A 144,179-nucleotide genomic window follows, 5' to 3' on the forward strand; every position below is an offset into this window, starting at 1 on the left:
CAGAACAACTAGTAACCATCTCTGCTATCATGCAAAAGCAAATGAATGCTGCTGTGTTGTGCTGGAGTATCACCTCTGTCCGCAGCATCCAGTACACATACGGTGACTGTAAAAAAAAAAAAAAAAGCTGAACGGGCTCCATGGTTGCCGTGCTATGGTGTCTGCCAGGGCAATCCAGGGGAAAAGGGCGCGAAATGATTGTCTGCCGTTGCTTTCCCGGAGGAAGGAATGAGTGACGATATTTACCTAGAACCGCCCCATCAGCCACTGGGCTCTCAACGCAGAATTCCAAGGGGCGGGGGAGACTGCAGGAACTATGGGATAGCTATGGAATAGCTACCCACAGTGCAATGCTCCAGAAATCCACGCTAGCCTCGGACCATGGACGCACACTGCCGAATTAATGTGCTTAGTGTGGCCGCGTGCACTCGACTTTATACAATCTGTTTTATAAAACCGGTTTATGTAAAATCGGAATTATCCCGTAGTGTAGACGTACCCTAACAGACATTTTAGTATTAACCCTGGCATGAAGCACAGCGCTAAATATCCCTACTGAGCTTCTGACCCCTTTATATACTTTCCCATCTCCAGCGGTACCCAGGGTTTTGGTCCAAAGATTGTCTAGTGGAAAGAAAAGATGCTGATATAGGGAGCCTGATCCAAAGGCCACTGAAATCAATGGGAATCTTCCCAGTGACTTCAATGGGCTGCGCAGCAAGCCCTATCCAGCGGCCCAGAGAGGGAGCAGATGCTCGGATGCAGGTAAGGGCAGAGCCTGCTGCTCCAGCCCCTGCCCCGGGTCTTCCCCATGGGCCCCACCTCTGCTCCGCCCAGCCCCGAGCTCTGCAGCAGCCAGCCTGGCCGAGCCTGCACGCCCGGAGGCGGGAAGTGCAGACCCGGCCCCAGATGTGCCGATGGTGATTGCTGGGGGGGCTGGTTCCCCACTGTCCCCCAAGCTCGCCCCCCCCGCGGGGTACTGGGGCCTCACCACCCGCGGGGGGCCCCAGAGTAGCTAGGGACGGCCTGGGTGAGGGGCCAGTCTAGCAGGGCCGCCCCTCCCTGCCCCAACTCCCCCTCCCTCTAGGAGGGGCTCCGCAGTCCAGTCAGCCCAAGTGGAAGCAGCTGGGCTGGGCGGGGTGACCGCTGCTCTATTAATGCAGGGGCTGGCGGTGGCTTGGGCTGTCCTGTCCCCGTCCCTAGCATGCAGTGCTCCCCGAGCCTGGTGCTCGCCCTCAGCTCCCTCCTGGGCGCCCTGGGCTTCCTGCTGCTCTGCCTCAACCTCCGCGCCCCGGCCAGGTACGGGAAGCACCAGGAGAAGCCGGGCAAGCCCTGGGCCAGGCTGCCTGCCCGCTGCGCCTGGTTCCTGCAGGAGCTCCCCGCCTTCTTGGTGCCCGCGCTGCTGCTGGCGCTGCGCAGCCCGCCCCGCCTGGAGCCCCTGGGCTGCCGGCTGCTCTGCGGCATGTTCTGCGGGCACTACTTCCACAGGTAACGCGAGCGCGGGCTCTCGCGGGGAGCGGGCGGTGCAGAGAGGGTGGCGCCGACCCCAGTGGAAGGGGCTGGGTGCCGGCTTTCTACCTTGGCTCCCTCCTGCGACCGGCGAGGTGACGCTCCTAGCCCTGTTCACTGAACGACGGGGCTCGGGTGAAGAGGCTGGAGTCGGTTCTTTACTCCTGGTCCCTTGTTCCGTGCTACCTTATTCAAAGGCCAAACTTATTTCAAGTGGCCACGTCCCGCTTTGAGAAATGCCGACCATGGAATGTGGTCACAGCTTTTAATTTCTAAATCGTCTGTCCGTGGCTCAGTGATCATGGACTGATTTAAATAATCCAGAGGCTGGGTCATGTCCGGCTGGCTGTGACAAAATGAGGCTCAGGTTCCCGAGCCCCCCGCAGATTGTTCTGAAGGTGTTCTGAGGTTCCACTCCCTTTGGTCCTGTGTAATGGGTAACGTAAGATGTGAGGTCCCCACCTAGGGTGACTAGACAGCAAGTGTGAAAAATCAGGAGGGGGGTAGGGAGTAATAGGAGACTATATCAGAAAAAGACCCAAAAATCGGGACTGTCCCTATAAGCACCCTATCACAATAAGCCAAAAATCAAGCAAATCCCGTTTCAAAACAAGCCAGTCTCTAAGAACCCCAACTCTCTATGCGACTAGACCCCCTAGCATGCAGTCTGGGACTGTGGTGGACCCCCTGTGCACCCCGACTCTGTCCCCTCCCCCCTTACCCCTGGTTGCTGGGAGCCGATCAAAAACAAGAAGCTACAAGCAACAAGCCAAACAAGCAACAAGATACAAGGCAAAAAATAGCGAACAAGCAACTCACAAGCCAATTAAACCAAAAACATGCCCAATTTCTGTGCTTTTTTTTCCACGAGTTTGGCATGTCTGGGCCTGACCGCGCTTCCATGTTATAAATGGTATATTAATAAGGAGCTGCATTTTGCCTGGCTACATGTGACAAAAATGTCTCGGTCAGCTCAAATGACACATCCCTGTGACCGTCCTACGGTTCTGAAGGAGCTGGCACATGCCACTCTCTGACCTGAAGCTTTGTTTTTGTGCAATATGCTGCCCCATGTCACGCCTCACCCCTCTTCCATAATGTGCAGGTCTTGAATAGGGAGCTGGGTTTTGACTGACAAATTGTGTCTTCAGTCAATCCACACAACTGTCAAACTGTTCTGAAGCAGCTGGAACATGTCATTCCCTGACCCACAGGTTTGTTCTTGAGCACTATGGTGTGAGATGTGATTCCCCCTGACCTTCCCCCCCAATTTCATTTTGTACATGGAGTCTGAATAGGAGCTGGGGTTTGACTTGCTGTACTTGATAAAATAGGTATTGGGTCATCCCAAGTGACTCGTCCCTGTGACTGTTCTTTCATTATGCCAGATAAAGATATTTCTGGTCTGGCAAATTTATTACCCCAATTTTAAATATGTGCTTTCTTTGTTAGTAAACATACAATATGCATGTAAAAATCAACAAAAGTATTTAGCCAAGTTGTTGCAAATCCATCTGTAATGTTTTAACAAATTATGCGATAGTTACAAATGAAGAAGTCTATAGGAACTTTATTTTGTTGTTAGATTAATTAAAAACAGGAAAAATGGCTACAGTTACCAAAAATTGTTTGCTATAGATATAGAAAACATTTATGTTTAGTGTTGTCTTTTCCTTGTTACAAAACAAAAATAATATGAAGACGCTACTCTCAAATAATCTTGATTATTAGCTGTATGCAAATTTACAAGACCTCACTTAATGCACAGTTCTGCTCTGAGTGGTTTCTGGTGGCTTCTAAAACAATGAAAACAGTGAGCACCACTATAGCACTCAAAAACTACGTAAAGGAATACTATCCAATATCTTTCTTTGAAGGAGCTAGCGTCTGTAGTGTTGCTGTGAATCTCATATAATAGTAATGTGGCTTGGTACAGTTTAATGGAATCTGGAGAACTCTTTGTGTGTGGCTGAAATATCTCCACCTTAATTCCTTTTTGATTCCAAAATTCCATCATGAAGTCCTCAGTTTTACCAAGTTTATGGATACATACAAAACGGTTCCCAGTGTTATGTTATCCCAACAACTTTGTACCTATAATGACAACACCTTGTCTTTAATAAATTCTACTGTTAATACAAATAATTTTGATGACTCTTATTGAACTAATCAATATTTGGGAAAAAATATTTTAAATAGTAATTTTTTTAAGTTACATGGAAAAGAGCTATAGAAAGGGCTGATGAAGTATTTTTCTGGGGTAGGAACATTTCATTTTTGTCTGCATAGTCAGTGAATGGTATTTGAAAATATGCAGGCCACTACTTTGAGATGCATCCACGAAATACATCTTGTTTTCTTTTAGCTTGCTATCATGCACAGAAATATCTGATGGAAATAGCAGAAAGTCAAATGCTTGAGTCTTTCTGTGATCAGACTTAATTGTGAGTGTAATGATAAGCTGAATGGTGAACCATTAATGAAATGATTCGTACTTAGTTGAGGTAATCCAATTGCCCTTGTTCACTTTGACTCTGAAATTGTAAAAGAAGTAAAATGTTGCTATTTATTATGATAAAAATATTTTAATTAATTGAGTAATTGTTGTTGTTAGTGTTGATCACTGGTTACACCTATATTTGAGCATTCCTGACGATTTGTATTAAAAGGCCCTGTTTTGCATAAAGGGAATTTCCTTCATGAATTTCTGCATAGAATTGCTGCATAATTTAGTGCTATCTGCCTCTCCCTAAGGAGGTATTTATGATCTGTAATCCTGACACTGCCATTGACTGCTCCAAACATCCACATGGAGGGGGAAACTGATAAAGGTTTGGGTGCAGAGGGGCTAGTAAAAGAGTTTAATAGATTCAGACATTTTCTGGCCAGAGGAGACCATTAGGTCATTAATCTGCATCTGACCTGTATATTACCATAGAATTTCACCCAGTTTCTCCTGGATTGAGTTTGGCGTGACATTGTACCCCATAATGCTTTATAGAAATATGCTTATGAATGTAAATATGACATAACTGGAATATGTTTTATGCTAGATATGCCATGTAACACATCTCTGTAAAGGTTATGATCTACTGGATATAGTCATCCTATTTACATACATGTATCATTTTTGTATTCAAAGTTATGAATATTGGCTATGTACTTGTTTGATTTTAAGTAGCCTCAGGGTATGGCTTCACTTGAAATTTCAAAGCACTGCCGCAGCAGCGCTTTGAAGTGCGAGTGTGGTCGCAGCACCAGCACTGGGAGAGAGCTCTCTCAGCGCTGCACGTACTCCACATCCTCTACGGGTGTAGCTTGCAGCACTGGGAGCCGCGCTCCCAGCGCTGCGGCACTGTTTACACTGAGGCTTTACAGCACTGTATCTTGCAGTGCTCAGGGGGGTGTTTTTTTCACACCCCGAGCGCGAAAGTTGCAGCGCTGTAAAGCGCCAGTGTAGCCATGGCCTTAGTGAAGCAGTTGATCAGCTTCTTGAGAAGTCTATTCTCAATAAGTGCCCAATCAAGAAACACTTAAGCTAACAATGAGCTTTGAGAGATGCCAATCTACATCTGAGCTTTCCTGGGACTATAGCTCAGCCTATAAAGTTCTAAGTCATACATAGACATGTGACTTGCCCATGTGACTCCAAAACTCCGTCTTGGAGCTGGATTCTGCATAGGAGAGGGGAAGGGGTTTCCACCCACAAGAGAGAGTATATTTAAGCCCCTGTGAACTCCTCCGTTTTGTCTTCAGCTGGCTCAAAAGGTAGCCTCTTCACCCGCAAAGGATACCCAAAGGAAATTGGAACAAAGAACAGTAACCATGGGGGTGTGAGTGATTGCTGGACCCAGACTAGAAGGAGGTTAGTCTGTAAAAGGGTGTGATTTCATCTGTAATCACTTTCTTACTGTATTAGGCTTAGAATTGCATGTTTTATTTTATTTTGCTTGGTAATTCACTTTGTTCTGTCTGTTATTACTTGGAACCACTTAAATCCTACTTTTTGTATTTAATAAAATCACTTTTTACTTATTAATTAACCAAGAGAATGTATTAATACGGGGGGGGCAAACAGCTGTGAATATCTCTCTTATCAGTGTTATAGAGGGTGAACAATTTATGAGTTTACCTTGTATAAGCTTTATACAGGATGAAATGGATTTATTTGTGATTTGGACCCTATTGGGAGTTGGACCCTATTGGGAGTTGGGTATCAGAGTGCTGGAGACAGGAGCACTTCTTAAGCTGTTTTCAGTTAAGCCTGCAGCTTTTGGGGGACATGGTTCAGATCTGAGTCTGGGTTTGTAGCAGGCTAGCATGTTTGGCACAACCAGGCAGGGCACTGAAGTCCCAAGCTGCCATGGAAAACAGGCTTAGAGGTAGTCTCAGCTCATTAAGTGGCAGTCCCAAGGGATTTCTGTGATCCAACTTGTCACACCTGGTAACTATTCTTTTTTTTAATCTTTTTTTTATTGATTTTCATAAAGAAGGGGGCAATGAAAAATACAAGAAGGTAAATAACTTACAATTTGATATTTTTTTCAGATATCAGGTTTGGGACCCACAGCTGAACCCAGACCCAGCTCATTGCTCTCAGCTGACTCAGATAATGAACTAGACCTCCTGATTGTGACTGATGGAGTCTTCAGCTAGTCTTAAACACTGCAGCAGGCCTGGGTTTCTGGTTGCTCAACAGCATTCCATGCCCACAGCTGTATTTCTATTCCTGCTCTCAGCTCCCTTAATGTTCCTCGCCCTTGCTCTGGCACCTGCTTCTGTATCCTGCTCCCTGACCTTGGTTCCACTTCTGGTTTCCTGTTCCTGGCCCTTGCTCCTGTCCTCACTATGGCTGATAGTCTGGCTCCAACCCCTGGCTCTCAGCTCTGGCTTGTTCCCCAGACTTGGCATTCAGTTTCTGGCTACTGCTCTGACAGCTGACGCTTGGTCTCTGGCCATCAGCTCTGGCTTGCTCTCCAGACTTGATAACTCAGCTCCTGACTTGGCCACTAGGCCTGACTGCCTCTGTTCCAACCAGTAGGCGAGGCAGCCGCAGCCCAGTCATTATACCAAATCACGTGCTTCACTGGATCTACAGAATAAGTAAGCAATTATGCAGTTTTGTAACTCGTTAAAGTTGCAAGACCAGACAATACAAAACCTGACAACACTACATAGACATAACATGTTAAGGAGGGCTAACAGTAATCCTACAGAAGACATATATGAATAGGGAGAAGAAACAAAGAGGAGATAGGGGAGGGGAAAGAAAGAGGAGGAGTTAGGTAGACTGGAGGTTTGGCATTCTTTGAGCCATCTCAACATTTTTTATCCAAATGTATCTAGAAAGAGGATCCGAATTTCTTCAAAAATCATATCATTGCTCTATATGGCAATACCAATAATCTGTGTTTGGCTAACATGTATCTTCTAGAATGGCACCACTCTTGATTTGAAGACATCAAGAGATGATGAATCAACCACTTCCCTTGGTAGTTTATTCATTGGTTGATCGCCCTCACTTTTAAAAGTTTGAACATAAACTTCTAATTTGATTTTGTTTGCCTTTAACTTCCAGTCATTGGTTCTTGTTCTGCATTTCTCAGATTAAAAAGCCCTTTATTACCCATGTAATCTAGACATGTCTCAGTCTTCTTTTTGATAAACTAATCGATCTTTTTAAATCTCTCACTGTATGGCATTTTCTCCAGCCTTGAATGGTTTTTTTGGCTCTTTTCTGCGCTTTTTTCCAGGTTTTTCAACATCCTTTTAAAAATGTGGACACCAGAATTGGGTGCAGCATTCTAATACGAGTCTCACAATACCATAAACAGACGTAAAATCAGTTTCCTACTCCTATATCCAGGGATTACATTTGCTGTTTTTACCACATCATTGCACTGGGAACTCATGTTCAGTTGCTTGTCCACTTCATTAATGACTTGGATAATGGAGCGGAGACTATGCTTGTAAAATTTGTGGATGATGCCAAGCTTGGAGGGATTGCAAAGATTTTGGATGACAGGGTTAGAATTCAAAATGACCTTGACAAGTAGGAGAATTGGTCTGAAATTAACAAAATGTCATTCAGTAAAGACCAGTTCAAAGAAATACTTTCAAGAAGGAAAAGTCAAATAGACAGCTACAAAGTGGGCTATAGCTGGCTACACAATATTTCAGAAAAGGATCGGGGATTATAGTTAGGGTGACCAGATGTCCTGATTTTATAGGGACATTCCTGATGTTTGGCGCTTTTTCTGATATAAACTCCTATCGCCCCCTCCATCCCCTGTCCTGATTTTGCACATTTGCTATCTGGTCACCCTAGTTATAGTGGATCACAAATCATATATGAGCCAACATTGTGATGCTGTGACGAAAAAGGAGTATTGTGTGTAAGACACAGGAGGTAATTATCCCTCTCTACATGGCACTAGTGAGGCCTCAACTGGAGTATTGTCCAATTCTGGGTGCCATACTTTAGGAAGGATGTGGAGAAACTGAAGAGTGTCTAGAAGATAGCTACAAAAATCATAAAGGGCTTAGAAAACCTGACAAATGAAGAAAGTTTAAAAAAAACTGGGCATGTTTAATCTGGAGAAAGAAGACTGAGTGGGGACTTGATAGCCCTTAACATAGCCCTTGCACACCAGACACTATCTTGGGATGAAAATAAACAAAAGGTTTATTTAATAGAAAAACCACAGATTCAAAGATGAAATAGTAAGGGAGAGCAAACATATACTAGTTACATAGAAAATAAACAAAGACAGAACTTCAGGCTTTATACTTCCATATTAGATAAAGTCCTTTTTCTAATGCAAGTTACCTAATTCCTTTGAACAGTTTCCCAGCATACCTCTTACCTGTGGGGGTGGGAATTCAGCATTTCTATGACCGCTTCCTGCTTAGAGGCTGTCCCTCAGTTTCTGGATGAAAACTTCAATTTCAAACCTTCTTTTAAAAAGGCTCCTCCCCCTCCCCTCCCCCCCAGTAACTCATGGTTATTCAGAATGGGGAAAATTCCCTCTTGACTTGGTAGCTGGGATGTAACAATTTTTTTCCATTAACTCTAATACTCCATCATTGTCTTTTCCTGGGCTGGACAATGGATGGTTACTTGGAGCTGGTTTTGTGTAAACATCTGGCTTGGGGGGATGCCCCTCCCTTCTATGAGATGTAGCTGAAGTTATAGTACAGGTTATGAATACAGTTTTCTATATACACAAATGCACAGATTCATAATGACAATCAAGTTCAGAACATTACTAGCTTTCAGAAAAGACCTTACTCAATACACTTATAATACAATGATACAGTGTGCAATCCGTTGGTTCAGTTGCTCATTTGGGGGAGTTTAAACCTTCTGTTTTCCTCTTGAGGTGGCTAGACCCCACTTGTCACAGTAGGAAATTTGTTTCAGTGAGAAAAATTATATTCTAATGTCTAGGTCAAGGGCTGACTCAGGCCGCTCAAACTAGGACTATGTACAAGATAGCGTCCATCACTGCTGACACCACCTTAAAGAGGAAATACTCTCAGCCCCCTCAAGGATTTGCAGATTTTTCCATGGCTGCTTAGATCACAAGAGCTTGGCACTTTTGCCTAGGATTGGGCTCAGGGCTCATTTACAAATCATGAGGCTCAAGTTGCAATATTTTGTGTATTTTAACTTAAATCATCAAAACTCAAAATTATGCTGTTTTTTAAAAGGTATTAGTATTCTAAACCAATTAATTTTACAGCCAAACAACTTCAGGGGGCTGGACATGTTTTTGTTGACTTCAGGCTGAAGTGGCACAGTTAATTTCTTTTTCTTAAATCATATCTGCAAGGTGGACAATTTGGGCAAAATTCACCCTTTCCTAATTGCATTGTACCAGATTCTGACCTCAGCTACACTGGATTAATTCTGGAGTTACACCAGTGACTCCAAAAGGAGTTACTCAAAACTTAAACCAGTGTAGTTGAGATTATTGGGGGAAGGAGTCTCTTATGGTTAAAACATAGAACTGTAGACCACTACATCTGGATTCTATTCTCAGTTCTAAAATAAAGCATGCAAAGATTGCTGGCTGTGGCTGCTGAGTTTTTACTCCACTGCTGAAAAGAGGGCTGTAGCAGGAAGGAGTGCTGCTGCTGAAGAGGCCAAAGAAAGACTAGATGCTGAAGGTTGCCTAGTGGGTGTGACTGCTGCTGTTGAAAGGTGGTTGCTGAGATCATGGAGCCTAAAACAAACCCAGGAAGGCTACAGAGAAGCTCAGGAGAAAGGCAGAAGACTTGCTGAACTTTGATACCCCAGATAGAGTTGCCAGTTTTGGTTGGATGTGTTCCTGGAGATTTCATCATGTGACATAATCTTTAATTAAAGATTAATCTTTAATTCTTGGAGACTCCAGGACAATCCTAGAGGATTAACAATCCTAACCCTGGAAGAGGTAGACTCATCAGTTTTTTTCTAACTTTTGTGCTTGACTTTACAACCTTAATGTTAACATGTTTTTTATGTAAAGTTATATATAGACACACTTTTTGGGGGCAAAGGAAGGTTAATATGAGCTGTTAGAAATCAGCCCAAGGCAGCCCTCTTTACCTTCTTTAGAAAATAGATTAGTTTTTAAATCTATTATATTTTTAATGGAAGTACACACTTGACATCTAAACTCATTATTTCAAATTATACTCTCCTTTACACCTATGTAACCCCACCTGCATTTCAGTGCAGTTGGACTACTGCCTTTCAAATGTACGTCAGATGATTTAGCAAAGACATAAAAAAGGGTTAATAAGGATTTAGAAACCTAACTTAATTTTTGCATCTAAATATTTAGGAGCCTAACTTTATTCACCCATTTTTGAACAGGTGCTGGAATTATTAAAGGAGAAGGACCCCTCAAATGAAGTTGGAGAGGCCAATTTTTGAATGGCAGCATTGTTAACTTTTCCCCTGATTGTTTTTATTAATTATACATGAAAATGAATAATACCACCAGTAAAGTATTCCCCCCCCCCCCAAAAAAAAATGGGAAGCAGTTTGGGACTGTGTGATAAGCACAATAGCACGATGGTTCTGTAAAAACAATCAGAATTTTAAAAAGTTAAATAAATCTGTTGCAGAATTTCCAGTCAGCTGTATCAAAGTTCCACCAAATCTCAGGAATGTTGCTGCAAAATGTAGATCAAGCCTTCTTCAAAGTATGCAGGGCCCTGATTATAGGCAGCAGAGGAGCAGTCCCAGTGTTGTGGGATCTGTATGAATAGGCAGCATCTGTGTGCATGCACCAAACCAAACAGGGAAGAGATGAGGCTCAAAATGAAATGATCCACTAGAGAAGGAAGAGAGACCGATGTTAAGATGGAAAGAACCATAATGAAGAACTGTGAGGTAAGGAGGACTAAGAAGAGGAAGAGGCAAAGAAACGCGGGCAAAGGAAAGGGCAATTAATGAAGAGCAAAGCACAACAGGAGCAAGAGTGAGAGGTTAGGGATGAAGGAGACCATAAGAGATGAAAAGTAGGACAGAGTGGAGGAGGCAAGACCAGGGGATTTTAAGGACTATCAGATCTCCTGTGAAGCACAGTTCCACCTCAACCCACTCCCTCCAGGAACTTTCTCAATATTTGTAAGGTATAGCGTAAGCCAACATGGGTACAATCTGACTAAGGTTTGACATTGTGCAGGAGAGTTTAATATCTTTGCTCTCCTTGTGCAATTACATGGCCTCATGTGGGTCACTTATTGAAAGTAATTGCGCTTTCTCTGATAAACGGAATTTTCAGAATAAATATCTGCTTGTCCTTGGAATTTGTACCATTTTTAATGTAGAGGAGGGTGCTTTTGTTCTGTTCTCACTTTGATCCTTCATGAACTCTTTAAACTCTCTGCTCCAATGGAGCAACTAGTTTTTTGAAGTTCATAGCGCTGTGCCTCGCTAAGTTACTGAGACACGTTTTTCATGTTTTTGTTAGACACACATTTTTAGCAATAGGAACAAAGTGATCTGTCTCCATAAATATCATATGGCTATTTTTGGAGAAGAATAATGTGGGATATATTGTTGAAATATACACTTATGTCTCCGGGCTGACCATGCCTTTGAAGTACTGCTATTTACATAAAGCAATGATCTCGTAATAGCTGGCTAGCGAGCGTGGCTGCACTTCAGATACAGCAAAGAGGAGGTAGCAAGGGCAGGCATGAAGCATTGTGATATCAGTGGGTATGTCTTCACTGCAGAAGTAACTTGGGCTCTTGGGTAAAGGCCTCTAACTCTTTTCCCATCCACATACAAAAATCTCTGACCTTTAGCTTTGTGGCGCTTTCAACCCAGGGTTGCTGGGCGATCCTGGAGTATAAGCTAAAGCCTGAGTGGGGCTTTCATACAGGCTGGTAACCCCTCCCTCTATCCTCCCCCCCATTTTGTGATGGGCACGTGGGCTAAACAATTTGAATACTGATAGTCTTCTAATGTCATCCCACAATTTTTCCCCTCCTCCCCTCATGTGCCAGAAGAACAGAAAAGTTCTTCCACAGTTCACTGGGAAACAATCATAGATCAGCTGAGTTTACTACAGCTGTGCCCCCAGAACAAGCAACACACATGGGTGAGTGTAACACCAATGAGGCTCCAGAAACTCAGCTATGGCTTTGCAGTGTGGCTGTGCACACCTGGGCTAGTGCTCAGGCTTGTGTTCCAATCCCCCGTGTTAACCCTGGAGTGAAGACATACCCAGTAAAGCTCTGCAAGTTTGAGGGAAGATCAAAAAACACACTCCTTTTATTTGCAAAAAGCTGGAAGACTGTGAGCATGTAAAAGAGAGATTAGAGGAAAACTCTGTCTAACTCTCCACAACAACAAAGGTTACTGGAGATGAGAAGGCAGCATTTCTCTCCCCTCACAAAACAAGGAACCTTCCTTCCTCCCACCTAACTCCCCCACCGCCATTTATGAATTGATGAGTATCAGAAGATGGTGGCTGTATAAAAATGGAGATCTCTACAGGCCTAAGCCAGATCTATGTGAGATCAGTGCTATTTTTAGCATTAACTTCATATGTAGGATTGGGCCATAATCAAATAGGTTACTCATGATGGAAGAATATGTCCAGGCATATATCAGTGTATTCAAAACCAAGACACCTTCAAAATAATTTTGACTACCACTTTGAAAAGACCATACTGTTTACAAATTGTGATGGGGTATGTAAGTCCCCACTGGTCAACCGTGGTTAACAGGAGCCTGAGCTCAATTAGGCTACCAGGTGGAGCGGTATTAGACATAACTGAAGATCAAACCCATCTGGGATGGTTCTGGGTCTTTATAAAGGAGTAGTAGGGAAAAGGCTAGGGAGGAGACAGGTAGTCAGGTGTGTCTGCTCTTAGCTAAAAGCAGAGAGAAGCCTGGGAGGCAGATGTGGAACTAGAACCAGAGGATCCTGAGCTAACAGGAAGCCTGGGGCAGAAGTGTGTTGAACCTGGAGGTAGTGAAGCCCAAGAGGAAATGATCATATAGCCTAAAGGGAATCTGGACTGATATTTGAGGGGCTGCAGGGAGAGAGTGAAGAAGTCTGCAGTCTCTTTTACGATAGTAGAGAGTGGGTGGATCTGTGGGAAACATGCTATGCTTTAGCTGAGCAAGGAGGAAACCTGAGGCGGTCCAAAGTTTATTTAATTTTGTACTTTTCATTTGGGATTCTTGTTGAGGGATTCCATCGGACAGCTCTGTGAGTCCTAGCTCTGGACGAAGGATGCATCTAGGGAGGTTGTGGAGAGAAGGCCTGTAGAAAAGCTATAGTCGGAAGAAGTCCTTGAAGGCAGTATCAAGGAGTCTGATAGAGCAGACATTGGCTGCTGGTTATAGGGTCCCTGAACTGTAAAACTAATTGTAATGGGAGAACTTGGGTTCCCCTACTGGCCACTGGGGAAGATGGGGTGGAACTAAAATGTGACCCAGTTGGAGACAGTCTGAGTCATGAGAGGAGGCAGACCACTGCTGGACCGAAGCAACCCTCAGCAGGGCCACCAGACTGAAAAAAGCTGCTGTGCCATATCTGAGTGTGTCTGTAGTGAGTGCAATCTACACAAGTAATAAAAATATGTATTATAGTTTTCCATTACATGGTCATATACTTTTTTCCACAGATATTTGCTAACCGCAGAGGAATGATGAGATTTGAACCTTGGGATCCAGTCCAGGCTCTGAAGGGGACAGTGCTCAAGGGGGACAGATTCCTCTGCCCATTCCTTCAAAGTTTGACTCCATCTGCTTCATCTCTTCCAACCTGTCTCTGTCAGTTCTGTTTTCCCTGGCTTTTCATTCAAATCTCCTCACCTAGTCTTCACTCCTCAGGTATCTCCTCTCAGTTTCCTGGCCCAGCAAGTTCTAGTGACGCCCCTCTGGACTCCTGTCATAAACAGATAGCTTTCTTTTAAGACCTGTTGGAGTTTTTCTTTACTTCAGGGAAATTGAGTCTGTACTCACCAGGGAATTGGTGGGAGGAAGAAATCAAGGGGAGATCTGTGTGTTGGATTGCTAGCCTGATTTTGCATTCCCTCTGGGGGAATAGGAAAGTACTTTTGGTTTCCAGGACTGGAAACAGAGAGGGGAAGTCACTCTGTGTAGTTTCACAGAGCTTGTGTCTGTGTATCTCTCCAGGAGCACCTGGAGGGGGGAAGGGAAAAAGGATTATTTTTCTTTTCTCTGCTAAGGGCTTTTTAGCAGAGAGAAACAGTTTGGTTTTAAAAGGGAACCAAAGAGAATTTTTTTTTTCTGCTCTCTCTGGCAGTTTGTGGCTTGCATGTTAAGCGAGAAGCCATTACCAGACTGTTAAGGGTCTTTTGTCATGCAATAGCCCTCCCATTAGGAGGCAAGTACCAGCACTTATATGCATGCAAATAAAGTGGTTTTTCTGGTTTCCCTTCATTGAACATTAGCTAGAGAGAGAAAGGGAAAAAAGGCACTGTTGCTAGGCAGACTCCAGGAGGCAACAGAGAACCTGCAGTTCAGAAAATAAACACCGGAGGGCACCCCAACCCAAGAAAACAGGAACCATGACTTCTAAGGCAAAAATTGAGGCCGAAGAACAATTCAGAGAAGCTGAACACAGGCGACAACTGAAAATAAAACAAAAAGAGATGGAGATGAAAGAAAGAGAAGAACAGATCAGAGAGGCAGCCTTCCAAAGAGAACAGGCAGCCCAAGAGGCAGCACACAAAAGAAAGCTTTATATAAAAAGAAAGAAAAATACATACAAATAGTCTCTCTGTATTAAGATGATACAATACAGGGTAAATTGCTTAAAAGAATATTGAATAAACAGCCTTATTCAAAAAGAATACAAATCAAAGCCCTCCAGCACTTATATTCATGCAAATACCAAAGAAAAGAAACCATATAACTTACTATCTGATCTCTTTGTCCTTACACTTAGAAACAGAAGACTAGAAAGTAGAAACTGCTTCTCCAAAGCTCAGAGAAAGCAGGCAGACAGACAAAAGACTCAGACACAAACTTTCCTCCACCCAGAGTTGAAAAAATCCGGTTTTCTGATTGGTCCTCTGGTCAGGTGCTTCAGGTGAAAGAGACATTAACCCTTAGCTATCTGTTTATGACAACTCCATTCTCTGTTTTCCAGTTTTCTTCCAGCGCTCGCCTCCTGGGTCCTCAATTGATCTCTCTTTGCCACCCTGGCCTCCAATGTCCATATGCCCCATTCTCACTGGCTGGCAGTCCTAGTCTCCCTCCTTGGGCTCCTTGTCCAGTCTCAGTGTTTGTCCCCTTCTTCCACACATGCTTGTCCCAGATTCTTTGTCCCTCCCCTCTTTCCCTCCCCCCCGGTTTGTGTATCAATCTGCTTCTTGCCCCAGGTCCATCTCTTGTCTCTTATTCATTTGAATCTGGCAGCTTCCTCCTCCATGTTGCCTGGGCCCAGACAGGGGACATTGAGAGCATAGGAGGCACAGTCTCCTTGCTCTCCACTGCACAACATTGATCCAGCCCACAGCATGCCAGATCTGCAATTGCAGGAAAAATCCTGCTTAGCTCTGGCTGCATCATGCTCAGTATGGATGGAATCTTCAGGGAATTTAGCTCCAAAGCTGTCTACTGAGCATGTGTGAACTGTGATTTCTTCTCCCCCACCCCTCCCCCTGGCTTATAACTTGACCAAATTTGGGTGGATTTTCATAGAAACACCAAAAGCACGTGCCAAATTCTGAATCTCCAATCCAAAAGCATGGGGTGCCCTAGAGCTTCTCAGAGAAAAGGTCTCATGGGCAAAACATTTTTCCCTAGCCTTGTTCTTGGACCAATTTGGTTTAATTTTTTTCAATGGTTAAAGTTTGGCAAAGTTGTAAACAACTGAAAATAGGGTTGATTTATGGGAAGTGTCAGGCAGCCTTAGAAGTAAGTGGTGCTACCAGTGTCATCTGTAATGTGCATCATAGATGTAAATGCCTCCAGTAATGAAGCCAGTTTCATGATAAATATCACAAAGCTAAAGATAGAAAAGAGAGAGAGCCCATCCTCCTGCAAGTGAAAGTAATATTGTACTTGCAAAAGAGGAGGATGTAGCAAATATTAAAGGGGGGTTGGCCTTCCAAACATCTTGGTCACAGCTGGCAGAGGGCACAAGGAGCGCTTAGAGTTTATGGGAATCCCCATGTCAAGTATATACAGAAGTCACTAAAAGGTGGCATGTGAAGTTGTAACAAACACGCCTCCTGGGTGTGGTGCTCTGTCCGATCTAGTGGCACCGAGACCACTTAGAGATTAATGAGTCTGCTACAGTCTTAGCTAAGAGCTATGTGGCTTTTAGCTCATGCAGTAGAGACTCATGCATTTAGCTCCAGAGGTCCCAGTGATCCTGCCCACTGACAGCAAGGTCTGTCAGTGGTTATAAAGCTCTACCGAGAGCCAATGGCAAATCATAATCATGGCAAAATGTATGTTTGGCTAATGTTTAAGGAACTGTACATCAGTAATGAAAATGACGTCCTTAAGGTATGTGAGGTAAGGCAGGGCAACAGAAGGTGATAAAGGTGCTCCTGTCCAGTAGGCAGGAGGAGATGCTTATCTTTCTCTGGCTGCTTGTGTGTATTGTGTATTTAGCATTGCCAACCCTCCAGGATTGTAAGCTCAATCTTTAATTAAAGATTATGTCATATGATGAAACCTCCAGGAATACATCCAACCAAAATTGGCAACCTTATGTGTATTGTCCACTTCACAACAAAGGCCTATCTACAGAGTGACCCAAATGCTAATCAGGAAATTGACAAGAAAGCAGTTCAGGGAAAAAAAACAACCAGCAGGGGATGTCTTGCTTACCAGTACAGAGAATGGATTGGGGGGTATAACTGGGGGTGCAGGAGGGCACCATGAATCTTTTCCACTGAGGAGGCAAGCTGACAGCGTGTCTTGTCTTATGCACAGAAGATCATCGCCAAGCCTGCCTGTAATACGCTGAAAGGATTGTGGGGGTCTTGCCCTATAAGACATAAAAGTAACTAGTTAAGTAAACCCAGGTTTTAGAATGCATGTTATGTTTTTGTTTTATATGTATATTTGTTTCCAGTACTTCCACTTGCTATTATTTCACTCTATCCTCTTTGTTACTTAAACTTTTGCTTGTTTTCACTAGAAACATATCTAGGTGTTAAGTGGTGCAGTGATCTGAGGTGTAACTGGTAAACTGGGTTGTACTACTCCTTTGGGAGCAGTGAATCTGAGACTACAGCAAGTGTCCAGTGGAACAGGGGCTGGACACTCCCGAGGGACTTTCAGAGGGTACAGGAGTTGGAGTGTATCTATCACTAACCTGAAGATGGACAGTGGAGCCTGCACAGGCTGAGAATGGAGTGCTTGTGTTGCCTGTAGCCGGTGGAATCAGGAAGTAGACACAGACAAGACTTCCTCATGCTCAGGACAGGTGTAACAAGGTGCCTCACAACCCTGGGTACTCCTGAGAAGCATGTCAATGATATTCCCATTGTAAAATCTTAAGATCCAGTCCTACAACATACAGTGTGTGAGGGCTACACAGAACCATGTTGACTGCAGTGGGGGTCTGCAGAGAAGTAGCAATCCTCTTGCTTACTATACATTGCAGGGCCAGGGCCTTTAAATTTCATATAGCCTCAATTTATTATCTCTGGCTGTTAAGGACAAAAATATCTTAGGCACAAATCCTAATCCTTTTGAGAAAGTTCTCTCCCCAGTTCAGTTGACCAGTTTGGCAAGGAGTGGTGAGAAAGAGATTAAACAGCCTGTTCTGATATCATATGTTTATTTTTTTAATTATGGGCATTCAGTCCCATTGTTCCTAACTGTTTTTTTATCATCAGATTTCATCCAAAACTTTTTTCCAGATTAAGAACAAGGGATAAGACACTAAAAGTTATCTAACATAATGAGAGTAGAGTCTTAAGGGTAAGGGGATTTAAAACCTATATGGTGGTTGTGCCCTAACATGGTAAAATTTTGGAAACAAATATTCAGATAGACTTATTACCGATCGTAGTTTACTGATTAACCCACTGATTCTATTGCTGGTTTCCCTCTGGATAATCAATATTTGCATTATAGAGCATAATCCTGCACCCATTGAAGTTGGTAGCAAAGCTCCCATTGAGTCAGCAGTGCAAGCCAATAAAGAATTAATAGCACACTTATTGATTGCAGCTAGGTATCTTGCTGGAAGACACTGGAAGACAATATACGGTAGTTTCAAATGACTGTTTGAGAAACACAGGAGTGGATGGGGGGAATCACTGACACCACAATTTTGGAAAGTATTTTTAAATTTGGGTGTTACTCTAATGAATTTCCAGGATCTAAAATGGGTCGGCAACCTCTGGGCACGCGGCTGGCTGGGCCAGTTCGTTTACCTGCCAGGTCCGCAGGTTTGGCCAATTATTGCTCCCACTGGCCACAGCCCCAGGCCAATAGGGGCAGTGGAAAGCCACAACCAGCACATCCCTTGGCCTGCACCACTCAGTCCCCATTGACCTGAAACGATGAACTGTGGCCAGTGGGAGCCGCGATCAGCTGAACCTGCAGACGTGGTAGGTAAACAAACTGGCCTGGTCCCCCAGGTGCTTACCTTGGCAAGCTGCGGGCCAGAGGTTGCCAACCCCTAATCTAAAATAACTATCTAGGAACTGAGTCCACACAGCTGTAGTAATCTTTTGTATAGTGATTAATAACTATCCATTATTGGATCTTGTTGAGTGAATTTCTCTCTTATTGTTTTCAGTTGTTGTATTTGTTTTTATTGATACAGAAAAGGTAATAACATTTATATAGATGTTTTGCCAAAACTTTTCATGCCAAACTTTATTTGCCCTCCTTATTTTCCTAACAGCTTCCATAAAAATTGTAATAATCACATAAACAATAACAAGGGAAATCATGGCAATTTTGGGGCTCCCTCTCCCCCGCAGCTAAGGTAAGATCATTAGTACCTGCTCTGTCCATTCTCCTCCTGTTCAATTTGTATGTAAGGCAGTTATGAGAGATGTGAGACTTTTGGAACAAAGGAGTTTCTAAACTGGATCAGACTAGAGGTTTGTCTAGTCCAGTATTCTGTGTCTGACAGTAGCTAGTACCAGATGTTTCAGAGGAAAGTGCAGTAAACACTGAGATTACCATAGAAGTGGTTGCTTCTTAAATCCATCTGTTAGAGGGACGGCTTATCCCCTGAAGTGTGAGGATTTATGTACATTCCAAATGATTAGATATTCTTCATCTTTATTAATGTAATTCTGGATGTTCTCGTTATTTATAAAAATGTCTAATCCTTTTTTCAATCCTGCTAAACTCATGGCTGCAATGATATCTTGTAAAAATGAGTTCCATGGGCTAACTGCATGTTGTGATAAAAAGTGTTTTTTCTTCTTCGTATTAAGCTTGCTACCTTCAGATTTATGGAACATTCCCTTTTTGTGTTACAAGAAAGCAGGTGAATAGCAGTGCCCAGTATTTTCTCAGTAACATTTATTTTCAATGCCTTCATTACACCCCTTCATCTTAGTCTCCTTTCTAAATTAAACAGTCCCAGCCTTTTCAATCTTTTTTCATATGGTAGTCTCTCCAGGCCTCTGCTCATTTTGTCATCCATCTCTGAACCCCCTCTATTTCTTTCAGTCCAGAAATGATCTGAGTATTCCAGGTGTGCCAGTGTTTTATATAGCTGCTTTATAATTTCTTCAGTATTGTTTTCCTTCCCATGCATTAAGTTAAAATGACCAGAGGCTTATACAAATGCATTTTGAGGACTGCTGTAGGAGGGAGGTTTCCATGTAACTGTGAAAGGAGAGTTGATTCAAACTTTGTGTTAGGAATAATTGATCTAGCTATGGAGCTAATAAAATAATAAAGGACATGTTCCTGCTCCCACCAAAATCATTAGTCAAATTCCTATCTTACTTCAATAGGAGTTTGCAAGATTGAGCGCTAAAACAGCAAGTTATTACAGGCAATTCATAAGTTTGCACCGTTCCAGTGGTGGGGGTGTTCATTGAAATAGAAATGCAGGATGGCTTGCAATCCAGAAGGGGGAGGAAGCGACATGTTTTTTAGATCATATCTTAGAAATGTTAACTTGTCATCCTATAGGCAGACACCACCAGATGGTGCCCCAAACATTCCTATTCCCTGTAGAACTTATGTTGCTTGCAGTTAAAGACCTGAACAGCATACACAAGCATCGCCCTCACCAGTAGTTACTGTACAACTGCAGCGTTATAAGTAAGGCCCTGCTTGAACAGCAGAATGATTGTCAAATGATTGCATCTGAGTTGTGGATAAGACATGGAAAATCATGGAAAAATAATAATGGAGCTTTATTAATTGTGGTAATTTGGAAAAGCCAGAGAAGACCTATTTGTTCAAGAAAAAATTGCTGGAACAATATAAGCAGTCAAATATTATGCTATGCCTGCTAATTTTTTTTGATAATCAGACACTTTGCTGCAACTATATTACAGTCATTAATATGTGGGGCTGACTGTGGGGGCCCCAGCTGCCAACCAGGGCTCTTGCCGTCAGCTCCTGATGGTTGACAAAATTGCGGTGGAAGCCTAATATTGCGTAATCCACAATTTCCACAATATCACAAATTAAGTAGGGCATTAATTATAAGGTAATAAATGAAATGGCCTGCCTTCTGTTCTGGGTCTACTCTACACACTGCTAATGATGTATTGTTCTAGGACCATACATGACTAGCCCTATTCATTTCAGTCCTGCAAGCAGGACTAGAGCCTTAGTCAGTATTTTGTGTTTTGTCTGGACCACAATATTTATACAGCTAGGATGACCAGATGTCCCTATTTTATAGGGACAGTCCTGATTTTGGGGTCTTTTTCTTATATAGGCTCCTATTACACCCATCCAGATTTTTCGCACTTGCTTTCTGGTCACCCTAAATACAGCTCAATTTTTATTCCAAGCTTTTTGAGGCAGAGACTGTATGACTGTGTGTGTGTGTGTATGTGTGTGTACATGTGTAGCATTAAAGGACTCTAGGTACTAACAGTGCAAACAGTTAATAATAATGTACTTGCTACCCTGGTGGTTCAAAATACTCCCGATTTGTTGATCTCATGGGTATACCACAAAGCCTGTTTGCTTGAACAGACATTTGGGGAAGGCAGAGGCACTTGGGGCTGGAAATTTGGGGGAAGGAGTAAAAAAGGTATAGAGATTCTGACTTGCTGTGTGATATGTTCTTGCAAACTGGTTGTTGGCATGTTGGCAGAGAGGAATACATTGCTATTTTGAAATAACTTTTTCCATTTTTTAACTGATGGTGATAGTATTTAGAGCCTGGGATAGGCATGTTAAATGTTTACTTATAGCCATACATGTATTTCTAGCAGCAACCTTTAGACATTAAGTGTGCTCTTAACTCTTAGACATCAAGTTATGCCCACAGTTTTACACCTGCAGAATGTAAGTACAGAAATGTAGACCCAGGAATTGAGACGCTGTCTGTATAACTTTTATCTGGAATCAACAAAATATAGCTCAAGTATCATAAAAGTTAAAAGCATTAACTCTGGACCAGATCAATTACTATCACAGAAATATCTGGGGGTGGGGGGAAAGAGTCTCCTGGGAGAGGATTCTTAACCAGATCCTCTAACAAAGTCCTCTGTTAATTGTTCCATCTGGAGCATGTGTTTTCAGTATCCCTAACTCTCAGAATAGGGGGAGGTTTTTTCCCCCCAAACATCACCAATTCCCTAGAAGCCAGTGCTGCTATTTTGGGTGCTCTATATCTTGAAATGAACTAGAGGCAGCACAGATCCAGTGGATTTGGAGGCATTCCCAAGATGATAACCATTCTTTAAACTTGGGTTAGCGTAGGCTGAGGCTGCATTACTTTCCTGCCAGATTCCCTGTGGGACTTATGGGAGGAGTGAGAAATGATGTGTACACTCCCCCTCTTTGGTCACTGATCTTCTTCCCTGTGGTGTCACAGAGATCAAGTAAAATCCAACCTGACTCAAGCCCAAATAGGTCCTTGCAGGTCTCACTGGACCTTTGGTTAGGGTAAAATATGACACCCCTGCACCTCTGGATCTAAAAGCAACAGCTTTGACTGCCCGGGCTGAAGAATTCAGGGTCCATAGTGCAAAGGCTGTTGCAGACACACACATCTCTCTTTGTGAACAAGCACTGGAGGGGGACAGACAGCCCCATTGTTAGTGAGTTATGTTAACATTATGGAAAGATTAGCAGCTTCTTTAAAAAAGAAGTTAAGAACTTAGCTTATTGTTCACTACTTCAGAAGGGAAAGATGTTACATAGCTTTGGCTGATAAAGATAATTAAGTGGTGACAGGTTAGTCATCCATACCAAACAGAAAGGAAAACGAGTTAGGTCAAATTCATCGCTGATATAACTCCATAAAGCCAAATTTTGTTGTTATACCAAATCAAAGTCTTAACTGGGTTGTTCAGATGTAGCGAGAGCAGAATTTTGCCTTGTGGAATTATACCCAGGGCGAATTTGCACCACACAGTATAGAAATCTTAATAAAAACACAATATGGATTTGAATTCACAGCCCTCTAAATCTATAGAAGATGCTAGCGGCAGATTCTGTTCTGTTACATGTATGCATCCTTGCTAGTTATGTCATCCTCCACAACCTTACTACATGGGTATCCAGCAGACCGCCTCAGAGAAGTAACTCCATAGGTAAGACACATGGGTGAAATCCTGGCTCTATTCATCTTAATGGCAAAATTCCCATTGACTTCAATGGAGCCACATATTGCACCTCTTGAACTGAGGACTCGAGCTATCCTACAGTTCCTGCAGTCTCCGAAAAGCATTTGCATTCTTGGCTGAGCTCCCAAAGCCTGAAGGGTCAAAAACGTTGTCGCCAGTGGTTCAGGGAATATGTTGTCATTTTACTCCCCCTCTCCCCCTCAAAGAAAAGGGAAAAAAATCATTTCTCGCCTCTTTTCAATGTCACCGTATGTCTACTGGATGCTGCTCGTAGACGGGGTGCTGCAGCGCTAAACAGCAGCATCCTCTCCTGTCCCCTCCCTGGTGGCAGAAAGTAGGGTACAAAATGACTGATAGCCATCCTTGTCATCATCCTGTGAGTGCTCCTGGCTGGCCTCAGCAAAAATGGGAATGACTCCCGGTCATTCCCTTCTTTAAGCTTTGTGTCCTGGAGATTCAGTCCTGGCAGATGGTGCAATAGGGCTGCTAACCATCCTCATAGCAGCTGGAGGCTGAGCTCCTCTCCCCCTCCCCTTTCATGTCTAATGGAGATTCTGGACTATCATAGCAGTGGGAGGCTGTGCTCCTCTTCCCCCCACCCTTTAATGAGTAATGGAGATGTCCTGCCTGGAATATCAAAGCAGCTGGAGGCTGCCTCCCCCTCATTTTATCTCACTAAAAAGTCAGTGTTTCTTATTCCTGCATTCTTTATTACTTCATCACACAAATGGGGGGATAACTGCCACGGTAGCCCAGGAGGGGTGTGGGAGGAGGGAAGCAATGGGTGGAGTTGTTGCAGGGGCACCTAGAATGGCATGCAGCTCATCATTTCTGTGGGATCTCTGGGGCTCTGACCTGGAGCAGCTGTGCTCTCTGGTAGACTTGCCCCATATTCTAGGCAGGACTGACTCTATTTTTAGACAAAACATAAAGAAGGGAATGACCTGGGAAATCATTCCCATTTTTGTCCATGCGCCCCCGGCTGACCTCAGCGAGGCCAGCCAGGAGCACCCATGACAGCAGCAGATGGTACAATGTGACTGATAACCATCATTGCCAGTTTCCAAAGCAGCAGATGGTGCAATAGGGCTGGTAACTGTCTCTGCTACCTTGCAAAGGCAAATGAATGCTGCCGTGTAGCACTGCAGTACCGCGTCTGTCAGCAGCATCCAGTACACATACGGTGACGGTGAAAAAAGGCTAAACAGGCTCCATGGTTACCATGCTATGGCGTCTGCCAGGGCAATCCAGAGAAAAAGGGCGCGAAATGATTGTCTGCCGTTGCTTTCACGGAAGAAGGATTGAGTGACGACATTTACCCAGAATCACCCGCGACACTGTTTTTGCTCCATCATGCATTGTGATCTCAACCCAGAAATCCAATGGGCGGGGGAGACTGCGAGAACTATGGGAGAGCTATGGGATAGCTACCCACAATGCAACGCTCTGGAAATAGACGCTAGGCTCAGTACATGGACGCACACCGTCGAATTAATGTGCTTAGTGTGGCTGCGTGCACTTGACTTTATACAATCTGTTTTTAAAAACCGGTTTATGTAAAATCAGTATAATCTCGTAGTGTGGACATACCCTGATGTTAATACTCCAGTTGTGTACTAGAAAGTTTGAGTCAATGTAGCTACAGTCTGTGTTGTGCGAGTCCCCTTTGTAATAAACCTTTTCCACTGTTATAAAATTTAACATCTGCTGGTTCTACCCAGTTATGCTTTTCCCCAGATTGTGTGGTGCAAGTTTCTCTAACATGGGCAGGTTAGTTTGCCATTGCAGATCTCCCCTGGTCATATCTCCAACACCACATTTCTGAGGTGGATAGGACTTTTTTTTTAAAAACAGAGTAGTTGATGATACAAATCCAAGGAGTATCACCCTCCACTGGATATTAAAGATGGTGATTTTTATGCCGTTGCCTAGTAAATCTTTTCAGTGGTTCTAAGCTTTCACTGTTATTTTTGGAAGTATTCAGCACTTTTTTTTGCACCCTTAATCTTTGTCATAATTGCTGGAAACTTGGCTTTCATCACTGTAGTTCATAAAGGAATTAACACAATAACAGGGCTGGTTGTAGTCAATTTGTTCACTGCTTGATGTACAAGATAAGATTCAAGCTAAACTTACAGCTTTAGGACTGCATATATTTTTTATGTCTTAACTTTTATTTTTTATCAAACTGGTTTCTTTAAGGGAGATTATCTGTTAGTAGTGCTCATATACTACAGCAATAAATGGCATAGAGAGCCCAAAGTCAACAACAGAGAATACTAGGAACAATTATTAAGTGTTAAATCCCATTTCCTTTTCCATAAAAGTTCACCTGCTGAATAGGAAAAGTAATTTGTAACACACCATGGAGTTGTCTGAACAGTGTCTCCACCACTACACTATTCCATTCATGATGTGGAGCTTGCAACTTCTGGGCACAGGAGCCAACTCTGAGCATGCTAGGGGTCTCTGACTTGCTCAGCTGCTATCCCAGAAGCCAAGCCCGGGCAGGAGGCAGCCTGTTGTTGCTGCAGCCAGGCATTCTCCCAGTCAGCTGCTGTGCTGCACCAGGCAGTGTCCTGGAGTGGCTCTGCCCCACTCGCTGCCCAGCTCTGGCTGCCAAGAAGAGCAGCCAAACATGCCAGAGAGGGAACCAGTGCAGCGGGAGGACAGAGCCACCCCCCCGCAGGTAACATAGTGTTGGGAGGCGGGTGGGGAGAGCACAAGGACCCTAGGCTGGGGGTGAGGTGGGGAGGAGACACAGGAGGAGGTCACGTGTCCTCCCCTTCAGCTGGTGCCCCGACATCTTCCATGCTCCTCAGGGCAGGCTTGCAAATGTGAGATTCTCATATACAGAAGCACCAGCTTCTTCAGTCACCACACTTCTCTCCCAAACCAAGGGGCTTCTGCTGCTCACCCTTCTTCACAAGGAGACTCCTACCGCTCTTGCTCTTTCATTCATCCTCATTATAAAAAGCCCCACCTTGCTCTGCCATCATCCCAGCCTCAGAAATCTGTCCATGAAGGCTGTTCTGCAGGTAAGAGGCACCCTATGTAGCCACACTGCACCAGTGCCTAGGTCTTGTCCTGGCCTGGAAGGATGATCTGGTGGCTAGGGCACAAGCCTGGCATTCAAGATTCCTGGATTCAATTCCCTGCTCTATCAGACTTGATTTGTGTCCATGTGCAAGTCATTTAGTCTCTTGGTGCCGCAGTTCCCCATCTGTAAAATGGGGATAATAGTGCTTCCCTGCCTCACAAATACAAAAAGAGTATGAGGCGTTCAGCTACTATGGTAATGGGGGCTATATAAGTACCATAGATAAATGTCATTCCCCGCCCCCAACAATCTTTGTTCCTTCTGGTCATGTAAGTGGATGGAGACATCCATTTCTTAGTTAGGAAACAGTCTTACGTCAATTTTGCTTAGGGCTTTAAAACTCATTGATGCTGACTCATCCCCCTACTTTACACAAGTACAGTCTAGAAGAGATTTTCAATCCATCTCTGCACACCCTCTCCCTCCTGTTCTGACAATGGCCACACTAATCACAGGATTCACTAGGGCCCTAGGATTCAAGAAAACCCATTGTGCCATAGTGCAAAATAGTATCTAAGGTGTCCACCTTGGACCCTCCCCCACCTCCCACATCAATATGTTGGCTGGCTAACAAAGATAAAATCAATTGGGAGAGAATCAGAGAAAATAGCTGAGGGATGTGATACTCCCTGGGAGTATTCAGGGTTGTGAAGCACCTTGTTACTACCTGCCCTTATCATGAAGTAGCCTCATTTGTGCCTGCCTGGGATCAACTCCCTAATGCCACTGGCAACACAAGCATTTCCCTCCAGACCTACTCAGGCCTTGCTCTCTCTTTACTGGTTAGTGATAGGCACACTCCAACCCCGAGTCCTCCAAGTATCCCCTGTAATATCTAACCCACTGCACTGAACACTCACAGAATTACCAGGCCCACAGTTCCCATAGGAATAAAACACCATAGCTCACTAATTACACCTCAGAGTACATCTTTGCTTGCAATGCACCACTTAGATTTGTTTCTAGAGAAAACAAGTCTAAGGGCTTGGCTACACTTCAGGGCTGCCCAGAGGAGTGGGCAAGTGGGGCAATTTGCCCCTGGCTCCGCAGCGGCCCCCATGAGAGTGGCTGAGGCTCCCTCCCCAGCCTGATCCCGCCTCCGCCGCTCTCCCAGAGCCTCAGCGCATCCAGGAGTGTCCCTGGACAGCGCTGCAGTGTGGCTCCGGTGGGGCCTGAGCTCCTCCCTGCTCAGAGCCATGTGGTAAGGGGGCGGGGCTGCGAGCTCCAGGCCAAGTGGAGGGAGCTCAGGCCCCATTGGAGCTCGCAGCCCCTCCCCCTTACCATGTGGCTCTGAGGGGGGAGGAGCTCAGGCCCTGCTGGAGCCACATTGCAGCGTTGTTCAGGGATGCTCCTGGATGCAGCGCACTGAGGCACCGAGTGAGGGGGGAGATGGGGGTAAGGGGCAGGGAGTCCCGGGGACAGGGAGGGGGTAGAGGTGGGGGTCAGTCAGAGGATAGGGAATGGTGGGGAGGTTGGATTGTGGGCGTTCTGGGGGTCTGTCAGGACTCAGGGAAGGGGTAAATAGGGGTTGGGGCAGTCAGGGGACAGGGAGCAGGGGTGGAGTCCCTGGGTGTTGGTTGGGGGAGGTCTCTGGGGGACGGTGAGGGGACAAGGAGCAGGATGGATCAGGCATTCTAAGGGGGGCAGGCAGTCAGGGAACAGGCAGTGGGTGGGGTCGGATAGGGGGCAGGGCCAGCCTGTTTGGGAGGCACAGCCTTCCCAACCCTAAAGCTCATTCAGCAGTTTGAGGCTTGCAAAAGAGCCAAGCTGTTAGCTTTTCCATTAGGGCTACCATCCCTTTCACTTCTCAAATGCCAAATTAAAGTCTATATTTAATTTCAGTGCCATAGGGAGATATAGGGGAGGGTAGCTTAATTTAAAATTAGCCACTAGGGGAGGGATCACATGAGAAGAGCAATATCCTACACCACCTATCTCCTTCCCAACCCTACCAAGGGAGACTCCCCCTCCCCTGCATTCCCTGAGGTTCAGAGGGGTTAATTCAGTGGTTCTCAAACTTTTGTACTGGTGACTCCTTTCACATGGCAAACCTCTGAGTGCAACCTCCCCCTTATAAATTAAAAACACTTTTTTATATATTTAAAGTATTATAAATGTTGGAGACAAAGCAGAGTTTGAGGTGGAGGCTGACAGCTCGTGACCCCCAGTAATAACTTTGTGACCCCCTGAGGCGTCCCGACCCCCAGTTTGAGAACCCTTGGGTTAATTTAATTTTAGCATTCGGTGTCCATTCACATGCATGTGCTATTTTGAGCATTTCAGTTTTCACAACAGAGGCTCATCCCAGATTCTAGAACAAGCTCAAGTGCTCAGTTCGTGGAGTATGTACATAATTAATACTAAAGACAAACCCACTGTAACCGTCTCCAGTTTGTGAGGGACCCCATGGAGCCAGTCTCTAGGAAACAGATAAATGCATGGAGGTTAAGTTCATTAATAGCTATTAGCCAGGATGGGTAACGAATGGTGTCCCTAGCCTCTGTTTGTCAGGGAGTGGAGATGGATGGCAGGAGAGAGATCACTTGATCATTAGCTGTTAGGTTTACTCCCTCTGGAGCACTTGGCATTGGCCATTGTCGGTAGACAGGATACTGGGTTGGATGGACCTTTGGTTTGACCCAGTATGGCTGTTCTTATGTGCTAACCTAAATGAACCCAAAGTTATGGAGACAGATATGAGTCAAGGAAGCCAGCAGAGTATCAGAAACCTGGAAAAATCTCTGACTGGATGGGCGCAGGCGTTTGATCACAAGCTGAGGTGGTTCGAAAGTTCTGGATTTTTTTTAAGCAGAATTTTTTTATTGTTTCTTTAAACCATCAAACACAGCAAGCATCAAATATTTGGCCACACACTTCTGAAACCTCAAGCCATATTCAGGTTTGGCAGACTAATTTCAGCTTTTCAATTTAAAAAAAACACAATTTTTGAAAAAAAGCAGACATTGTCCGTGATTTTTTTCTGCTTTTTAAAAACCCCTAGTTTTTGATCCAAAAAAAGTTTTGATGGAAAATATTTGTCCAACCCTTTTAATGAGCTTTAGTGCCTTTTAGCACTAGCTGATGCTGAGAACCAGTGGTACCTTGTAAAGAAGTTTTTTCTAAACTGGGTTTATGCCGAGATGCGGAAGGTTTATTTTTCCCAGGGCTGCCCGTGGGGGGGAGCAAGTGGGGCAATTTGTGCCAGACCCCCACGAGAATATGGTATTGTATAGTATTGCAATTTTTTTGTGGAAGGGGCCCTCAAAATTGCTTTGTCCCAGGCCCCCTGAATCCTCTGGGTGGCCCTGCTACACTTGTGAGTTAGAGCTCATTAAAGCAGCTCTGGGTGCCCTAGCTCACTACCCATTCACATTGACAAGGCATGTAGAGTGCTCTGACTCTGCAGCTAGAACACTCCTGGTACTCCACCTCAGCAAGTGGAATAACATTTGATGCGCCGCCGCTGGAGTGCTGCAACGCCAGTGTGGACACCCTGATCTGTTACTGTGCTCTGATCGGCATCCAGAAGTGTCCCGCAATGCCTGTTCTAGCCACTCTGGTCATCACTTTGAACTCTACTGCCCTGCCCTCAGGTCACCAACCATCAGACCCGCCCTTTAAATTCTCTGGGAATTTTGAAAATCCCCTTCCTGTTTGCTCAGCCAGGCGTGTGGAGTGCTATCAGTGAATCTTTCCAGGTGACCATGCCTCCACGCACCAGGCTATCCCCAGTATGGAGCAATGATGAGGTGCTGGACCTCATCAGTGTTTGGGGGGAGGAAGCCATCCAGTCTCAGCCATGCTCCAGCCATAGGAATTACGATATCTTAGGGCAGATATCAAGGGACATGATGGAAAGGGGCTATGACCGGGACCCACTGCAGTGCAGGATTAAGGTGAAGGAGCTGTGGAATTCCTGTCGCAAAGCCCATGAGGCAAACAGCTGCCTGGGGGTTTTGTCCCCATGACCTGACGTTTCTACAGAGAGCTGGATGCGATACTTGGGGGTGACCCCACCTCCATTCTGAGGACCATCGTGGACACTTCAGAGCTCATTGCAACAAGGCAGGAGGAGGAGGAGCAAAGTGGGAGTGAGGGTGCTGAGGCAGAGGAAAATACCCTGGAATCCCTAGATGCGTGCAGCCAGAGCTGTTCTTAAGCCAGAAGGAAGGTAGCCAGTCACAGTGGCTGGTGCTTAGGGAAGGACAAACACCAGAGGAGGTTCCCGGTAAGAGGCTTTTATTTTGGGAAGGAAGTTATTCGGTGCAGGCTCTTGGGGCGAGGAGGGTTAGGGCTGCATGCATGCTTAGATGTGGAACAGAGTGTTGATGTGCTGTCTTAAATCGTGGTAATCGGCCTCAGTGATCTCTTCAAAGCTCTCAGCCAGAACTTGGGCAATGCACTTGTGCAGGTTTCTCGGGAAAGCCACTGTGGTCCTTGTCCCAGTAAGGCTTACTTGTCAGCACCACTGTGCCGTTAGGGGTGGGGGGACCATTGCTGCACACAGGCAAGCTGCATATGAGCCAGGGTGGAAGCCACATTGTAATAGAAGACCCTCCCATGCTTCCCAGGTCACCCTCAGCAGCGAGATATCTTCCAGGATGAACTCCTGTGGAAAATTTGGGCATAGTGTTCAGTATAGGGGACCTCTACCACTGTTAGCTCTCCCCAAGGCACAGAAACTCAAAGGACAGTACAGCTGTGAAACAATCAGTCACACTTGACCCTGTGCTTATTCTCCATTTTAGAACTCCCGTGGGTTATGTGCGCTTGCTTTGGGAGGGGCAAATTATTCTATTGTGTAGACTGTGCTTGTCTTTAAGTATGGAGGAATCATTGCTCTGTCTGGTGAGAACAATGTTGCCTCTGTTAAGTGTTGCATTTTGCCTTTACAGATGCAAGCTTGATATCTCACCCATCCGTGTTATCACCGGTCGAAAGACTCCAAAAAATCAGGAAGAGGCCACATAGAAGCAAGGAAGACATGTTGCATGAAGTAATACAGCATTCAAGTAATTAAAATAAAAAAGTGCGGGAGAGTGAAAAGAGGATCCGATAGCAGAATGAGGAGAGCCGACACAAAAGCGCAGTGCTCCAGCAGCAAAGCATGGATCGAGTGATAAACATAATGAAGCGCCAAGCAGACTTTATCCAGGTGCTTGTAGCCATGCAGGCGGGGCACTACCGTGCCCGCCCTCCCCACGCCCACTGCAGCGCTTGTCCAAAAACACTTTCCCTTGTGTCTCCATGTCACCTCCAACCCACTTTCCCCAACATCCAGGTTCTTACCGCCACCAGCAGCCTCCAACGCCTGTAGCTTCACCACCCAACCCTGAAAACTACGACCCTTACCCATTGCACTCAACCTCCATCACCATACAGTATAGCCATCCTGAAGTGCAGCACTCATTGCACAGCACTCCAGACAGGAAGGCTGAGTGTGATAACAGGACATACGCAAATATATTATTGTACTGTTCCGCACTCCACCTCCTTGCCCTGTCTGGTTCCCAAGCAGTTGTGTTTCTTTTCAATACATGAGTTTTCTTTTCAATAAATGGATTTTTTGGCTTTGAAAACAGTCTTTATTATTGCATAAAGTAAAAGATACCTTAGCCCAGGAAAGAAACAGGCACTGCAAGTCGGCATAGCAAACACAGATTCCTACTAACATTGGAACCACTGCGCTTCACTCCCATGCAGGACACCAGACATTACTGGTGGCTTTCAGCCTCAACTTGCTCCCTCAAGGCATCCCTAAATCCTTGCAGCCCTACACTGGGCCCTTCTAATAGCCCTGCTCTCTGGCTGTTCAAATTCAGCCTGCAGGTGTTGAATCTCCACGTTCCATGCCTGAGTGAATCTTTCACCCTTCCCTTCACAAATGTTATGGAAGGTACAGCACACGGATATAACCGCGGGGATGCTGTTATCGGCCAGGTCCAGCTTCCCATACAGAGAGCACCGGCGGCCCTTTAAATGGCCAAAAGCACACTCCACAGTCATTCGTCACCAGCTCAGCCTGTTGTTGAACCACTCCTTGCTGCTGTCAAGGCTCCCTGTGTAGGGTTTCATGAGCCACGGCATTAAAGGGTAAGCAGGGTCTCCAACGATCACAATAGGCACTTCGACTTCCCCTACGGTGATCATCTGGTCTAGGAAAAAAGTCCCGTCGTGCAGCTTCCTGAACAGGCTACTGTTCCAAAAGATGCATGCGTTATGTACCTTTTTGGGCCAGCCTGCGTTAATGTCAATAAAACGCCCACGGTGATCCACAAGCGCCTGGAGAACCGTAGAGAAATACTCCTTCCGATTAACGTTCTTGGAGGCTAGGTGAGCTGGTGCCAGAATAGGAATATGCGTCCCATCTATCACCCCTTCACAGTTAAGGAAACCCATTTGTGCAAAGTCATTCACAATGTCATGCATGTTACCCAGAGTCACGATTCTTCTGATCCGGATGAAATTAATAGCCCTGCAAACTTGCATCAACACGATTCCAGCGGTCGACTTTCCCACTCCAAACTGGTTAGCAACCAATCGGTAGCTGTCTGGAGTTGCCAGTTTCCAGATTGCAATAGCCACCTATTTATCCACTGTCAGGGCAGCTCTCAATCTCATGTCCTTGTGCCACAGAGTGTGGGCAAGCTCCTCATGCAGTCCCATGAAAGTGACTTTTCTCATCTGAAAGTTCTGCAGCCACTGCTTGTCATCTCAGACTTGCATGATGATGTGATCCCGCCAGTCAGTGCTTGTTTCTCGAGGCCAAAAATGGCGTTCCACAGTGGTGAGCATGTCTGTGAATACCACAAGCAAACTCATGTTGTATACATTACTTGATTTGATATCATCGTCGGAGCCCTCACTGTCACTTTGGAGCATAAAGAACAACTCAACTGCCAAACGTGACGTGCTGGCGAGACTCGTCAGCATATTCCTCACCAGTTCGGGCTCCATTCCCACAGACCAAAAGGGAAGACAGAGTGCGCAGTACAAAAAAACATTGAAAGATGGCGCCAAATGTGGACAGAAGCACAGGGATTGCTAGGATGCAAACTGATGCATCACGGGGCATTGGGACAGGACCCAGAATCCCGCCCCCCACAAGCCACAGCCCCAGAATGGGAAGAGGTGCTCTGTGGGATGGCTGCCCATAATGCACCGCTGCCAATGCCGCTGCAAGTGCTGCAAATGTGGCCATGCCAGTGCGCTTGGAGTAGTCAGTGTGGACAGACTGCAGCACTTTCCCTACTGCACTCTCGGAGGGCTGGTTTAACTCAAAGCGCTCTACATCTGCAAGTGTAGCCATGCCCCAAGTTTATTTAACAGAGATTTGTACGGTAGCAAACAAAAATATTGGATACAAAAGGTTACCTAGAAAAGAAAAACAAAAGCTTTCTATGGCCCAAACTTAACTAAAACTTTATTCTTCTGTCTAAAAAAGTTTATCTCATCCAAAGTTCTTCCCAGGGTTTTCAGCCAAGTCTGGCTGAGGTCCATTTTTCATTATGCAAGCCCACTGTCAGTTTACTTTCTCAGGAAAGGATAGCTGGGGATCCCTCTGCACCCCAGATATAGTTTCAAAAGTTCCTTGTCTGTACTTGTAAATAGGATACCCCACCTGGTTTTGTTTTTGACTTGCAAGACTCACAATCTATTGATTAGCATTTTGCTTGGACTGTAAAGGGATATCTGTTGTGAACTGTAGTGGTATTAGGCATCCTTCAGCCTCAAGAGACCATGGGTATGCGCCTCTGAGTGGTAAAGAATTTGAATTTACTCAGCTGGTTTTATGGCAACCGTGAACGCGGCTGAAGAGACCCACTCAAGAGAGGCAGCCTGCCGCATCTGTCACATTTAAAGGTGATGTTTCAACCTTTTGAGCTCTGCCTTCTGCAAGCTCTTTTCTCCTCTGTGAAGCTGGACTGCTTCCTCTCGTAACTCCGGAGACCTTTGTAAAGTTCTTGGTTCCAAAAGCTGCAGTCTTGAGTGTGATCTTCCCATTTGTCCACATCCATGTCCATTTCTTCTCACCTGCACACATCCTTTAAATGCAATTTTGGGCTCCCTTTGGGTCTTTTTCCAGATGCCAACTGACCATAGAAGATGTCCTTTGAGATGCACCCATCATTCATTTGGCACACATGCCCAAGCCAGTGGAGGCATCTCTGTTTGAGGTGTGTTTGCATACTGAGTGTGCTGGCCTGCTTGAGCATCTCAGTGTTGGTGACTCTGTCCCTTCAGGAGATTCCAAAAATTTGATGAAGGCAACTCATATGAAGGCTGAGCCTCTTTTCATGGTGAGTCTAAGGTCCATGTCTTGTTCCCATACAAACATGTGCTGATAACACACGCATGGTACGTGCAGATATTTGTGTGTTCTGTCAGTTTGTTGTTTTGCCATACAACAGGCCAGTCTAGACATTGCTGTGGTGGCTTTTCCAATGCTGATGTTGAGTTCCATTTCAAGTGAAAGGTTGACTACAATAGTGGAAGTGAACCCGTTCACCACTTCAAGTTCATAATTGGTGATCTTGATAGAGGGTGTTTCTTCATCTGCTTGGCATATTACGTTAGTCTTTTTTAGGCTTATAGTAAGCCCGAAGTCTTGGCAGTCTTTGGAAAAACTGTCCTTTAGGCTTTGAAGATGAGTTTCTATGTGGGTTGTCACTTCTGTGTCACCAGCGAAGAGGAGGTGTTGGATAAGGGCATCCCAAGTCTTGATTTTAGATCTGAGTCTTGCAAGATTGAACAGCTTTCCATCTGATCTTGTGTGCAAGTAGATCCTCTCAGGAACTAAAAGCTTGTTTCAGTAGCAGGAAGAAGAAGATCCCAAGCAGAGTTGGGTCAAGTATTCAACCTTGCTTAACTCCACTACGAATCTGGAAGGCCTCAGACACTGAGCCGTCATATTGGACTGTGACGTATCATGCTTAAGAGCTTGTGAGGGGCATCCAATCTTTTCTAGAAGTGCGAATAGTCCACTTCTACTGATAAAGTCAAAATCCTTTGTGAGATCGATGAAGGCTATCTAGAGGGGCTTTTTTGTTCTCTGCATTTCTCTTGTTGTTGTCTCAGCGAGAAGGTCATGTTGATGGTAGACCTTTCAGCTCTGAAGCCGCACTGTGATTCAGGATAGACTCTGTCTGCAAGGATCTGAAGTCTGTTCCCGACAACTTGGGCAAAGTCTTTTCCCATAATACTAAGAAGGGAAATGCCAAGGTAGTTGTTACAATTGCTCCTATCATCCTTATTTTTATAGAGCAGGGGTAGGCAACCTATGGCACGTGTGCCAAAGGCGGCACATGAGATGATTTTCAGGGGCACTCTCACTGCCTGGGTCCTGGGTGCCGGTCCAGGGGGGCTCTGCATTTTAATTTAATTTTAAATAAAGCTTCTTAAACATTTTAAAAACCTTATTTACTTTACATACAACAATAGTTTAGGTATATATTATAGACTTATAGAAAGAGACCTTCTAAAAACGTTAAAATATATTACTGGCCCGCAAAACCTTAAATTAGAGTGAATAAATGAAGACTCGGCACACCACTTCTGAAAGGCTGATGACCCCTGTTATAGAATGATGATGTTGGCATCTCTCATTTCTTGTGGTACTTGGCCTTCTTTCCAGCATAGGAAGAGCAACTCATGAAGATGTTGCAGTAGAACAGGTTTTCTGCATTTTATGACCTTGGACAGTATGCAGTCTTTTCCAGGGGCCTTTCCGTTGTGAACTATATAATACCCAATTTGCACATGACCAGGCAAGGAGAGAGAAGCATCTCTTAGCCCCTGTCTGTCAGCACAGGTTCCAGAACAGGGGGAGCCAGGAGGCCAGGCCCATCCATTTTTCACCAGGGGTCCCACCCCTGCCCCTCCTTCTCCCCCTGAGGCCCCATCCCCCAGAGCCGGGTCAGGATAAGGGCCACACAGGCAGTTGTGCAGAACTGCGGACTCTCCACCTGCTCTGGGCAGGAACACAGGCCAGGGGGTGCTGTCATGCCCCCCTACCCTGGCAGGTGGAGGGACCCGGGCTCCTTGGCCTTGCTCCGGCTTCAGGTATTTATGATAACTTTTTAAACCTCTCTGATTCTTACATGTACCTCTGCTTATTAGGAACTTGGGGGGAGAGAAGGGGCAGGGGTGAGGCCACAGAAGGGGAAGAGGCCCCTGGCCCCCTCACTTTTGGGAAGTCTCCTCTGCCCCTGCCTGGAAGGTTTATGTGGCCTGCCTTAACTCATAGACCTACAGAACATAATTTTCAGCATATACACATAACTCCACCTATTTCCCATACATACATCTTGCAATGATTGTGACTACTAGCGTGGTACAGGCTTTCATTAGAGTCTTTACATGACATTCTTTGTACGCAGCATTGTTGTAGCCATATTCGTTCCAGGATTAGAGACACAAGATGGGTGAGGTAATAGTTTTATTGGACCAACTTCTGTTGGTGAGAGAGAAAAGCTTTTGAGCTTGCATAAAGAAGTATGAGAGAGCTGCAGGGGTGAAAGTAGACATAGGGACTTACCAGTACAGGGCTGGGTTGGGGATGGCTCTGGCCCCTGGAAGGGGTGGGGCCTCAGGCAGAAGGGGTGGGCATGAGGGGGGTCAGAGCCAGCTCCAGCCCACCCTGTACCAGTAAGTGCCCTCCCTTTCCCCTGCCAGGGTAGCAGCAGCAGCTGGGGGCTCCATCAGCAGTTTAAAGGGCCCAGGGCTCGGCCACTGCTACAGCCCCGGCCCTTTAAACCGCTGCCGCTGCTACCCCAGGGCTCTGGCAGCAGGGCTTCAGGGGCTATTTAAAGGGCCCAGGGCTCCCCTGCCTCTACTGCCCCAGGCCCTTTAAATAGCCGCCGGAGCCTGCTGGAGCAATGGCCAGGCTCTGGCAGCAGGGCTCCGGCTCCTGGGGCTGTAGAGGCACTGGGAGCCCCAGACCCTTTAAATAGCTGCCGGAGCCCCACCATTACTCCAGGGCTCGGGAGGCTATTTAAAAGGCCCAGGACTCCCCTGCTTCTACCACCCTGGCTCTTTAAATAGCTCAGGGCAGTAGAGGCAGTGGGAGCCCCAGCCCCTTAAATAACCCCCAGAGCCCTGCTGCCACTACCCCAGGCTCAGTGGGGAACCAGGCCACCCCGGTACACCATACCAGGGCATACCAGCTTACTTTCACCTCTGGATAGCTGGATATAGTGTCAGTTACAATGATTTGTATGTTGTGGATGCCTACCTGTCTATCTTAAATTCTTATATGGAGCCCATTGAAATTGTATCTGAGTTCTTCACAATCTTTCATGGATTTATCCTTACCACAGGCCTGTGAGGTAGGAAAGTAGTATCATTTCCACCTGCCCCCTAGGAACTAGATGGAGGTGGCTAATTTATTTCACAAAAGGCATCTATACAGCCTGTAACAAAGTTAAGTTACTACCGACTTGTGTCTGATAACCTAGAGGTTAAATATTCTGTATCTCATTACCAATCTGCAGAGCCACACAGACTTCTGCCCAGTAATTTTCTAAGGAACTAAGCATTTTAAGGCAGTTTACATGGAATCCTGTTAATGGGAAACAGCAAGTTTCTCTTTCAGTGGTCTTTCAGGTCTTCTGTACTGCAGACAGTTTTGTTCTGGCTCTAGCAGCCAGGCCACTGTTGTTCTGGCAGGATCCCTGGTCTCTTGGTCTGGGGACTGATTTATTTTGTCTTTGATGGACTGCCAAGTTGTTTTCCTTGCTGCATATGCTCTTTCCTCCTCTGCAATGTAAGCTGTTAACTTGGCAGTATGTAGGACTGTGATATTGGCTTGGTGCCATCCTTCTCTTAATTCATTCTAAGCAGCTATTGATATCACACTTACAGAGTTTTTTGCTGTGTTTGCATATTGCTTACCCCCTTTTTGGTTCATAAGTTTTCCATTTTTTTAAAGATATCGTTGCCAAAAAGGCCCAGAGACTTGAGACTAGTTCTTGTAAGTATAAACCCTTAAATGAAGTTTCTATTGCTCCTGCTGATCCCACTGGAGGATTGAGGCCATAAACTGCTTGAGTTTCAAGTGGTATAGATATTTACTCTACTGCTCACATGGGGTTTGATTACAGTGGAGTGGCACAGTTGTATTTACTGATCATTGCCAACTCCAAGCATTCAAAAACCATAAATCAAGCTCCCAGAATCATGAGATTGACTTAAAATTCATGAGATTTTTTTTTAATTTGGTTTTATTTTACTGTCTTCTGGTTTCTGAGCTCTTAGCGTTCACTTGATTCATGTTTTCAAGGTTTCTTCCACAACCATGAAGACTAGAAACTTTACTTTTGTATTGTTTGTACAGTGCCTAGCACAGGGGTCGGCAACCTACGGCACACATGCCAAAGGTGGCAGACCACCGCCGCTCTGCGGTTCCGGCTGCTGCTCCGTTGCCAGCCGGGGTCCCAGTCACTGGCCCCACTCAGCACCCGCTGCTGGCCTGGGGTTCCATTCTCTCAGCCAGCGGCAGGCTGAGCGGGGCTGGTGGCAGGCTGAGTGGCAGCACTCAGCCTGCTGCTGGTCTGGGATTCCAGCTGCCGGCCCCGCTGAGCCTCCTGCTGGCCTGGTGAGCAGAACCCCATGCTGGTAGCAGGTTGAAGGGGGCCGGCGGCCGGGATCCCAGCTGGCAGGAGCTGACGGAAGGAACCCCAGAGCGGCAGCGGGTCTGGGGTCCCGGCCACTGGCCCCACTCAGCCCAGACCGGCAGCAGGCTGAGCAGGGTCTGGAATCCTTGTCTGGGGTTCCAGCCACCAGCCCTGCTCAGTCCGCTGCCAGTCTGGGGTCCAGCTGCTGGCCCTGCTCAGCCCGCTTCTGGTCTGAGGTTCCATTCACTCGGCCAACAGCGGGCTGAGCGGGGCCAGCGGGGGGCTGAGCAGCTCAGTCTGCTGCTGGTCTGAGATCCCGGCCACTGGCACCATTCAGCCCGCTGCCAGCCTGGGATTCCAGCCGCCAGCTCCTACCAGCCAGGATCCCGACTGCCGGCCCCCCTCAGCCTGCTACCAGCCTGAGGTTCTGCTTGCCTAGGCCAACAGGAGGCTGAGGGGGCCAGTGGCTGGGACCCGAATGGCAAGGGGCCGGCAGCCGGAACCCCAGACTGGCAAAAGACTGAGTGCTGCCGACACTTCAGACTGGCAGCAGACTGAGCTACTCAGCCTCCTGCCAGCCCCGCTCAGCCTGACATCAGCCTGCTCAGCCCGCTGCTAGCTGAGTGAATGGAACCCCAGACCAGCAGCAGGCTGAGCAGGGCCAGCGGCTGGACCTCAGACCAGCAGCGGGCTAAGCAGGGCTGGTGGCTGGAACCCCAGACAAGGATCCCAGGCAAGGATCACACTAAATTGATATGATCTGCATTTTAATTTTATTTTAAATGAAGCTTCTTAAATATTTTAAAAACCTTATTTACTTTAAATACAACAATAGTTTATTTATATAGTATTGACATAGAGAGAGACCTTCTACAAACGTTAACATGTATTACTGGCACACGAAACCTTAAATTACAGTGAACTTGGGACACCACTTCTGAAAGGTTGCCGACCCCTGGCCTGGCACAATGGGGTCCTGGTCTATGACTGGGGCTCCTGGTAATAGTACTAAATGAATCAATGAAAGTTGGCATTCTGTAGCCAGGGGCTTATGTAAGAAGCAGGGGCTTCAAGAAGAACATCAAATACAATGAGATTTGTAATAAAAGTGTGAGAGTTGGCTCTTTACTGTGTTCAAATTATTTTGATTTAGAAATTGTTACCTGACTGAGGCACTTATTTCTCACTACATCTGTGCTGTATCCATGCTCTGGTTAGAATGCAGACTGTGGAGTGAAGTTGATATTATTACAAGGTTTGCTCTACTATGCTTTGTAAAAAAAACAACAGAAATATTAAATGGTTTTTGTTTCCCAAGAAATGTGCTGGCTGGAGTGGGGCGGGGGTAGAAAGGATATTCTTGTAGTTAAGATGTTGGATTGATAGGGATGAGCCTCTCCCACTTCTTTTAGATTAGATTCACTTCAGTGTTGTTCCTTGCCAGCAATTTAGGGTTCTCCTCCCCACCCCAATACCTTCTGCATCTAAGCCTTGCATACTTTGCGAATTGTGTAGGTCGTAACATGCTCTTTACAAAGCCTGCAGCAAACTGATGTGCATAATATATCAAACTGAAATTTGCATTAAATATGCACCAAGCCAATATACTTTTAAATGATACACTAGTATATTTAGGAATGTGTCGCATTGTGGTAGTACCGTGGGTTCCCTTTGTATAAAGGACAGTACAAACACATGACAAAAAGATGATCCCAGTCCCAAAAATCTGTATAATACAGTTTAAAATATGTTTATTATATATGTGGTTTTTAAAAAGTGGTTATGTCTTTAGTTTTGGGTACTTATGATAACTTTTTAAATCCTCTCTGATTCTTACATGTATCTCTACTTACTAGGAACTTTTTGAGAAGTGATGTTTGCTTACAAGAATCTATTTTGCAGATATGACAAACCAGGAAATTGTTAGCAATGTTTTTGAAAAGTTCTCATACAAGTTTCTATACATTTTCTAGTGACTTGTCCATTTCCCATATCTCAAACTCCTTGTGTAATATGGCCCAAACATTCCAGATAAATCCTGACTGGATTGACTGATTTCTAATGAAGCTGAAAGGATGATGGGTTAGCTGAAAATTGTTCTTATTTCTAGCTAGCTTTACCTTTAACTGTGGAAGGACTGGATCCCTTAATAACATTAGCTTTCTCCTTTGCATAAATTCAATAATAGTGGGAGTCTTGTTACTTTCTTCTATTTTATTAAAAATATATACGGCTTAAACATTGGGAAAACCCTGTTGAGGTCATTTTCATTACAATGGTGCAGTGAAGACAGGATCTTAAAAGTACTGATAAATTCTGGTAACTTCCATAAAAGCAAATAAGTGTGTTATAGCTAGGGTGACTATATTTCCCAAAGAGAAAATGGAACACCGCATGGAGCTAGCCCGAGCCACTCACCCAAGCCCCCTTCCCCACGCAGGTCTGGTGTCGCTGCTCACCCGAGCCCTGCATGCCCCCCTGCATGGGGCTGGCATTGTCACTTCCCTCCCTGCCCCCCACATTTTATTTCACACCCCACTTTTTTTTTTTACAAAAGTGGGCATTTGTCCCATTTGCTCTTGCCAACTGCTCAAGTTTGCAAGAGCAAATGGGACAAATGACCACTTTTGCCAAAAAAAGTCAGGACGGCCAGACAGGGCTTAAAAAAGGAATGTACGGTCACCCTAATTATAGCCCATAAAATTGTAACAAGTGGTTTGTGAGTGTGTGTCTTATCAAAGTGAATTGGTTAGCAGTTCTCAAATTTCACTGCTCCTCAACCTCCTTCTGACAACAAAAATTACTATACAATCCTGAGAAGAGAGACCAAAGCCGGAGCCCAAGCCCACTGCCTTTCAGCCCCGGATGTGTGTATGTGTGTGTGATGGGGGGAGAAGCCTGAGCCCAGCCGCCCAGGGCTGAAGCCTTTGGTCTTTGGTTTCAGTCCCGGGTGGTGGGGCTCAGGCTTCAGTTTCAGCCCAGGGCCTGAGCAAGTCTGACGCCAGCCCTGGCGACCCCATTAAAATGGGTTTGCAACCCACTTTGGGGTCCTGACCCACAGTTTGAGAATCGCTTAACCCAGGGGTTGGCAACCTTTCAGAAGTGGTGTGCCGAGTCTTTCATTTATTCACTCTAATTTAAGGTTTTGTGTGCCAGTAATACATTTTAACGTTTTTAGAAGGTCTCTCGCTAGCTATGTCTATATTATATAACTAAACTATTGTTGTATGTAAAGTAAAGAAGGTTTTTAAAATGTTTAAGAAGCTTCATTTAAAATTAAATTAAAATGCAGAGCCCCCCGGATTGGTGGCTAGGACCCGGGCAGTGTGAGTGCCTCTGAAAATCAACTCACGTGCCGCCTTCGGCACACGTGCCATAGGTTGCCTACTCCTGTCTTAACCTAATCCCGCAAGTAAAGGTTTAAAACAAATGGTAAAGTGGCATTAATCACCCCAACTCCTATATACAATGAATAGTTTAAAGAAAAAAATAAACAGAGGGGTGAGGACACAAGCGAATACACAGAGAATAAACTTCCCCTTCACTGATGCAGAGTTTCTCTGTAATCCATAACAGCACAAGTAAATTGTCTGCAGTGAATAAATCAGTCTAATGCATGAGTGAAAGGTTTTAATTACATGAATTTTGCAAAAAAAATAATCAGACTAGGAGTCTTTCCAGGGCTCTAAATATTATTTGTATCCTAGCATAAAGATTTCTCCCCACAAATAAATAGTTCTGCACAAGAATTATGTCAAGGCACAGATACCACATTTTTAAGGTAGTCTTGAATCCCAGAACAAGGGTACTGTCACAACAATAATTGGAATAAAACTATTTCCTATGCAGATGGTTCTGTGGGTGTTTAAAAGAAAGCTTTCTGTTGTAGGTAGAAGACCTTGGGAAGTGGCTTTGGGGCATATTTTTAGCAGTACTTTGATGTACTGTATGTATGTAGATGCTTGGCTTTTGAGGAAGACCCTACAGATATGGCTAGATCAGACCTCAGAGGGTGCCATCCAAATGGATAATAATGAGGACATAAAACTATCATAAGCTGATCCTTTCTAGTGGAAGAAGATAATACTGCTGTGACAGACTTCCATCAGGTGCTGCTGTTACAGTCTCTCACATAATTCTTCATAGTTTGTGAGTACGTTTTTGGTCTTGGAAGAAATGTTTATGGTAGTTTTTTAGTTTACAAGGTTCTGTGTAGATTAGAAAGTGCTGTGTGAACAACAGGGGAGTTTGGTCTCTGCCTTGGTTTCTGACTAGAGTCAACTCTTGAGGCAGAGTTGCTCCCTGTGTGCTGTTTAACCATCTAGTTTTGGGACTTTGTAAATTAAGCACATTATATGTAGAATATGCCCAGATTCTGTGTCACTCATTTTTCATCCACTGAGGTGCCAACTTGCAAGGCCCTGAAATTCTGCTACTGCTTGGGAGAGAGGGGACACTGACACTGGTGTCAGAATGGGACACTAGTGTCAGAAGTCAACAATGCTTAGCATTCATATAGTGCACTATAAACACCAATCAATTTTCAAACCACTTCTATGAGGGCGTATAGAAAGCATGGTCTCCATTTTATAAAGACGGAAACCAAGGCAGAGAGGTCAATTGACTTTCTCAAGACCACAGTGTGGATAAATGAGGTGCTCCTAGCTCCCAGTCCTCTGCTCAGACAGCTAGGGAATGTTCCATTTTATAGATGAGTATACATTTCTGTAATGCTACCTGTTCTCATTGGTAGTGATTTGTTTTACTTATGCTAATGTAGTCTTACTTATTTTGATCATCCAGTACATTTAGTAAAGTTTGTTTCTCTACAATACAGAAACTATTAGTAGACATGTCATGAATAGTGTAAAGATGCTCACACTGTAACACGGTAACATCCTGCTAAATAGAGAGATCCATTGATTATATCACTGTATAGTGTTTCTCTAAACAAAAGCTCACTGTTGAAATGATCATTGTATTGTCACTAATGTTTACACGGTTAGGATTTGTAAACCTGTTGTAAACTTTCTAAAAAAAGACATAGTGAAAAAAAAACAGTAAAAGAATTATGTTAGTGTAGTGTCAGCCCACATAAGCTGAAAATGTTGTTGTTGTTTTTTTAAACCCAGCATTTTACCAAGATGTATTTATGTATGTGTTTATATGTGGTGTTTACTTCTGGTTTGACTGTGTTTTTTATCTACCTTAGGACGTTTATTTACTCATTCTTCACGAGAGGCAGACCTTTCCCACTGCAGATACTTCTCTTTGGCATGCTATTCTGTATCTATAATGGTTTTCTTCAAGGGTACTACATGATTTACTGCGCTCAATACCCAAAAGATTGGTTCACTGACTTCAGATTTACATCAGGTAATTACAGACTACAGGATTTCCAGTATCTATTCTCTAAGCAGTTTGGAAGCATTTTGAATTGTGTTCTAAACTTTATTGCAGCTGTGAGTCAAAGTCAGTGGTGATGGGAATCAGCACAACACCTGCTTGCTGGACTCGGTACTCCAGGGCTGAAGCACCCACAGGGAAAAAATGGTGGGTGCTGCTAAGCACCCACCGGCAGCCCCCCATTAGCTCCCCCTACCCCTCCAGTGCCTCCAGTCCGCCAGCAGGCTCTGTGGATCAGTGCCTCTCCACACCTCCTGCCTCCCACAATCAGCTGTTCTGCGGCATGCAGACAGAAGGCGGGGGGAGGGAGTGGAGCAAGGACTTAGGGCACTCAGGGGAGGGGGTAGAACTGGGTGGGAAGAGGTGGGCAGGGGTGGAGTGGGGTGCGAAGAGGTGGGGCATGAGTGGGGGATGCGGGAAGGGCTGGAGTGGAGGCAGGGCTTGGGGCAGAGCCAGAAGTCTAGCACCCCACGGCACTTTGAAAAATTGGTGCTGGTTCGTGCTGTCCCAGATGTAAAGACTAAAAAGAACCATTTTTACAATGAAAATAGAGGAGTTAAATGTAGTAGCTTTTTCCTGAGCAGCCACCTTTGAAAACACCAGCTATTAAAGCACAGACTCAGATCATTAGCCTTGCTATAGCCTTATTGGCACCACATTAGACCTCTGCTTTGTTAAGGCCTGGGGAGTTGCAAATTCCAAATGAACTTCTCAGGCCTTGTCTACACTAGGGATTCCCCCTAATTCCAGCAGTCAATGGCCATTCACCAATGGAGTTGCACTGCTGTGGACAAGACAAAGCCACAAGCTCCACCTGTGCAAGTTGTGGCTTTCCTTGCCCATATGAGGGGCTTGCACTGATGCAGCTATACTGGCTGGTGACTGATGGCTGAAGCCTGGGCAAATCCCCTATGTAAACAAGGCCTCATAGACTAACTTCCCTATCCACCTGAGGCACATGCAAAGTCTAAAGAACAAATTTGGTCCTGGTGTAAGTAGGTTCAACTCCACTGACTTCAGTGATGTAATATGCAGGCTGAATTTGGCTCTGGAAATTCACTGAGAGTGAGTTATTGAGCAAGGGAAGCCAGTTGATGTGCTCAGTTCAAGGGAAATTTTTTAAAAACGTGAATACAAGAAATGATGATAAATGGGCGGGGGGAACCTTCTTTTGGGCTTTTTTTTTTTGCCTTATGTAAAATGCCCTTACTTGTAACTAGAGCCCTATATATTCTGCAACGTGCTTGGGGTCTGTGTTCTGCAGAAAGATCTCATGACTTACTATTTGAATTGCAGTAATGCCTGGAGGCTTAAACTGAGGTCAGAGTCCCATTGTGCTAGACCAGGGGTCTGCAACCTTTGAGAAGTGGTGTGCCGAGTCTTCATTTAATCCCTCTAATTTAAGGTTTTGCATGCCGGTAATACATTTTAATGTTTTTAGAAGGTCTCTCTCTCTCTCTCTAAGTTTATATTATATACTTCACATACAACAATAGTTTAGTTAAACAAGGTTTTTAAATGTTTAAGAAGCTTCATTTAAAATTAAATTAAAATGCAGATCTTATCAGTTTAGTGCAGTGGTTCTTAACCTGGGGTGCACGCACCTCTTGGGGTGTGAAATGCCCTTTCTGGGGGTGCGAGACATGCGAGATTTTTTTAGAAGGTAAATCATAGAAAACACAAATTAAGCCCAGGCACATATGTATTTATTAACATTATACATGTTTTAACAATTACTGTAATATACAAACAAAGTTTTTAAGTTTTCAAATTTTTAAGCTAATTGTAATGTAATTTTTATAAGGGCTGCGGAGCACTGGGACCAAGCCAGAAACAGAGCCCTAGGCTGGCTACTGGTACCCCAGACTGGCAGGAGGGCCGACGGACGGAACTCCAGACCATCAGCGGGCTGAGCGGAGCCAGTGGACAGAACCCCAGACCAGCAGCAGGCTGAACGGCTCCTGCCAGCTGGGGTCCCAGCCACTGGCCCCACTCAGCTGCTGCCGGCCGGGAATTCCGGGGGTTCTGCTGCAGGCCGGCAGCAGGTTGAGCAGAGCCGGCGACTGGGACCCCAGCTGGCAGCAGCATGCCGGTAAAAATCAGCACGCATGCCACCTTTGCCAACCCCTGTGCTAGACACTCAGAACAAACCTAGCAAAAGTTTGCCCCTGCTTACAGTCTAAATAGACAAGACAGAGTGGGGAGGTCAGAGAGGTGAAAAGACTTGCCGAGGGTCACACCAGAAGTCAGCAGCAGAGCCAGCATAGAGCGAGGTCAAGGTGGATTATATACAGTTAGTATTACACTCCACTTTCTTGCACCTCAGCTTAACCCTTTCCTAAAAGCAAGGCCAGAGTTCTGTCTTTTCAGAAAGTATTACACAGCGTAAAACCCCTGAATTTTGATGTAACAGCTTCCAGTCACTTTCAGGAAAAGAAAGTACCATGCAATTTGCCTGATAAACAAATATTTATATATATGCAAACAAAGAAAACCAGTGTAAAGAGTAGTTGAAGTATTAAATACCTTGTAAACAAAAAGCTATTGGCTAGTAAATCTATGTGTGTGTCCTTCCATACAGACTTTCACAAACTTGCTGCTGCTATTAAAAATGCAAGGCTTTAGCATAACTCCTACACTCTACTTTCACACACAAATAAACAGTCTTGTTTTCCTCCTGATCACCTTCAGAGATGATTTTCTTAGTCTATAGTGTGGTCCAAAAGGTAGCACATGCCACCTGAATTTGTTGGACCTGGAATGACACTGCAGAGGCTCTCCATCCCCAAATCAAACAGATATGGTCAATGGATTCTTCTAGCTAGCAGTTCTCAATACTCTGTTAATAGAAGATTGGCTCTCCTAAGCTTGTGCATCAGACAGGAAGATTGTGTTTATAGCCAAGATGTTAGAGGTGCTCAGGGGCGGCTCTAGGTTTGTGCTGACCCAAGCAAGGCAGGCAGGCTGCCTTCGACGGCTTGCCTGCGGGAGGTACCCGGTCCCGCAGATTCAGTGGCACACCTGCGGGAGGTCCACCGAAGCGGCGGGACCAGCGGATCTTCCACAGGCATGCCACCAAAGGCACCCTGCCTGCCACTCTTGCGGTGCCGGCAGAGCGCCCCCCACGGCTTGCCGCCCCAAGCACGTGCTTGGTGTGCTGGGGCCTGGAGCCGCCCCTGGTTCTGATGCAGAATGGCAGTAGTGGCACATAGCAGCGGTTGAGCAGGGGTTGATGAGTCAAAACAGGAGTATCTGCTGCTAGGGGAGGTTGGGATTTTAGCCATTTTGCACTGGCTGCTGAGGACTCTGTCTTCCCCCGCTCCCTTCTGCTCGATAAGAAGGGCATGAGGGCTCAATCTATGCACTTCACTCTAGGCTGCTGGGAGCAAGAGAATTCTCTCCTCTTCTCATGACCGTTGGGAAGAGGCTGTCCCTCCCCTCTCCACGATGTCTGGAAAGGGCTCAGGGAGCTTTGGACATATTTTGCTGTATCCTGACTTGTGGACACCGAGAATGAGAAGATCTGGTCACTCCTGTTCACCCCAATCTGCTCAGGCACTGAGAGGGGAAAAAGGCTAGGGTCACCTAGAAGTGAAAAAAATCGGTCTGAGGGTCTGCTTAGGGACATAGACAAGGACATGATTAGGAGGTGAGGTGCAAGCTACTTCCTGGTTTGAAGGAAATATCACAAAACCAGGTGCTCTTATGATATTTCTGACCCCATCTGAAATGGAGCCAGATATTATTTTCTGGGGGTTCGGTTCTGCACTGGGACGAAAATAATAGGCACTAGTTTGGATCAGGGTCCTTGAATGTGACCTCTCCTTCATCCCAGTTACCACCACCCTATTCCTCCCCCTTTCCCAAAAGGCATCTGTGGCAGAGAAGTAGGGGGAGAGAACTAGTTTTGAGGTTCTGGCTTTGACCCATTTCTGTTAATTATTAGAGCTGGTCATCACTTCTCCAGACGCACCTCTGCCACAATGCCTATGAGACATTCACCAAGGTGTATTGGCAAGGCTGAAGAGCAGGTGGGGAAAGGAAGTATTATTTATATACATACTTGCTAAATTTGTTGTATAAAAAAAGTTAACATGGACACAAATAGTGACTATGTTGATTGTATCCCTCCACTCTTCCACCTGCTTCTGGGGATAATTAGTTGTCTTATTGTGTAAGCTCTTCACGGTAGGGAGCTTGTGCTATGCAAACCTCTGTTTATACAGCCCCTAGCACGATGGGACTCAAACCAAAATATAAATATTTAATAATGAAAGACTGGAATTTTCTAAAGCTACAATTATCAGTTTATAATGTTATCACGATACATTTGTTGGGAAAAGCTAAATGCACATTTAATGAAATTGTCACATACTACTGCATTAATAATAAACACTTTAAAATGTAATGTACGTGTTGATATAAGAGCAGCTAATGGATGTGGAAGAGCTGATAAGCTTTATTGTATCAACTCTTCTTATACTTCTTGGGTCTCATTCTGCTCTCTACTCCAGTAAAACCTAATTGGTCTTACTCCTGGTTTACACAGGTGAGAGAGGGGAATTTGGCCCAAAATACCAAAAAAGTTATCATATTGCATAACACTGAGTTAAATTGACAGATCCAGGAAATTCAAAGATAAGAATATTGGGCCTTAAAATCATCTCTTGCATAAATTTAATAATCAGTAGAGTTGCATCAGGGTTGAATTTGGCCTTCCATTCCAAAGTTACACTATTTTTCCTCCCCGTGTATTTCTTGCTTCCCCCAGTATTCATGAACACAGTTGTTAAATATTAGTCACAATAAAGGCAACTGTACAATTAGCATTAAAATGTTAGAGAGACAATGTGGGTATGACATTCCGGGATGCAATCCAGACTAGTGAGGGGCTGTGATGCAATCCAGACTAGTGAGGCACCCCTGCCCTGAAACACTGGGGTGCCTCACAATGCTATAGCACCCAACCTGGGCTCCTCACAAACAGCCAGACATCATGCAGGTCACAGCCTGAGTCTCTATGTATAGCCACAGCCCTGGTCCAGCAGCTCTGACCCCAGCAGCCTGTTAGCAAACACCAGCTACTCTCTGGCTTCTAGCAGCCTTGGTTACTACTTGCAGAGTGACTCCGACACACTCGCAGTCATGGACTTCCCTCAAAAAACATGCGTTCTGCACAGGGGCAGCTCTAGGAATTTTGCCGCCCCAAGCACAGCAGGTAGGCTGCCTCTGGCGGTTTGCCTGTGGAGGGTCCGCTGGTCCAGCGGACCCTCCGCAGGCAAGCCACTGGATACAGCCTGCCTACCGCCCTCGTGGCGCCGGCAGAGCGCCCCCTGCAGCTTGCCGCCCCAAGCACGCACTTGGCGTGCTGGGGCCTGGAGCCGCCCCTTGTTCTGCACTGTCCAGCCCTCTGCTGGATAATCCAGATATATTAGGTCAATTGCCCCTTTAAGGGGATCAATATACAACAGTCTGCTACCTTAAATGGAGTTACCCAAACAATTCACAAGACTGGATCAGTTTTAATTAAAGAATAAAACAAGTTCATTTACCTGCAAAGCGGTAGATTTTAAGTGTGTACAAGTATAACTCTTTAAAGTCAGAAATAATCTCAAGAAGAAGAAGGATAAAACACTTTCTAGTACCAAACTTAACAAACTAGACTTGGATCAAGCTGAAGTCTTTTAACACGTTTAAAGTAACATTGCTGACCAAATTCTCAGGCCAGTACTTGCTCCCAAAATCAATGGCTGTTTCTTTTGTCTTAGGTGAAAAAGAAAAAGAGATGGATAGGGAGAGAGAACTTGGGCTGTTTTTGCCCTTCACTTTTATTGTTCAGTCACCCTTTGAAATGAATTTTCCTGATGGTTACCCCTAGATAAAGTTCATTCCCACTGGGAGGTTGAAGTCAAGGAGTCTGGGGGTGAAAGAGGTTCCTCACAGTAAGTGGTAGTATATACGTAGTCTCAGATGCAGATCTGTTTGTTTCTGCCCCACTTCCTTGCCAAAGAATTACTGTTTGATAGGTGATAGCCCATCAGGTTTGATGACACCTGGCTAGAGGTGTGAGCTTGTCTTTTGTCTTTGAGAAACAGATTTACCCACTCCCTAGACTTGTCTGGTAAACACACTTCAGTCATGATTTCAGCTTATGTTCATGACTTGATATATAATTTTACTACACACATTTCATCATGATATTATTCACCAATGAATTATTAGTTTCCAAATGATACCTCACAGGACATATTTTGTACAAAGATTATTACAATAGCATGTAGGATGTGAATACAGGGTGCATTCCATAACAGTGGGTAAAGTAATATCTTTTATTGGACCAACTTCTGTTGGTGAAAGAGACAAGCTTTCAAGCTTACACAGAGCTCTTCTTCAGGTCCTGTGTAAGATCAAAAGCTTGTCTCTGTCACAAATGGAAGCTGGTCCAATACAAGATATTAATCACCCACTTTGTCTCTGTAGCATCCTAGACCAACACAGCTACAACAACACTGCATTCAACAATGAATTAATTACAGCCAGTTTGAAATCTATGAGACACGTTCTGTTTTCAGACACGTGTATGCTTGAAAATCGGCAGCCAGGAATGGAAGCTGGTTTGGTTTCTTTCAGATTACCGAGGTTAACAATCTTCCGATGCAGTCTACGTTCCAGATTGAGGCTTAAGGTTAGCATATAGTCCATGTGTTTTAGCACATACCCTACTGACCCATCCATGGACACTATGCCTTCAACCTTGTTCAGATTTCTTCTGCTCCTGGAACACATCATCTATACTAGCAGCTGTGCTGAGGTTACATTATGATCCCATAACTAACACAAAATAATGCTGTTTTGTAATAATTCATTTATATGTATTGGGTCCAATGGTAGAAATCATTTAATTTGGTAGCTTTCTCATTAGGATACCAAAAAGCATAAATTTTGAATTGACAGCATGGCTCCAGTTCAGGCCAAGTGTAAAAGGGTGAATTCAATGGAAAGATAAATTTGCCCTAGTGAATACACTTAGGATATTAGAGTAGTTATAATAGAAAATCTAAAGGATAAAGAAAGCTGGCAATTTCTCCAGGAGACAGTATTAAATGCACAACTGCCAACTATTCCAATGTGGTGCAAAGATAGTAAGAAGCCAATATGGTTCCATCAGGAGCTTTTAAAGCTGAAAACCAAACAGGAATCCTACAAAAAATGGAAACATGGTCAAATTGATAAGGAGAACTATGAAAGAAGAGCATGAGCATGTAGGGACAAAATCAGAAAGTCTAACGCAGGGGTTCTCAAACTGGGAGTCGGGACCCCTCAGGGGGTCGCGAGGTTATTACATGGGAGTCACGGGCTGTCAGCCTCCACCCCAAACTCCACTTTGCCTCCAGTATTTATAATGGTGTTAAATATATTAAAAGGTGGTTTTAATTTATAAGGGGAGGACACACTCAGAGGCTTGCTATGTGAAAGGGGTCACCAGTACAAAAGTTTGAGAACCACTGGTCTAAGGTTCAAAATGAATTATACCTAGCAAGGAGCATAAAAGGCAATAAGAGGTTCTTTAAATACACCAAGATGAAGCAAGAGAAAGATGAAGGAAAGTGTAGATCCTCTACTTAGTGAGGAAGGAGAGCTAATGACTGATGTCATCCAGAAAATTGGGGTGCTTAATAACTATTTTGCTTCAGTCTTCACTAAGAAGCTAAATGGTGATCAGATACTCAACACAATATTGACAAGGGGGAAGGGAATGCAAGCCAAAATAGGAAAAGAGAAGGTTAAAGAATATTCAGATAAGCTAGATGTGTTCAAGTCATAGAGTTTAAGACCAAAAGGGACAACCAGATCATCTAGTCTGACTTCCAGTATACCATGGGCCACCAACCTCACCCTGCACCCCCACACTAAGCGCAACAACTGAAATTAGACCAAAGTATTACAGTCCACAGGAGACTGGACTGTTATGTGCCACATGCAGAGAATAGGAGGGATCAAGGTGCACCAGGGCCTGAGGCCCCTGCAATCACAGGGAAATGATTAAGTGAGATATACTCAGATAAGCTTGGCAAGTGACCCACACCCACATTCTTCAGAGGAAGGTGAAAAAGCCCCATGGTCCCCACCAATCTGACCTGGGGGGAAATTCCTTTCCTATCCCACTTATGGCAATCAAGGTACCTGCATCATAAGCTTCCTGAAACTTTGTGAGCAGCATCTATTGGGGCTACTCACCTCTGTAGGACCTGATGAAATTCACCCTAGGTTACTTAAGGAACTATCCAAAGCAATCTCAGAACCATTAGCAATTATCTTTGAGGACTCATGGAGGACGGCAAGGTCCCAGAGGACTGGAGCAGGGCAAATATAGTACCCATTTTTAAAAAGGGAACAAAGAGAACCTAGGGAATTGTGGTCTAGTCATTCTAACTCAGATGCCTGGAAAGATACTGAAACAAATTGTTTAACAATCAATTTGCATGCACTTAGAGAATAATAGGGTTATAAATAATAGCCAGTATGGATTTGTCAAGAATAATCATGCCAAACTAACCTAATTTTCTTCTTTGACAGAGTTACTGGCCTAGTAGATAGGTGGAAGATGTGATATACTTGATTTTAGTAAGGCTTTTCACACAGTTCCACATGACATTCTCACAAGCAAATTAGGGAAGTGTGGTCTAGATGAAATTACTGTATATTGGTTGCACAAATGGTTGAAAAACCATATGCAAAGAGTAGTTACCAATCATTCACTGTCAAATTGGTAGGACATATCTAGTAGGGCCCCACAGGGGTCAGTCCTGGGTCCAGTACTATTCTATATTTTCATTAGTGACTTTGATAATGGAGTGGAGTGTGTGCTTATAAAATTTGCAGATGACTTCAAGCTAAGAGGGCTTGTAAGCACTTGGAGGACAAGGTTAGAATTCAAAATGACCTTGACAAATTGAGGAAATTAGTCTGAAATCGACAAGATGAATTTCAACAGAGATAAGTGCAAAGTAGTGCACTTAGGAAGGAAAACTCAAATGCACGACTACAAAATGGGGAATAACTGGGTAGGCAGTAGTACTGTAGAAGAGAATCTGGGGGCTGTAGAGGAGCACAAATTGGCTATGATGCAGCTGTGGAAAAGGTTAATATCATTCTGGGATGTATTAACAGGAGTGTCCTGTGTAAGCATGGGAGGTAATTGTCTTGCCCTACTTGGCACTGGTGAGACCTCAATTAGAGTACTCTTTAGGAAAGATGTGGGCAAATTGCAGAGTCCAGCAGAGAGCACAAAAATGGTAAAAAAAAGTTTAGATAACCTATTAAGGACAGTTTAGAAACTGGGCATGTTTAATCTTCAGAAAAGAAAACTGAGGGGGGACTTGATAACAGACTTCAAATATGTTAAAGATTGTTTTAAAGAGGACAGTGATCAATTGTTCTCCACATCAACTGAAGGTAGGACGAGAAGTAATGGACTTAATCTGCAGCAAGGAACATTTAGGTTAGATAGTAGAAAAACTTTCTAAGGGTATTTAAACCCAGGAATAGTCTTCCAAGGGAGGTTGTGGACTCCTAATCATTGAAGGATTTTAAAAAAGCTTGGACAAACACCTAACAGGGATGGTCTAGGTCTACTTAGTGTGATGAATGTTCTGAGCCTGATGAGTCATCTGAAGTAATTTCCTGCGAATAGTAAGGCTCCAGCCAATCCACAAGCAAGGGTCTAACCAAGTGACCCCAAAGCAGAAATATAGACTCCCAATGAAAGCACTCTGCTTAATGTCACTACCTTGTCAGGGTTACTTCCAGCAGCATAGTGGTTCTGAAAGACTGCTCCTACTCCAGCCTGTTCCTGCTCCAAACAAGGCTGGTTGCCCAGCTGACCTGACACTTGGTCCAGCTTCAGTTTAGAGGGCTGGACTTGTTGACCCCCTGAGGTCCCTTCCAGTCGTACATTTCTATGATTCTATAATTAGCCAAACCAGGAGCTATCACACCAATCAATATCTCATTTTCATTCTGTAGGTGTTCTGTTGTTTTTGTTTGGCATGGGAATCAATATTCACAGTGACATCCTGCTACGCCAGCTAAGGAAACCTGGAGACCATACTTACAAGATTCCGCAAGGTACATACTCCTTATGCCCCTCACCCAAAAAGAGTAGCACAACTGGATAAATAGTGGGGGGGAAGGGCCTAGCAAAAGTAAAATATACATCAAAACACAAAGCTCTTAAAGTTATTTGGAGCCATTAGTTTCACATGGATACTTGGCCCAGATGTTCCCCCCTACAGCATGAATTAATTGCAGAGGCATAGTAATCATACATCTTTGGCCTGAATTTTGCAGATGACGGGGAGAGTTCAGCAGGCCACTCCTACCTTCTGAGCCCTGAAGAACACTTTCTATGTGAAGTTTTTGGGGAGTGCCCAGCTGCGAGATAGGAAGTGTTGTGGGCTATACCTCTCTAGCACCCCTTAAGGGGAGGGCAGGTGCTGCTCCTGTCTTGGAGTTCAGGGCATCTGCCCCCTGGCAGGGGAGTTAAAGTAGTACAAATAAAAACTTAGTCTGCTTCCACAGCCCATAAAAAGCAGAGTCCTAGGCCTTCAAGAAGCCAAAGAGAAAAGTACCAGCCCTCCTGAGAGGGCCTGAGCAGCCAAGACTTTCAAGCCAAGTAACCTCTGCTTCCGGGAGCCAGGAGTTCTGAGTTGCAGTCCTGCTCCTTCAGAGTGCTGCCCTGCATTGAGCAGGGATCCTCCATATTAAGAACTTGACAATTTCCAGGCTTGATAAGTCTCATGAGGTGCACTGTGTCGAGTCTGATTGTGCCCAGAGGATCTGCCCCAGCACATACCCGACCCCTTAAGATGGAGATCAGAATCCCATCATCCAAGCCTTCCCATAAAAGAATCCCCCACTTCCCATAAAAGAAGTCTACATTGCTGCATTTCTTTCCTGCATGATGATGTACTCTAAAAATATTGGGTTGGAGAGACAAGTAGCATAGCATATACTCCTGGGGGAATTCTGCACTACTGTGTGCATGCAGAATTCATGTCCCTCTGCAGAATTTCTATGCTTCTCTGCAGAAAATGATGGGGATGCAATGAGAAGCCATGTGGTGGTGGATGCGGCGTTGGGAGTGCCTATGGGTGTAGAGCCACTGTCCCTGAACATTTCAGCAAGTGTAGATCTGTCCAGCTGAATGAGGATGCAGCTTGGCTCCGCTGACTCTGCAGCTGGATGCTGGGCCCTAATGATGGTCATGCTCCCCCTCTGTGTGCTAGAGCCATCCTGTTTTCTGTACAACAATGAGTGTCTGTGGTGCTAATGGCAATCCCCCAGTTACCTCTCCTGTCTGCAACCTGTATGGCAGTCACATGGATCTTGAACCAGGTGCCAGGACTAGGTCAGAGGTCACAGTCTCCAGTTTTCCTACCTTGTGAATAATTTCCCAAAAATATTGCCAGTCCTGACCAGTAATGACAGGATAGTGCCAGTGTTGAGGAAGGAGCTACCAGGAAGGCATCCATATACTGACCAACAGTTAACTATAGTCATCTGCTGGGGCAGGCCTTCTCATCTCCACGAATGCACTGGAGGAAGATTATCTCACTTGTGACCCTTTCTACCACAGCCAGGGGAGACTGGACCAAGGTGTGGCTACATCTGGAGTCCAACAGACCATGCTCTTTTGTCCCATTAATCAATCCAAGTGCTGTTATTTTGGCAGGCTGTTTCTTCCTTGCTCTTTCTGTCCACATCTGGGCATACTCGTACTCCATCATGGGGCATTCTCTTCAGATGTGTCCCAGTTGCCTACATGAGAAAAAGATCACCATGTTGTGGTCTGAGCCCATCTTCTTGTTCAGCGATGACCCTGCTTGTTGTAGGGGTCTGGCATCTAAGTCTGTAGTAACCCCCACTCATTAGCAGGGCTGTGAATCAACTGTCTGGGTTAGATTTTTGTCTGGGCCCTTCCTGGCCTGTTGCTGTGACTCACTGAGAGACTGAAGACAAGGGTATTTGTCCCTGATCAGCATGGGGTGCCTTCACCTGACCAGGCTTCACATTAGGCTGGGTCAGCTTCTAAGCCCTAGGTTGCCCCCTTCCATCTGTCTCTGGAGGTTCCATAGCAGCCAAAAAGTTTTCCATCAATTGCAACACCATTGTTAATGCCGTTGGCTGATGCCTCAGTACCCACTCCCATACCTGAGTGAGGAATATTTGTATGAATTGCTTTACAAGTACTAACTTGGCAACTTGAGCTCCAGTTATCTCCTCCAACTGTAACCACTACCAGCAATAGTCCTTCAGTTTTTGGGCCACCACCTTTGGCTGGACTTCTTGGGGACACGTTTGTATACAGAAGTGGTGGAGGGGCACCTCTTTGCTGATATAGAGAAAGTCCAGCATGGCAGACTTAATCACCGTGTAATCCCAAGCCAGAGCCGTCCCTTGGGTATGGCAAATCGGAGTGACTGCCCCAGGCCCGCACTTTGGTAGGACCCACAGGAGGTGGGTGGGGAGGTGAGGTAGGAGGCAGGTGGGCGAGCGGGGTGAGAAGGCGAATGGGGAGGTGAGCAGCAGGTGGGCAGGCAGGCAAGGGGGAGCAAGGAGAATCCCACCTATGAGAACCTCCCCCTCCCCTGAGCGCCTCCTGCCCACCTGCGGCCCCACTGATCAGTGCCTCCCTCTACCTCCCCCTCTGCCTACTGTGGATCAGATGTTTCGCTGAGTCAGGAGTGGTGGTGGGGAGGGGAGGGAAGTGAGGGTGCAGCATGCTAAAGGGGGAGTGGGGGGGAAGGGGCAGGAAGAGGCAGGGTGGGGGTAGGAACTAACAGGGTGGGGATGGAGCCTTGGGGGAAGGGGTGGAGTGGGGGCAGGGCCTGGGCAGAGCTGGGGGGGAGCACCCCCTGGCATATTAGAAACTTGGGGCCTATGTCCCAGGCTCTGGACCCAGCTGCGGACGGCCTTGTCCTAAGTAGCCACAGGGTCAAGCCCTCAGCAGGTTGTCAGTCAGGTAGGGGGTGAGCACAAGGGCCAAGTTCTCTGGAGGCCTGCTCTTGGACCTGCTTGAAAGTGGTCAAGAAAACCTCAGGGTCATATTTTAAAACACAAATCAGACAAAAAAATCAGATTTAAGTCATAATTCTAACATTATAATAAGGCTTTACGTTAAATGTTACTTTAGTGTAAATCTTTAAAAACACAAATCAGGCCCCATCTTAGTCAGCTTTACTGGCCGCTGGATCCCTGGCTGCGTTGGCCACCTGTTGCCCCACAAGTAACGGTTGTACCAGGTTTTGTTGCAGGTCTTTCTGCTGGGTCACCATCTCGAACAGCAGCTGCTGCTGTTGGGTTGTCTGGAGCTGTGGTTGAGTGGCCCATTGCAACAGTTGCTGCTGAAACTCCCGTTGCTGGGTTGACTGCTGTGGCTGGCTCCCTGTCAGCCAGCCACTTGCATCATTGCTCTGGATCTATGCTACTTGGGCTCTTTGTCTTTCATGTGCACAGGATTCAAATCTCCCTCTAATTTACCCTTACATAGGGGTTGGGACATAAGCATTCTCTACTGCTATACTGCTCTCCTTACACCTAGGCCTTCAGGAAAACAAAGAGAAAAAATATATAGAAGAAGTACTGACACTCCTCCTTTCTGAGAGGCCCTCTGTAGCCTAGACTCTCAAGCTGTATTCTTGGTCAGAGCTCCCTGCTTCCAAGGCTCAGGGGAACTCTGAGTTGCAGTCAGCACTGAGTAGCAATCAAGCCTCACAAGTGTGCCAGGTTGATGCTGAGTGTGCCCAGACGAGTGCTTTAATTCCTTTCTGACTGGCAGGTGGAAATGATTCAACACAGGGCAAAAGAGCTGAAGACTTCTTCTGTGTCATGCTCCCCTGTTTATGGCATATTTCCCTGATGAATCTATGGCCTGTTGTGTAAAAATTGCCCTGACCAATATTCTGGATCTATATTTTGCCATTGCCAAACCTGCTCATCAACCCCTTTCCTGCTCCATCTTCTGTCCCCTTTGGAGAGAAGTGATTTGGGAGTGTCTTGTCCTTGAGAGAGAAGTGGTCTCAGCTCAAGATGGGTGTTGTCAGAAGTGTGTTGTCAGATGCTACCGGTATGGTGCTCTGCTCTCTCTGTTGGTATCACTCGGCTGCGTGCGTGAGCTCACCCTGTGTGCTGCCCCAGCTCTGCAGATAGCTGATACAGCAGACCCGACGAGAACCCCCAATGACCACAGACTCTAGTAAGGTGCAAAGTCACATCTGCTAGGTTTATTGCGATCTTGGACACAATGGCAGTTCCCTGTAGGTTTCTTAGCCTAACTCAGGGCATACTACGAGAAAGTGCATCTTGGCAATGGACCCGGCTCAGTCAGTGGCGGGACTTTCCACTGCCCCCTCGGCCGGACAAAGACATCACCCCAGGGATACATTTTTATACACGGGTACAAACAAGTTACACATCACTCCTGACGTATTGAGGTGCAGCCCCTCTACGTAGTAAGGTACAACCCCTCTACGTAGTAAAGTGCCGCCTCTCACCTTGTACATGTTGGTTCGATCAAAACAACTCTATCCATCATATTACCCTTTTGCCCCTGTCATTGGGATGGGTCGGCCTGTTCCTTGTTATCTGTGTGGAATGTGCAAGTATGTGAATGTTCTGATCTCTAGTGTTCAGTACCATTTAGGTACGTATCTTCTTGCAGCATCAGCCCTTTCCTTGCCAGCTTCTGTGAGCAGGGCCTGCCTCTGGCTCACAGCTTCACTTTGCTTTATGTTAGCAAAGTCTTGGCCATTATTTTAGTTCAGGCCTCAGGCCTCATACTGGGCCTTCATCAGGGCCTTCACTTACTACAATGGGGATCTAGGATCTTTCTGCTTCTAATTATGATCTTGACTCTGACTCCTTCTGTTGGTTTGTTGCCTCTGGTAACCTCTTTCTGCATCAGTTACTAATTTACCCTAACATGGGTTTGGTGAGTAGCAAAGGACTCTAGCTCCAAAATATAGATCCAGAATTTGAGCTCCCTGAAGTTCACAGATTCATAGATTTTTAAGGCCAGAAGAGACCATTCAATCATTTAGATTGACTGTCTGCATCACACAGGCTCTATTCCACCAAGTTTGATCTGTGAAATAGGTTCAAGCCTGTCTCTAGTTGTGAGAATTGATGTTTGTAAAGTGGTTTGAAGTCTGTGGATTTATTTCTCCTCTCACTTGTGCCAATTTTTACTTTAGTATAATTCTACTGGCTTCAATGGAATTATTCATTGATTGACATGGGTTCAGTGGGAGGAAAATCAAGCTTTCTAAATGTGAAAAGTGTGACTTACAGGCTCCACCCTGCAAAGTTTTGTTGATTTGAAATGAGGGTAATTAGTTTTCACTCTTCTTATTTGCACTTGTGACTTTTTTTGAATGCAGGGGGACTGTTCACATATGTATCTGGAGCTAATTTCTTTGGTGAGATAGTGGAATGGTTTGGCTATGCCATAGCAACCTGGTCCATACCAGCCTTTGCATTTGCACTTTTTACACTGTGCTTCATTGGGACACGTGCTTATCACCATCACAGGTATCAAAACCAAGATTGTTTCATGCTCTCCTACACTTGCATAATCCCAGGGATGGGGGTGGAATTCAGGATAAAGTTGAAATGCTCACTACTGTATATTGAAGGAGAAATGCTTCATTATTCAATGTAAAGAACATTTAATGTGGGGACATCAGGAAAAAGCATGATGTGGTGGTGTTTAGCAAGTGGAGTTTTCAGTTGATTCCCTCATTACATTTTCTAGAGCCTCCATTTTTAAGAGTGACTTATGGTTTTGGGTACATTGATTTTGGGGGGCCCAACTTGAAACACCTTAATAGGGCCTGATTTTTAGAAAATATTGACCATCCATCCCCTGAAAATCAGACCCTATTAATGTGAATTATAGAGTCAACACTCAAATGGAAGAAAGTGTTCCATCAGCAAAGGTAACAACCTCTATTGCTGAGCATTCCTACAAGCCTCTACAGCTTCCATGAGGCAGCAGTCAAGGAAAGTGCTTTAGTCCAGGCCAATAGCAGTTCTTAGCTACCATTAGTGATCCATACCTGGACATTTTGGGGTGAAATAAACACAGCAGTAAACTGTAACTCCAAAAAAGACATGGGCCTGACTGTCATTTACATTAAACCCCTTTACACAGCTCTGGCAGAGTAAAGGGGCTTAAAGTGACTGTAAGCTACATTACATCTCCACCCATGTTAAAGGCCCCTTTTGACTGCCACAGCAGTGTAAAGAGGCTATAATGTAAATGTGAATCAGATCCTAGCAATTTACTTTGGATTTACATTGGTGTGAGTAAGAGTGGGATTTTGCCCTTAGTGCTACAAAAGATACTGCAAGAATTCAGATGTAAGTCATAATTTTAACATTATATTAAGTTTTGATATTTAACATTACTTTTCTGTAAATCTTTTAAAACGTCTCTTTTGTGCAGTTACTGAAATTGGTTACAAAGTGAGGCATTTTGGGGGGATTGCAGGATGGAGGAAGATTAAGCTTTGTTAAATCAATAAGTGAAGTTTTCTGGCATACATGCAGTTTCACTCTCATTTATTGTCTTTCAGGTACTATCTCAGGATGTTTACAGACTATCCAAAATCAAGGAAAGCCCTGATTCCTTTCATTTTTTAAAGTCTGAAAATGAGGACTCCTTTGTTTTTTAGGGGGGATTTACATAGCCTAATTGTAAACTGAGGTTTCACTGTAAAAAACTTGTGTAAAACAATATTGTTGTTTTAAATGATCAGTAATGTAATTCTGAACTAACATTCTTGTGTTTAACTACAGTAGGTACCACAGATAACTTTACTTGGAGACACTGAGGTAGCTGAATGTGCAAAGGGAGCCCTGCCAAACAATGGGCATGATTGTCAATGGAGTTACACCAATGTAACCCTATTTATGTCATTGGAGTTACATTGGTTTTATACTAGTGTATCAGAGTAGAAAATCAGGCACAATATCTGTGTTACCTCTTTAAACAATAACTTTTCTATGGCTAGACTACTACTATTTCACCATCAGGGATCATTATGCTGTTCGTTAAAGCATTCACAGCTACCTCAGGATTTTTGTCTTGCAAATCCAGATTCTTTTCAGACATGTAAAAGCTGTCCACCCTCTATTGCCATTCTTACAAAGACCAGAGGTGCTGAAAGTAGGACAAAAATAAAAACCACATAAGACATCTTCTAGTGATTGAAGATGTTCTCTGATGCCAGTACTTAATTTTGTCTGAGGAGAACATTGTCAGATATTCTCCATCTTCAGAACAGACACAGGAATATTGTTGAATTTCCACAGAAGCCCAGCGTGTCTCCTGCTAACAGGGCCGGCTCCAGACACCAGCCCAACAAGCAGGTGTGTGGGGCAGCCAACGGTGAGGGGCGGCAGGTCCGGCTCTTTGGTGGCAATACGGCGGCAGGTCCCTCACTCCCTGTCAGAGCGAAGGACCAGCTCCTGAATTGCTGCCGAAGACTGAAGCGGCAGCGGTAGAGCAGCCACCGAAGTCCCGCAGATTGTGATAGCAGCTTTTTTTTTTTTTTCTTTTTTTTGCTGCTTGGGGCAGCAAAAACCCTGGAGCTGGCCCTGCCTGCTAATTTCAGAAGGTAGTAAGGAATTTTTCCTAAGGTTTCACCAATTCCAATAGGAACACAGTTCCCAAAAATCCCTGATATTGTTAGTTACTTATTAGAGCATAATGTAGATCACAGTAATTATCCCAGTAGATGGGGAAGACAAAGGTCAGACTCCCACAATCTAAACACATTATGTGCCTCTGAATATTGCCTTTCGATTGATTGTATGCAATTTTATATACAGTACAATAAAGTTTATGGAAAACAGTGAGCTGTCTCAGTCTGTAACTGTTTTTTATAGGAATAGTGTTGGGGGGGCCACACACAATTTCCAGTTTGCTCTCAGTTTCTTTTCCATGGCAGTCTCCCATTGTTTTGATATTATTATGTTTACTATGATAGTGCACAGGGCCAACTAAGAATGGGGATCCATTGTGCTAGGCACTATAAAAACATATGAGAGAGTCTCAGTCCCAAAGAGCTTACAATCTAAATAAACAAAACAGACAGAAGGTTGGGCGGTGGGGATTGGGATAGCTACAACACACAAGCAGAGTGATCAATGCAGTGGTGACAAATGTCATACAAGTGCCACAAATTTATTTTTGCTTTTGTTAAATTATTTTAATCCTTTCAATGGGGTTATTTAGGAGGTGATTCGCTAGGTGAAATAGACTCACTATTGGTGGGATCCAATATAATGTTTTATGAATGACGGAGAAATTAGAGATAGAAAAGGCCTATTAGCTCATCTAAACTACTCTTTTCTGCCAGTGCAGGATTATTCCCTTGAGTTTGTTTTCTCTGGCTCTGTCTAGTCAGCTTAAAATGTCTCAGAGCTTCCATGGAGAGACTATTACATGATCTATTACATTATACCATCAATAGAGATTTATTTGCATCCCAGCATGATAGTAAGCCTATATTTTACATGTTTTTAGTTTCATTGCATTTTGTCACCTTAGTTATGCCACCACATCCCATGGAAAACAGTTCTAGGTAGATAGATCTTTGTCCATTGCCTCAAAAGTATTAGGCAACAATATCAGCTGGATTCCTGCTGCTGCCACTGCCATACCTAGGTCTGCTGGTGGGAATTGATTGAGAAAAAAACAGAAGCGGTGAGATGCTACTGGCATTGACCTTTCCCAAGAATGGAAGTTTAATCAGTGGGCAATTCTTGGCCAGACTGTTCTTATCAAGCAATGATGCCCTGAATGAAGGGCACACCACAGCATATTTAAAGTTGACTGGCAGCTTCAGGGAAAGAGGACCAGGGTCTGGGGAGGGAATTTGTCTCTATTCTCTCTTCCTTCACCAATGATATTTGGGAATTGCAAGGGCAGGGACACCACTGTCTGTTTCCCTACAGCCACACTCAAGCTTCGTCTAATTCTGCTGCTCTGAGCTACTTCCTATGTGCTCCTTCAGTTTGGGGAATGGCCCCTTGTGCCAGGGTAGACTAGGTCTGGAGGCTCCCTGCTGGAGGCCTCACAGCCCTGCCTCATCCCACCCCGGAAAAGAGCAAGGGGAAGTCCTCAAGCCTAGAGTGGCTGCAAGGGAGTGGCCAATCAGAGGGGTTGCTGGAGTGACCAATCAGGGGCCAGAAGGGCCATATAAAAGAAAGTAGCCATGGCAGAGTAGTCAGTTGCTGCCTGGAGCTTGAAGAGGGCTGGGTAGCAGGATTGAGCCCAGGGAAGGCTGCCAAAGAGCAGGTGCCTAACTGACTGGAAGAGCAGCAGGGCCATGGACAGGTCAATGTGGGCAGACTGAGCCCAGAACCTAGCCATACCAGATGAGGGTACCGTGATGGCCCCTGCTGGTCTGGTTGAAGACTGAGCCCAGGGAGGGCTGCTGAAAGGATGCCAGCTGAGGGTGCCAAGATCAGCCCCTGTTGGGCTGTTAAAGAAGGTAATGTTTCCAGGAAGGAAGCCTGGGTGCTATGGCCCCATACCAGGGCTGTGAGAAAGAACTAGAGACTGTATACCCTGGAAAGGGGAGGGTATGACCCACACCTGTGTGTGACCCAGGTGGAGGGCTGAGTCACTGAACACTTGCTGAAAGAATCATCAGCCAGGTTGGGGGAGGGGGATGCTTGTGAGAGGCAGGTGCCACTCTGTTGTAAGAACTGAAAGGAAAGCAGCTCACACCTACCCAGAAAGGAGGTGCTCATGGGAGGTGGGTGCCATTGTGTTAAAAACTGAGTGACTGCAGGCATGTATTAGCCAGAGAGTGGGTGCTCATGAGAGTCAGGCACTGACACTATTATGCCCCTATATCCATAACACTCAATAGCTTCACAAAAAGTCCAAATGACTAGGGCCCTGGAGGTCCTGCTGGTTCTCAAAGAGGATGGTGGCTTGAGAAGGACCTGCCTGTGGGCCTTACCCACTCTGTAGTTTCTGTTCAGGCTCCACGTGCTGTATGGCTTGCAAAGAAGAATTCTTCTCTCCTGAAACCTGTCCGTCACCCCTTGCTTGGGCTTCTGAGTGCCTTTTAACCCACTCTTCCAGCTGGAGCATGCTTGACAGGCCCAGAGGGACAGGGCTGCCTACTGGAGCTCATAAGTGCCTTTTAATCCTTTTGGGCCCAGTGTGGCATTTATATGCATATGGATGTGGTCGCCCATCTCAAAAAAGACACATTTGAATTGGAAAAGGTTCCAAAAAGGGCAACAAAAATGATTAGGGGTATGGAACAGCATCTGTCTGAGGAGAGATTAATAAGATTGGAACTTTTCAGCTTGGAAAAGAGAGAACTAAAGAAGGATATGATAGAGGTCTATAAAATCATGATTGGTGTGGAGAAAGTGTTATTTACTCCTTCTCATAACACAAGAACTAGAGGTCACCAAATGAAATTAATAGGCAGTAAGTTTAAAACAAACAAAAGGAAGCATTTCTTCACACAATCAGCCTGTGGAACTCTTTACCAGAGGATGTTGTGAAGGCCAAGATTATAACAGGGTTCAAAAAAGAACTAGATAAATTCATGAAGGATAGGTGCATCAATGGCTATTAGCCAGGATGGGCAGGGATGGTGTCCCTAACCTCTGTTTGCCAGAGGCTGGGAATAGGCAACAGGAAATGGATCACTTGATTACCTGTTCTGTTCATTCCCTCTGGGGCACCTAGGATTGGCCACTGTCAGAAGACAGGATACTGGGCTAGATGGACCTTTGGTCTGACCTAGTATGGCCGTTGTTATGTTCTTAACAAGGGCTCTGTGTGAGGAAAAACACAGAAGAGCATCTCAGTACCACAACCTCCCCTTCCCTCAAGCTTTTACCGGTGGCATGTGTAGATATTATGGTTGCAGACTATTCATAAACAACCATTAAGATTTGAAACCAAATACCCTTCTCTCTTTGTTTTAACGCCTTTTGTTCTACCAGCTTTATTTGTAGATGGAACTAACACAAATTTCTTTTTCTGGTAAGCGATTGTAGTAATTATTTTGGGGAGCCCGTTGTTTTCTTCCTCTTTTTCAATAATGTTTTATTAAGGGTTCTTCCCAACATTCACATTTTTTGTCTTCACTATCTCTGAGGAACAATTTGGCTTAGATGCTGTTTGGCCGTTAGACACTCTGATTCTCCTCTAGTGATCATCTAGCACCTCTCTGAGCATAGGTCTTCTATTTACCTTCTGTTGAGCTGCTATCCCTCCATCCATTGTTGTCCCACAAACTTACACAGGATCGTTTTAGGGGTCAAGACAAAGATGCCACATTTATTATTAATCTGTAACTATTAGCAAATACCTTAATGCTTACACACACACACACACACACACCCCAAAATGTTCTGCAGCTGCTGGATAGTTACCAGTCCTGATTGCAGTTTGAGTTTGCAGCTTGGGATCGGAGCTCGTGGCAGCTAACTGGCCAGGAAAGCTGAGCACGAGGAGGAGCCGGATCTCTGTCAGGCGCGCACCGATGCTCCTTGATGTTGATAGCAGAACGTTACCCAAAGTCTCTCATCTCACCCTTCCCTTTTTATAGGAGTTTAGTTTGGATTCAAAGTTCCTAGGTCTTGCTGTGTCACACCGCCTCTGGGTTTGCTTGATCACCCGTCAATTGCAGGCGTGACTGTCAGCCTGGGACCTGGCTTTGATCTTCCCTCTGTTGTTCTGTTGTCCTTTTCTTTTTAGGGTGGATGCTTCTTACTTTGTTTAGGGCTGTTGTCTAGGTCTTCAGCCGTTGGTATTTGAACTTTATCTCATCAGGACAGGCTGGGGCTGGAGGTTGATTCTATCACCCATGCATACCTCATTCACACATGTAAACTAAACTAATAAGATTACAGCAGGGTTTGCAGAAATGAAGGTTGGAGGAAGCTTTTACAAAATGGAGTGAGTGTTTTAAAATGGAGTTTGAATTACAATATGGAACAGAAGTTACAGTGTAGGCAAGTATAGTGAATAGTGAACAGAAGTTACATTAATAAAGTGAACAATTAAAAACAGTTTCATTTATCAGTTCTACACCATCCCCATGTAGAAAAAGAAACCTATCTGGGGAAATTAATCCCTCATCCTAAAGCCCCTTGTTAACTCAATTACTTCTACGTTGTTCAAATGGATGTTCTTCAGAGCTATACCATTTTGGCGATACAGATAGCTTAGTCATATGTCTGTCAGTTCTCTTTGTAAAACTCACTTGCCAGGTTAGACGGGTGGGGAGAATGCCACGTACCTGCTTTCTTCTGTACCTTTTGGGGGTAGCTTCTGCCACAGTTGCTGAGTAGGCTGCTTGTGCTGTCCCTTCTTGGGCTCTCCCTGGTTGCCCACCCACACATGCGTATGTGCACGCACACAGGTGTCAGGCCTTAGGCCTTTACCTCTTCTGGGGGACTGGGATTCTGCAATTTGCCTGCTCTCAGACCTGAACCTGGATTACAGCCTCCTAGCACCAACCGTGACTAATTCAGCAGGTGCAATTGGGATTGGACCCTGCAAGGGTTTCTATTTGAGCCTGTGATGGGATGATTTGCCCCCTTAAGGGTAATAATGCCTAGGGTGTCAGCCCACCCCTGTCATGTTGCATAGCCCCTTTATGGTTTTGGGAGGTCTGACATGCAAAGACCGAGAGATATTGAGTGAGAGGAAATGGTCCTGGGAATAATTTAGCATTTGGGAGGAATTCTGTTACTGTCCCTTTAAGGGTCAGGGGCCAGGCACCTTGCAGAGTAGGTGGGACAAGGTTTCTATCTCTCCCCAGCCAACTGAAATAAGCTTTAGGAAGGGAATCGGTATATGTGCTGCTTTCTCCCTTGTAGTAATGCAGATGTGAAACAGCAGAAGCCTATGCTGTTGATGCTGAGCCTTCTGGGGACTAAGTGGAAAATGGGGTCAGCTAAAAGGGAAGGGGGGGCTAAAGCCTTGCAGCTGGCCCAGGTTACATGTTCAGCTTCCAGGAACAGAGCTGGGTCACTCCTATCTGATGGAAAGAATCGGGTACTGTCTAAAATACAATCCCAGTTCCAGCAGGAGGGCTGGGGTGACTCATTCCTTAAGGAGGGAAAACCATAAGGGTGGTTTGAAATACAGCCTAGGGAGTGCACGAAAGGCCGAGGAGTCACTGAGAACAGGGGCCATAGGTGATGCCTAGAGGGGGGCATGTAGGGTCAAGAAAGTGTCCCCTCAGATTTGTCTGGCCTGCTGGGGGAGATGGGGGAGGGGGAGCTCCCTTCTCCTGCTGCACCTGCCCCCAAGCATGCTCAGCCCCTGTCCCTGGAGGCCGGGCCCAGGTGGGAAGCAGAAGGGATGGGCTGGACCAGCCACTTCTCAGGCCGGCCACTTTGGGTCACTGCTCTGTGCAGTGCAGAGGCTGCCTGAGAGAGCACGGCTGGGGCAGGGGCCTGGGCCTGGCTGCCCAGGACAGGGACCAAGCAAGACAGAAATTTGCTGGTGGAAGAGGGGGAGCTCTGGCTCACTGGCCCCTGTCCTGGGTTGGGAGCAGAGTGGGCCACCGCCCCAGCCAGGCTCTCTTTTAGGCGTGCTGCACAGTGTCAGTGACCCAGAGCAGCCAGCTTCAGCTGGCATGAGAAGTGGCTCCCTCCCGCTCCCTGTCAGGACCTGGCTGCCTGGGGGAGGTGCAGTTGGAGAAGGACAGAGGCCCCACCCTACCCCCACTGGTAACTGGTGTGGTGGGGGGAGTGTGGTGGCCCTGGGCTGGGCACAGGGCATGGAGGTTACTGGACAGAGGAGACGTGTGATGGTCACATGTCCTCCCCCTGCTTAGATTGTGTCCCCCAGTATGAGGAGGCATGAGTCATTTAGGATGGTATGTCAGCAATGGACCAGTGAGAAGCCGCCCAGGAAAGGAGACCCTCTGGAAAAGAGAAACACAGGATCTGAACCAAGGAACAATCTGCAAGAGGAGCACTGTAGGTACCAGGCCAGAGAAACCATAAGGGGTTGAGAGACATTGGTAAGAGGGTTAGTAAAGGCCTTCAGCAGGGACTCCGGGGAGTGCAGTGCCGCATGGAGGAGCACAGCCCTTGAGCTCAAGAACCACTTGCCAGTACCTTTTCCCATCTGCAACCCTGGGTCCCTGACTGCCCCCCGCAGTAAAGGAACAGGTACTCTAAAATCTCTGGAATGTCAGCGGGCAAAGATTTGTCTGCTGGGAGCTGTACAGATAGCTGACAAACAAGAGAATGGAGGCTCCCCATCCCCAGAACAAGATGGCTGATGCTGAGAGCACCGTGTCTATGATGGGCTTGCTGAACATAAGAACGGCCATAGGGTGTCAGACCAATGGTCCATCTAGCCCTGTGTCTTGATTTCTGACAGTCAGGACTGGCTCTAGCCATTTCGCCGCCCCAAACACGGCGGCACACTGTGCGGGGCACTCTGCCGCTAGCTGGTCCCGCGGCTCCGGTGGACCTCCCGCAGGCGTCCCTGCAGAGGGTCCGGTGGTCCCATGGCTCCGGTGGACCTCCCACAGGCGTGCCTGCGGATGATCCACCGAAGCCGTGGGACCAGCGGACCCTCCGCAGGGACACTTGTGGGAGGTCCACTGGAGCTGCCTGCCGCCCTCTCGGCAACCGGCAGAGCACCCCCCACGACGCGCCGCCCCAAGCACATGCTTGGCGCACTAGGGCCTGAGCTGGCCCTGCTGACAGTGGCCAGATGCTTCAAAGGGAATGAATAGAACAGGGTAATTAAGTGCTCCATCCATTGCTGTCCAGTCCCAGACTCCCAGCATCTGGCAGTCAGAAGCTTAAGGACACCCAGAGCAGGGGGTTGCATTCCTGACCATCTATCCTTCATGAACTTATCTGGGAGAGTTTCTCAGCCACAGTAGATATCAAGGCCAAAATACAAGTGACTGTTACCTCAATTATCTCTTCTCTACAAGTGCTGAAAGGATGGGTCAAGTGAGTCAGAAGGGAGAATGTCATTCTTGGAAGATCAAATACAAAGGGTCTCTGGCCAAGTGCAGAAAAGCCTTAGACTTATCTTTTAAATCTGAAGTAGAAGACCTTGAGGGAAGGTTTCACTGCAATAATTTGAGAATTATAGGAGTATCTGAAGGAGCAGAAAAAGGCAACCCTGTGGAATTTGTTCCCTGGCTCCTTTCAGAAGTACTCACCTGGGTGGATGACTTTTAAACTTGATTTAGAGATAGCATATAGGTTCCTGGCTCCTAACCAGCCTCGAATAACAAACCTTGCGTGCTGATTGTGAAATTTCTCAGATTTGCTTTTCAAAATAATTAAATATTGCAGCTAGCTTGTAGGGGGATTATTTTTCAAGATTTTGCAATAGATGTGGTTGAACAGTGAGATCAACCTGTTGGGGATTGGTCCTGCTTTGAGCAGAGGGTTGGACTAGATGACCTCCTGAGGTCCCTTTCCAACCCTGACATTCTATGAACCTTTAGAAGAGCAAGGGTACTTGCCAAGCAGCAAGGGCTCAAATATTTTATAAAGTTTTCAACTCAGTTTCAGGTTAAGGTGGGTGAGGTGCATCTGTTCTAAAAGCAACAAGAAACGGAACGTTTTTTAAATAGGTACTCAATTCATTGCAGTCTGTTCTGATTTATATCAGGTTTACTTCCCAGTTGTTATGTCTGCCCTACCTGCACTTATGAGCTTATTCAGTTACAGTACTGTGAGTGACTAATTCTACATATTTGAATTACCTCTTCTGCTCCAAGCTTATACTGTGATATACATGTCCTAAAAGTTAATAATTCTCATCTAACGGCTGAATGTGAAGTGCCCCAGTAGGGGCGTTAAGGAAACACCTCATCCCAAGCTGATCTCATGGGTGTAAACCAACTGTGAAAAGGATTTATTTTTGGGCTGTCAAATGATTTTTAAAAATCGCAATTATTCTTGAGATTAAAAAAGTCACTATTCATCAGTTTTATTCATCATGCACTGTTAATACTAGAATACTAATTTAAATTTACTATAAATATTTTTGGAAGTTTTTCTACATTTTCAAATATTTATTTCAATTGCAACTCAAAATACAAAGCATATACTGCTCACTTTGTATTTGATTACAAGTGTTTTCACTATAAAATGGATAAACAAAAGAAATATTTTTCAAATCACTTAATACAAGTAGTGTAGTGCAATCTCTTTATCGTGAAAGTGCAACTTACAAATAACTTTTTTTCTTTTTACATTACTGCACTCAAAACCGAACAAATGTAAAACTGCAGAGCCTACAAGTCCACTCGGTCATACCTTTTTTCAGCCAATCACTAAGACAAATAATCATTGGGTACAATATTTATGGGAGATAATTCTGCCCACTTATTTACAATGTCACCTGAAAGTGAGAATGGACATTCGCATGGCACTGTTGTAGCTGGCATTGCAAGGTACAGTATTTATGTGCCAGAAATGATAAACATTCATATACCCCTTCATGCTTTGAATTGTAGGCTCTAAAGTTTTACATGGTTTTGAGTGCAGTAATGTTTTAAAGAAAAAAAACTTACATTTGTAAGTTGCACTTTCACACTAAAGAGATTGCACTACAGTACTTGTATGAGGTGAATTGAAAAATTAAATGTGATGTGAATAGCTCCATTGATTGGGCAGTGGGGGTAGATCTAGAGGTCCTGCATTCAGTCTCCACAGATGACTTAACAAGGGATATCATAACTTCAGTGTAGTTATTTGTGCTTAAGTACCTTGCTTAATTGGGTCTAAAGGGAAGTGAAGACTCCTCACAGCCACATAAATACCATAATAAAGTACCAGTCTATACTGCCTAGGAGGTATTTTAATAAAAGTTACACAGCTTGCTGTAACAGAAGGATTATCTTTGTATCTGCGTAAAACATGAGAGAGAAAAATTAAGAGCTTTGACAGTGTTCAGTAAGTTAAATATATATAACAAAGAGGATGTTCACAGCACATTTCTAGAGAATTGGAAAGCAGATTTGATTAGAAGGTAGCAAAATAATGTCACAACAAAGTTGCAGTGTATTAAAAAACAAAACTCCTATCAAAAGATTAGTTTAATTTTTCTAAAACTATTAATAGCAACAGGCTAGGGTCTGACCTGAGTTCTTTGTTCTCCCACTCAGGGATTTAGAACTAGGGTTCCTGAAGTGCATATGTCAACACTATGGGTATGTCTACACAGCAGTTAAACACCCACAGCTGGCCTGGCTCAATTGATGTGGGCTAATGGGCCTCAGGTTGCAAGGCTGTAAAATTGCTGTGTAGATGCTTGAGCTGGAGACCGAGCTCTAGGACCCCACAAGGCCAAGTCAGCTGACATAGACCAGGGGTGGGTGTTTAATTGCTGTGTAGACATACTCATAGCCATAGCATTGACATACACACTTTACCAGAGGGGTAGCTGTGTTAGTCTGTATCCACGAAAACAACGGGGAGTCCAGTGGCACCTTAAAGATTAACATTTATTTGGTCATACGCTTTAATAGGTAAAAAACCCACTTCAGATGCATGGATGCACCTTTAAGGTGTAACCAGATTCCTCATTGTTTTTATACAAACTTTAGAAATGTACTCTGACTGGGACTTCCAGGGTGCCCACATCATATACAGAGGTGAGGAAATCTATGGACTTCTTATCAGCTTACTTCAGTGCCAGAAGGACCAAGTTTTGGAGGGCAGCCGTCTCACCTTCACTGAGGACGGTTGAATCAAGTAGCAAGGGACTCCGTTCCTCTTTGGATTATACTACAGCCTCCCATTCCACTTTCAAAAAATCTACTAAGATCTGAAGTACTCAAGAAATATTTTATCTGTTTGTTACAGACAGAGGTGAAAGTAAGCAGGTATGGAGGATCGGTAAGAAAAGGAGACTGCCTGAGGGAGGGAGAAGCCTGCCCCCTGCATAAGAATAGTTTAAACTCCACTGTTCCCTAAGTGGTTCAGCTCCCTGGGGGTTAGGAGCATTTCTGGCATCCTTGTTAATTTCACAGTACCTGGGGGGGAGAGTGTGTTTGACCATGGCAGGGGCAGTCTTTTTCTGCTTCCAGGATGAGGGGATCTCTCCAACATTAATATACATGCATTTAGCTGCACAGCTTAAATCCAGAGCTAATAAAAGCAGGTGGAAGGGGAAAACTCACTGTCACATTGGTTTCTTGTCTCTTCCCTCCCTCTCCTCCAGCCAGGCTGCAGAAAAGGCTCTGCATTCCTCCCTCCCACCCCAGCAGGGGTTCTCCTCTAGGCTCTAGCTTACAGTAGGGAGACTGGCTGAAATGTCTGCTGCTGCCTGCATAAAAACAGTTTAAACTCAGCTATTCCCTGCGCAGTTCAATCCCCAGGGTTAGGAGCCATTTATGGCATCCTTGTTAATTTCACTCCCAGTTGTTGGGAGCGGGTGTGTGTGACCATGGCAGGGGCCGTTCTTTTCTACCCCTGGGATGAGGGGGATCTCCTATATACAAAAAACACAATCAAAATCAGTAAAAGCAGCAAAGAATCCTGTGGCACCTTATAGACTAACAGACGTTTTGGAGCATGAGCTTTCGTGGGTGAATACCCACTTCCTCAGATTCCCCCCTGAGGAAGTGGGTATTCACCCACGAAAGCTCATGCTCCAAAACGTCTGTTAGTCTATAAGGTGCCACAGGATTCTTTGCTGCTTTTACAGATCCAGACTAACACGGCTACCCCTCTGATACCAATCAAAATCAGGAACCATTTCCAAGTTCAAATCTATCCCATTCCCTCCCCAGCAGAGGATCATGGTTGTGATGTCCAAACTGCTTGCAGATCCTCTTTGAAATGTTACTGAACTGCACAGGGAACAGCTGAGTTCAAACTGTTCTTATGCAGGAGGCAGGCTTCTCCCTCCCTTAGCCAGTCTCCCTGCTGCAAGCTAGAGGGAAGCCCCTGCAGCTGCTGAGTGTCAGGCAAGGAGAAAGCACAAAGCCTAGTGTCAGCAGCCTGGCTGGAGGAGGGGGAAAGACAATGAGAAAAATGTGATAGTGAGTTTTCACTTTTTCAGGCTTATTCCAATAGTAAAGTTTTATTACAGAAAGTACTGGTAGTAGTAATAGTAGCTTTATTTTCTCTGTCATGCAATGGGAGGGATCCATGAAGTACATAGGACAGGTGGGTTGCTTGCGATTGGACCATATAGGTAAGAAGTGTAAATTACTTTTGCCCCTGCCCAAACCCCAGCCACCTCTACAGCTGGTAGCTCTGGGGGTGATTTAAAGGGCCTGGCTCCTAACTTCAGCCGAATCCTGGAGCCCTTTAAATCCTGATTTAAAGGCCCCCACCTCTTCCGATTAGAGGCCATTCCTCTTCCGGTTGAGGCCCCTCCCCCTCCACAGGACTCTGGCGTACTGGTAAGTCCTTTAAGTTACTTTCACCCCTGGTTACAGATCACACCGAGTACTCTTTCCTGGACCCCTAATAGACTGCTGTGAGGGGAATCCCAGACCCCCAGCTACAGCCCTCACCTCTCTGCACCCCTACTCTCTTCCTCAGCCCTGGCTCCATCCTAGAGCCCATATCCCCAGTCAGAGTCCTTGCCCCCACACACCCCAACCCTCTGTCTCAGCCCTGAGCCCCCTCCCACACTCTGAACCCCTTGGCCCCATACATTACCTCCATATTGGTGCACATAACAAAATTCATTCTGCACATGGGTGGGAAAAATTAGAGGGAACACTGCTCAGGACTCCTGGTTTCCAGAGGGTGAGACCATTGGGATTATAACTGAACTCCAGGAAGGAGGCCTGGGGGCTCCTGACCTTAGAAAGTACAGTCTGAACTGTAGAACTAATGACTAGCTGGGTAGAGCCATCATGAAGTATTAATGTGTGTATGGACTAAATAAACTGGATCCCACTCCAGAAGGGGAATGTTAGTAAATAATACGGACTGAATGAGTTCTTGAGAAGCCTAATGAGAGGGAAACTGAGATAGGGTTCTATAGACCTATCGCTTGCCACAAGAGCTGCTTAGGAGGTGGCTGACTCTGTTAAACATATGCAGTTGCCAGATGTGTGAAGGGAGCTAACAAGCTTCCAGACAATGTCACTAGATTCTGCCAAGTCACTGGGAATCATTGGCTCTCTCTGCAGTGGGTACTGGAAAATTGTACAAATAACAGCATGGCTCTACAGTCATGTTATGGGACTGACCTTTATAAAGGCTGTTAAACTGGAGATATACAGGAGAAATGCTACACAATGTCCTGTGAACCTCATCAGAGATGCAGCTATACTTACGTTCTATGTATGGGCGTACACTTCCATAAATCTCCCCAGGAGGTGATGTGAGAGATCTGATCCTGTACAGCATATCAATGCTAGATTGATGGCTGCTTATAGCATTTGTCTTGATGGTAGCAGAGGAAGTAGAACAGGAAGAAGAAGAACCTGTCCCTGCCCATCCCTGTGTAAAAACAATGTGGGAGAGAGCACTGAGTTCATGGACCAATAATGAGAAACTTTTGCTTTCTGATTATTTCCAAAAGAAGCTGGAGACCCCAAAATCTCCTTATTTCAGGTATACACATTGAGAAGCATTTCTGCACCTATGGATGGATGGTAAATTGTAGGTGTGAATTGGCATACACATTGGCCTTAGTAACAGAGACACACAATTCTCACTTCCAAATAGATCAAAATAATCAATGGGCATGAAGTCAACAGTGTCCACCCTGGATACCTGCCCACCAGTGATAGGTATTTGTGGCAGCTGGGAATTGTGAAGTTCAATACAGACTGGTGAATCATGTACATGCTCAGCTTCTGGATTCTATCCATGGGAGAGCCTTCCTCAAGAGCCATTGTACAGACAAAGGTGTCACAGGAAAAGTGTTGTCATGGTTAGGAACACTCTGTACATTTGTCTGTCTTCTATGGAGCAAGTGATCTTCATGAAGCTCCAGCTGCTGCTTATCTGAGATAAACCCTCTGTATGTTTACATGCCTTCTGCAGGTGACCCAATAGCAGGATTTTGCTACAGCTAAGGCATACTGGATACACAGTAGCATGTTCAAGAGGTAAAACAGAGTCCCCCCTACCCTCCACAAAATATTTTCATTAGGTAACAAGCTCTAGCCCAGTGATTCTCAACCCATGGGCCTCATGCGGCCCAGTTAGCACACAGTTGCAGCCCAGCTGTGTGCTAAAAAATAATTCAAAATTTGCTGCTCTGGTCTGGCCAGGGCTGAGGCCAGGCTGGCTGAGGGGGGTACAGCGTCCAGCAGTCCTGCTGGAGTTCTCCTGTCAGAATATCAGGGTTGGAAGGGACCTCAGGAGGTCATCTAGTCCAATCCCCTGCTCAAAGCAGGACCAATATCAACTAAATCATCCCAGCCAGGACTTTGTCAAGCTGGGCCGTAAAAACCTCTAAGGATGGAGATTCCACCACTGCCCTAGGTAACCCATTCCAGTGCTTCACCACCCTCCTAGTGAAATAGTGTTTCCTAATATCCAACCTAGACCTCCCCTAGTGCAACTTGAGACGTTTGCTTCTTGTGCTGTCAGCAGCAGGCTGGTGAATACCGCAGGCAGGCAGGGTCCAGGAGAGTGCCTCTCTGAGGAGGTTTATGGGTGGGCTCTGGGCAGTGAGGGTGTTGGGGGTGCTGAGCAGCATAGGTGTGGGAACTAGGGGTTTGTGAAAGTATTGCAGCACTCCCAGGTTTTACATGGGGCTCTGCTCCTGGCCTCATGCCTGAAGTCCTGGCTGCCAGCCCATGGTGGGCTCACGTCCCGGCTACCCGGTGCGGCAGCGTCCGGGATTGTTTTTGTTTTTTCCTTCAGAGGAGTTCTTTCAGAGGGCTCAAAGAAAGGGCAAAGACTTTTTGCCCATCTAAACCAAGGGAGGAGTCAGCAGTTTACTTCCTCACAAGCTGAAATTTTGGAAAAGTGAGGAAAGCTTTTACCTGGGTCAGGGTGTTTGTAAATCTCTTTTAGACTGTGATGAAAAGCCTTTAACCTCTCATTCCAAAGGATTTGATGAAAACACATTAGCTGTTTGTTTGCTAGCCACCACTGGCAGACGTATTTAAGTAAATGTTGTGTGGGTTGGAGTATTTCTTTTTTTTGTGTCAGTATAGTTACTATGGCTAAACTAATTTTTCATATGTCTTCACACAGAATGGAGAACTAAATATTTTTGTATGTAAACATGTGCTGTTACTAAAGGCTGATATTGTGACTTGAACAAACATTTGTTATAAACATGAAATGCAAGATGGAATGGAGAATGTGGCCATACCAGCAGCTGTTTCACTCTTTCCAGAGAGAATGGAGATGCTGTTAAAGAGCAACTGGTACAAGAAGATTTTCCACCTCATAGAGCACAACTATAACAGCTGTTGTCTCTGGAAAGAATAATTAATGCCTTATTAGTGCTCATCTTTAAAGATTTTTTTTTAAAAAGGGGGCAAAAGGCAGGAAATGGTTGTTTATACATTCTTGCTGAGTCACTTTAACTGGAAATTTTTTTTTTGTAATACTAATGGGATCAAACACATTTCACATGTATAAAAAAGCCAAGTAAGAGGGGAAAAAACAGTTCAGTAAATTGGGGAGTGACAAAGAGGCAAAGGTTTCTTTAAATGTAAATATTTAATAGCTGTAAAAACAGACATGTTTGCTTTATGAATGGGGCCAAAACGACAATAAAATGTCAGTGCTTGTTATTTCTTAGGGTACAAACCCAAACTGCCAATCATGTTCAGGCCTGTAAACCTATTACAAATCATGCTCTTTTTGTGTCTGTGCCTGTTCCTTCGAAATGAAAACATGTCCACAGCGATCTGTGTCCCAGATACCTTAAGTCTGGACTGCTGCTATACTCTCTGCTGCTAGCTGACAGTGAAGGCCACATACAATTTGCAGTTGGTCCAAAATGCATCAGCCTCTCTCCCAAACTGAAGATTTAGACAAGAATACATCACATTAGTGGGCTACAGAGGGTGTGTCTAAACTAGACATAAAAAAAGTCCAATGTTGCTACCACCAGTACAGTTCCAGCAGTGATAGTGCAGGTAAGAGTCCTAGTATAGACTGGCTATCAGTGACCATCTGAGCTATAGCCTCCATGTCAACTAGACCTGCTCTGAGCAAATCCAATCCCCATTGAAACATATTACAATACAAAACTTCATACCTGGTATTAGGAGCCCTTCAGTCTTCTATTTCTCTTCTTCCTCCTGCCAAGCTGCTCCTTCATCTCTGGATCCTGGTTTTCCTCAGCAGATTATAGGATCCTGGCAATGTGTGTGGCATGTTCCAATTCAGGTCCTTGTCCCCTGCCTCTTCCTGGTTCATGGACCTGGTAACCTGTGCCTCTTCCTCGTCACTCCCCACTGCAATGCATTGAGCCTAGGGCTGGCTCTAGCCATTTTGCTGCCCCAAGCACGGCGGCACACTGCAGGGGGCGCTTTGCTGCTCACCGGTCCCACGGCTCCGGTGGAGCTCTCGCAGGCGTCCCTGCGGAGGGTCCGCTGCTCCCGCGGCTTCGGTGGAGCATCTGCAGGCACACCTGCGGGAGGTCCGCTGAAGCTGCCTGCCGCCTTCTCGGCAACCTGCAGAGCACCCCCCACAGCATGCTGCCCCAAGCACGCGCTTGGCGTGCTGTGGCCTGGAGCCAGCCCTGATTGAGCCTCTATGCTGTCCAGAAGCACCTTGGTCTGATTGGAGGGGATAAGTCCCAATTATTTGAACCAGCTCACGGCAAAAGGGGTAGTCATAAACCAGACTGACTGTGATAGTTCTAAGCCTTATTATACTGGACTTTGAATCCCTTTTTTCTTTCACAACACTGCTTGCTGATCTGAGTGATAACCATTTTGACTAGTTGCTCAGCCATGTCAGTTATTGAAATATCAAAAATTATTGAGTTCAGCTGGTCCTGGATCTTCTCCTTTCCTCTGATGCATTCCAGAGCCTAAACATCAGTCTCAGACCAATTGGCAGCATATCTGCAAGATGGCCTCCTCTGAGATGTGCTGGCAATAATCAGAATGAGGCCAACAAGTCAAAGAAGCTAGTCATTGTGACAAGACCATGCAGCTGAGCTCAGTGTTGTGTGGATAAAATGATCTGTACAGTGAAGCATCTTCATCTTGACCTTTGTTATGTGGAGTACCATCTAAACAGTGACTGATGCACTATGCAATAGCAATTAGAGGAGTATTTGCCCCATTGGGACTATTATATCAGCGATTCCCATCAGCAGTGCCACTGCACTGGTGGAGATTGGCACCATGGTTAACTTTTCTTTAAGAGAGTTTAATCCAAATGGTGGTTCTAAGGTTTGGATCACGGGGAATGCTTACAGACACCTTTGCTCCACAGCTTGCTAGACTGTACCTGAGATACAGTGCACAGTCTAGTCGATAATATTTTAATGGTTTTTATAACCCAACAAGAATAGGTTCAGCCTACAGTACAACTAAGTTTTATTGTATCTCCTCTCAACCTAGGCTGTATCTACATTAGACTTTCCAACTGCTTTTGGCAATGAGGGGTTGACTATGACTTGATAAAACAGATGTTGAACTTGCTTGACCAGGTCCACACCAGAGACAACTGAATTCAACATCAGTGGCATGGTGCTTGAGACAGATGTATCTTATACCTACTGACAAACAGAGATGAAAATGGTAATATAGACCCAACCTGAAAGTTCTCTGAATGGAATTACACTGTGTAATTCCTTCTTGCCTTGCATACATTTATTTAAAATAGTCTATAGCAGGATCGGCAACCGTTGGCATGCGGCCCACCAGGGTAAGCACCCTTGCTGGCCGGGCTAGTTTGTTTACCTGCCACATCAGCAGTTCTGCTGATCGCGACTGCCACTGGCTGTGGTTCTCAGTCCCAGGCCGAGGGGGGCTGCGGGACGAGGGATGTGCTGGCAGCCACTTCCTGCTGCCCCCATAGGCCTGGAGCAGCGAACCATGGCCAGTGGGAACTGCAATCAGGCGAACCTGCTGTCGCAGCAGGTAAACAAACTGGCCCAACCCGCCAGGATGCTTACCCTGGCAAGCTGTGTGCCAAAGGTTGCCAATCCCTGGTCTATAGATTCTATATGAATAACTATATGTTATAAATTGCTATGAAATAATTTTAAAGCATTACTAAAATGTTTGTAAGCTACTGCATACTCTGGTTATTTACCTAAATAATTCATATTTGTAGTTAAACTGACTTTATGGATAACCACTAGTAGCGTAGCTAACAACTTAAGGATAGATTGGGTCTATGGAGTGATCTGGATTGCCTGGTAAAATGGGCTGATTTGAACATGTTTTAATGCAGCCAGATGCAAGGTCATACATTAAGGAACCAAGAATATAGATCACACCTATAGGATACCGGACTGTATTTTGGAAAGCAATGATTCAGTAAAAGATTTACGAAGTCACAGTGGATGATCAGCTGAACATGAGCTCACAGTGCCATGCAGTGGCTAAAAGAACAAATGCAATCCTTGGAGGGGAATATCAAGTAGAAGTAGAGTGCTATTCTTCAGCATTAGAGAGACCATCACTGGAATAACCCTAGAAGCTGAAGCTAGACAAATGCAGACTAGAAATAAGATACAATTTTTTTAAACAGTGTGTAATTCATTATTGGAACAAATTACCTAGGGATGTGGTGGACTCTCCACTACTCAACTTAAATCAAGAATGGATATCTTTCTAAAAGATCTATTCTAGCTCATCCAGAAATCACAGGCTTGAAGCAGGAATCACTTGGGGTAATTCTCTATGGCCTGTGTTATGCAGGAGGTCAGCTAGATGATCATAATGGTCCCTTCTGGCCTTGGAACCTAGGCATTAACTATTAATATTATCAGTTATAGCATTGTGCTACATTCAGTGTGGTTTTGTGATTAGGCCACAGATTCAAGTGACCTGGGTTCTATTCCTGCCTCTTCTGCTGCTTTGCTATATCACCTTACGGAAATCACTTTTCTTTTCTAGCTGAGTCTGCAGTGGAAATATTCAGCTCCATAATTCTCCACTGGTGGCAGCGATGTTAGAATAGCTGGGTGGGTCCATTAGACAGCCTAGTTCCTCCAGCCAGAGCTCTCAAGTTTTGTTAGCTCCATGTCCTCCCCTGTCAGTGCTTAGCACAGGGTGTGTTAGCCATTAGTTGAATTTATTATATATAATTTATTTGCAGATTAGTTCATTAAATACTTTGCATAAAATGTCCCACATGGAGCTATGCAGAACTTGATAGTTATGGAGAAGATGAGGTGGAGTTATGTTACTCATAGAAGCATAGTTTTGGAAGGGACCACAAGGGTCATCTAGATTAAACACCTGCCAAGATGCAGGATTTGTTGTGTATAAACTATCTAAGACAGATGGCTCCAGCCTCCTTTTGAAAATCCTGCGAAGAAGCTTCCACAACCTCCCGAGGCATCTGTTCCACTGTCCTACTGTTCTCACAGTTAGGAAGCTTTTCCTGAGATTTAATCTAAATCTGCTATGCTGTAGTTTGGCCCCATTGCCACTTGTCCTGCCGTCTGTGGAAAAGAGAACAACTTTTCTCCATCTTTTTTATGGCAGCCTTTGAAGTATCTGAAGACCACTATCATCCCACCTTAATCTTCTGTTGTCCAAACTAAGCATACCCAGTTCCTTCAGCCTTTGCTCATGTCTTGCATTCCATCACTTTCATCATCTTTGTCGCTCGCCTCTGGATCCTTTCTAGTTTCTCTACAGCCTTGCTGTACATTGGTGACCAAAACTGGACACAGAACTCCAGCTTAGGCCTAACCAGCGCCAAGTAGAGCAGTACTATCACCTCCCATGCAGGGGAGGATTACCGTATTGGCCCATGGGGCCCATGCCCAAGGGCCCTAACCAATTGGGAAGACCTGCAGGATCACCGGAACTCTGGTCCTGCTCCCCGCTCCTCCTCTCCCTCCCCCTGGGGCTGTGCGTCCGGCCTGGCCAGGGGGTGGGGCTTCAGGGGGAAGAAGATGGAGGGGTAGGGCAAGAGTTGTAGGGTGAGTATATTCCCACCTCTCCTGCAGACTTCCCCACTTTGCACCTCTCCTTCCTCCCATGCAGAGCTGCCTGCCCCTGCCTCCTCTCCTTCCCCCACCCCTCTCTGTGTGTTACAGAGCTGCCCCCCCCAGCCCCTCTCGTTTTCTCTCCTGCCCACACTGAGCTACCGCCTGCCCCACCCAAGTTCCTCTCCTTTCCTCCTCCCTCACAGAGCTGCTGCCTCCACCCCTTCTCTCCCCCTCCACCATTTTACACAGAAACACAGAAAGGTTAAGTGAACTCCCTACAGTCAAGCACAAAGTGAATCAAGTATCACTGCTAGTTAGAGAACTCAAGAGTGCTGACTGCCGGTCTCCAACACTCAGGGCCAGCTTCAGGCACCAGCTTAGCAAGCAGGTGCTTGGGGTGGCAGGTCCAGGTATTCGGCGGAGGGTCCCTCACTCCTGGTCAGAGTGAAGGACCTCCTGCTGAATTGCCGCAGATCGCGATCTCGGCTTTTTTTTTTTTTTTTTTTTTTTTTTCCCCCACACATGCTGCTTGGGGCTGCAAAACCCCTGGAGCCGGCCCTGCCCATGCTTACCAATGGACAATGCTATTTTAATAAAAACTCTCATGTCTCAGCTATTACAATATTTGTCACTTAGGCAGAGTTCTCTGGCATATATTGGAATTGGAAAAGGTTCAGAAAAGGGCAAAAAAAATTATTAGGAGTATGGAATGGCTGCCATACGAGGGGAGATTAATAATACTGGGACTTCTCAGTTTGGAAATGAGACGGCGAGGGGGGGGATATGATAGAGGTCTATAAAATCGTGAGTGGTGTGGAGAAAGTAAACAAAGAAGTGTTATTTACTCCTCATAACACAAGAACTAGGGGTCACCAAACCAACTTAATAGGCAGCAGATTTAAAACAAACAAAAGGAAGTATTTTTCATACAACACAGTCAACTTGTGGTACTCATCAGAGGATGTTGTGAAGGTCAAGCCTACAACTGGGTTTAAAAAAAGAACTAGATAAGTTCATGGAGGATAGGTCCATCAATGGCTATTAGCTGGGATGGGCAGAGACGGTGTCCCTACCCTCTGTTTGCCAGAAGCTGGGAATGAGAGACAGGAAAACACTTCATTAACTGTTCTGTTCACTCCTTCTGGGGCACCTGGCATTTGGCCACTGTCGGAAGACAGGATACAGGGCTAGATGGACCTTTGATCTGACCCAGTATGGCCACTCTTATGTTCTTAATGCTGTATTATGTGTACAGACAACTGCAGCTGTCCACACTCACTCACCTGAAACTATAGGCTCCAAAACCACTGTCACAAAAGTATCACCACAAAAGGGTTATTAATTCAAAACCAAACAATGTATTGGCAAGATGACAACTTTAAGATAGTCACAGTTTTAGTACATTGAACCATTTATTTTCATCCATATTTATTTCTGTGCTGACTATTCCATATTAGTGTTTGATTCTTTGACATGTAAAGAGACAAGGCTCTCGTCCTGAGCAGCTTACAATCTAGGATTTTCCAATGAATATGTAGCTTATATTTAGAGTTTTAAACTTCAAGCTGCTTTATAAAAGCTAAATAATTAATCCTCACTCCCTTCTGGGAGGTAAGTAAAAATCATTTTATGATGTAGAAACTCAGACAATGCAAAGTTATGCAATAAGAAAAGATCACCTAGTGAGGAAGAGAACTCATTTTTCTGGTTCCACAGTCTGTGCTCAGATGCTCTGACTACATCAGCTTCTCAACCCACTTAAAAAGGAAAATGCACATATTGTATCTAAGTTAAACAGGAATAATTGAAGTATTTTAAAATCATAACTTTTTTTTGTTAAACCCATTGCAATAAGATTGGCAGTTCTAACTCATTTAAAACAATAAAGGCAGAAAAATAAAGTGCAGCAACTGTACACGGTTCCTTTGTTGTCTTCAGTAAATAGCTGGTTTACTCCCATAGCTGTTTTTTTAAAAAGACTTTTCCAGCCAGCCCAGGACATTACATATAAGCTATCTAGGCTTTTCTCTGCTTTCCTCTCACCCTCACTCAGATTCATTCCTTTCCTATTTGAATGGGCCTTTTAGACAACTAAAATTTCCCCTCTTTTAAATATATTTACACACTGCTCGTTTGCTCCCTGTATTTGTAAACAGACCTTCTCTTTTAAGGGCCCTCCAAGGCCCTTTTTGGCAAAACTGGGCATTTGTCCTATTTGTTTTTGCTAACTGATGATGGACAAATGCCTAGTTTGCCAAAAATGTCAGAATGTCTGGGTCAGGGCTTAAAAACGCGACTGTCCTGGCCAAAACAGGATGTATGGTCACCCAAGACGGTAGTAAGACCCAGCCAGGCGGCTATGGGGAGCCCTGAAACCTCTACCTGTCCTGGGCAAGAAGCCATGGTGCCCGAGAGCAGCCACTGGCCTGTGTTCCTGCCCCACAGGGCACACCATCCAGGACAGGTGGAGGGCCCAGGGCTTCTCACAGTAGCCCAGGCTCCCTGGGAAGCTCTTACCACAGTCTGGTTTCTGGCCAGGCCAGGAGGTAGGGCCACGGGGGGAAGGGGAGAAGCAGGGGGCGGGGCAATGTTCTTTGTGCCCAGGCCCCAATCGATCTTAATGAACCTCTGCTCCCATGACTTGCATGCTATGCCTCTGTTAATACAACCTAAAATTGCATTTGCTTTTTATGTAACAGCATAGCTTTGTTGACAAAGGGCTTCATGTGGGTCAAATACATGGCAGTTGGGGGACAGAATCTACCCTCTAACACAAGTGTAGGGCATGGAGTAGTTATGCAGCAGCTATTACTCCATATTCTGGGTTGGAATAGGAGCCACAACCTCTAATCATGCCCTAGGTTGGGGTTTGTAGCTCCACATGACCCCAGACCATAGGTGCTGGAACTAGAGGTGTATGGGGGGGAAGGGGTGTGAGCTGCAGCACCCCCAGACTTGAAGTGGTTTCCATTATACACAGGTTTACAGTTTGGTTCAGTGGCTCTCAGCACCCTCACTAGAAAAATTCCTCCAGCACCTCTGCCCAGACTGAGCCCTAAGGTAAACGACAAATACTTGTAGAATGCACAGTCACATTTGCAACCATGTTAACTAACTAGAGAGAGCACAGAAGTAAAATGCTTAGCTAGACTAGTCCCTAAGGGCTTGTCTACACAGGAAATTTCAACTGGTATAACATGCATCAGAGGAGTTAAATGGATGTATTTTACACTAATTATGTATGTTCAGACTGTAGCTGTTGCACTGGTATAAACCTCTTAATAGTTGTGTTCTGCACTGTGCTGCATTGACTGTAGTGCATTGCCATAGCATAGGTATTCCAGGGTTCCTGGCACTCCTCTAAGGTTCACTGCATTCTGGAGAATTTTCACTTTTTGTGGAATACCTCTAGGAGGCCAGGGGTGTTGAGGGGGTGTGTGTGTGAAATGGATTCAAGTCCCATAATTCCAATGGAAATGGAGGTGAGTTTTGCTGGATCAAGGACTGCAGGACCAGGCTTTCTATATAATCTATAACTCAAACAAAAATTATGGGCTTAATGTAGAAACCATTTGATGAAATTCTATGTCTTGCAGAAAGTCAGACTATACATGATCATATACATAGTACACAAGCAAAATTATGACTTAATTGGCATCACAGAGACTTGGTAAGCCTCATGATGGGCGTATTGGTACAGACAGGTATAGCTTGTTCAGGAAGCACAGACAGGAAAAAAGGGAAGAGAATTTGCATTGTACATCAAGAATACATACACTTGTTCAGAGGTCCAGGAGAAGGTGAAAGGCAAATGAGCTGCAAATCTCTGGGTGGTGATAAAGGCAGATGGGGAAGGGGGAATCAAGAACAGGGGAAAAGTCATTGTAGGGAATACTAGACTGCCAAATCAGGAAGAGTAGGTGGTTGAGGCATTTCTAGAATAAATAATATTAACAACAAGGGGGAAGAAACACAGGCCAGAAGAGGGAAATAACAGTTTAAAGAATATTTAGATATAAGATTCATCCTAGGATACTTACGGAATTGGCTGAAGCAATCTCAGAATCATTAGCAATTACCTTTGAGAACTCAGGGAGGATGGGTGAGGTCCTAGAGGACCAGAGAAAGGCAAACATAGTTACTATCTTCTTATTTCATATGACTTTAAAGAGAGCAATGTTAGATTCCAAGTCTAGATTTGCAATCCAATTGATTGCTTCACATGATTCAGAGTGGATAGCAGAGATACGATCGTTTGGGACAATGATTGGTGAAATGTTCCATAGCTTGAAGTCAGTTTCCACAGTCACAAATAGGTCCTGTTTATGGAGAAAGTAGGCCATGTGAGGTTTGGATGCAATTCAAAGTGGACTGTATTTTATGTGAGAGTGAAAAGCCACTGGATTCTTCAGCTGGGTCCTTGATGAGGTGTTTATTTGAGATGCTGGCATCCTTCCACCTTGATCACCATTGATCTTTGGGGTCAGGGGTACCCCTGAGTCTTTGAGCTTTTGTGCTGCAAGCCAAAATGGTTTTCTGGATTTCAGTATATTATTTAGGTCTTCAAGGATCTTCCAATATATGTTTCTTCCAATCTGATGGAACTCCCGAAGAATTCTCATGTTGTGATGAATTTGAGGTGATTGGATATGTGCTAGTACAGGAAGCCATGGTTGTGGCATTGATTTTACTGTACATATAATAATCCACATGCCACATGAGACTCATCAAGTGACATGTGGGAGATATGGTGTCCAGATGGGTGAGCAGTAGTCTGCTATAGAGTAGACAAGAGCCAGTGAGGAGGTCAGTAGAGTTTCTGTATCAGCTCTGCGGGTCATTCCTGGATGAGATTTTACATGCAACTTTATTTTGTTGTGAATATTTTTCAGGTAGTGGTCATATCTGAGGCTTCTAATGTCACACTGAGATATTTCAGGGTTGGATTGTGTATTATCTGCTGGCCATAAAAATGTACATGCAGCTCTTCCTAGCCTTTTGATTTTTAGGTGAAATGCTAACAAGACAGTATTAGTGGGGTTTGGTTTTAGCCACCTACTGAAATATTCTTCCATTATTTTAAGGTTCTAAGTTATGATTTGTCCTATGATAGGTAAATCCCATGCCTGTGTAGTCTCAGAACAATATCATCAGCATAAACACATTTCTGTGATGATGTTCAGGGAAGGTTGCTGATGTAGATATTAAACAGAAGTGACACTAGGACCAATCCCTGTGGTAGGATATCATTAACAGTGTATGGTCTGTTGACCTGGTCACCAAGGAAAACACAAAAGCTACAGCTGGTCAGAACTTCTCATAAGAATTTTATTGTTGCATTACATGGGATAATTTTTCTGGCTTTCAGAAAGAGACCGTTCCTCTGCATGGTGTTGTAGGCAGATGATCTGGTTACAAAAGCTGCCCCAGATTTTGCTGGAATCCCACCTCAATGTGTGTTGCCAAAGCTAATACTTGGTCAGTGAAGCTGCAGCCTGGCTGGAAACCCACTTGTTCATTTGGTAAAGAGTAGCATAATCTTTGCCAGTCATAGTCTCTCCATAAGCCTGTACAGATCTGCAGAGGCATGATTCTGGCCAGTACAATGAGGATTACTGGTTGGCTTCCCAAGCTTGGCAATGGTGATAACCATAGCCTCAGGGCCGGCGCTACCATTTAGGCAGCCTAGGCAATCGCCTAGGGCACAAGGATTATTGAGGGGGCGGCATTTTGCCGGGGGACAGCAGGCAGCTCCGGTGGAGCTGCCACAGTCATGCCTGCGGCAGCTCCACCAGAGCCGCGGGATCAGCGCAGGGGGCGGCGAAATGGCCGTGTGCCTAGGGCATGAGAAACCCTGGTGCCGGTCCTGCATAGCCTCATACCAGTTCCTTGGGACAAGCCTAGAGGCATGGATATTGGAGAAAGGTACTGCCAGCCATTTCTGTCCCTTGACTCCAAGGTTTTAAACAAATTCTGAAAAGATATCATCAGGTCCTGCAGCTTTAAAAAGGGCAACAAAGAGGACCTAGGGAATTATAAATGAGTCAGCCTAACTTCGATACCTGGAAAGATACTGGAGCAAGTTATGAAATAATCAGTTTGTAAGGCCCTAAATAACAACAGGTAATAAGAAATAGCCAAGATTTGTCAAGAACAAATCATGCCAAACTAACCTAACTTTTTTCTTTGACAAGGTTACTAGCTTAGTGGATGGAAGCAGGGGGAAGCAGAAGATGTGATTATATCTTGATTTTTGGTACAATTTTTGACATAATCCCATATGATAGTCTCACAAGCAAACTGGGAAAATGTGGTTTAGATGAAACTACTGCTAAGGTGGGTGCACAACTGGTTGAAAATAGTATTCAAAGAGCAGTTATCAATGGTTCAATCTCAAACTGGGAGGGTATATCTAGTGAGGTCCCACAGGTGTCAGTCCTGGGTCTGATTTTCATTAATGACTTGGATAATAGACTGGAGAGTATGCTTACAAAATTTGCAGATGATACCAAGATGGAATGAGAGGCTAACACTTGGGAGGACAGGATTAGAATTCCAAACCACATTTACAAATTGGAGAATTGGTCTGAAAGCAACATGATTAAATTCAATAAAGACAAGTGCAAAGTACTACACTCAGGCAGGGAAAAATCAAATGCACAACTACAAAATGGAGAATAATTGGATAGGTAGTAGAGCTGCAGGAAAGGATCCAGTATCACAAATTGAATATGAGCCAACAATGTGTTGCTGTTGCAAAAAAGCTAGCCTAAGGACTTCCAATGTTGTGTTCCAGTTGTCTAATAAACCCTGCTTTGTATTGAAAATGCTGCTAACCGTTATTACAGAAACCTGCTGTGGTGCATTAGTCCCCAAAGAGCAAACAAGTCTCTGACCATGAGTCTATCTCAGTGGGAACTCAAAGGACAGAGCTCACAGCTGTAGCCCAAAAGCTCAGTCTCAGAGGTGGTCAGGCTGCATCACCAACCACAAAGAAAGAATGAGACCCAATGGGCATACTGAAGGGGTTCTTCCAAGAGACTGTTTAAAAGCTGGGGCTGTCAAGGTATCTTTCCCACTTTGAACTTTAGCATCCAGAAAGTGGGGACCTACATGTACCCTTCTAAGCTTAATTCCTATCTTAGATCTGATAGCTCTGCCACCAACCAGAAATTCCAGTGTCTAGTACATTCCCTGTCCCCCAAAACCTTCCCTGGGGGACCCAACACCCAAACCCCTTGTGTCTTAAAACAAGGGGAAATAAACCATTCCCCCTCCCAGACTTTCCCCTCCCTGGGTTACCCTGATCCAAACTCCTTTCATCTTAAAACAGAGAGAAATTAACCTTCCTCCCAACTCCTTTCCTCCCACCCATCCTCTGGTGAGTTCAGACCCAATCCCCTTGGGTCTTAAACAAGAGGAAAAAATCAATTAATCAGGTTCTTAAAAAAGAAAGCTTTTAATTAAAGAAAGAAAAAGTAAAAATTATCTCTGTAAAATTAGGATGGAAAATGTTTACAGGGTCTTCAGTTTATATAGACTAGAGGGACTCCCTCCCCCCTAGCCTAAGATACAAGTTACAGCAAACAGAGGTAAAATATCCATCCAGCAAAATACACATTTGCAAGGTAAGAAAACAAACATAAAACTAATCTGCCTTTTCTAGCTAGTACTTACCATTTTGAACATAAGAGACTGTTTCAGAAAGATTGGAGAAAGACCTGGTTGCATGTCTGGCCCCTCTTAACCCCAAGAGAGAACAACAAACGAAACAAACAGCACAAACAAAGACTTCCCCCACCAAGATTTGAAAGTATCTTGTTTCCCAATTGGTCCTCTGGTCAGGTGGCCACCAGGTTCACTGACCTTCTTAACCCTTTACAGGTAAAAGAGACATTAACCCTTAACTATCTGTTTATGACAGGGGCTTAGCACTGATTCTGTGGATCTGTGACACAGGTGAGACCATCCTATTAAAGATGGGCAAGGTATACTTAGTCCTGAATCAGTACAGAAGGCAGAACTAAATGACCTCTCCAGGTCCCTTCCAACCCTTTATTTCTATGATTCTATAATGGTCGATTATAGATTCAATATCTATGAATCTATATAATAGAAAGTCAGGATCATATCATTATACCTTTTCACTTTAAGTCCCTATTGAAATCAATGGGGAATTCTGCTTAAAAGTCAATGGTAGCATATGGCCCTCAGTTAGGTTCTTGTATGCTATTATGTCTGCAAAATTAGAGGGGGATAATGTTGATATAATGTTGGGATAATGTCCCAAAAGAGCAGCAGTTGCTGGAGTTAGCTTCCTGCTAGACTGCAGGAAGCTAACAATTCCCCTACCGTGTTACTTATTTAATAGTACAGTCTTTTGAGCCTATTTCTCTGGAGATGGCAGTAAAACTGTCAACCATTCTTATGAGTTAATTCACAGATCCACCCATGTCCTGTTGATCCTGAATACTTGAACAAATGATAGTTGCCTAGATTCTGCCACCTTTATTCATGTTGAGTAATGCCTTACTCCATGAGCATCCATTAACTCTGTGGGACTATTCGTAAAGTATGGTGCTGGTAAGTATGGCAGAATCTGGCCAACACACACAATGTGAAAGTTTTGTTAAAAGTTTAACTTAAACTGATGAGGACATAAATACTCACATTTGAGATGACTATTCCATCCTTAGCTAATCTAGGTAGTCTGAGTCTGGGGTCACTGCATACACCACACCTTATTAAAGCAGCAGTAGGATCCAGTGGATAGGGTACTGTCCTGAGAGTCAGTTATTTCTCCTCCTTCTATTGAAGCTGCAAGTTCTTTGGGACAAGGATTGTCTCTAACTATGTGTTTGTATGGTGTCTAGTTCAAGAGGGCCCTGATTTCATCTGAGGAATCTAGACACCACTGTCATACGAAAAAAACAAGATACAATATCTGGTATGAGTTCAATACAACTCCTACAATATCTGATGTGACTCAAAGGCAGAATAGAGACAACAGTAACTTAGGTGTAGTTAGAGTAGGCAGCAATTAGGTAGTCTTATTGGATTTGGAAGTTCAGTGGGGATCACTTGCACCTGTAGGGATTCTGATGCACTAATGAGGTAATTGGCTTACCAGCTGGATAGCAGAGAAGAAAGCAAGCAGTGTAAAAGGCTGAGCCAAGAACTAGGAAGGAGGCTCCTTTTATCTGCTACTATGTTGCAGTGTGCATGAAACAAGAGGCAAGAAATAATAATAATAAAGACCTTGGTAGACTGTGTGTGCTGCTTAATCACCAAATGAGCTTACTAGCCAGAGTTTCCAGGGCTGGAGGGGAAACTGCTTACTCTTAGGCCAGACCTGTAATTACAGTAGGATGGTAGCAATGCTATAATTAAGGTTGAAACTAGCTTTACTGTTTAACAAATTATTTGTCTGAGAGCTCTAAAATCCATGTGCATATGCAGATGGTTTTGAAAATTTCTGTACCTCATAGGGTTCTGGGGTAGGCTTAGTCATGCAAATTTGGGGTCATTTGGTCAAAGTTTTCCACAGGATACTGCACTCCCAAAACATGCCTTTTTGCACAGGTCTGTTGAATATGCTAAGGAAGTATCCATGTGAAACTGATATCAATGGAGTCACCCTCAGATAAGCTAAAGCCTGTTGTCAAGAACAAGCATCAAAACTCAAGAGCCACAGAGGAGGTAAGACAGAATCTAGAGCAAGAATCTTAGCTGTGAAATGAGTAGGAGTGCTCTAGCTTTGCTCCTGCTGCAACCTCCTTCCCACCTGCTAGCTCTGGGCTCTTCCTTAGATTCCTCCTGTTACCTGGGTCTCCCCTTCCTTTTGGCTGGCCTAGTGGAGCAGAGGAATCATCTCTCAAGCTGGAGGCACTCCTGGGTCTTGACCCCTCCACCCCATGGGTTGTACGATGCTCCTGCAGCCCACAGGAATATCAACACAGCCAAGAGTGGTTGCAGCAGAAGTGTTCCTGCCTGTGCCTCTTATCCCTGCTCCCGCCTCCAACCATATTAATGTCAGGGAGAGAGGCAGAAGCAGGAACGGCTGTTATAGTTCTCCGTCCCATTCACATCGCTGTCCCTCCAATTCTGTCTCCTCTTGTGCTCCTCCATGCCAGTTCAAAACCCCCTCACTCCAACTGTAATGTCACTCCCTCTCCAACTCAAGCTTCCCCTTATTCTCAAACCCCAGCTCAAAAACCTCAACTTCAGTTCTGCCCCCCCCCCCCGACTTCAACCCAGCTATGACCATTTTTACTCTTTCTCCCCTTGCCCATCTCTGTCCCAGCTTCTTGTCTCCATTCTCCCAGGTACCCTCCACAGGATGCCATCTTGGAGTCATCTGAGGAGCCTTGTGGGTGATTCTCTTCTCTGCTCCCATGGGCTTGTGAGGGTGCCAGACTGGGCCACCCCAGCTTCTCTCTTTCCCTGGCTCCCCCTAGTCCCAGGTAGATGTTGAGGTAGCAAGAAAGGCCCTCTCTCCACATCCACAATTCATAGAGGAGGCTCTGTTTTACAGCCACCAAAGGGAAGCGAATGTGTGGGGAGGGCTAGAGGGGGATGAGGACAGGGGATGGGGGGGAAGTGATTGCAGGAGGGATTTGGGGCAATTGGAGGATGTGGTGGTGGTTCTTAAGTGGAAATGGGAGACTTTGGAGAAGGAGCTGAGCTGAGAGGGGTAAGGTGATGTAGGAACCTGGATCTGGGGGTAGAGCTGATTTGTGAGAGGTGGTGGGAGTGGATCTCAGGCTGGAGGGAGGGGTGGGGGTGCTGAGCTAAATTGGGAGGGGTAGTAGGTTTGTGGAGAGAGGACTGAGCTGATTAGAGTACTGAGGGGACTATAGGGTCATCACATGTGAGGTAGGAGGGGAAGGCGATTGAAGCTGAGATGCAGGGGATTTGGAGTTCTGGAGAAAAGCTGTTGATTGTTGGGGAGAGAAGCAGCCCCTGTATCTGAACTTGCCAGGTTCATAGGACACTGTATAACTGTTTCTGCTACAGTACTCCTTTTTTCATTAAAGCAAATGTCATGTTTAAGTCAGGCTTAGTGAGCACCTCAGCTACAATGAACCACTTTACCTACTCAACACAAACCACCCCATACTTTGTTACTACTCCTTCACCCTTGTACTTACTATTTTCTCTGGGACTCTTCCTTCATCATACTGTCATGTATGCTACCAGAATGCTAAAAATCCCCATGGCAAGAATAGACAGACAATTGTGCTCCTCTGCTGTGACAACCTACATTACTCAGTGTAGAAATGAGGAATCCCTGACAGTAGTACTGGAATGGGGGGTAGCAAGGGATCATAGCCCTTCCACTCTTTGCCATGGGCTCCACCCCCGCCCCTCCTCTTTCCCCTGAGACCCTGCCCCCCAGCCAGGCTGGAAGCAGAGCCTGGCCTGGGACGCCCAGGCAGCTGTGAGGAGCCATGGACCCTCCACCTGCCAGGGGTGGGGGATCCCAGGAGCAGCCCCTAATATAACTGTAACATTGCATGGATGTGCTAGTAATTTGCTGATGGATGATTGTCAATGGGGAAAACACTCAGAAGATAGGAATTCCTGGACTGGATCAGACCGCAGCCATCTACTTAAGTAGCCAGCATCAGGTACTTCAGAGGGAGGTGCAAGAAACTTTTCAGTAGGCAAAGGTAAGATTACTCGGGCAGGTCTCATCCTGATTTCTAATGGTCTGAGACAGGTTTAAATCTTCAAGCCCATAAAGCCTATGGCTGTGACGAACTCCTCACCCCTATCACTACCATACACAAATAAATGCCACAGTAATTAGGTAGGGGGAACCAGAACCATAAAGGAGAATCTCAACTGTCTGCTTAAGATTGTGGGCTTGACTCTCCACTGTCCTGCACCTCATGTTGTCATTTGCACCTATGCAGATATATAAACTGCTCCCTTTCAGAGATCTACATAGACTGAAGTGCCTACAGCCACACAGCATGTCAGTGGAAAAGCCAGGGCTGGGACACAGGTTTCCTGACTCCCAGTCCAGTGGCCTATCCACTGGACTTTGCTGGCTCCCATTAAATTTTACTTTAACTGAAATATATCCAATGTTGCTTCATACCAAATCCATGCTGTATATCAGTATTAGCTAAGGCATACTTTGTTTCTTTGCTTCTATATAGCTAACTCACATTATGCAAATTGTTCAGCTTGGAATGCAAAGAGTAATGGAAGCATGAGCTGAGTCAGTCAAAATGGGTTTAAAAGTTGTAACAAACATGATGCGTGTGTTCCCTGGCTCCTCCAATAGTCACTTTGCCGGATGGCCTTGAGGAACAGAATCAGATTAACAATAGTAAATCTGTCCCCAAACATAATGAATGGCTTCAACGGAATCTTAAGAGATGCCCCTTTTTTTTTAATTATTCACACATTAAGTCATAATGGCTCCTTCGAGGTCATTTTCTGTTGTGGTACTGAAGTTCAGTAACTTCAGGGTTACAGGATCACATTTGTGTTGTACAGCACATTGCAAGGTGCCAACTGCCCATTGGTAATTGAGGGTGCTCAGCACATCACAGGAGATGATCAGCGTCTTGCAAAATTGGTTCCTTAATGCCTGAAGTGTCCAGACTGTCTACAAGGCAATAAAGGAGGTATTGTGGTTGGTGAGCTGGCAAAAGTGTTAGTCATTCATCTTCAGCAATGCTTCCCACACAGCTTGAGCCATTGACATTAGACCCCTGGCTGCACATGGAAAAAGACGGTTACTCACCTTTGTAACTGTTGTTCTTCGAGATGTGTTGCTCATATCCATTCCAGGTAGGTGTACGCGCCGTGCGTTCACGTTTGCCAGAAACTTTTTTACCCTAGCAACTCCAGTGGGCCGGCAGGTCGCCCCCTAGAGTGGCGCCGCTATGGCACTCCGACAGTGGGGAAGGAGGGCGGGTGTGGAATGGATATGAGCAACACATCTCAAAGAACAACAGTTACAAAGGTGAGTAACCGTCTTTTCTTCTTCGAGTGATTGCTCATATCCATTCCAGGTAGGTGAATCCCAAGCCTTACCTAGGCGGTGGGGTCAGAGTGAGAAGTCGCGGCATGCAGCACTGCAGAGCCAAAGGCCACATCATCTCTGGACTGCTGAACCAGGGCGTAATGGGAAGCAAATGTGTGGACCGATGACCAAGTCACCGCCCTACAAATGTCTTGGATCGGCACGTGGGCAAGGAAAGCCAGCGATGACGCCTGTGCTCTGGTGGAGTGTGCCGTTACACGGCCTGCAGAAACGTGGGCCAGGTCATAACAGGTCCTGATACAGGAGGTTACACAGGAAGATATCCTCTGCGAGGAAATCGGCAGTCCCTTGACCCGGTCCGCTACCGCCACGAATAGTTGGGGGGACTTGCGGAACGGTTTGGTCCTGTCTACATAAAACGCTAGCACTCGACAGACATCTAGCGAGTGGAGTTGTTGCTCCCTGCGGGACGAATGGGGCTTTGGGAAAAAGACGGGGAGGAAGATCTTCTGGTTAATGTGAAAAGCTGAGACCACCTTGGGTAGAAAGGCAGGGTGAGGTCACCGCTGCACCTTGTCTTTATGGAAGACCATATACGCGGGGCCCGTAGTTCTGACACCCGTCTAGCTTAGGAGATGGCCACTAGGAAGGCAGTCTTCCATGAGAGGTAGAGCAGGGAGCAAGTCGCTAGCGGCTCAAATGGAGGGCCCATGAGCCGAGTTAGGACCAGGTTGAGATCCCATGAAGGGGCAGGAGGACGGACCTGTGGATAGAGACGTTCCAGTCCCTTCAGGAATCTCGCCACCATGGAGTGGGAGAAGACGGAACGACCGTCCGCTCCGGGATGAAACGTGGAGACAGCCGCCAGGTGAACACGAAGGGACGATAACGCCAGACCCTGAGCCTTGAGGGACCAGATATAGTCCAGAATAGTGGTGATGGGAACCTCCATAGGGAGAAAACCTTTCTCCGAACACCAACAGGAGAAACGCTTCCACTTAGCCGAGTAAGTAGCCCTGGTGGAAGGCTTCCTACTGCCCAGGAGAACCTCCCAAACTGAGGTAGAACAGCGTAACTCGGAGTCGGTCAACCACGCAGAAGCCATGCCGTAAAGTGCAGGGACCGAAGGTCCGGGTGACAGAGCCTGCCGTGGTCCTGGGTGATCAGGTCCAGATGAAGGGGCAGGGCAACTGGGTTGGCTACTGAGAGGTCCAGCAACATAGGGTACCAATGTTGCCTGGCCCACGCTGGTGCTATCAGAATCACGCGAGCTCTGTCTCTGCGCACCTTGAGGAGGACCCTGTGTACCAGCGGAAAGGGAGGGAACGCATAAAACAGATGGGTCGCCCATGGGATAAGGATGGCATCCGCTATCGACCCGGGCTCCCGACCCTGAAAGGAGCAGAATGTCTGACATTTCCTGTTCTCTTTGGATGCGAAGAGGTCCATCCGGGGATGACCCCACCTCTGGAAGAGTGAGAGGGCGACATCCGGGCGGAGGGACCACTCGTGTGAGCAGAAGGACCTGCTCAGTCGATCAGCTAGAGTATTTTGTACTCCCGGGAGATAGGAGGTGGCAAGGTGAAGGGCATGGGCTATACAAAACTCCCAGAGTCGCATCGCCTCGTGACATAGGGGAGAGGACCAGGTGCCGCCCTTCTTGTTGATGTAGAACATGGTCGTCGTGTTGTCGGTGAACACCGCGACACAACGACCTTGAAGGTGATGGACGAACGCTTGACAAGCAAGACGGACCGCTCTCAACTCCCGTATGTTGATGTGGCGGTCCAGCTCCTGAGGGGTCCACAGGCCCTGAGTTCTCAGAGCGCCGCTGTGCACCCCCCAACCCAGATCTGAGGCGTCCGTCGTCAGGGATGCCGAGGGTTGGGGCGGATGGAATGGGAGCCCTGCACAGACTACGGACTGGTCCAGCCACCACCGAAGGGAGTCCAGTACCCCTTGGGGGACGGTGACAACTGTGTCCAACGAATGTCAGGCCGGCTGGTACCGCGCGATGAGCCAAGATTAAGAGGCCTCATGCGGAGTCGGGCATACGCTGTCACGAACGTATAGGCTGCCATATGCCCCAGGAGGGTCAGACATGTTCTTACAGAGGTCAGCGGGGCCGCCTGCAAGCCCAGAATGATGGCCGACAGCGACTGGAACCTGGGCAAGGGTAGCAAGGCCCTGGCCAGGGTAGAGTCCAGAACAGCCCCGATGAACTCTATCCTCTGCGTGGGAAGCAGAGTAGACTTGTCCACATTGATCACGAGGCCGAGAGCAGCAAAGAGGCTGCTGATCCTGCGGACGTGGTCGCGGACCTGTAGCTCCGATGTGCCCCGGACCAGCCAGTCGTCGAGGTAGGGGAACACGTGAATGCGGTCGTGCCGAAGGTATGCGACGATGACTGCCATGCATTTCGTGAACACCCTCGGGGCCGTAGAGAGACCAAAGGGGAGGACTGCAAATTGATAATGCTGGCGGTCTACCACAAAGCGAAGGAAACGCCTGTGCTGGGGGGATATGGTGATATGGAAGTAAGCGTCCTGCATGTCGAGGGCGGCGTACCAGTCTCCAGGATCCAGGGATGGGATGATGGTCCCAAGGGAAACCATAAGGAATTTCAACTTCACCATATACTTGTTGAGTTCCCGCAGGTCGAGGATAGGCCTGAGGCCCCCCTTGGACTTGGGGATTAGAAAGTAGCGGGAGTAAAACCCCTTGCCCTTCTCACTTTCTGGAACCTCCTCTATGGCCCCCTTGTCTAGGAGGGTCTGCACCTCCTGACGGAGGAATTGCTCGTGAGAGGGGTCCCTGAAGAGGGACGAGGGTGGGGGCGAAGAAAACTGCAGGCGATAACCGGCCTGTACAGTGCACAAGACCCAACGGTCCGATGTTATTTGGGTCCACGCCTGGAGGAAAAACGAAAGATGGTTGGAAAACTGCGGGGAAGGATCCAAAGGGGAAACTGGTACTGCGCCCTCGGGCGCACCTTCAAAATGAAGGCTTGGGTCCGGGTGGGGCCTTGGCGGAGCCTTGGTTCTGCCCCGTTTGGCCACCCGACTGTCTGCGTCTGTTGTTCCTGCCGCGGCGCCTATTAAGGTCCTGCCGCGGTCGGAACTGAGGATACGGCCGACGCTGCTGCTGTTGGTTCTGCTGTCGGAAGGGCCTGCGCTGTGTCGCAGGCGTATGCATCCCCAAAGACCTTATGATGACCCTATTGTCCTTAAGGTCCTTCAGTCTGGGGTCTGTCTTATCAGAAAACAGGCCCTGGCCTTTGAAGGGGAGGTCCTGGATAGTCTGCTGGAGCTCTGGCGGAAGGCCAGAGACCTGGAGCCAGGAAATGCGGCGCATTGTAAGCCCTGAGGCAAGGGTCCGAGCGGCCAAGTCCGCAGCATCTAAGGAGGCTTGCAGCGAGGCCTTCGCCACCTTTTTGCCCTCGTCAAGAATGGTGGTAAATTCCTGATGCGCGTCCTGCGGCAACAGCTCTGCAAATTTTCCCGCCGCTACCCATGAGTTAAGAGTAGCGGCTAAGCAGGGCCTGCTGGTTCGAGACCCTGAGCAGTAGCGCCCCCGCTGAATAGACCTTACGGCCCAGGAGGTCCATCCGCCTCGCCTCCTTAGACTTGGGCGCCGGGGCCTCTTGACCATGGCGCTCCCTGTCGTTCACCGACTGGACCACAAGGGAGCATGGTGTCGGATGAACGTACAAGTATTCATAGCCCTTAGAGGGAGCCATGTACTTTCGTTCCACTCCTCGAGCGGTCGGAGGGATGGAGGCCGGTGACTGCCAGATGGTGGTGGCGTTGGCCTGAATAGTCTTGATAAAGGGCAGAGCCACTCTGGTGGGCGCATCGGCGGAGAGGATGCTCACCACCTGGTCCTCGATTTCAGAGACCTCCTCTGCTTGAATGTCCAGGTTCTGCGCCATGCGCCTGAGGAGGTCCTGATGTGCCCTAAGATCAAGAGGGGGAGGGCTGGAGGACGAGGTACCTGCCACAGCCTCATCAGGGGAAGACGACGAGGAGAACCCCGGCAGCAGAGCGTCCACGGGGGGTTCTGCCTGGGGCTGCACCTCTGTCTCTGGAGGGAGCTCTGGGTCCTGGTGGCTGGACCTGTCCTCTGCTTCCGGGGAGGGAGGAGGTCGAGACACCGTTGCCTCTGGTGGCCTGCGTTCCGCCGCAGGGCAGGGAGTGATGTGTTGTGGACCCTGGGCTTGGCGGTACACCCAGGGGGTCCAAAACCCCCACTGCTGAGGCCCTCGTTCTTGAGGTGGAGGGTCCTGAAACAGGGCCGCGTGTCTGTCCTGCCCCAGCGTATAGGCGCTCTCCGCCTGAGAGGACACAGATGGTTCCCTTGAAGGCCATGGAGGCGCCGAGCCAGTTTGATAGACCTCTCTATATACCGACGTCGACGACCTCCTCGGTGCCGAGGATAGGTACCACTGGTCGTACTGGTGCCGGGATCGGGACCGGGAACGGTGTGGGGATCTGCCTTGAGGTCGGTGCCGAGAGCGGGACCGCGACCTTTATTCAGCGCGGTGCCGGGATGGCAGTGGGGACCGGGACCTGCCACTGACGCGGTGCCGGGAGGTCGACCGGGATCGGGACCTACCACCGGCTCGGTGCCGGGAGGTCGACCGAGGAGCTGAACGCCAAGGTGAACGGCTCCTAGAGTCTTGGTGCCGGTGGTAAGAGGAGCCAGACCGGGACCGTGCAGATGCTGATCGGCGCCGCGAGTGCGACCGGTACCGTCGGGGAGAACGGTGCTGGGACTGCGAGCGGCGCCCCGAGCGTGAGCGTTCATGTCTCCGGGGCGATCGGTGCCGGGACTCCGGAGACAGCGCTCTCAGCATCAGTTTGCCTCTGGAGGTTACCCGTCCCGGGGGTGCCGTGGTCTGAGGCTGCGATGGCTCCGTGAGCGCTATCAAGTCCCGTGCCGAGGCAAAGGTCTCCGGCGTAGATGGGACTAACAGCTCGACCCCTGATCTCAAGGGGGAGCTAGGAGGGGCTGGACTCGACGGACCTTCCGGACCCGGAGTCGACAGCAGCCCTGCAGGCGGTGCCGCGGCCAAGGTAGGTGCCGGGTGTTCCATTCGAGCCTGCCTCAATGGTGTTGCAGACGTCGAGGGTCTTGGATCTGCTCCCGGTGCCGGGGATGGATGGTGCCGGGGAGTCTTGCCGGTGCCGGCGCGGTCCGGTGCCGGAGTAGAAGTGGCCGGTTGTGCCGCCGGCGCCGGAGTTAGTGCCGCTTCCATTAGGAGAGCGCAGAGTCTTTGATCCCTCTCCTTCTTTGTGCGAGGCTTAAAGGCCTTGCATATACGACACTTCTCACTGATGTGTGATTCCCCTAGGCACTTGAGGCACGTGTCGTGGGGATCGCTAGTCGGCATCGGCTTTTTGCATGCCGAGCACTGCTTGAAGCCCGGCGAACCAGGCATGAGCCCGGTGCCGGGCGCCGGGAAGGGCAACGGCCCACCCGCGAACAAGTTAAACAACTATATATAATAAACAACTAACTAATATACTACTTCAAACTGTCTATAAAACTATTTACAACTACGACTACGAACAGTGTACAGGAGAGCTAGGTACGTGGAGGACAGCAAGCCGCACTCCACAGTTCCAGCAACCGACACGGCAGTAAGAAGGAACTGAGGAGCGGGCGGGCCGGCAGGGGTATATATCAAGTGCCATAGCGGTGCCACTCTAGGGGGCAACCTGCCGGCCCACTGGAGTTGCTAGGGTAAAAAAGTTTCCGGCAAACGTGCACGCGCGGCGCGTACACCTACCTGGAATGGATATGAGCAATCACTCGAAGAAGAACTGCTCTTTTTCTCAAACCATTTTCAAGAACTAGTCTTTCAGAAGGTTTTAAGATATCTTGTGCCTTTAGGGCACACTGCTAAGGAACCAAATGAGACTCTGCAGACTCAGGAGCTTTTATGCTCTTTCAAAATCAGTTCTTGACAATAGTTTCAAAATATAGCCAGTTTCTTTATGCAGATAGAGCTAATATGTCTTCTCCATCTGACACCAGCTACCACTTAGATAAAAAATGACTTACTGCAGTTTTCTTAAGCATATTCCTTACCATAGGCTCTGACTCCATGGGTGCTCTGGGGCTGGAGCACCCATGGGGAAAAATTAGTGAGTGCTCTGCACCCACCAGCAGCCAGGTTCCCCACCCCACCACCTCCTCTCCCTCTAAGCACACTGCGTTCCTGCTGCTCCACCTACCTCCCAGCGCTGCCCACACACCACCAAACAGCTGTTCAGCTGCATTAGCGCGGGGCGGAGGGGGAGCAGGAACATGGCATGCTCAGGGGAGGAAGCGTGGAAGAGGCATGGCTGGGATTTGGGGAAGGAATTGGAATATTGGCAGAGAGGGGGCGGAGTGGAGCGGGGACATTGGGAAAGGGATTGGAATAGGGGCAGGAAGAGGCGGGGCTGGGGCAGGGCCTCATGGAAGGGGTGGAGTGGTGGTAGGGCCAAAGGCGAGGGGCATCAAGCACCCACGGCAAAGAGGGGAAGTCGGTGCCTATGTTCCTTACCACCTTAAACTGTCAAAATAAGACACTCTTAATCCGAAATATAGGTGTCCACATGCAGACTTGCACCAGAACAATAAGTGTGCATCAGAGTATTTTAGTGATTTTTGGTGCCTGTTAGTGTGTAGACAAGCCCATAGTTGTTAAAGTTTTTGGTCTGTAATACCTCTGCATCACCTAGCAACATGTTTCACTGTACTGCCTGTTGCCATTGTGCTGCATAAATTGGGTTTAAAAATAAAATAACTTCTGTAACAATGGAAACCACCAAAATCATTGGGAAATTGACTTTGTATGTTGTTGCGAGTCCCCTGGTACACTTGGTATTTTTAAAGTTTGGGTTTTAAAATGTAGCTTAGTAAGATCCTGCTTTCTGATTGTATTGTAAGTGCTGAGGATCTGCTGGGGACAGACATCTGCAGGGAGGTCCGAGGCTTCTGCTCCCATGCCTCCTGTTAATAGCTGCTGTCAGACCCAACAGAGAGCGCCACACCCAAACAAATGAAAATAATAAGCAAAGACTCTGGTTTCAGAGTGGCTGTCACAAAACATAGCAATCTATTTGGAGAAAAAAATGAGCCAATGATAAATGATCTGCAAGCCCAAACCATCCGCAGCTAAGGAAGATTTTGATTTAATCACCTTTATTGAACTAATTATTTCTTCTTGATGTTCAGGGTGATCTCAGTTATTTGAGCAGTTACAAGAACCCAGTCAGAAAAGAATCTGAGACAAACAAGACAGGTATCAAAATTACTGCACTATCTCTGAAATAAGAGATAAGGAAAGAATGCTGATTGCAAATTTGCAACAAGGAAGATGAGAGAGAGTTCTTTTTTCTCTCCAGACCTCAGTCCATAACATGATCCCACAGAAACTAACAGGAGTCAAATGAGCATTTCCTTTAATTCCTTCAGAAATTGTGACACCAGCAGCCCTGTACCCTGTAAAGATCAGGCTCTTGTGAGAAATCAACATGGCTGGGGACCAGATTGCTAGTGAAAGTCAGAGAAGAAAAATGCATCCATGTGCAGTATGAAAAAGTGAGTGAATCATCTGATGTTTTACTTATAACTCATGGTGCCACAAGTCAATTACAAGCTAAGTCTAGGGACCTGGATTCACAAAAGCATTTAGGAACCTAAGTCTTGTTTTTAGATAACACTGTGATCCACAAAACCCTACTCCGCTGCAACCTAATCCTGTAAGTGCCTAAACTCATTCAGTGCCTGTTTTCAGGGTGAAAGTTTGAAAGGTGCATATGTTTTGGGCACTAAGCTCGCCTCATTCTACATATTCAGGTGCCTATCTCCTACCTAAGACTAAGAGTAGTTCACAAACCGGAGGAAGTTTAGGTGCTCCTTTGCCTAAATTGCTTGTGAGGCCCAACCCAGTAGGCATGCTAAGAGGCAGCCTAATTCCACAGTGTTGTTCATTTTTTGTTTGTTTGTTCTAAGCACCTAAAAGTTAGATGCTATGGTGCTCAGCGTTGCAATGCCTAATCCCCTTAGTGGAGCAAGGCCCCAATTCTGAACTGAGACTTGGTAGGTCAAACTTGTGCCCCATAACAGTTTCCACTAAAGTCAATAGAACCCCACTTGGGCACAGAGGTCAATACTAGTGGATTCTGATGCAAGGGCCTAAAGCTGATGGGCACTCAGTTGTAAGTTACACATGTTCATAACTGGTAGCTGTTGGAAAAGTTGAAATCTGGATTAATGAACATTAGAGTTTTAAGTGAAAATTACCAAGACAATGAGGCCATAAAAAAATTTCAGGGCTAACAGCAATACTATCTTGGCCTTATTGCATGTATGATACTTAGTGTTTTTATTCCTCTCTTTAAATGTGTTCCATATTAATATTTAGGGTGCAAACTATATACCCAGCAGCTCAAAATGCACATTGCAATCAAGTTAATGTTGCTAGAATTTGTTTTCCATTTCCTGACTGGCTGATATTTTCATTGTGTAACCTTAATGTTCCATAAAAATCTCTTTACATTTAATATTTAGAATTTCAGTGAATCCATCAGTTACCTATAGGGTCGGACAAAGTAGTAATGATACAAGGTTAGTTTAGAACATCAGAGTTTCCTGTGCTGCAAACTGATAACAAGCTGCAAAAGAAGCAAATATGGTGATGGTGAGTTATTCATTTTTTTAAAAATATATATATATTTTAGTCACTTTAGAAATATTTAAGCACCACCTATCTTTCCTTACAAGAACATAAAAAAACAAAGAAAGGTTAAGCAAAGGCTAGATAAGTGTGATGTGTCTGATCTTCCCTGTAACGCTTAGATATATAATCAGCTGCTCTTTCCAAACACTCCCCACCCCCTGGCCTTATGATAAATGTAGCCTATTGAGAGATTTTGGAACATTCATGAGATGAGTGCAGGACATGAGAATGTGGGAGACGCCCACTTTAGGAAGGATATGTGACTGGTATGCACTCATCAGACTGTAACAATAGCTATTCTGAGCTTGATGCATACTGTGAGTATTAATTAGAAAATATTGTTATAACCTAACACAAAATGATTTTGTGTTTTTATTTTGAGATTAATGATGAAAGAATTAGTACTAATTTTGGGTCAGAGTTAAGGCTGTTGTGTAGTGAAGAAATATGCACTTCTTTACACTAGATAAGAATAACTTTTTGTCATGAGTGTAAGATTTTGATGTCCTTAAGTATTCATTTCCTTGTTTTTAAATGACTCAGTTTTACAAATGATCAAGAGGAAAAGTTGCTGTCATTCAGCAGCTTCAATTTTGGTTTTTTAAACTTTTTTTTTAATTATGTATAGCTAAATAAAGACATCCCATCTCATTGATTTAAAACCTGTAAAACTGTGTCACCAGGTTATTAAATTAAAGCAGTGCATGGTGCTGGTCAAGCTAATAGCTCTGGCTGATCCCTACCTCATTCAAACCACAGGAGAGACACATTCACTCTGCTGAGTTAGTCATGATGTATCCATGTACAGCCTGCCTTCATTCTTGACTGTTAATGGAAAAAGTCACAGCAAGTAAGTAGCAGACCAAACACTAGAATCCAGGGGTTTTGGTATTACAGCCTGTGCCTAATCTGCTATGCCACAGTACCTTCCAACCACTGAGCACAGAAATGGTCCAACTGAAGTTAATCATAGAATATCACGGTTGGAAGCGACCTCAGGAGGTCATCTAGTCCAACCCTCTGCTCAAAGCAGGACCAATCCCCAGACAGACTTTTGCCCTGATCCCTAAATGACCCCCTCAAGGATTGAACTCACAACCCCAGGCTTAGCAGGCCAATGCTCAAACCACTGAGATATCCCTCCCCATTTAATGCCCCCAACATTGAAATGAGTAAGAGGACTGGGCTCCAACCTAACCAGAATAAAAATAATTAACATTTTTGTTTTTTTACGACCTATGTTTTTCAACTACAGCCATTCCATGAATTCAAGGAGATTAAACAACTCTAGCATGGTATTTTTGAGCTAAAGGGGGCCCAAAGTCCAAAGAAACATTAGAAAAGTTCAAATTTCAGATCAGGGTAACTTTTTAAAGACGTATGATTCCAAAACTGATGGATTTTCTTCAAACTTTGCAGAAACATTCTTTTTTGCCTTCAACTCTACCTCACCCACTCTATCGGCACACAGTATAGAGGCCATTCCAGGGGGAAGGGAAATAATTAGGGCATCCTTATGCACCAGAGATCCTTGGCTGCCAGAACTGATCTTAGAGCTACTCTTACTAGGTCTCACACTGGCTCCTGCCCAGCCCAAGCAACTAAATGATGGTATAAATAACTTTGCCCTCCCATCCCGAGTCCTGCACCAAATGACTGCTCAAGAGAATGTAGGCCCCTGACACCACCTGTCCCACCTCCATTTTGGATTCAAAACTTCCACCCAATTCAATGTCTTTCCTGCATATCACTTCTTCCACTTTGTCCTTTCTCTTCCCACATTTAACCCATTTAATTCTGAGTTAGCTGAGGAGACAGTAACTATTCCTGTCTCTGTCAGGTCATCTTTTCTCATTTGCCCTTCACTGGGGGCCTGAGTAACCTCTCTTTCTCAAAAGCATATATGGCAAAGTTCTGTTTTTAAATATTTCAGTAAGTAGGCCTGGATTGAGCATCTGCACTTTTATAAATAGCTATTATGCTATAGGTAACCTGAACCTATTTAAAACACACTGTTGATTAAAAAATAGATTAGACTCTGGAAGACGTTCCTAGAAGATAAAACGGCCTGATGCTGAAATAGGCTGATAACTCACCATTCCCAGTTAAGCGAATGGCAGCTGCAAGTGCTCAGCAGCTCTAAAATTCAGGCTATGATATTTAAATAGATCAGGTTGAAACTTGAACAATATATTCTATGCTGGTTTAGAAAGCAGTTTAAGGTCTCATAAAAGTCCATTGTTCAGCTTGCATTGATATGTGGACACTTCTATCTCCTCTTCTTTATGCAGCTTCTATCATCATTTAATTGTCTCTTTCTCTAGGAAGTTCTGTGGTGCCCTTTTATATTAAATTACTCCTACTTGAGAGGAGAACAGTAGAGATCCTATTATACTGTTTCTGGTTCATTAAGCCGGTAATTGCTTTGGTTTTGATGTCTGTAATTGATGCATATTTTTAACTGCACAATATGAGTAATACAATTACAGTAGAATCCCTATTTATGAACTAATTGGAGATTGAAGTGTTCATAAAATGTAATGTCTCAATTACTGTGTGTATGAGGCATAAGTTAATTTATTTGTTCACTGATAGTGTATATAATGGCAACATATACAGAATGCCTGATTTTTAATCTGAGAGAACTGCATCTCTTCTTTGACATGAAATCTTAATCTTTTCATACCTAAACAGTTACTGGAATGTTGGCTGAAGGACTGAAGTCACATTTAACAGCAAAAAGAATTAGGGCTGTCAAGCAATTAAAAAAATTAATCACACTGTTAAACAATAACAGAATACCATTTATTTAAATATTTTTTGTTTTCTACATTTTCAAATATATTGATTTCAATTACAACACAGAATACAAAGTGTACAGTGCTCACATTATATTTATTTTTATAAGTATTTGCACTGTAAAAAAACAAATGGTATCTTTCAATTTGCCTAATACAAATACTGTATTTGTGAATGCAGAGTGCAATCTCTTTATAATGAAAGTTGAACTTACAAATATATAATTATTTACAAAAAAACTGCATTCAAAAACAAGTCAATATAAAATTTTAGATCCTGCAAGTCTACTCAGTCCTGCTTCTTGTTCAGCCAATCGCTCAGACAAACAAGTTTGTTTACATTTGCAGAAGATAATGTTGTCTGCTTCTTGTTCACAATGTCACCTGAAAGTGAGAACAGGCGTTTGCATGGCACTGTTATAGCCAGCATCGCAAGATATTTATGTTCCAGATGCGCTAAAGATTTATATGTCCCTTTGTGCTTCAACCACCATTCCAGAGGACATGCACCATACTGATGATGGGATCTGCTTGATAACAATGCATGTTCCTTTTCATCATCTGAGTCAGATGCCACCAGCAGACAGTTGATTTTCTTTTTTGGTGGGTCAGGTTCTGTATTTTCCACATCGGAGTGTTGTTCTTTTAAGACTTTTGAAACCATGTTCCACATCCCTCTTAGACTTTGGAAGGCACTTCAGATTCTTAAATCTTGGTTCAAGTACTGTAGCTATCTTTAGAAATATTACATTGGTACTTTCTTTCTGTTTTTATCAAACCTACTCTGAAAGTGTTCTTAAAACGAACAACATGTGCTGGGTCATCATCCGAGACTGCTATAACATGAAATATATGACAGAATGTGGGTAAAACAGAGCAGGAGACATATAATTCTCTCCCAAGGAGTTCAGTCACTAAGTAATTATTGCATTATTTTTTTTAACGTGCATCATCAGCATGGAAGCATATCCTCTGGAATGGTGGCTGAAGCATGAAGGGGCCTACAAATGTTTAGTATATTTGGCATGTAAATACCTTGCAATACCGGCTACAAAAGTGCCATGCGAATGCCTGGTGTCATTTTCAGGTGACATTGTAAATAAGAAGACTGCAGCATTATCTCCTGTAAATGTAAACACCTTTGTTTCTCTTAGCAATTGGCTGAACAAGAAGTAGGACTGAGTGGACTTGTAGGCTCTGAAGTTTTACATTTGTTTGTTTTGTTTCTGAATGCAGTTATATTACAAAAAAAATCTACATTTATAAATTGCACTTTCACAATAAAGAGATTGCACTACAGTCATTGTATGAGGTAAATTGAAATACACTACTATCATTTTTACAGTGCAAATATTTGTAATAAATATTACGTGAGCACTGTACACTTTGTATTCTGTATTGTCTAGTACTTTGTATTCTGTGTTGTAATTGAAATCAATATATTTGAAAATGTAGCAAAACATAAAAAAATATTTAATACATTTCAATTGGTATTCTACTGCTAAATTTTTTTGAGTTAATCGCATGAGTTAATTGCAATTAAATGAAAGCCCTAAAAAGAATACTTCAGCGGCAGAAAAAAAATGGTTCATACAGCCAATTGTTCATAAGATCGATGTTCATAAAATCAGGCTCCTACAATAATATAGTTTTAATAAAACCTCCCAGATAAACTGTATTAACATGAAAGTGAGGTTGAGAGTATGTGTCTGTCATTTAAGGATCAGAAATATTGTACTTTCCAATCCAACACCAAGATTTTAAACCCTGGAAATTAAGAGTTTAAGGTACTTTAACGTGTTTACATTTTTCTTAACTGTAAGAAATGCACAGCTCAGGCACCAAAACAACCTTAACTCTGCCCTGTAATGATGCCATACAATAATCATGAGACTATGATTAAGGCATTTTTGTGGCTGTAGCCCCAGATTAGATTAAATTAGCTTTTAAAGTTGGGCTCAATTTTTTTTCATATGTTCTCTTTATGGTGTCTGGCCAGGAATGAGTTAAGGTTGTTCGTGTTTCCTAACACTGCATTTCCTACATTTACATGTTTGAATTATTTTTTTAGTATAACCTTAGCTCCTGAATTTCCTGGGTTTATAATGCTTGGTTTGGGATAATTACAACTCTGAGTAACCTTTAAGTTACTCATACACACTCTCAACCTTAACACAAAGTTAACAGTTCTTTTTGTCTGGGAATTTCCTTTTAAAAATATTAAATTCCATATGAACACTGAACAAGAAACCCAAAGCTGTGATATTTCTACCATGAGAGAGAGCTTCAAAATCATTAGAAATATTATCAACCTTAAATTATTTAGTTTTAACTCTTAAGAGCAGATTCATCGGAACACTAAAGCAGCCAGAGTGCATTGGCCAGTTAAGCTTGGTTTCTTGCGGTGCAAGAGCAGCTCAAAGTTGCAGAAGAGTACTAGCGAATTTCATCCTTAACTTCAAATTGACTTTATTGATTTAAAACACTGAGCTAGGGAGACCAGCCCCATGTAGAGAGTGGATGGAGGCAGGGATGGTCCAGTCCATGAGCCTGCTCTATAGGCTTTCCCTGTACCCCTACCTCAGTTGCCCCAGTACAATACTATGGGAAGCCTTTCATGCACTCATGCCCAAATTAGCATGCAGCTGTACAGTCTGTCACAGCTCTTTAATCTACCAGTGGGAACCCTTGATGCATGTCCATCTCTCTCATACCACTGACTCGTTACAATCAATTGAATTGTTGCATGCAAATTGTCTAAGAAGCATATTAATTGACTGAATCACTTTTCTGATAGGCTCTGTTTAACAGTTGCATCCATGGCTGGCCTGACCCTGTCTGTAACTTACATAATAAATTTGATGCAATAATCAACAACTTAGCATACTCACAACCTAATTTTTTCAAATACAGCCATACACAAGATTTAGTTTAACTTGAGCGACATGAAAAGTTTGAAGTATCTGCATTATTTCCTTTAGATCAATTGGCCGAAGCTAATATTGACAGGTATGCTACATTTCTTAAAGGACCCATTTTTAATTATTTTTAATTGATAAACTAATGTGCTTTCTAATTCCAAGAAAATTCATTCATTATACAAAAAGTACTGGAAGTTTGGGGAGACTGGATTGTATTTTTCATACAAAAGAAAGACACCAAACCCCTACATTCAGTGCCAAATGAAACATGCTTAGCTATGGAGTCACAACCAGTGCTCCCATAGGGCTACATGGGGGTGGGCCAACTTTTTAGCCCGGGGGCCACATCGGGGTTGCGAAATGGTATAGAGGGCTGGGTAGGGAAGGCTGCGCCTCCCCAAACAGCCTGCCCCCTGCCACCTCCTGCCCCCTGACTGCCCCCCTCAGAACACCTGACCCGTCCAACCCCCCATGCTCCTTGTCCCTTGACTGCTTCCTCCTGGGATCCCTGCCCCTAACTGCCCCCCAGAATCCCACCCCTTATCCAGCCCCCCCTGCTTCCGGTCCCAACCACCCCCTCCCAGGACTCCCTGGGACCCCACCATCCCCTTTTGGAATGTGGCCCTGCGAACATGGGTGGAGGACTCTGGAGGAGATGGGGCAGTCGCACAGCTGGAGAAAAGTGGCAGTTTCCCCTTCAGAGCGCCCCTTCTCTCCGGCCAGCTGCGCAGCCACCCAGTGCTCCTCCTGAGTCCTCCGGCTGCGCTCCCACCACTCGCCTGTTCCCCTGCCCCTGCAGTGATGGCCCTCCCCCACACGGGGGGGGTGCATTGGTGCTGAGCTGCCCGAGTGCCTGGCCCTGGGGTCCCTTGTTGTTGGGAGGCCCCATGCCAGGGCACTCTGTGTTCACTGTTAAATCTGCCCCTGCCCCTGAGCCGTGCCACACAGCCAGAGCCAGCCATACAATTGTGCTCCCAGCACGGCGAGCTGAGGCTTTGGGGGAGCGGGGACAGCAGGGGAGGGGCCAGGGCTGGCCGGGAGCTCAGGTGCCAGGCAGGATGGCCCCACAGGCCAGATGTGGCCCACAGGTGGTAGTTTGCCCACCTCTGAGCTACATAGTTATTATTTAGAAATACGTATTCAGGGTGCTGGAGCAATGTGTATAGTGAGGGTGCTGAGAGCCATTGAACCAAACTAAACCCTGTATACAATGAAAACCACTTCAAGCCAGGGGGTGCAACAGCACTCCCTGCACCCCTAGTTTCAGTACCTACATATGCATTGTTAATAGTTGAGAAGTAGTGTGTGATCATCTAATTAAATAATGTATTGTTGGCATATGCTCAAGAGGGTAGGGTTACAGTTGCATTTTCAGCCTTATCTTTGGTATTTTCTGATTTTTATTTTTTTTTTGGAATGCTTAATAATGCAACCTTACTGTTGTGCCACCTTAGTTATTTTATTTCCTACCTGCTTTTTAGAAAAAAATGTAGCAATGTCTTTGCTCTGCAGCATTATATAGCAACTTCAGGAGGGACTATTAGGGGAGGGATGGAGAAGCCAGTTGGTAACACTGTCTTACTTAGTATTACTGTTCTATTGGGTTTTATTTAGGGTGACCAGACAGCAAGTGTGAAAAATCAGGACAGGGAGTGGGGGGTAATAGGAGCCTATATAAGAAAATGACTCAAAAATCGGGACTGTCCCTATGAAATTGAGAGATCTGGTCACTCTAGCTTCATTAATAAACTCAAAGTACTTCTGGGATAACTGTACATCTCATCCCTCCTGGTCTCTTCAAGTACACCACTTCTTGGTCATAGGCAGTTCTCTCTTTCTTTGGGATAAATGCATGTTTCCATCACCTCTCAGACTGGGGGCTGGGTGGAAGTTCTCTGTATATCAACTGTGATCACCTTAGCAGATCTGATTTATGTTCAGATCCTGCAGTGATACTCCCTACATAGGGAGTAACTGTGGTAATTCGTGACCAAACAGCTTCCTTTTAAGGCAAAGTATTTAGCTATAACAGAAGCATTTAAGAGAAAACAGAGTTTAAAACTAGTAAACTAGCTTTGTTTTTCCCCATGCTTACCATTCTCTGGATCTGATAGGTCCTAGCATTGCAAAATAAGGCTGCTTACAGGAACCAGGATCTTAGAAGCCATCACCATGGCTATTTTATTTCTAATGTGCACCCGTGTGTCCTTATCTGGAAATCCATGATATGCTCTTCCCCCATCCCTTTATTAAGTTAGATCAATACATGCACACAGGAAAGTCTTATAACCCTAATATAAGGCCTTATCTACACTGCTACTTTTACAGCGCTGCAACTTTCTCGCTTAGGGGTGTGAAAAAACACCCCTCCGAGCGCTGCAAGTTTCAGCAATGTAAAATGGCAGTGTAGACAATGCACCAGCGCTGGGAGCTGTGCTCAAAAAATCCACCCCCATGAGGGGGAGTAGCTACCAGCCCTGGGGTAGTAGCTGCTAGCGCTGGTGTACTGTCTACACTGCCACTTTACGTCGCTGAAACTTACAGCGCTGAGGAGGTTGTTTTTTCACACCCTGAGTGAGAAAGTTGCAGTGCTGTAAAGTGGCAGTGTAGACAAGGTCTTAGTTATACAGTCTCTCTCAATAACTGGATTACATATCAATATAGATTCTTACGTGTCAGCTCCACTTCTGGCATGCTTTCTCATCCGAAATAAACATAAATTAAATGCAATGTGGAAGTGGTCCAGGGATAGAGCACAGGGCTGAAAATCAGAAGACCTGCATTTTGATACCAGCTGTGTATAGTTCTGTGTGATCTATACATAAAAAAGGCTCTATAAATGCTAAGTATTTAATATTCAAATGAGGATTCAAACTGCACCAGCTATTTATCCAGACTGCTTGGATAAATCACAGATACAAAAACTTTGTTGCCTGCAGAACCCACTCTTGTAGTTATGTTCAGAACATGCTGAACTCCACACAAACTGGCTGGGGGAAAGGAGGAGAAGACAGTCGCCTCTTTTATAATCTTTAGCCTAGCAGTTAGGCTCATCTCACTTAGGTTGTGAAAAACCCCACTTCATTTCCCTCCTCTGCCTGATGAGAAGGATTTGAACAGCAGTAAATTTGACCCTCCAAATGTGGACATGTTCACAAAGAAATCTTGTCTAGATTGAGAATTTTTGGCAATTCTTCCACTTTTGGCCTAGTATAGGTGCAACATCTGTTAGGAGAATTGCAAAAAGTTATCCATTTAGATGTAGCTTCAATGACATAAAAGGGGGAAAAGGCAGTTGGAGAGAGTATAATACGAATTTTTCTACCATATTAAAAATAGAACCACCACAACCTAGCACACTCAAGGAGCTCTTCTCGCTCCAAGAAAACAGGTCTAGAAAAGAACAGTCTGTTATGATTCTAAAAAAACCTCATTGTTGGCTGACATTGACCAAAACAACCAGAGACCTAAATATTCTGTAGAGCCTAGGTTTGAAAGCTACCTATAACTGAAAAATCGTATTCAACTATTTTTGGTGGTTGTTAGGAAACTTGCAGTTAGGTCTATAAAACTATTTCTGACAACATTAAAGTGCAAATCTAAAGTTCTAACCTCCAGTCCTTACCTCAAATACATAGATTAATTGTAAGTTATTAAATCAGCACTTGCAAAATATACCAAACTTCTGCGAGATAGAAGATGACAAGAAAGATGACTGGGGGCAAGCTCCACAGGCAATGCCCTGTTGAGATGATAGGATCCCCTTGAATGGTAAATCTCGCCTGTATTACAGTGCTGACAGGGAGGTGTTTGCTTCTTCTGACACATCAGATCTAAAAGGAACCTGGATTTGGTGTACACACCCAGATGTGGGATTCTTAATATTTAGCTTTGGGGACTATTTTGTGTTTAAACATTTTTTTCAATTATAAATTTCAGTTTAACACATCCAGGACTTAAACAGCTATAAAAATAATGATGTCTGCTGGGGAGGAAAGGCCAGCAAATTTAATCCAAAATGGGGTAGATTGGATTCTCCATCTCTTGAAATATTTAAATCAGCAGTGGAGTCTTTCTAAAGGATTTGCTGTAGCTCAATGAGAAGTTATGGACTTAATGCAGGAATTACTGAGTGAAATTTCCTAGCCTGTGTTACATGTGTCAGACCAGAAAATCATAATGGTCCCTTCTTCTCATAAAATCTATGTCTATGACTATACATTTCTACAATAGGAAATTAAAGAGGCTTTGCTTGAGTGACATCACCACCTGCACCACTTTGCCATTTGAAAAAGAATTAACATGCTGAAATATTTTTTTTAAATCAGGAAAATAATATATCCTTTTCTTTAAAGGATGATAGTAAGCACTGTCAGATTTGGGGCTGGTGGAATAAGACCCTACTGTCTCTTTTTCTCTTTCATGCCAGCCACAGTATCACCATTGTGCACTAGGGATAGGAAATTACCTAAAAGCTTGAGTTTCAGAACAAAAGCTTGAGGTGAGGCACCTATGCCCAGTCCATATTCCCAGCTGTTGAGAAGAGGGAGGGTGCTAAGATTCTTTCTGGATTGCTCAGTCTGGATCCTGCTAGGGTACTCCATCCTTTTGTCACCCTCTGACTAGTAGGTTCCTAGTACATTTGAAGCACTGCCTGTTCAGATACTGGAAGAAAGGAACTGCAGGGGGGTGACCTTCTTTCTAGCTCAGTTGCTAATCTCCTGAAGGCTGCAATGGAAGGAGGATCTTTGCTACACAATCCCTCCATTTCTTTTTTTCTAGGAGGATCTTCTGTGCCTGCCTCTGCTGTTGCCTGTGTCTTCTTAAGCAGCAACATCATGAAACTGCCTTTCACAATTTAAATGATACCATGACCACCATAAGGGCTATGCATTTATTTGATTTAAATTAAAGTTCAAATTATGCAGACATTGGTGGTGTATGTGCTCTCTCTCTTCTTCAAATATGGTCAAGCTGAGTTCGAGAAGTTAACATCAAAGCATGGGAAAGAAAAAACGAGTCCAACAATTGCTGGCTATCAGAGGTTTCTGGAAAAGGCTTTTCTAAACAAAGAAGCCATCCCTGATGCGTTCCTAGCCCAGGCACTGAATCCTTGCGCTAGTGAGTGAGGCTCTACGAGTGAAAAGAAAAGGAAAGAAATTCTCAAATACTCTTCAGGGGTGGCCAAAGAACAGCCCTTCCGGACTGAACGATGAGCAAAGGTGCACTTTGTAGTCCTAAAGAGACCACAGTTCCCGGCTTGCAATGCTCCGTGAACGTCAGGACCCCGCAATGCAACGGATGGAGTGGTGCATGCTGGTATTTGTAGTTCTGCGCCCGTTGCGCTCTGCCCCCTCCCCCCCGGGCCGCTTGAGCCTAGGGACAGGTTGCGAATTTGAAAATTCCCGCGGTGGCGGCGGCAGCTCTCGCGAGATCTGACCCCCCCACCCCACCTTCCCTTCCCGGTGGTGAGCGGGTGTGCGTGGGGGGGCCGGGTTGCTGCGCAGACACTGAGTGCGGCGGAGCTGGGCAGGCCTGGGAGAGGCAGGCGCCCGCCTTAACCGCTGTGGGGAGATGCCGTCGCCGTGACCGGCACCGGGGAGAAGAGACGCGCCGGGCAGGAGGCAGACGGCGGTGACACCCGCCCCAGCAGGTACCTGCGGGAGGTTCCGCTGCAGCCCGCCCGGCTAGGCCGGCTCCGGCTCCCCGCCCGGGCACGGCGGGGGGGTGCCCGGGGGGCGCCGGGCTCAGGAGGCAGGGAGCGGCCCGGCGCAGCCTCTGCGGGCCCGGCAGGCGAGGGGGCGGGGGAGCCGGCTCCTTATGTAAGTGACCCCGGGCCGCGCAGCCGCCGCAAATGGTGGTGCCTGGTGCCTGAGCGAGGGGCTGCAGCCTGTTCCCCGTGCAGCCCAACCCTGGGTGAGGCGGGAGGGTCGCTCGCTGCCGCCCCGCCGGCGCTTAGGCCTGGGCAGAGCACATGGAGGCGCTGGTGGGTGTGTGGGGATCGCAGCAGCCCGAGCGGCCAAACGAGCTGTGCTGCTCCCTGGCAGTGATACTGCCTCGTCCCTAGCCCGTCCCCCTCCCCCGTCAGACAGTTTCTGGGGGAGGGGGGGCATTTGGACAGGAGACGTGCTAGGTTTTAGGGAGGGGGGAAGGGAAGGTTTGCACGTAAAAGCGGGTCCGTGTTTGATAGTTTACCGAAGTGTAGTGCGTTTTTGTGAGGGTCCCGTGCGTTTGACTTTTGTAGCCATGTGGCTACAGAGTCGGTGCAACTTTCTATTGCCTGCTGCTGAGTGCGTGGTTGTTGTTGTTTTTTTTTTTAAGTACTATATGTATCGGTTGGTAGGGCACAAAGTTGCTGATTATAATGATAGTAAACAGTTCAGAATTTCATTTCTGGTTTTCATAAACCTTAGACATACCACGATAAGCTCAAAACTTCCATCGCTGGGAACAAATATTTTCAACCTTTGTTGTCTGATAATTTTCCTAATATCGACAGCCGGAAGGTGGTGTAAAAATGGGGCTCTGCAGCAGGGACTAGAATCAGAATTCAGTTAAGGCTGGGTGCCTGATGGGGCGAGAATGGGATAGTTTAAGGGGTATGCTCTTAGACTAGACAAGACTAGATTCCCTATCAGTCTTGCCTAATAGTTGTTGCATGTGGGCAGCATTACAGCTTCCTGCCTCCTGGCGTGGCTGGGGATACATCCCCACTCTTTTCCTCCATTATTTCTATTTGCTTTTGTTTGTCCTGGAATCATTTTTGTACTGCCATACAGTGAAGTTTAGATTAATCACTTCCATACTGAGTATCAGGATTGAAACTGACCAGAATCTTATTCAGTCAATCCGTATGCTGGGTGTAGAACTGTAATAGGTATAGTCTTGTTAAAAATGACTGTCAAGTATGCTTCTGCTGAAGGACCAGTGTTTTATAACCACTTACTGTAATAGTTTAAGATTCATTGTGTGATGTAGACAAAAACCTGATGTAAACTTTTTGTGGCTCCCCCTCACCACAAAAAATAAGCCTATACTATAGCATGGTTATTGCCATACACTTTTTTGGTGCAGTAGTGTTTCTGAACATATGTTTGAAAATTACTTAAACCTTGCATCAAACTTTGTGTGCCATGACTAATAACTCTTAATGCTTAGGTGGGAGATTGAGCTTATTGACTGCGGCTAATGCAGAAGCTCAGTGGGCTTTGACTCCTGCTGCTGCACATAGAATTCCTGAGGCAGCAGAGTGAAACTACAAAAATCATGGCTCATCACCCCTGGCTCTCAGTAAGCATTGGGTAACAGCAATAGTGAAATAGGCCTGATTCTTGTATTTTGCCACAGACAAGCTCTCTCTTGCCAGTGGCTTCATTACAGTGATGGTTAGTTTCTAGGTTAAATATCAAAGTTCTCATTCAAAGCTTCATGGATCCCGCACGGGGGGGCTTGTTTCTGAGTACAGGTAGGGATGAGCTTACCAACTGCTACCACCAATAAATCACAAACTTATTTATTCCTTTTATGGGAAGATGTGACAGAGTTGCTGGCTCATTGAACATGAGCACCATTGTGCTTAAAGTTCCCTCTCTTCCTAACATTCTTCCAGGATTCATCAAATACTTCTGAGTTTAAAAAGAAAAATAGTTTTGTAACAGTTTTCTTTACCTAATATAAACTGTGGAGGATGGTGTTTTCCAAAGTGAACTCGCTATCTTCTCTCATTTCCCTTTCTGCAGACTCTTCCCATTTCCCCCCACTATGTACTAGACTTTTACACATACTTTTTACTGTTAGTCAGTAAATCAGATCATCTTAACCCCTCCCCCGTGCTTGTTGTGTAATAACTGTTGCCTCCCTAACTATGAAGTATTAGGTCCCCATCTCCCTGGATCAGAGTCAAGTGGGAGTTGCAATGCCTCAAATTGTTTTAACAAATTTCTTGTGTGGCTGATTGAAATGTTGACTGGCTCCAGAAAAAGTAATGTTCAACCTTTCTCATCCAGTGTGATAGTTGCTGTAATGTTGAGACTTTGGGTAAATGAAGGATAGTATCTTGGATTACGTCTTTTCTCCCCTACCTCTACTCAGTCCTCCTTGCAAAAGAGCATATTGAGGATTCCCCTTACAACCTCGTCTGAGCCCTTCTTTGATTTACTCTGCAGTAGGCAAATAGGACTACTTTTCTGTGAACCAGTCTTATGAGTACTCCTTTCAGTTGAAACTGATGGCATCTTTTTTCCCAGAACTCTGGCTTTGCTGGGTCTGTGGCATGTTGACTTTCTCCAAAATAGCCCATGATATTCCTAGAACTGTATTCCCTAGTATAAGGGAAAAATTATTGAAGTGTGAGCTGCCAAAGTTAATGCTTTGGAACAGGAGAGAGCTGGAAGTTAAAGGTTTGGCTTATTCATGTAGCACTTCAGACTCCCCCTGCTGGCTGCCTGATTTTTAGTAGCCAGGAACATACTTCTGTCATGCTTACGGGGCTAGCTATACCTCTACCTACTCTCTGATCAAGGCCGGCTCCAGGGTTTTTGCTGCCCCAAGCAGGGGGAAAAAAAGAGCCACAATCAGCTCTATCACCGCAGCTTCAGTGTTTGGCAATTCAGCGGCGGGTCCTACTTGCTGGGCTGGTGCCTGGAGCCAGCCCTGTCTCTGATGTATCTGAGTGCCCTCCCTTGAGTATCAGTTTTCATGTACACCTCTACCTCGATATAACGCTGTCCTTGGGAGCCAAAAAAATCTTTGCTGCTTTTACAGATCCAGACTAACACGGCTACCCCTCTGATACTTAAAAAAATCTTACTGCGTTATAGGTGAAACCGTGTTATATTGAACTTGCTTTGATCCACCGGAGTGCACAACAGCCCCCGCCCCAGCACTGCTTTACTGTGTTATATTGGGTGGTGTTATATTGAGGTAGCGGTGTATTTACCTCTCCTGGGTTGGAATTCTGCAGTTTTCCCACTTGGCCTGGGGCTACAGTACACTGTGTATAGACCATGTGTACCCAGCAGGTCCGACTGGGTTTGAGTGCTTCTGGTTCTTCCTTTTGGGAGTCTGAAACCAGGATGAGTGTAGTGACCAGATAGCCTACTTAAACCAAAGTACTGTTGAATCTTAATGGTAGGAACAAATCATAAGAGAAAAAGGATTTTTAAAACAGTCTACATGCACATCTTACCTAAAGTCCCCTGTAATGTTGGGCCAGGCAGTTCTAACTTCACATACTTCAGAGTGTTCCTGTCTCAATCTGAACAGCTCCCCAACAACTGATTCTCCCTAGAGAGTGTCATTTTTATCCAGCTAGTTTTTTGATCTGATCGGTTGCTAGTTGTTGGCCCTGCTTGTCCATACTAATTTGGTGAGTTCAGCGGGTGGTGGAGTCAGGGAAGCAGTGACTTTCCCTTTGTACTATAACAACCCTCAAGTATTTGCTGAAGGTGTCTTAACCTGAGCCATTCTTTTGCTTTCCGCTTGTTTCCCAGCAGCCCTGCTGATTTACTCAGTATACTCATACATTAATGTCTCAATAACAAGGCCAATATACAGAATTCATAAATAATTACAGAGCAGATCCATGTTCCTCACAATTACGGTTAGGCCATATCTATGCTGGCAAAACTTACAAAATTTCCTTCTTCGCTGGAGGAAGCCCTAGCATAGACAAGGCTCTGGTAGCTTCTAGCAATTATATGTATCACCATTGTGTTAAAAGTGGGGCCAACCACTGGAGCCCTGTCTTCTTCACAATGCTCATCAGTTCAGCTGAACTGATGTTGGAATCAGTGGTAATTACTTTTAAATGTCTCTGCTATAGACAAAGCCACAGTGTCACAGAATAAACTCTCTCCTAGAGAAGAACTCAGGGTTTTTGCTCTCTATATAGTACCTCCCCAAAATCCACAGCCTTTTTAATTTTGATTTTCAACCTGGCTCTGCAAAGTTTAGGGATTTCCTTGTGAGCTTGCTGTTAGCATTTCCAAATAGGTAATAGCAAAGACAAGTCCCATGTTTGGAAAGAAATGGAGCCATATTTGGAATGTCATTAAAAGCATTCACTTGAGCAGAGTTCCATCAGATGATGGCCATTTGACTCTGAGAGCCCTTAACTGTGTCCCCTGCTGGAAAATTCTTTTTATGTATTTACCATTTATTTTTGGCCTCTGTTAGTGACTCTTCCATTGTAGGAGAAGCTAGCTTGTTGATTAGGATCTTTTTGAGGTTGCCAAATGGACGTAAAAAATAGTCCTTGGTCTTTAGGTGCTTCGTCTGGTTTCGTGATGAAATGGATCTCACTAATAAGGATAATCTTTCATTTGATGTCCTCAGATACCTTCCTATATTCTGTGCACTTCATTACACTTTGCTTTTTTTAATATGTACTTTCAAAATCACTCATGTACCAGTGGTTTTAAATGTAAAGGGACTCTGCCAACTTGATTCTTTTGAAATTGTCTACTTAAAACAGTACATTTTGGAATTTAAAAATATCCTTTTAAAAACAAAACAGTCTTAAGGGTTGTTCTTCTCCTCTACTGATGTTTTAGGAGGCTCATTTGGATATCTTAAGAGCAACACTAAACTGGCTCTGGTCTGGCCCTCTACCCCCTCTCCATCCTCTCTGTACATTCATTCATCTGGTTACTGCATCTTCAGCTTCAGCTTTGCTGTTACTTGTCATTGGTGAATACCTTCAAGCGGAATTGGCAAAAGAACATAATAATAAACTCTTCCAGAGTAGTTCATGATAGGAAGTGCAGCTAATCAACAAAACAGTAAAACTGACTGCATGTATAGCTGTCAAATGGCAAAAGTAAACATATTTTTCTTGAATTTTTCATTTCAGAATTTTAGATGTTACAGTAAGCGGTAGCAGCATTTTCCAGTGGAAATGAGCCTGTGTTGAACAGTGACCCTTTAACCTTTGCATGTGGGTGGATTAACTTAAATTGGAGGTTCAGATTCATGGTGTGTACACCACATGGCAGATTCTCTTGTCCCCTTCCCCTCCCCTTTGTAATCTACAACAATTGCCTTAATGGAAAAAATAGGAATGGATTTAATATATTTGTATGTCTTACATGTTGAATGTTTGGGCTTTTTCGAAAAAAGTTAATCACTGTCTACTACTTATGTGTGTCTTCCCCTCCCATCTGTTCTGTCCTTCTCCTCCTGTGCTTCCCTGCTGCATGGTCCCCTTTTTCCTGTTGCTTGGCTGCTTGCTTCAACTACTCCCTTGGATGTACTCCCTGGCTGGCTTATTCCTCCTCTACCCATTCTTCTCCCACTAGTAGCTTCAGTATCTTTGGGCAACTCCTATTTCTCTTTTTCTTCTAATGTAGCAGTGGTCTGTAGGCTGGTTGCTCCTTTCCAGATGCATTTACAGGCCTCCAGGCTCTTTTGCAATGAAAAACCTAGACTGGGAATGGGTGGTGCATTAGCACCACGCGACTTGCCAGCTTTCCACAGACCACAGCTTGTGAACCATCGATTTTAAGACAAGCCTTTACAATTTATTTTAGTCCTTTAATTAGTTGTAAAGGGCATTGATTTAAATCAACAATTTACATTTTTTATCTTCAAGTATCTTAAAGAGAAATTTTGCCTCTTCACCTGGTAGAAGAGACAAAAAACTATCTGATGTATTAAAAGTATAGTCAACCTATTACTGAGCTAATATTTCCATTTGGTGTCTTATTCAAACAATGACTTGTCTTAAATTGCTGTTCATTGGTCTTCTTTTTTTTCTATAATAAAGGTATCTGTTGTATTTCTGACTTACTAGACATTCTTCTTCAAAGCATTTTAGGTTTATTGTTAAAATTAAACTAAGCAAAGCCATTAATACGAGCGTGTTAAAACTTTAAAAAAGCCTTTTTCCTTATGGGGTTTTTATAGCAAATTAAAATATATAAACTCCCCCCCCCCCCAAACCCATAACTCACTGCCAGTACTATCTTATCCCGTTAGAAACTCTAACGGTCTCTGTTGTGATTCTGTGTCTTTTATGCTGGCACAGAAAACAATAGATCCAGAATTTTCAGACTGGCTGACTGCAGCATCCTTGCCATCCGCAGCATTCTTTTCAAAATGTTGCCTTGTTCTTGGTACCAGGCTCTGCATCTGTTATATTTTTTGCCTTTGGTATATGCTGCTTTTTTGATGCTGGCAATAAAGACACAGACTTCTTTAAACATCTTTCAAATAGGGTGTCTGTGTGATGTAAGGCAGGTCCCCCAGTCCATCCTGCAGCATCCCTTTCCCCCTGCCCTCTAAAGCTAGGTTACTGCTTGTACATAACTTAATTGTAAATAGTAGTTGTGTTCCTTCTAATGGTATGGCTGTTTCCACACACTGTCTGTGTTATGCTCATACAAAGCACACGGAATCTTTATAGAGGACGGTAAATACGCAGCATTTATTGAAAATACAAGGGTTAGCATATGCTTTTTAGTCACACACACACACACACACGCCCACGCACACCCACATGGGGGGGAGGGATAACTCAGTGGTTTGAGCATTGGCCTGCTAAACCCAGGGTTGTGAGTTCAATCCCTGAGGAGGCCATTTGGGGATTGGTCCTGCTTTGAGCAGGGGGTTGGACTAGATGATCTCCTGAGGTCCCTTCCAACCCTGATAATCTATGAATCTATAGTCCTGCATTGATACTTATAGTTACCAGTCCAGAGTCTGGATCAATCTAATGGCCAGCCAGATTGGTCGCAGCGGGGAGCAGGGTTCTATTGGTCACGATCCAATGCTCCTGGAGTATGGCAAGATGAACCCAAAGTCTCATGGCCAAGCACCCTGTTCGTATAGGTGTTTTTTTTTTTTTTTTTTGTTGAAGTCTATGGATTTTGCTCCATCAGTTTGTGACCAGTTACTTCTTAATTGGTGTAAACATTCCAGTACACCTCCGAAAGGGTCATCCTGTCCTTTGTTCTGGTTTAATCAATTGTCCTTAGGGGTGCCAGCCTTCACCTCAGGGTCGTCAATCTGCCATTCGTTATGGATTTGCATTGATGATTCTTTGATGTCCTTTAAGTCTCTTTACTCCTTCTTCATTGACTCTGGCTATAACAATGGCCTTTCCACCTTATCTTTTCCTGGTGCATACATTCCTCATTCAAACAAGCAGACTGAGAATACAAACAGTAGTATTTTATATTGAGCAAAAAGGCATTGCAAATTAATCCTTGCTAAGTTTTACAATCAATAACCAAGACAATTTACATTGAGACTCAGGCCTTCAGTGTTTCCGTAATCTACTTAGCACAGACACAATAGAGAATCTGTCTCTTACTAACTAAATCTTAAAACAAAGAGTTAAAGAGCGCCCAATTTGTAATGCATATGGGAAAACAGACTCTCATAGTCCCAGAGGGTCATTTCTTTCTGCTATTCAAAAAGAGTGGCTAGCAGGATGAAATCAAATCATACATTAATTCTTATAATACTATATAAAATCCTGCTCCTACATCTGTCTTCCAAGGTAGTTATTATAAATGGCATCTCAACTGTCTATAATCTGTCTCCCAGCATGCACTGATTATGTAAGAGCTTTATTTGCACTACAACATTTAGGTTGCAACCAGTGTTATAAGTAAGGCTTAGATTTTGTCAGGGATATTTTTAGTAAAAATCACTGACCAGTCACGGGCGATAAGCAAAAGTTAACGGAAGCCCATGACCGGTCTGTGATTTTTACTAAAACACGTCACAGAGGTCTCTGGAAATCAGTTTCCGTGACTTCCATGACCTCTGTGACATAATTGTAGCCTTAGTTATAAGCCCCTATAATGTCTTAACACACCAGTGTCCACACATAAGGTTCTAAATGATGCACAGGTGCTCTTACCACCACTGTGATTATACTTGTTCAGAGTAAATGCCAAGTACAGTTGCCAAAGTTCTCAAACCCGTGGCCTAAAATTAGGTTTCTAAATCTGCATATCAGAGATGTTGTGTGTTTGCACCACCTAACAGAGTGAATAGCAGAAGACTAACAAAAATGTCTATGTAACAGTCATAAATTTTATTGGTTAAATCTAGATCACCATAGCATTTACACTAATTTACCAGTTAATGACAAATTGTGAACAGTAGGTGCTGGTGAATTGATGTTGAAAACAACTTAGTTGCCAGGATGTATGATTCTGAAAAAGGCTTTGTTTCATCCACACTGAAAAAGGCTTTGTTTCATCCATCGCTTCACTAGGGGGATAAGTCGACCTAAGTTATGTTACCACACCTGCGTGAATAACGTAGCTGGATTAGACATAGCTTAGTTTGACTTACCCCTGTGTCTTCATGGCGCTGAGTCAACGGGAGACGCTCTCCAGTAGACTTCCCTTACTCTTCTCGGAGAGCTGGAGTACTGGGGTTGGCCGGAGAACGCTCTGCCATTGATTTAGCACGTCTCCACTAGACATGCTAAATTGATCCCTGCTGCATTGATTACAGCAATGTTGATCTAGCCGTAATGGAGATCCGCCCTAACACCTAAATGGTTATCTGCACCAGTTTCAGCAGGACCTGTGGTCACAGATCCACAGATCCAATGCTCTCAAACAGCTCTGGAACAGTCCCTGTGATGACCACCCTTAAGATGTCTCACTCTCACTGGGATAGGTGCCTTGGCTTCACTGCCTCCTGGGACTAAATCTTGGAGCCTTTGGCTCCACTTCTTCTTGCCATGAACTCCCTGTGGAATCTCCCACCTGGATTGGACCCCGGAGGGAGATTTATGCACCCAAAGGGAGCAATGCACTGCCAGTTTCCTTAATCTGGAGTGACTCTCAGCCAGTGTTGTAAAAGCAGAAGGGTTTATTAGATGTCTGGAACACAGCGTAGAAGGTCCTTGGTTATGGCAGAAAACAGAAGATTACAGAATAGTCCGTCTGCATCAGTTCAGAGCCCAGAGCTCTGTGATCCCTTCCGAGTTCCGGTCCAGAAACTGCTTCTCCCATCCAACAGCCCACACTTAACACCCCCCCCCGGACCCCTCCTGAGTCCTTTTGTTCTTGTTCCAGGGCAAACATCAGTCACCTGGCCCTCCTCAATAGCCCTTTGTTCTGCAGCTGGTCAAACCTGGCTGGTTTCCTGCAGAGCGGGAGCCCTTCGTTGTCATTAATTGCCAGGTGCCAAAATCCGGGCAATTGTCCATGGAGAGTCCCAGAAGATATGGCCCCCGGGTCCAGACAGCCAGGCATCAGTCACACCTGGATCTCTGCAAAGAATAAACATCCTCCCCCCGCCCCCATTTAACCATGCGGCACATAAAGGAAACTGAGGCACATACAATATTCATCCAAAATATGAAAAATTCCTATTCCATCACACCTGTTCCTGACTATTACTGCCACCATCAGGTCCGTTCATAGTGTAGGCAGAGTTTATCTCTCTTGGCTGGATCCTTGGGCCAGGCGTACACTACTGACCTATATCAGTATAACTGATATGGGTCTGTTATACGTCGTTCAGGTGTGTGAAAAATCCAACCCCCTGAATGATGTAGTTATACTGATAATTCCCTGGCATAGACCACACTGTCACCAAGAGCTTCTCCTGTTGACATAGTTACTTCGTCTTGAGGAGACGGATTGATTACACTGACGGGAGAAGCTCTCTTGTCAGCGTAGGAACAACTTTACTAAAGCATTACAGCAGCTCAGCTGTAGCACCATGTGCGAAGGCAAACCGTTGAGCAAGTGCAGGATGTTGAACTATATGTGGTCTGTCTGTCTTAATATCTTGTAACAACCTTTTAAAAAATTCAATTTCATACTGTCAAGAACTTTTTAAACTCATCTATGCACAAAAAATAAAAATAAATTCTTTTTAATTAGCACGCCTGGTTTTCATAAATCAGCAGCTTTATTCTTTTATATACCTGGACTGTCACTCATTCTTTTCTACCTGGCTGTATATAGTTCTGTCATGTGAGCATCCAGGATATTAATGCCTTTAAGTTCTCCCACAAAACTTTGTCCAGTATTTATTTTATAGTACCTGAGCGTGCTAAACTCTAGTCAGAAGACATTAAAAAAGACATGGTCCCTGCGTGAAAAAGTCTGCAGTCTAAACTTTAGATGTGACATGAGGAATGAAGTTGACAAGCAATAGGGAGCAGAAGGACAAAGATTACACCAATACAGTAATCTAATTATGCAGTAGTTCATGTTCATTTTGGTGGTTCAAATCAATTTCTTTCAGATTAACCTTAGTGACCAGTAGTAACTACTTCATAATATATAAGGATATTTAAAAGGACATGGGTCATAACTGGCCCAAGAACAACAAGAGTACTTTCATTAAATTTAAATTTCTATTGAGACTTGTGTGCTTTCTTTCACGAATGATACTCTCAATTTACTCTTGTTAATCTCAGAAATCTGAAAATTCAAGTACTGACCCTGCCTTGACCTCCTCCTTCCAAGTCATAGATTATACAGCCAGAAAAGAATACTGTGATAATCTAGTCTGATCTCCTGTATTCTAATATGTGCCATAGGACTTCCCTGAATTAATTGTAGTTTGAACTAGAACATATATATTTTAGAATGCCCTTTCTTGATTTAAAATTTTCCAATGATAGAGAATCCATCACAGCACTTCTTAAATAGTTCAGATGATTAATTTTCCTCACTGCTTTAAAAAAAAAAAAAATCTAGTCTGAATTTGTCTAGCTTCAATTTCCAACCATTGGATCTTGTTATACCTTGCCTGCTAAATTGAAGAGCCCTCTATTACCAAATTTCTGTTCTTCATGTAGGTTTTTAAAGACTGTGATCAAGTAACCCCTTAACCTTCTCTTAGCAAGGGTAAATAGATTCAGTTTTTGGAGTCTTTCACTATAAGGCATGTTTTCAATCCTTTCATCAATTCCATGGCTGTTCTCTGAACCCTCTCCAATTTATCAACATCATTCTTGTATTGTGGATACCAGAACGAGACATAGTACACCTCTACCCTGATATAACGCGACCCAATATAACACGGGTTCGCATATAGCGCGGTAACACCGGGGCTCTGGCAGCGCTTTAAAGGGCCCCGGGGCTCCCCGCCTCCGGAGACCCGGGCTCTTTAAATCACTGCTGGAGGCCTGCCGCCGCTGCCCCAATATAATGGGGTTTCACCTGTAACGCAGTAGGGATTTTTGGCTCCCGAGGACCATGTTATATTGGGATAGAGGTGTATTACGGTAGTGGTTGCTCCAGTACCAATTACAAAGGTAATATAATCTCCCTCCCTCTAACTAACTATTGTTCTGTTATACTTTCAAGGATCACATTAGCCCTTTTGGCCACAGTATCACACTTAGAGCTCATGACTCCCAAGCCCTTTTCAGAGTCACTGATTCTCAGGATAGAGCCCCCAACCTGTAAGTACAGCCTGCATTATTTATTTCTAGAAGTATGACTCTACATTTGGCCATATTAAAACACATATTGTTTATTTACATCCAGCTTACTGAGTGACCTAGATTGCTGTATATCAGTGGTTTGTCCTATTCTTTTTGTTACCACTCCCCCAATCTTTGTGTCATTTGTAAACTTGATCTGTAATGATGTTGTTTTCTTTCAGGTCATTGCTAAAAATGTTCAATACTATAGGGCTGAGAACCGATACCTGGGGGACCCTACTAGGACACACTTGATGATTCCCTGTTCACAGTTGCGTTTTCAGACCTATCAGTTAGCTAGTTTTTATTCTGTTTAATGTGTGCTGTGTTGATTTTGTATTATTCTAATCAAAATTTAATGCAGTATCAGAAGTGTTAAGTGTATTACATTCACAATATTACCATTATCACCCAAACTCATAATCTCACAAAAAGTCAGGTTAGTTTGCCAGGATCTATTTCCCATAAACCTATCTTGATTGACATTACTTATATTCCTCTGATTTAATTTTTTAACTGAGTCCCATCTCAGCATTTTGTCTAGGTTCAATGTCAGGCTGACAGACCTGTAATTATCTTTTTTTAAATTTTGGCCCAACATTAGCTTTCTTCCAGTCCTCTGAAACTTCTCCGATGTTCCAAGACTTGTTGAAGATCAACACTAATTGTCCAGAGAGCACCTGAGCCAGATCTTTTAAAACTCTTGCATGAAAGTTATCTGGACCTGCTGATTTAGAGCTAGACATTTTTAGCAGCTGTTGCTAAACATCCTGCTTAGTTACTGTTGAGATGGTATATTATCATTATGTCATATAACTACATCTGACTTTTTCCAAAATACAGAACAGAAATATTTATTGAAGACTTTTGCCTTTTTTGCATTATAGTTGACAACTCTACTGTTTCCATCTAGTAATGGAGCTGTACCATTATTAAGATTCCTTTTGTTCCTGGTATAAATTAAAAATTCCTTCTTATTGTCCTTAACTCTGCTGGCTGTAGATTTTTTTGTCCCCTTTGGCTTAAGTTTTCTTCAATTCCTAGCCTCTGATTTATAATCATTGCTATCAACTTCCATTTGTGGTGCTTTTATTTTTTTATGTCTGCTTTCACTTTCTCTCTAAGCTAGGTCGGCTTTTTAACCAGGATAGCAGTCTTTCTTGATCATGGAATTGTGGGGTTTGGGGCATCTAGTAAACTATTCTTAAATAGTTCCACATTGACATTCACATTTTTCTACTAACTGATTTGATTCAAAATGGTTTCCAGCTTTGTGAAATTGGCCCTTTTAAAGTTCCCATGCATCTCTGTGTGTGTGTGTGTATATTTATTTACTACTGGTTTGAATTTTATTCCCTTTGCACATAAATGTAATCAAGCCATAATCACTTGTGAACTATCAATAGTTTTTAATTCTATATCAATTCCTCTTTAGGTGGGTCAGGTGAGGTCTAATACAGAATTCCCCTGTGTTGGATGCAATACTTTTTCGGTTAAGGAACTGTCATTGATTGATTTTTAGAAATTCTGAGGATGTTTTAGTACTGGCAGGATGAGACCTCCTGCATATGTCACTCAGATTGAAGTCCCCATGATAACACAGCTTTTATTCCTGCGGAGTCAAACTCTGACTTCTTGTATCAAAACATTAAAGGTTTTTCCTCCAAAAAGAGTTTCTTGCTGGAAATAGAGACACTTATCTCTGTACATGTGACTATGTGCTCTTCTTGAAACTGATGGTTTTCCTATGCAAAAGATAAAGCCATCCTCTGAAATTTGATAAGATAAGTCTTCCTGGGAATGTGAAGTATTATTTGAGTCCCAGAGTACCACACTAAAAATATTCTATCTGGAGTGTCAGAATACTGTGAGAGGAGTCAAAAGGAAGAGATCCTGGAAAGCTGTGGTCCTAAAACATCAAGCTCTTTACTAGAAAGATCCCAAAGGAGGAGTATTTTTTGTAGATTTTGTTATCCTAACGGTTTGTATCCAACTGTGTTTCTTTTCTATTAGATCCATTCTGAAATTTATTGTATTATTTCCTCAAATGATTTTAGTGATAAGGAGGTATCTCCAAGAATAGATTTATAATAGAACCACAGATTTGTCATTGGAAAAAAAAATCTCTACACAATATCTTACCTATTCACCTGGTTGATAATCTATTGTTGGGTCTGTGTGTGTGATCTGTTCTATGAAAAACTCTTGATATCTACTCCCAAGGCAATGGAATTTCAGAAAGACTTGATGAGCTAACTGTCAAAGTCCATGAACTGAGCAGACTGTTGGAGGCCCTTATTTTTTGTGCTCTAACATGAAGAGTAATCGTTGCCAAAATAAACTATAAAATTAAGGGCGAGGGAACGAAAAATCCAGATGCTTAATGATGAATTGAAAGATCTTGTAAAAAATATTGTTTTGACTAGCGATTTACTATTATACTAACGAGTAAGTGGGTAGACTTAAGTTCTTCCTCATTTACTTACCTGCCATAACCTGGCATTAGTACTGTTGCCCTTCAGGTTACTGATGACCTTACAGGCATCTAAAGAGCAAGAAATTCAGCACACTGCTCTGTGGGGTCACTGGTTGGCCTTATTATTCCTGCCTGAATGTACAAGAGTGAGTAGCTGAGAAAGTGGAACGTGCACTGAGCAGCTGATGTAAGTGTAAAAGTAGTCATCAGTGTGAGTGAGGGGACAGAGGAGGAATTCACTTTAAAAATAAAATAAAATAAAACTTTAGACAAATCTTTCTGATCTTTTTTTCATCATGAGATGAATATTCCAATTCTTTGGGAGAAGAAAATTGGTTTGAAAGTCAATCTGTTTCTCCTATCTGTACCCAAAGGTGGTGGTTTAAATTAGTTGCCAGAATTTACAAAGTGGGCCATTTAAGTTGCTACGATATACTTGTACATAGGTATTTAGGAGGAAGTTATAGTGATAAATATTTTGATACTATTGGATATGATGGAAAGAACTACGGATAATTTTGGAGTGTTATATTGATTGACAAACTCTCTTATAAAATGCCAGATTTGTTAGGTGCTGACTAAGTACACTTATTTAATGTAGTCCTTTATTTACAGTGAAGTATGCGAGACCTAACAGCGCAGGTAACAAGCAGTCTGCTGCAATTTCCAGAAGTAACTGTTCAAGCACTTGGAGAAGATGAGATAACACTAGAATCTGTACTTCATGGGAAGTTTGCTGGAGGTAATCATCTCCCTCTGAAACTTGGTATTGTGTTGGAATTATTAATTACTTGTGATTGTGGGTTATCTAAGTACACACAGTAGTGATACATTTTACTTATGATATGTGTTGGCTCCATTAAGATGCATCAGATGAGTTTACCAATAGCTTTATGAAGCCAGGAGGCAGAGTTTTCCCAAAACGCAGCTGCTTTTAAGCTGTTACCTGTAATTCAGTAACCTGCTTGGTCCTAGCTCTGTGTAGAGCCCATTGTTCTTAGATTTCATGTTGTAATAAAAGTGTATGTTAATTCTCTTTTGAGTGTGTGCATGCATGCAGTCTCAAACTTAGACATAGTAATAAATTAAAGCTATGTACATTTATAACTAAATTATTTTAGGAGGACTCATCCCCGCATTATCATCTAATATCTTATAATTTCAAATGAATCCTTCTATGTTTATCATTCTTACATAAACTTTTCCCCTTATTTCTCTCTAGGGAGAAATGGGTTGGCTTGCTTGGCCTGTGGTCCTCAGCTTGAGGTAGTAAACTCTATCACGGGAGAACGGCTGTCTGCATATCGTTTTAATGGAGTAAATGAACACCCACCTACTATCCTTGTGGTGAAGGAATTTTCCTGGCAGAAAAGAACTGGACTACTAGTTGGATTGGAAGAAGCAGAAGGGAGTGTTCTCTGTCTGTATGACCTTGGAGTGTCAAGAGTGGTTAAAGCAGTTGTTCTTCCAGGAAGGGTACGTACTTTTTAATCTAAAAACAAAGCTTCTATTCTGTTGTATGCCATAGAATTCTGTTTTGAGGAAGGTTTTATATTGATGGTTGCAAAAATATCAACTTATAATAAATAGTGGACTTAGTCTTGATATCAAAACTTGGGTTGGAATGTACCAATTGTCTCTTAACTAATGCTGAAAGTAAAATAAATAAATAAATACATTTGCACTACAGAACAAGATACTACAGGTTTCTTAGCTGTTGCATTATTCAAAGTGACTGACTCCAAGCTGGTAGGGGTTGCTAGCACTTGGAAGTACGGGACTAGAGTTAAAAATGATCTTGATAAATTGGGCAATTGGTCTGAAATCAACCAGATGAAATTCAGTAAAGACAAGTGCAAAATACAACACTCAGGAAAGAAAAATCAAATGCAAAATGGGGAATAACTGTCTAGGGAGTAGTACTTCAGAAAAGTATCTGGGGGTTTTAGTGGATCATAAATTGGGTGTGACCCAACTGTGTGACTCAGTGGTGAAAAAGGTTAATATTCTGGGGTGTGAAAACAGGAGTGTCATATCTAATTGTCTTTCTCTGCTTGGCATTGGTGAGGCCTCACCCAAAACTGGACACAACACTCCAGTTAACACAGTTTAGGAAAGACATGGATTAACTGGAGGATCCAGAGGAAAGCAGCAAAAATGATAAAAGGTTTAGGAAACCAGAACCGTGAGGAAAGGTTAAAAACATTTAGTCTTGAGAAAAGAAGACCGCGTGGGAATTAAATCTTCATATATGTTGAGGACTGTTATAAAGAGAACAATTGATTACTGTCCTCCATGTCCATCAAAAGTAGGACAAGAAGTAATGGACTTAATCTGCAGCAAGGGAGTTTTAGGTTAGACATTAGGACGAAGTGGGTATTCACCCACGAAAGCTCATGCTTCAATACGTCTGTTAGTCTATAAGGTGCCACAGGACTGCTTGCTGCTTTATAAGAATAATTAAAATCTGGAATAGGCTTCCAAGGAAGACTGTAGAATCCATGTCAATCAAGATTTTTAAGAACAAGTTAGCCAAACATCTGTTAAGGATGGTCTAGATCTATTTGGTCTCTCAAAACGGGGCTGGAGTAGATCACCTCTCAAGGTCCCTTCCAATCCTACATTTCTATGATTTTTGTGAGTAGAAGGGGATGAAAGATGTGACGAGCCAGTTGCTGATATAAACCTACAAACAACCAAACCCTGTATACTTTAGGCCTCCTTTCTACATGCATTCTTAATAGCTCTTAGAGTAAAATGACAACCTCTTTAATAAAATTCCAAATCCTGGAAATTGATTGTGTTGTAAATAAACTACAACCACTCTCCTAGAATCTCAAACTAGCTAACCGGAGACTGTGTGCGCTTAGACTTGTAAACTTTCTCTTGTGTTTTGGAATAAGGCAGGGGGTATTAGCAAACCAGTTATCTTCATGTCCACAGGTGAGCTTGCATCTAGTGGGAAGCACAACTTTCTTGCAAGTCTGTTCCCTGCATACATGATTAGTATCCCAAATTAGATAATATCTAAAAAGAAGCATCTTAGACATGGGACCCTACTTTCTTAACTGGTTTAACTGTCTGGAGTTGCTTTACTGGGCTCATGACCTTCAGTCACCCTTCTCTTAAGGAAACTAGCCAATAGAAAGTTGTAGCTATTGCTTACTGAGATGGAACAACGATCCCAGTTGAAAATATTGTAACTTTCTATAATGGCACGTTCTAACTTGGAATAGAGGGACTGAAGGAGAATCAGATGTCCACCTTTTCCCAAAAACTTATCCTTCCTTCTGTTGACTCATTACTGACCTCAGCCCCAATGCTACCTCTCCCACAGAATGAAGAATAGAAAGTAGGTGATATTGCCCCTTGTTAAATCAGAGGTTCTCAAGCTGTGGTTCGGAGAACATTTAGTGGTCTGCAGAGAGTTGGCTGGTCACCTCTCCTTGGTTCCACCTGCTAAATAGTTTTTCCAGTTAAAAATATACTGACCTAATACTACTTTTCTCGGTGATTAATTCCTGTAGTTGCCACAGCGATGTTGTGTAAGGAGTGGAGAGAGAAACTTTTAGTAGTGCAGGCAAAGAACCTATTAATTAACTTAGTTATAAACCTGTTTTGTTGTTGTGGGAAGTATAGAGATCTTTCTAGGCATTTAAGTGACAGTTCCTTCTCCCTTGCATTGGCATGTCTGATTCATGGGTACCCCTCTCACTATGGTTTTGTCTACATTCAGAAAGCTTTCACTGGTGTAGCTACCATCAATTTTTTTCACCCTTGCAAACTGTTATTAAATCAGTGTAGTTAATAACTATGCAAATTTTCTGAATGTAGACAGTGTCCAAATCAGATTGCTAGGAGCACGAAGGATTCTTTGCACTTTAATCACCTTAGTGTCTGCAACAGTTGGAGTTGCCTTCACAATGACTACTTTCACTGCCTCCCTTTTCCGAGCAGTTTGAGTCTTTCTGGAGAGGGAGGACAGGCGGGGGGGAGGATTTAAACTCTTAAGTGTCATCTGTAGTAAGCATTTATATTATAGTAGCACTCAAAGGTCCCATTGGGAATTAGGGTCCCATTGTGCTAGGTGCTGGACTAACACAAGACTTTCTTTTCTGCCCTGAAGGACTTAGTCTACAAGACAAACAATGAAGGATAGAGGATGGTACATAACATATAAGCAAACTAATGAGGTGAAGAATTGGCATAGTTTTTGTTACATGTTTTATTGGGCTTTTCGAAAAAGATTAATTGAGATTCAGGTTGGGTAAGCAATGGGAAGTTAATAAGACAAAGGAAGTAGGGAAAGGAAGGCATGATAAGAGGGATGGTCACAGGTCATCACTTTTCTTAGCCGTGATCAGCAAGTAGAGTTTTGTAGGTGTCATGGCAGAGGTGAGTCTTCAGGGGGGATTTTTAAAGAGAATTAAGTACTGAATGTGGATTATGTTAGTTTTTCCCATGCATTAAAATTTGTGTGGAGAAAGCACGAAGGTATTTATGGGAGAGGCTGGCTGTTGGGTGGTAAAGGCTTGGAAAATTTAGAGAGAAGGCAAGGGATTATCTAAATTTTTTTTACTATTGATAGCCTTGTGTTTTATATAGACTTGCATTATGTGGGATACATTTCATATATGCCAAGGAAGATTTGAATAGACAGTATACTTTTTTACAAACGTGTTTGACCGGTGGCTTTCATTTTGCTTTCTACCAATTTTGCCATTAGATTCAGGTTAGTTTAATCAGCAATTAGAAGCAGTCACTGAATTGGATTGGAATGCCCTGAGCTGTCACTAGGAACGTAGAGAAGCAAATAAAATTCAGTGTAGACAAAGAACTAATTATTTAATGTGTGTTCAGTCTTTCAGTAATTTGCTGTAAACTTCATTACTAAAATATGTAAGCTGTTCTCTTGGCTTTGTAGCCTTGTGTGAATAAGTTTTGTGTTCAACACAGTTAACATATTTAATACTTGCTATTTTTTAAATAAAACTTGGAACAAATTTTAGCTTTCATTTTCTGTAATTCATTTCTTCTGTCCATCTCCCCTCCCCCTTTTTTTTTTTTAAGGCATTAATGAGCTCTTGAAATTATGGGCTAGATTCTCAGCTGATGATAATTGTCATACCTCTTTTAGAAGTCAGTTAAATTATGCCAGTTACACTAATTTGGGATCTCTGGACCAAAGTGTCAAACTGTTAACACCTAACTTAGCTTTAACATAAGAGTGTTTTCATATTAAAAAGTGTAATCGTTCCCAAAGAGTGAATTAAAAACAAATTAGCGAAATAAACAAACAAAGGTGTGACTACAAATATTCTGCTTCAAAAGTGTTTTTAATGGAATCTAAAAATGGACCACATCAATGATATACAGGTTTAGCACTTTTAAATGATTGCTTTGAGAAAGTATCAAAAAATATTTTCATATACTTGTCTGATTTGCATGGTGGCAACAGAATAACGTTCAGATTCAGTGAGCCGGGGAAAGTTCCCTTTGTCTACTCATTTCTGGAATATGAGTTGGCAATGGCATAGGAAAACGCACAAAAATCCAGGCTGTAGCACAGTGGGGAAAAAATACACCGTTTCAGAGGCTCCAACCTTGAAAAATAAAGTCGAAATCAGGGAGGTGCTAGGAAGATTATATGTTAAAGCAACAAATGACTTTTATTTGCAGCCAGATGCTAAAGAAAAAAGCTACATTTAAAAAAAAAAAGAGAGAGAGAAACCAGAAGCAGGATTTGTAGAAAGGGAGTTCAGCAAGCATCCTACTGCAGTACTTCTCCTCTTATTGCTGCCACCAGGACTAATTCAGCAAGGTTTTTAATCCATTTTAAAAATTTGTTGATAATCCTTTGACTAGTGGGAAACAGGAAGCTTGAGTTATAGAAATCTGGAGCCAAAAATGGCAATTGAAATTGCTATAGATACTGCTAAGATAAGAATTGCTGTGACTGACATGAAAGCTGGATTCCTTGGCTGTGTAACCACAATAAACCTTGACTGAGGGTCCTTCTGCAGTGGAGCTGGAGGTGTAATTTTGCATACTAGCTTTGATTGAGCTAACATGCTAAAAAATAGCGGGGTTGCTGCCATGGTGGGACAGCCTAGCTGTCTCAAGTATGATCCATCTGTGACCCTGTGTAAGGGCTGAGGGCTGCTAGCCTATACTGCCACACATGCTGCTGATTTTAGTGCACTGTCAAAGCTAGTGCATGTATGTCTACCTGAGCTAGAAAATTACTCCTCCAGCTCCAGTGCATATGTACCCTGTAGCTTCCAGATCTGTTTTTTTTTTCCCCCTCTCTGGCTGACACCTGAGGCAAGAGACTTTTTGGCCTGTTCTTCTTATATAACTAGGACCCTACCAAATTCAGGGTCCATTTTGGTCAATTTCAGTCATGGGATTTTTAAAATAGTCAATTTCATGGTTTCAGATGTTTACATGTGAAATTTCAGGGTGTTGTAACTCTGGGGGTCCTGACCCAAAACTGGGTCATGGTGTGGGGGGAGTGTCACAAGACTATTGTAAGGGGATTGTCCCTCCCCAGCCCGGGCCAGGACTAGCCTGCCGCATGGTAGAACCCCCTGCCCTGTGAATTTGGTAGGGTGCTAGATATAACCATCCCCCTATGACACAAAACATTCCATTATTTCTGTTGTGTGCTGTGCTCAGCTTCTAATTCATAAGAGAATCAACGGATAGCATATGTTGCTATGCTGGGGTACAGTTTTAGTGCAGAAGACTGCACACATTAAAACTTCTACTATAGTGTTGAGTATTTTCCTGGGATGTACTTTAGCACATCCAGAGTCATATTTTTAATCTTAAGTTAACTAGAGAAAATGCTTTCATTATCCAGTAATTCATTTCATTTCTTTCTGTTCAGCCAAGGTTAGCTTTGCATGTAAGACAGATGGTAATCTCTCACAATATTGTTTTAGGTTTGATTTCCTCTGTCGGTATTCCCAAAAGTACATTGGAATGTGCATTTAAAAAGACCCTATTTCTGACTTCCTCTGAATTTTTTTTTTTTTTTGGTTAGTCTAATCAAATGCAACCTTTATTTAAACTTATATACAAAATTTATATATTAAAAAGTGTGTGTGTGTATGTGTGTGTGTGTGTGTGTGTGTGTGTGTGTGTATATATATATATATATATATATATATATATAATATAAAAAAAATAAAATATGGTTTGCAAAGTCTTATCCTGATGATTGCCTTCAATTGTTGATGAGAATGTTTAATTGCCATGAAACTGGCCCCTCTCTCTAGGTAGGTTAGTCACTACATAGCATTATTTACAGAGCACCTAAAACTTCATGAGATTTACATAGCAAGTACAATTTATATTTCACAGGAAAGGCACTATCCTTCACATTGGTAATGTTTTTCATCATATGAGTGGAGGAAGAATCAGCTTGCAATTTGAGTTTTTAATATAAAGCCTTTTTTTTTTTTAAGAATGGAAATGTGCCTTAAAATATTGTTTTCAAACAGGTAACTGAAACTGGTGAGCTCCAATATTAGAGAGCACCATTTAAAGAGTATTTTATTTAATTGAAAGAATTGTAGTTCAATATCTTAGGACATTCCTCTAAAAAAAAAATTAGAGGATATAATGAACTCCCTTCTTTCTCCTGCTCAGGGCTGTACATTTTTTTTAATAATCTGAGAATACTTTGCTTTTGAATCTTATGAATAAGAATGTAACTACAGAATTGTATTCCTAATATGCCAACTTCTGCCCTGTACTACATTGCAAAACTTTTATTTATGGTTTGTCAAATTGCTTAAAAATTAACATGCAGTTTTCTTGTAGGTAACTGCTATTGAACCCATAATTAATCATGGTGGAGCCCGTGTCAGCACTCAGCATTTGCACCAGAGTCTGCGATGGCTCTTTGGTGTGGCAGCTGTGGTTACAGACGTTGGTCATATCCTGCTGATTGACCTTTGTTTGGATGATTTGTCATGTAGTCAAAATGAAATAGAGGCATCAGGTAAATTAGCGTTTTTAAATTTTAAACAGATTTTCTGGTTGAGAAGTAAGAAAACTCAAGTTTCCTAAATGAGAAATGTGCACTCGTTTTTCCTATCTGATAAAACATAAGCATCCTGTGTCTTTAAGATCTGTTTGGTTTAAGACTACTGATAATGAAGACTACTTAACACCAGGAATTCTTAGCTGATGTGCTAATTCTTTCTTTGAAAGATGTTCTAATCTCCTGGTTCTTAAGGCCAGAACTTTTTTTTTTAAAAAGCCTAAAATTAGGTTCTTAAATCCTTATGCTTAACCTCATCCTACACCACTGAAGTTGATGGAAGTTTGCCTTTGACTTCAATGGAAGAAGGAGTCTTAAATGCCTAAATATGATCTTGTACGAAGTTTTAGGTAACCATTTTTTAAAACACTTGGTTTAAATGAAAATGACTTTGCATGGGCACGTGAAGGAAAGGAGAGGAACATTTTAAAAAAACCTGCATTTAAAAAATAAGCAAACCTACATTTGGATGTATAGAATCTCTCATTTGCATCCAATGTTCCATTTTTATGAAGATACCTTAGTGGCTTCATTAGTGGGGGTCTCTTTTGAGTATGAGCTTAAAGAATATAAATAAACTTCATGCTTGAGGGCATAGGTAAACCACTGACTGACAGGGTCTAGAAAGAAACTTACCCTATGAGCCAGTCTATTTCATAATTGTCTGTTATGCGGGTTTTTATACTTCAAAGTATCTGGGACAGAATACTGGTCTAGATGGACTACTGGTCTAATCCAATTTGATAATTCCTGTGTTCTTAAAATGAACTTGAATACTAATTGAAAACATTGCATACAGTGCACATTTGACAGGGAATAGGGTATTAGGTAATGTATAGTATATTCCTAAAATGAAGAATGTAATCTCTTAAGTTGCATGATCATGTGTATGTGTGTAGACCTAGAAGTGATCACTGGGATCCCTGTTGAAATCCCACAAATAAGAGAAGCTGTTACCAGAGAGGGGCGACATCTCTGTTTCCAGTTACTAAGTCCATCAGGAGCAGCTGTAACAACCTTATGCTACATAAGCAGGAGCAATCAGCTGGTTGTGGGATTCTCAGATGGCTATCTTTCACTGTGGAATATGAAAACCTTGAAGAAGGAGTAAGTATGACTTTATGTGTGTGTCAGTATCTGGAGGCGGGGAACTCAGTTATTTCCTTTAACTGGTTTAGGTTAAATAGAAAAGTAACTTTGATCGAATGCTGAGTGTTGAATTTCTTGAATACAGTATTGAAACCTTTAGACGCCAGTTCTAGATTAATCTTTTTAGTGGCTTTAACTATTTTTTTTTCTTTCTTTTAACTGGTTCCTTTAACTGCCTCATCTACAAAATAAATAATCTTGGTTACAAGACTTGTAGATGTTTCATTGAAGTAGGTTAATGACTAGAATGAGAGAACTGGTTTGTGTAAAATTAAGGAAAAGTAGTTCAATCTTTCAGTAGTGTTTAGTGAATAGTGGAAATTTAGAAGAGACATTGATTTTACTGTAATGATTTTTCCAAGACCTTGTCACAGCTAGGTGTACTTCTTTACAAAGTTAAAGTACACTTCTACCTCAACATAATGCTATCCTTGGAAGCCAAAAAATCTTACTGCGTTATAGGTGAAATCATGTTATATTGAACTTGCTTTGATCCACTGGAGGGTGCAGCCCTGTCCCCCCTCCCCCGGAGCACTGCTTTACCGCATTATATCCAACTTCATGTTATATCGAGTGCTGTTATATGGAGGTAGCGGTGTATATTAATTACATAACTGTTAGAAATATCTCTGTGACTATTTGAAATCTTAGATGAGACCAGTGGGACAGAATGAAATTAGGGCTGTCAAGCAATTTTACAATAATTAATCACAATTAATTGCACTGTTAAACAATAATAGAATACCATTTATTTAAAATTTTTGGATGTTTTCTACATTTTCAAATATATTGATTTCAGTTGCAACACAGAATACAAAGTGTAACGTGCTCAGTTTATATTTTTAATTGCAAATATTTGTACTGTAAAAAACAAAAGTAATAGTATTTTTTCAGTTCACTTAATACAAGTACTATAGTGCAATCTCTTTATCATTAAGATTGAACTTACAAATGTAGAATTATGTACAAAAAATAACTGCACTGAAAAACAAAGCAGTGTAAAACTTTATAGCCTACAAGTCTATTCAATCCTACTTCTTGTTCAGCCAGTCATTCAGACAAACAAGTTTGTTTATATTTGCAATGCTGCCCACTTCTTGTTTACATCACCTGAAGTGTGCCCTTTCATGCTTCAAGCACCATTCCAGAGGACATGCGTCTATGCTGATGCTGGGTTCTACTTGATAACCATCCAAAGCAATGCAGAGCGACGCATGTTCATTTCATCATCTGAGTCAGAGCAGAAGATTGACTTCTTTGGGTGGTTTGGGTTCTGTAGTTTCTGCATCAGAGTGTTGCTTCTTTTAAGACTTTTTTGAAAGAATGTTCTACACCTCATCCATCTCAGATTTTGGAAAGCACTTCAGATTCTTAAGCTGTGGGTCGAGTGCTGTAGCTATCTTTAGAAATCTCATACTGGTACCTTTGCATTTTGTCCAATGTGAAAGTGTTCTTAAAATGAACAACCTATGCTGGGGTCGTCATCTGAGATTGCTGTTTACATTAAATATGTGGCAAAATGCAGATAAAACAGAGCAGGAGACATACAATTCTCCCCCACCCAAGGAATTCATTCACAAATTTAACTAATGCAATATTTTTAATGAGTGTCATCAGCATGGAAGCATGTCCTCTGGGATGGTGGCCGAAGCATGAATGACATACGAATGTTTAGCATATCTGGCATGTAAATACCTTGCTTTCAGGTGACATTGTAAATAGGAAGTGGGCAGCAATTATCTCATTTAAATGTAAACAAACTTGTTTGTCTTAGCAGTTCGCTGAACAAGAAGTAGGATTTGGGGGGAGGATAGCTCAGTGGTTTGAGCATTGGCCTGCTAAACCCAGCGTTGTGAGTTCAATCCTTGAGGGGGCCATTTAGGGATCTGGGGCAAAAATCTGTCTGGGGATTGGCCCTGCTTTAAGCAAGGGGTTGGACTAGATGACCAATATTGTTAAGTGTTTCCAACTGAGATCATATCTGCGCCAAGTAGAATTAATTACCTGTTTCTAGACTAAGGGGTTTAAATACATTTGTCTTTTTGACCTACTCACTCTACTTACCCCAAGCCCCAGAACCTTCTTTCTAGTACAACCAGTGTACTAAGTTTTAGGTACCATATTTTGAAACAAGACAATTCAGAGGAGATTGGCAAAAATGATGAAATTTTGAAAATCAGGCCTATAATAAAATGTTCAGAGAATTAGTTTGAGTTCTACCTTATCAGATGTGCAAAGGAGATGTTATAATTTATCTCAAACCACTTCTGTTAATCATCAAGGAAAGAAGGAGGAAACAACTGGTTTTAGGTACCGAGTATCAGAGGAGTAGCTATGTTAGTCTGTATCCACAAAAACAATGAGGAGTCTGGTGGCACCTTGAAGACTAACAGATTTATTTGGGCATAAATTTTTGCGGGTAAAAAAACCCACTTCTTCAGATGCATGGAGGTGGTTTTATGTAAAACTTCAGTTAAATAAAACAAGCTACTCCATTGTTGGAGATGTTCAAAGCTGGACGTTTCTACTAGAAGTGTCAAAGGAGAGAAAATGCATTGATCCTACAACAATGCAGGGGATAGATTAGAATAGTGGTTCTCAACCAGGGGGGATGCAGAAGTCTTCCAGGAGTACGTCAACTCATCTAGATATTTGCCTAGTTTTACAAAGGCTACATAAAAAGCACTAATGAAGTCCATACAAATTAAAATTTCATATAGATAATGACTCGTTTATACTGCTCTATATGCTATGTCAGTGTTTCTCAACCTGGGATTGTGGGATAGGTTTACGGGGGTTGCAAGTGGCATTATGGGGTAGCAAGCAGGGAAATTGCCTTGAGCCCCACACCACAGGGGGCCCCACAAAGCCAAGTTACATGCTTTAGCCCCAGGCGGTAGGGTTTGGGCTGAAGCCCTGCTGCCTGGGACTGAAATCAGACTCTTGAAAGGGGTACAGTAGTCTGGAAAGGTTGAGAACCACTGGATTAGAAGACTCATTGGAAGGTCTTTCCTATTCAAATGAGTCTGAGGAAAGATGAAGTTTATTTTACATAGCTGGATTAAACCGAGTACATGGCATTTTTGGAAAATTTCTGGTCTGGTCAAAAGATAGGTAAAAATTCTAAAAGTAACCCAACTACTTGTTTGCTCTTTTGGCCATCATTTGCGTTTTGAGCAGATTTTGTGCCCCCAGCTGTTCATGCTGACTGCTCATTTAACTGCAGTCACCCAGGAAAAAACATAGAACACATTAATAGGTGTGAGTAGTCCAAATGTTCATAATATTGTACTTATTTACATTCAAGTTTATTTGCGGCCATGTTGCTCAATTGCCTAACTTTGTTAAATCCTTCTCAAATTGTTAAAAATGTTCTCTAAAATTATTTTCTTAAAATAATTGTAAGTATTTCTGGCATGAGAAAATGGTGTGGCTTTTGAAGTGCTGATTGGAACACTTGGAATGATAAATGTCAGACATCTAATTGCCCGATTAATTTCCCCCCACACTTTGTTCTAGATACCACTTTCAGCTAGAAGGAGGGAGGATACCTGTCTATGCTGTTACTTTTCAAGAACCTGAAAATGATCCCCGCAATTGCTGTTACTTATGGGCAGTTCAGTCTACACAAGAAAGGTGAGTGAAGACTAATTTAGAAAACTAAATGATCTGTTGTCCAACTAAATGATCTGTTGTCCAGCTAACTGACTTTTGAGTAGGTATACATGCACAATTCTGAACGTTACAAATGTAAATCTTTACCTGGGCTATGAATTAGAGAATTGATCCCTTAGTATTGCATTTTTGTTTCCAGTTGAAGGGCCGATATGTAGCATGGTAGCTATGAATCATTTCAATCTTGTAATCTTAATCTTTTTGAATCTGTTCTGGCATTTTTTCAAAAAATTGTTTTTGATCACTTAGAAAATGTAAATGCACTCAGTTTAACCTTGACAATGGAACTACAACTGCCACCTCTATAATAGCTGAGAAGTAGTGAGGCTTTTAAGTGTAAATTTAATCTGTTGGCTTCTTGCTACAAAATGGGATTGTGAATCTTAATTGCTCTCATAAATAGAACTTAGACCATTATAGCACTGGTGAAATGCCACTGAAAGTTGCAGCCATGCAAATGACTTTTTGTATTTTACGAAAAGCTTTATACTTGACTTTTCAGTAGCTTTCATAGAACTCCTGCAAGTACAGAGGGACAGGAGCTACTGAATACTACTGTGATGAACATCTAGAAATGCCTTTTTCCAAAAACAATTTTCTAGTGTTTTGTTTTGTCTGGTTTTAAATGTCCCAAGTGATAAGCTACTATCCCATGTCTTGGAAGACCATTTGTTATTACAGGTATTTCATGACCCCTTATTTCTATCTTTGAGATTAATAAGGTGCCCATTGTCTTATATCTGAGCACCAGTATATGTGTGTGTGTGTGTATATATATGTGTATATATATAATCTGTTTTTTTTTTTCTGTGTAATACCGTCTCCATTTGAGTTGTGGCTTTTAGAGCAGTTTTTTATTGCATTTGTTCAAATGGCTGTCTTAGAGCTGTTATTGTTGTATTTTGGTTGTTTCCCAAGAGCCTGAGAAATGCTTTTATATAAGAACTTTAATTCAGGTTTTCAGAAAGTAGGCAAAACAGAAGTAACTATCCTTTTAATCATTCTTTCTCAAACTCAAAACTTTGGTTCTTCATTAGTTTTATAACATGACAAAATAATACAATCGGAGCATGCAGTTTAGATTGTAAGTTTTTTATATTTAAGGCTCTTTGGGTAAAGGTTTCGGCATTAACATTTCATTGTAAAGAAGTGATGCCGGTAGTGTTATTATAGATAGATGTTAGAGCTCTGGAAAATTGCATGGTTAACATTAATCTGAAGTCGCTGGAGTTAAGCTAAAAAGCAGAGTTCCGGAATTCAGTCAGTCAAATACTGAGTGCCAGATGAAAAACTCTTCAAATTTATTTCCTCTTCTGCTACAGTTGTCCAAATATGACAAATTACAATTGTTTGGAAAGTGGGTTATTTTCCAGTTTATAACAGAAACATAATCCTTTTCAATGTACAATACAATATGGTTCTGCTTTGCTTTGTTTATCAGATATTTCAGGTGGATTGCAAAGGTGCTGAAATTATACTCAAACTTGTAATTTCTTTCTAGTGAAGGAGATGTTGTGAGTTTGCATCTGCTGCAGTTAGCCTTTGGTGACAGAAAACGCTTGGCATCAGGACAAATCATGTATGAGGTAAAGTATGTATGTCTATGAAATACAACACACTGTATTAATCAAAAATTGGAAACAGTAATATTCGCTGTCATGGTTGGTGCTAGGGATATCCTCCTCATGTCTTTCTGAATGCACTCATTTCAGGTCTTGGGTCTCATGCCTTACCTTTGTGGGTTGGGTTCTCCCACTTTTAGATGAGAATACTAGGCTGCAGTACCACATGTGTCAACTGTGTTTACCTTCCACTGGACTTGGTACCTGGATTACTTCCCTTTGGGAGCTGCGACCAGTGGTGTATATTTTGTAACCCAGGCAGCTTTCTTAAACCAAAGCATAAGAGAAGAGGGTTTTTTTTGGTTTGTTTTTTAAACAGCCATGTTTATAGATGGTTTGTTTCTTCCCTAAAGGCTTAGGAAGATCAATATAATCCCAGACCCTCTTGCCTCTGGTATATGGGTAACAGTCTGTACCTCAGTCTCCCTGACTTCAGAGGCTCGCTTTTTAAATCTAGCCAAAGGTCTTTGTTCTGTCTAGTGTCTCTTGGACCTCATTAAACTGGTTGAGCAGCTCAGCAGCTGTCTGAGTGAATATATCTGCATTGTCTCTACTCTCTTGAAGTGTTTGTCAGGAGATGTGAATATTAGGACCCACTTCTATTTCTTGACAACTTTGTTAGTAATTAACACAATATATGTATACGATAAGCAGCACAATGACCTGATCAAAATACAGTATTCATACATTATTAAAGTCAATGAATCTGTCATACTTATACCACATAAATCTTAACAGCAATCACCTTGTACTGTTTGAAAAAACTGCTTCTGGAAAGTTTGACGCAAATGACAATAATCTGACATAGCAATTCCTCCCTCTTTACCCACTCCACATCTGTTTTGATACTGTTCTTTCCAAATATTTTGGAAGCAGTGTGGATGCATATAATTTACATTAACTTTTTTCAGTATGAAATCTGCATATTTTTGTAGTGCTATACTGAGTTATTGACTTGAAAAATAGCTACTTTCAGAGGCTTAAATTTCCCAGTGTTTTCAGTTTCCTCCTGTCATGTGCTTCCCTTACAGCAAGAAAAGCTCCTTTCTCACCATAGTTCATGTGAGTGTTGACTATATAAATGTTTAGGTACTGAAAGAAGATGTCTTTCAATTTTGAAAAGCAAAAATTGATAGTATGAGGACAAGGTATAAATATTATAAAGTGATTAAACTTTTTTTTTCTAAATGTGGATGCCATTGCTTTATCTTAGTTTACATGCAGTCATAGTGAAGGCAAAGTTGATACACTGCTCTGGATTAACAGAATGTGCTCTGTTTTACCTTAGGTTTTGATTTTTTTTAAAAGGGCTTTTCACTGTAATTTATTCATGTTTTTTATTTTACATTGCCATG

The 144,179-nt window shown here is 44.1% G+C and overlaps 2 protein-coding genes across 2 annotated transcripts in view; both read left to right on the forward strand.

Moving 5' to 3' along the window:
* Positions 1-1,204: 1,204 nt before the first annotated feature.
* On the forward strand, positions 1,205-61,303 carry SRD5A2 (steroid 5 alpha-reductase 2). The gene is made up of 5 exons (XM_050950459.1): positions 1,205-1,488; positions 43,676-43,839; positions 53,896-53,997; positions 59,310-59,460; positions 60,507-61,303. Exons 1-5 carry the CDS (start codon positions 1,205-1,207, stop codon positions 60,571-60,573), a joined length of 768 nt encoding a protein of 255 aa, XP_050806416.1. The 3' UTR covers positions 60,574-61,303.
* A 52,520-nt stretch (positions 61,304-113,823) lies between these two features.
* AHCTF1 (AT-hook containing transcription factor 1) overlaps positions 113,824-144,179 on the forward strand; it is a 78,149-nt gene continuing 47,793 nt past the window's right edge. Inside the window, exons 1-7 of the mRNA XM_050950360.1 lie at positions 113,824-114,089; positions 128,941-129,067; positions 129,548-129,801; positions 136,156-136,336; positions 137,278-137,485; positions 141,047-141,163; positions 142,704-142,788. Coding sequence (XP_050806317.1) covers positions 128,947-129,067; positions 129,548-129,801; positions 136,156-136,336; positions 137,278-137,485; positions 141,047-141,163; positions 142,704-142,788 — 966 coding nt within the window. The 5' untranslated portion in view covers positions 113,824-114,089; positions 128,941-128,946. The remainder of the gene's footprint in view (positions 114,090-128,940; positions 129,068-129,547; positions 129,802-136,155; positions 136,337-137,277; positions 137,486-141,046; positions 141,164-142,703; positions 142,789-144,179) is intronic.

This window comes from Gopherus flavomarginatus, chromosome 4, assembly GCF_025201925.1.
Source record: "Gopherus flavomarginatus isolate rGopFla2 chromosome 4, rGopFla2.mat.asm, whole genome shotgun sequence".
NCBI classification, from domain to species: Eukaryota; Metazoa; Chordata; order Testudines; family Testudinidae; genus Gopherus; species Gopherus flavomarginatus.

Bases quoted from the DNA above. Each gene is read 5' to 3' on its own strand.
- SRD5A2 (XM_050950459.1), top strand. From the start codon at position 1,205: ATGCAGTGCTCCCCGAGCCTGGTGCTCGCCCTCAGCTCCCTCCTGGGC. The intron at 1,489-43,675 runs GTAACGCGAGCG...TATCTACCTTAG, and splicing joins TGCGGGCACTACTTCCACAG to GACGTTTATTTACTCATTCT. The intron at 43,840-53,895 runs GTAATTACAGAC...TTCATTCTGTAG, and splicing joins TGACTTCAGATTTACATCAG to GTGTTCTGTTGTTTTTGTTT.